At 42.3% G+C, this 144179-nt stretch overlaps 1 protein-coding gene and 1 long non-coding RNA gene across 6 annotated transcripts; one reads left to right on the top strand and one right to left on the bottom strand.

Moving 5' to 3' along the window:
* Positions 1-34602: 34602 nt before the first annotated feature.
* On the bottom strand, positions 34603-48663 carry HMGB1 (high mobility group box 1). 5 transcript variants are annotated; one of them, XM_081045857.1, is made up of 8 exons: positions 48534-48663; positions 43729-43784; positions 41529-41806; positions 40866-41221; positions 38342-38505; positions 37994-38139; positions 37292-37466; positions 34603-36295 (listed from the first exon to the last, which is right to left on the bottom strand). In XM_081045857.1, exons 5-8 carry the CDS (start codon positions 38489-38491, stop codon positions 36119-36121), a joined length of 648 nt encoding a protein of 215 aa, XP_080901983.1. In that variant the 5' UTR covers positions 38492-38505; positions 40866-41221; positions 41529-41806; positions 43729-43784; positions 48534-48663; the 3' UTR covers positions 34603-36118. The 5 variants fall into 5 exon arrangements, with proteins under 5 accessions (XP_080901983.1, XP_080901982.1, XP_080901980.1 ...); XM_081045856.1 differs by lacking the exon at positions 40866-41221 and having other exon boundaries at positions 48534-48622; XM_081045854.1 differs by lacking the exons at positions 40866-41221; positions 41529-41806; positions 43729-43784; positions 48534-48663 and adding an exon at positions 40342-40501.
* Positions 48664-56176: 7513 nt separating this feature from the next.
* On the top strand, positions 56177-85946 carry LOC308496768. The gene is made up of 3 exons (XR_013993220.1): positions 56177-56479; positions 80966-81044; positions 82379-85946. It is a non-coding gene; the product is annotated as an uncharacterized lncRNA (long non-coding RNA).
* The last annotated feature ends 58233 nt before the right edge of the window (positions 85947-144179 follow it).

The following is a 144179-nucleotide window of genomic DNA, read 5'->3' as shown; positions in this document are numbered from 1 at the left end:
TCAGTGTGTTTCAGCTGCTTCGAGGATTTCCATGTGGGTGTCCTGCCATCGCACTAAACTCAACAGGACCCAATGACATTTATTTAGCGCTCTCTCCCTCACAAAATGGATATTCTTCCCCTCATCCTATATCTTCAGTGGGACACCCTTATTCCCTTTCATTCATACACACGGAGCCTAGCTCTCATGGCTCTGCACCTGGAATGCCACCACGCCGGCTCCTCTATTCATTTCCTAATCCAGGGGTTCTCAAATTTGGAGAACATGAGAACCACCTGGGGGCTTGTTCAAGACTGATCCTAAGGCATGCCCCCAAAACTGCGATTCAGTCTGTCTAGGGTGGGAGTCCCAAAATTTGCACTTCTAACAAGTTACCAGGTGAAGCTGGTGGTGCTTTGAGAACCACAGTTTGAACCGTCCCACAAATGAATCCCAGGCTCATCGTGCACTTCCTGGACTGTAGGGAACCAGCAGTGGTTCCCTGTGGGTCACAGTGGCACCATTCCACACACTAGACCTGGGCCGCAGAATCTCACCGTAAGCCACCGTTTTCCCAGAGTAGAGTCTCCTGTCCAACCCCTGTCCTTCCAAGGACTCAAACCTCCCCCATTCTGAAGGGATTAGCTCCAGGCCAGCAGCCCCAAGACTTTTCACTTGTCCAGCCTTTGTGGAGTTCCCTCCTGGTGATGACAACTGGGGGGCGAGTCCTGCCTGTGCAACTAAACTGCTCGCTGGGTCCCAGGCTCATTGTCAGTCATTCTCACTCTGTTCTCACAGCACTTTGCTGGCTTCTTTCATTGTGACTTCTAGTCCATCCAGTTTTCACCTTGCACACCTTCTCATGCGCGTGCAGGCACGCGCGTGCACACACACACACACACACACACACACACACAGAGTTTAGGGGCCCTGTCTCAAGCAGGGTGTGGGTAAGAGTTAGCCTGAGAGCAATCTGGCTGCCTTACCTGAACTTGAATCTAACTTGACCCTCTGAGTGCAGAGGATATTTCTTGTGTTCTCTAGGCCCAGCAGCTCAGGGAACAGCAGGTGCGGGGGTGCTGGCTTGCTGAACTTTTGGAGAAGGGCCAAGGGGGGGGGGACGTTTGGGCTTCCCTATACCTAAACCTGTTTTACCATCTTTCACAGAACGTCCAAAGACGAGAGATCACGTTGTGTCCTTGGAAGTGGAATGAAGAACTGGCTTGCAAAGGAGGAGATCATCGCCTGCTTCGGCCCCTCCCAGGCCTCTCCCACCCCGGGTCCTGGCCTGCGTGTCTCAAGTGCCCGAGGGGAACCGCACTGCCGCCTTCCACCGGCAGGTGTCTCTTTCCTGGCGCCTGAGCCTTCGGTGGAGTCACCAAATGGAGTCACTGGGAGGAGGAGCGGTGTGGGGAGTACTGCGTTAGGGGGAGGGAGAAGGTGGGGGGAGGGGAAGCCTCTGCAGCGCAAGGTCTGTGGTCCTCACCTTTGAGACACTTGCTGGCCGCGCAGGCTCCGGGGTGGGAAGCGCGAGGAGTCACCTCGTCACGTCACGTGGAGAGGAAATGCCTGCCTGCAGCCGAACCTGCCTGCCAGCTCTTGTTTTTGGGGCTTTCATCATCTGACAAGGGAGGCCGGGGCGCCCGGTCCCCTCCAAAACCTAGGCATGGTCAGTGTAGGACCATGCCCCTGAGGAGTTTTGTCCCATGTTTCTCCTCATCTCCCCAAAAGTGGTGGGAAAAAGGCCTGCTGCCCTAACAGTTTTTCCCTTTAGGGAAATCCAGTTTCCTAACATGTCTTGTGTTGAAAGAGGCCCATTCATTGGGCAATGACAGCAGCCTGCTAGGCACAAGTCAGGCCAGCAGCCATCACTTTATTCTTTTATTTAACAAATGTTTATAGGTTATCTATAGGGTGCCAGGCACTGTATGGGAGATTCAGGCGAGCAAGGACTCAGACCCTGCCCTCACCCCCAGAACACCCCAGAACTAAGGCTTCAGGGGACCGGAAGCACTTTAGTGCCCGTTCCTTGAAAATCCAAGAGAACCTGGAGGAAGAAAACCCCACTCTCACACCGACGCATTTGATCTGTGCCCTTGGTTGGAAGAGGGTGAATGTAGGCTTGCTTCCTTTGGAACGTTTCACTTCATTTTATAATAATGGTCTAGAACTGGAGCTGTGCTAGGCGCTGGGGATACAGTGGCAAACAAGATGTGTCCCTTTCCTTAAGAAGCTGGCAGCCCAGTGGCATTGGTAGGTCAGTAAAGCATAAACAAGAAATTGCAACAGGATGGCTCCCACCCTGGTGCATTAATTGCCTCGATACTACTGATTTACTCTGTCGGGCACAAAAGGAACCAGGCGAGAGAGGCCCTAAGGCCACTGTGGGTCAGACCCCAAAGCCAGTCCCATAGGAAAGCCACCATCTAGTGCTGACACCCAGGGAAAGACATCCTGTCTTTGTCCTGTCTCCCAGGACAAAGTCATAGGAGCCTCCCAAGTTCTGATCTTGGGTCTGTTCTGGCTTCACTGATCCCATTTCCCTACAAATTCATCGCCTAGGAAGGTCCTACAAACTAATATCAAACCACCATATATTCTCCTGCCTTACTCATGAAACTACATTCTAGAATCGGGCTGCTGTGGAGGAGAGAGAAGGTTCACCCTTTGTACAGCTTTTATGTAGCTCAGTTTCTGTTAGTGTTCTTTTCATGTGCTGAAATTATGTTTGGACCTTTTTGTTGGCTTTTTGAAATAAGTCTTCAAAATTCAGAATCCCAGGGAAGACTTTCTGCTTATTAGGTTACCAAAACACTAGCCATGGAGTTCCAACCTCTGATGTATCTAGGCAGCAAAAATCTCATCACAAAGTCTAAGAAAGTCACAGATTCCCAGGACACACTTTCAGGCCGTATCTCTGCTCCTGACATGCGTCACGACTGTGGGAGGAAGTCTGCACTGGAGATATAGCTAGAAGACACCTGGAGTCCCTCCACACTGATATTTTGTCCCTTTTCCCCTGAATGAGAAACACAGAACCCTCTACAAGCACTCTGTTTTCTTGTATGTTTTAATTTATAAAATACACAGACCTCTGTGTGCAGTGTTCTCTGAGCTCTGTGTTAATACTCAACCTTCATTGCTAAAAAAAAAAAAAAAAAAACACCTTTTGCCTCATTAAAGAAAGCATACTATAGTCTTGTTTACTCTTTTGTCTATCTGTCCATACCAGGATAATTCCTGACTACCTAAATTGACTATAATGAGATAGATAATTCATCTCATTTCTCAGCTGCTGAGTGCTAAAATCATTCTCCTTGGAACAGATGCCATGTCTTATCTAGAAAGTTACTCAGAAAGCAACATTTATGGTTACTTATAAGGGTGGTAAGCACACTGGACATGGAATAAGAAAAATTAGGTACATTTCGATCCTTCTTAGGATGCTCTCAGAGAATGACACACATTTCCTATGAAATCAAAGTCTTCCTCCTTTAAATCTCACGTGTTTCTGGACACGTTTCAGAAAATAGGCATCATCTCTACAAATTGAGTCTCATTATCACATTCAAAACATTGAAAATATGTTCACATAGAAAAGCCATTTCAGTGAACAAAATTTAAAAATTTCCTATTTAAACAGGAAAGAGGTAGCCCAACCTGTGACAATCTCATAACATTTTGGAACAGAAAAAAGTCTTCAGTACTCTCTAATTCAAATTCCGAACAACATCGTCAGGACACACGCCTCGCCTCGTGGCAGGGATGCTCCGAGTGGCCCACCCTTTCCAAATCAGAAATGTCACTTCACACAGAGCCCAAGATTACCAAAGCTCTTTCTCAATCACCCCCTCTTGTGCTAACCTGGCCGTGTGGGGAAAGCATGTCCCACGAAGTAGCTGCTCTAGTGTCTGCTGTAGTTCTCAGTGGCTTTCCTGTTGTACTTTGCAGTATGGCCTCGTTTTATTCATGGAGTCCATCACAGATTGCTCATTGAGGCCCTAAGTTGTGTCAGGAGCAAGGGATGCTAATCTCTTCAGTAGAGGAGATGTAACCGTGGTAGTTGAAGGACCATGGAGAAGAAGAAAGGAAAGCTAATGGCAGAGCCAAAGGTGAAGCCGAGACGCGAGCTGGAGGAGTACTGCCTGGGCTGCTAGTAGCATCTGTCCTGGGGCCTCATGAGACATGGCTTTCTCCATCTAGTTCCCTTGACCTCAGGTTGGTTACCTGCAGTCGGAGGGTCTTAAGTAAGGCAAAGGCAAAACTAGAAGCACCTGTGAGCTTTCTTTTAGAACCAGTCCCTTAAAGGATCTCCGACACTACAGGTCCTGAATCTGCTGGACGACTCTGAAGCTTTCCAGTGGGCCCAAACAGCTACCCATCCACGGCCAACTAGATGATGACATGGCACGTCCTCCAGCTTTCCCTCCCCAGAGGGCCAACGTTCAAGTGACTGGAGTGAGCACTGACTCTGTAGGTTGGTATGTGCAGAGGGCACACACCCAGGGCTTTGAAAGAGATCCCCAGGTGCCATGGAGGAAGCTGGCAGCTAAGCCTCCAGTCCCCTGCCTATTCTCCACTCTTCTCAATCAGCATTCCCAGGGTACTGACCCTCAAGGACCGAAGGGGCCATCCACTTTCACAAGTGCCAATTTTTAGCAGCTGGAAACAATAAATGTAGATGAAGGTCAAGACGCTGGAGGACTGATTTCTCGTTAGCTGTTTTGGGAAATTGAAAGACGCTATACATGAGTGAGACAGCAAGGAGGTAGTGGCATAACCCCGGCGGCTTTGTCATGGTCAGGTTGACAACATACCTCCCCGGCCTCCGTCTGTACAGCTGCAGAACTGGATGGTCTCTCGTATCCCTTTCATCTTCAACTTTCTAAGCTGGGAAGATTTGCACAGATCTTCATCTGATTTTATGACTTGTAGTTCATCTCTGGCGACAGAGCCAGCGGCAGCGTGCGCATGCTGAAGTAAGTGGCTCTGTGTGGGATGCTTTAAGAGACGCTGAGAGGCCTGCGTCCATCCCTCACTGTTCTGCATGGCAAAGGCCTGAGGCCACCTTGCCCCAGACCAGACCCAGATCCAGACGCATGCAGTGTTTGTAGATGGGTTCAATCAGAAGGCCAACACCCACACTGCCCATTGTGTCTCACAGAGCACATTAGCCTGGACTTGCCTCTGGGTTCCCTGAGAGTGACTCTAGGAATGGTACCCAGCACAGGCACAGCTGCCAGGAAAAGTCTGTGTAGGCCCATGGTGGTGGCAGATGGGGCTGGCAGCAGAGAATGTTGGGTAGCCTGCAAGCAGGCAACAGCTCCAAGGCCGGGTGAGGGAGCCGCTCTGAGGCCCTGCACATGCACAGGGAGGCAGGTGGGTTGTCAGCTTCAGGCACGGAGGTGGGCTGTGCTTCATTTTGACCTACCTGGTTTCCTTCTCTTCTTTAGGGTGCCCTGCAGGAGGGAGGAGACCAACCAGCATCTTGGGCTCCCTCCTCCTTACAAGGAAAGCCTAACATTAGGGTTCAGAAAGAGGCGGAATTCCTGAGCGGCAGCCTGGGCTTCAGTTTCTACCATGAGGCTATCATGACAACAAGACTAGGGAAAGTTGGCCACGATGGGAAACGTGGCTCAGTTGTGTGGTGGAGCAGTAGCGTGGAATGCCTGGCCCGCCTTCTCTGGCCATGCCCACAGTTGGCCAGGGGCCCGTATTCCTTCTCCACTGGGTTGTCTGCCAAGGGAGCCACAGGCCTGCTCACTCACCCCAAAAAACAAGGCTGGGGTGTCAGGTTGTCGTAAGTCCCTTTGGGTGGTTTCTGCCCTTCACCTGTAAAAATGGAGAAAGGAGAACAGGGAGGATAATTCCCTAGTGCTCCTGTGGGGGGTTATTTATCAATACGTTAGCTGTACGAGACTTAGAAATAAATTAAGCGTCAGACAGCACCCTGAGGCATTCTTCCACAACACAGCGTCTTAAACACCAGTTCCGCTCTGTATGTGAACATGTGTGACACGCTGTACTTCCAGGCTTCCCACTGCCTTTCTTAGAAGGCTGGCCTTGTCAAATGTGTCTCATTTTGGGGTGAGAATTAGGGTGTATTCTGGTGATTTATGAGTGTGTAGACGTTAAGTAGTAGTGAAAAATAACACCTAAAGTCAAAACCTCCTTAGTGGTATCGCGACACCTTCTGAAAAAGAAACTATGGGAAAAGCTTGACAGTGCGAGGCATGCTTCATATTTGCTGGGGATAAACAGAAAAGGAACACACATACATGCTGGATCACAAACGTCCCATCACCATCATCACCTGGACACCCGTCTCCTTAGTCTCCAGAGTGAACACCTTGTACAATACCACAGGGACCAAGGATCCCAGTTTTTTTCCAGGGTGTTCTTCAGAGTCCCACAGAGATTTCTGGGTGTGTTGCAAGGGTCCCATTAAACCTTCAAGTTTAACTTGTCTTGTTGGTCTCCCCCTCCTCATGTTTCCTTTGTAGAAGAATGGGAATTTGGGGGACTTTTAAAAATCCTATTGGACAGTCCAGTAATTTTGCACAGGCTACCAGCCGAGGGCCCCAGGTATTCTCTAAGGAACCAACCACGGGAGACTTGGGTTAACTAGAGACGATTGATCTTTGAGTTCCTACCATGGAGAAGGTCTAGGAATTCAGAGACACCTGCTACTGAAAGGCCTCAGTAACATCCTGAGAGGTAAAGAGGCGCTGATGATGTCCACTGTGAAATGCAAGTCTGGGAGAACTTGGAGCATTTACTGGCTACCCTGATCAGTATACTGTCTGCAAACCTACCTGTCTGTCCTCCAAATGAGGTTATCAGTCCCATCTGTGCTGAAGCGGAATCATTTTGTCTTCCACCAGCAAATACTAAGTCATTATAATGTAGGTTTTGGAGTCAAGCAGATGTAGGTTTGAGTCCTGGGTCTGCCATTAAGAACTGTGAGGTCACCACCAAGTCACTTAGCCTATCCATGCCTCAGTGTCCACATATGTAAAATGGGAATAAAAGACTCACCTGATTGTTACAAGGATTAAATGCAATCCATTTGGCAGAGTTCTTACCACAGTGCTGATGAGTTAGCTGTTGTTTTTATCATGTGCTTACCGTGCATCGGGCCTGTCCCCTAGGAAAGCAGGCACTGTGTTCTGCACCAGCCCAGTCATCACACCCTGTAAACCGGCCCTGGCTGTGGTGCTGGGTCTGCTGAATCTGAAGATGAAAGTGGAAAACAAGACAGTGTGACCATCATTTCTGACAGCAGAAATGCCACACACTTTCCTTCCCGGGGAATGTTGTCGAGGCCCTCCTATCCTTACACCTGCCCCACTGCCTGGTACCCAAATAGGAAATTCTGCTCTCAAAGCCCCTCTGGTGGTCCCCCAGCCCAGCAGCACTACTGCTTCTCCTATTCTCTTGCCTCCCTCTGGCTTTGTCCTCTCTTAATCCTTTTTGCACCCTCCTTTTCCTCTCTAAAATAAAAGTGATCGCTGCCCTTCACGTTGCTGTGCTCAACTTCAAGAGCAGAATCGTGTTAAACCGAGAAGAAAACCGGAGAGCATTGGCTCCTAGGCCAGGCGGGAGTCACCGCCCTAGTATAAGGCCAGCTTCCCAGGCACAGACTGGAGGGGAGCCGAGCAGCCGGGTTCCAGCACAGCGGCAAACTTTTTCCTCTGAATTCTTGACGAAGGCCTTGCAACCACATTCTGCCCAAATCTGTGTACAGCAGCAGGGGAGAGGGGGGTGAGAGAAGGGGAGAGAGGTGGGAGAAGGGGGTGGAAGAAAGGAGGAGAGGGGAGGCGGGGAGATGGGGGAGGCGGGGAGGAGAAGGGGTGGGAGGTGGGGCTGGTGTAGGTGGACAAAGGAGGGGGTGGGGCAGAAGATGGGAGGGAGAGGAGGTGGGGGGAGAGGAAAGAAGTGGGAGGAGGTGGGGGAGGGGTTAGGGATGGGAAATGAGGAAGAGGAAGCAGGGGGAGAAGTGAGGGAAGGAGGCAGGAGGGGCAAGGAAGGGAGGGGTGTGGGGGAGGGGCAGAGGAGGGGGCAGGAGGAAATGGGAGGGTGAGGAGGAAGGAGAAAAGTGAGGAAAGGAGGAGGTGGGTGGCTGAGGGGAGGAAAGAAGTAGTGAGAGAAGGAAGTGGGGACAGCGACAGGGAGGGGCCAAGGTGGGGAAAGGAGGAAGTGGGGCCAAGAGGCTATGGGAGGGAAGGAGGAGGTGGGAGACTAGGGGTAAGAAAGAAGTGGGGGAAGAGAGGGAGGAGGTGGGGGAGAGACAGACGTGGGGAAAAGAAGTGGAGGCAGAAGGAAATGGGAGGGAGAGGAGGTGGAGGAGAAGTGAGGGAAGGGGGTAGGAAAAAATGGGGGAAGGAGTGGGGAAAGGAGGAAGGAGGAAGTAGGAGACTAGAGGCAGGATAGAAGTGGGGGAAGGGAGGAAAAAGGTGGGGGAGGGGCAGAGCTAGGAAACGGAGGAAGTGGGGGGCAGAAGATGGGATGAAGAGGAAGTGGGGCAGAACTGAGGGAAGGAAGAGGTGGGAGGTTAGGGGAAGAGAGAAGTGGGGAGAGAAGTGGGGGAAGGGAGGGAGGAAGTGGGGCAGGGAGGGGCAAAGGTGGGGAAAAGAGGAAGTGGGGGCAAGAGGAGATGGGAGGGAGAGGAGGTGGGGGAGGAGTGGGGAAAGGGAGGGAGGAGGAGGTGGGAGACCAGGACAGAAGTGGGGGAAGGGCGGGAAGAAGTGGGGGAGGGGAAAGGGTATAAAGAGGAAGTGGGGGCAGAAGAAGATGGGAGGGTGAGGAAGTGGGGGAGAAATGAGGGAAGGGAGGGAGGAGGTGGGGGAGGGGAAGGAGGAAGTGGAAGCAGGAAGTGGGTATAAGTAGGGGGAGGGCTCAGAGCCTCAGGAGGGCATGGTGCCCACTGGGAACCGTGCTCCTGGGCAGAGAAGCAGCTTTGGATACCATGGGCATGATAAGCAAGCTCTTTAGTTTCTCTAAAGCCCAGGAGCAGGCAGGCGGGTTTGGTTAGCGCCCGGAGCGTCCCTGAAACAACCAAAAAAACAAAAAAACAAACAAACAAAAAACCCCACAAACGAAGCCTCAGCCCCGCCCGCCGCCTCGGCCAGGCGTCGCCCCCCCACACCGCCCGGCCCCCCCCTCCCCCTCCCCCCTCCCCCTCCCCCCCTCCCCCTCCCCCCTCCCCCTCCCCCCCCCCCTTCGCGGGGCGGAGGACGGGTCGGGCCTTGGGGATGGGGAGCGCGGGGCTCTGCCCCGTGGCTGCGGCCGCGCAACTCCCGGAACTTGGCTCCGACACAGTTCGCGGAGTGCGGGGAGTGAGGAGGCTTCTCAAAACTCCCTCCGACTTCTTTGATGCTGTGCTTGCCCTACTGTTGAAAACTCCAATGAAAAACAAATAGCCATGAAAATAAGTGAGACTGGAACCTGCCGGCCTCACTTCCTGGAGACTTTCGGTTGGGGCTCGACACTAGGAGTGCTGGCAGGCCACCCGTGTAAGTGCCTTTAGAATCCGTTCACACTGATACGTGTGCGTCTGTACCGCGTTCACCGTCGTCAGACGTTGTAGGAACTTGATTTAATGATTTCTGCTTTGGTCGGTTAACATGCCTCCCTTGATAACATGAAATAAACACATACACGTTGGAAAAAGGTACAAAGGGAGAGGGATCTTTTAAACCCTGCCATAAAATAGATGTGGAAATATTTGCTAAAGCGATGCCAATACTGAAAGAAGGGAGTATTATTTAGATTGTGGAAATGTTAAAAACAACTACAAATACTCACCGGCTAGTTCATAGTCAAACTACATAAATTGGCATAAAATCATTGAATAATAGCAGGGACAAAAACCCCGTTAGTTCTAAACTTACAATTTCAGGATATATATCGTCATGTCATTCAGTAAATCACACATTATCAGGTGAGGGTGAATAGTGTGAGAGAATTTCTGCTCAGAAACAGAGCAGCCTTAACGCTTCAGTACCAAGAAATCCCACTTAGAAAATTTCCAAATGCAATTGTAAAGCAGTATGGGGTGTTTACTACAACTGAAGTTCTTCCCTCAGAGAGTTCACTCCATTTTCCTTTAAAAGGAGCTGAAAGGCCAGGGAACCATAAATTTCAAATTGGCCAATGCCAACTGAAGATGACTCCGAAAGCAGAATGAGGCAACCTTACAATGGTAAGTTAATAGAACAGCCCAATTCAATTTACAAAAACTTGGCCTTCAGGCCACATCTGATACACCCGTATAAAATCAAAAGACAACTTGATGCGTGTTTTATGAAATTAAACAGACTATATAGCTTCATGTAAGCAGGACGCACAGTCAGCCAGCACCATTGCTCTAAACAATATTCTAGTCACTCTATGTAGCTTAACTCCCTGGGGTTGCATACTCCAGACCAGAGGTTGCAGGCGGGAGCCCCATCCACCTGTCCCTCTTTTCCAGACCTGTTGGATTGGCCTTTGAGGTGTGTTTTAAACTTATGAATTGGTTTTCTATATTTAAAAATCAGGGTGTTTCACATGGGAAGCTGGACTTTTGACTTTTCTTCGAAACATGAGACCTGGCTACCAGGAGGGACAGTAGGCCTGTGCAGAGCTGACAGAGCCTGTTAGATGTGACAGTCTGCACCTCCCCTGATGTCCTCCTGTCCCAACCCCTGTACACCTGAGTTTTCTAGTTCTGCCCCAGACAAACCACTTTCCCCAAGTGCTCGGCCTTTTTTTATTAGGATTGTTAAAGTGACAGGTGGTTTAGGCCTAAGCACGTATAATTAACACGTCAAATCTTGATTTCCAGAAATTGATCTTGACAGATTCAACCAATCCGAAACTGGCCTTATGTACCTTTACTGAAGTGGGGCTCTATGAAATGTCCCTGTTTTGGAGCAGGTAGCCTCAGGACTTAAACCTGGCTCGGAGTCCCCCTAGGTACTTGTGCAATGTTAGGCAAGTTAGTTACTGTCGTGGAGCTTGTTTCCTTAAAAAGAAGGATAGATACAGTAAAACTACCTCCTTAGATTATTATTAAATTATTATAAGTGAAAGCATCTTCAACAGTACCTGGCCCACAGTAACCACCCAAAGTATTAGCTTCCTTGCCCATGGGTTGAGAGAAAATTCTTAATAGATTTTTTTTACTTGTCTACAAAATCCTCCTTTAGAAGAATCCAGACTCTGGTATGCAGGAGACTTACCTGGATACTTGCTTAAAAATGCTAGTTTCTGGGTACCTCACCTGGGATTTTGATTCAGGAAGTCCCAAATGGGGCTCCGGGGTTTGACATCTTACCATTTAATTCACATGTCATACTGCAGCCTTGAACTTCCATGTTACACGTGGACACTTGGCATAGCACTGCTTAGGTGCTCATTTGATAGTTGTGGAATTTTATTTCCCTTGACAAATCTGTCTTCTGAAACTTAGTTTCTGTTCCTTCACTCATCAGATATTTATGGAGCAATTTCTTTGAGCCAAACACTGTTCCAAAAGCTGGGGGTATGGCAGTGACCAAGTTAAAATTCCTGCCCATGGGGAACTTCTCTTCCAGTGGGGGAAGAAAGGCCTTATAAACAACCTATCTCAAATTCTTGTGTTTTGGATTATTATCTGTACCCTGCCATTTGCTGCAGTCTTGTTTGCTCTGACTCCTGCCTCAGCTCCCTGCCAGGTGGACTTCTGTCCCAACCCTGGTCTGCACAACCCTTGGTCAGCTGCCATTCTGTCTGTGGCTGGAGAGCTTTCCAGTTAGTTGTGTTTTGAATCAAAGAGTCTGCATCTCCTTAAGGCTTTAACCAGGGTCAATTATTCATTGCCAAAAGTAATAAGCGTCTACAGTGGGCTAACTTAAAAATGCAACTTGTGTATTCTCTTCTTACAGAATATTAGGGAGAAGCCTTGATAGAAGCCAAGTGACTCCGCTGTCTCTTTTGTTCTAATATTGCTTTTCCTTTTAAGCGTCTTAGCTATTATGCCAAATATAAAAATAATTCTGACTACTTTGTATTCATATTCTGTAACTTATTTTGAGGAGTACTTTTAATAATTTAGCAGTAAAAGATAATCTTACCTTTAAATATGTGCTTTTTGGAGTATGGTTTGAAGCATTCTTATTGAGTGCTTTGTGATTTTCTGGGTCTAATACTTGTTCTAGAGAAATACACGTCCAATTTATAATAAAAATGAGAGGAAATGTCCATATTTCAAATATTGCAAATATTCTACAAAGTGAGTTACATCTAAAAATTCAGGTAAAGACATGTAATTGAATTTCTTCTCTAAAGAGGCAACTTTTTGTGAGAATGCCTCAAAATATATTATTTCCATTTCTTTGCATAAGTATATTTATATATTTGGCCTCTATGTATTATCATCTTTGGCTCTAAGTTGCATACATTTTATTATTTCCCAAGTCCATAAGACTTCCTGTTCACAAAAATGAACTGGGTTAATAGAAATTCTTTGGGAAACAAATTGAAAAAACAAGGATTTCACTTTGGTCCTCTGATGCAGTTTGTGTAAGATGAGTAATTTGATTTGGACATTATCAGTCCTTAATCAGGCAACTGGTGACTATGTAGGTAGAATTAAATTGTGTTGGACCATGGATGGTCTCTGTAATGAGTGGGCAAGTGGTGGTGCTTAGCACAAGTTGCCACATCAGAACTGAACTGGAGAGTGTGTATATAAGCAGCCATTGAAAGTGGCCATTAATAGAACCACCCATCAGGTTTTTAAAAACATAAGATCTGGCTACTCTGCTATGATAAGAATTCAAACTGATGATGTTAACACACAGTCCAACCAGAACCCAAGGTTACTTAGAGAACCTCAAAGAAAAGAAATTACGTGCTCCATTCCTTTCTATTTCTTTTGGGGGGGAGGGCGGTTGCGACAGGAGGTGGCATAAGGGTGAACATTTTGAACCTGGACCTGTGCAAAGCCACAGTCATGATTGTGAGAAATCGGCTTCTGTTTTCATTGATGCTTCCTGCACTGAACTGACATTTAGTGATTAAAATACCTGGACCGCACCCCATAACTTGCGTGTCTTTAGACTAAAGGTGGAGACAACAGAAGAGGCGCTGCAAGAGGCTCAGATGGCATTATTCAAGGGAACGGAACAAACGCAGATTTCATAGACAAAAAGAGTAGCTTGTCCAGCTCTGGTTTTTGCTGCATCTTTTATCATGCCTCGGCTTTCCTTCTCCTTGGTGGCATTTCCACACACACCACCCCAGTCAGATTTTCATCAAGCAGGCCAGGACTCGTGCACTTCCCTTTAGTAACTGGTGACACGATTCCTCCTGTAGCAGGAGGCATATAGATTTGGTCACTTTTGTGCTTTCATGATATTTTAACCCCCTTCTTCCGCCTCCTTCCCCTCCCCCCCTACGCCGTTCAAGCCGTTGTTTCTCAGTCTAGTTGTGTAGGACCCAGCTCCCTGGCCCATGCTGGTATTAGGAGCCTTGCGCTCCCCTGGCTGCGGCAGTTGGTCGCCAGTCATTGGTCGGCAGCTCACAGCAGCTCACACCGGCTGCCGGCCACTCACGCTGGCCACCGTCCACTCATGGCAGCACACAGCAGCCCATGGCAGCTCACCATGGTTGCCGGCCACTCACGGCGGCACACGGTAACCTGCAGCAGCTCACACCAACCTCCGGCTGCTCATGGCAGCCCAACTCCAGAGAGAGCTGTTGTTCACAATCTTAGCTATAGAGGGCACAGCTCACTGGCCCATGTGGGAATCGAACCCGCAACCTCTGCTATAGGAGTACACGCACCAACTACCTGACTGGGCCAGCCCTCTCATGATATTATTTTAGATATTGAGCCATTAAAGGTTGTGTTTAAGCATGTTTTCTGAATAAGAACTTTAAGGGATCAAAAAACTTGAGCCCATGCTTTTTAATAACAAACCAGTGTCTTTAATTTTTCACATCAAAAATCTATAGAAACCATTATCAGCCTACTTTCATTTACTTTCAACTTACAAAGAATGTTTTCCTTCTTCTTAAGGTCCCTTTGCACATCCAATAGAACCAGCCCTTGTGATCATTTAGAGGAAATCCATATATCTCAGTGAGCAACAGTACACCGCCATGTTGTGAAGACTTCTAGGGGTTTCTTCTTGAGGCATGGTTTTCCTGAAAGACGTGTTTTCATTTCATTACTGTATGATGTGGGTAAGAGTTCTCTGGTCAATTTATTACATTTTTGACTAGCTTAGAATTTAATTTGCTCAATAAAGTAGCCAAAGAAACCCACAGATGACTCCATTTACTAATACATATGAAGTAACTGACACATGCTGACGGGGGAAGGTGAGCCAGTCCTCCTGTTAGTCTGGGGGAATATGTGCATTGTTTTGGTTTTTGTTTTGGAGGATGAGGGCCAGTTGGTGTGGGCAGATTTCCAAACTACCCAAGAGAACATAGCCAGGAAGCTCACAACGGCTCAGAGCAGATTTACAGAGATGGTTGGAGACGGAGCTAGAAACAGGTAGTTAGGAGAACTAGAACTATTTAACCTGCAAAGGGTAAAGGAGGGGCGAGATCAGTTTATTGATTCTGAGAAGATATGAGTTTCAACCACAGCTGAACATAAAAAGGGAAAACTTAATTTAGAATCAATAATTGCTGTGAGTTGATTAATAACCCTTAATTCTCTAACATTTTGTCTACAGTATAATTATCTAGGTGAAGACTGAAAAAGTGGCAACCAGATATTCGGAAAGTCAGCTTTCCCTCAAATAAGAAAAGCTTAAAGATGTCAAGTGGGCTTGGATATTGATCTTGACGCTCTCATGCTTTTCTCTCACAGTGGCCCTGTCGGGGTGGGGAGGGGCCTGAGGGCATTGACCTGCCAACTTCAAAAACTTGAGGTATCTTTCAAATAGACTTTGCTACCTTAATAATAACCAACTATCGACTTATCATGAGAGAATTTGTCTGCAAAGTTTTTGAACGTATTTTTATTTTCAGTTGGTTGACATGGGGCGGAGAATAAAATCTAAATGATTTCCCCCCCTTAATCTAGACATTAGCCATTTAGAAACACAGCCTAAGAGACTTCTAAAATGACTAAATATCACCTGCTGTTTAAATAGCCAACCTTCAAACTGACTAAGAAACTGCCCAGGCAGTTCATCTCCAGTCACCGTGCAATCGTGGACATGTCACTAACCCCTCTCCAGGCTTAAGTGAAGTTGATGTTCTTCTTATACCAACTCACAGTGGTGCCTTAGCGATGGAAAAGAATGAATGTGGCAAAATCCACTGCAGATGTTTTAAATGCCACGGGAAAAATCAGGTAAATACACCTCTTTTGTGAAACGTAGCCGCTGTGTGAAAGAGGCATGGCACACAGTCTTCTTGGCTCAGGGCAAAAATGTCTGTCTTCCTATAATTCAAAACCAAAGATGGGACGACACTGGGGGAGGTTTTAAGAAAGGAAGCAGAGTGTCCTCTTTAGTCCTGTCCTGTTCTTTCCTGATGACTCTGGAAGAGAAAATGTGGTCACCGTAACGATGGTTTATAGCTGATACTTACATAAAGGGACCTCAGTGCTCACATCTCAAAAACACATCTTCAGATGCAATTTCAGCCTCTGTAAAAATTGAGCAAGACTGAGCTTTCTTCAAGGACGCTTTGGCTACCGGTGCAATCATAGGCTTTGGGACGCTGCCCTGGCTGTGTCTTGTCCATTCTCAACTGTGGCTCCTTCTGTGAAATATCCATATTCATGCCGTGTGCGGTCTCTTGGCAGCTCTGACACACGCTGTGCTGGAATGCCTTGCCCTGGTAGTGGGCCGCGGGCACGGAATAGCTTTACAACACATGGCTGTGTGAAGAGCCGGCTTTTCAGCAGCATGCACGTGAAGCATCTCCCACTACTTAATGGCCACATTTAATCAGAAGTCAAGCTGGCTGGGATTCTAATGAGGCAAGGCCTTCATTAAAGAGGACATTGTCTAAAATATCAGCAAGCAAACTTAAGTGTTAATCTTTCTTGATGGGGAACACCATACTACATGTAACCCCACTAAAGCGAGAAACTTGGAAATGGGCTTCGCCAAAGGTGTTCCCAAAAGAGGTGAGGTGCCACAGGCAGCTGGCCCGCCGGCCCCGGGGGGGAGCAAACCACAGAGGCTGGCATCTCTGAACAGCATAGCCTTCTGCAGGAAGTAGTGCGGTGCAGGGGTACACCTCCAAGTCACCCACTGAAGTTCAGAAAATGCCCCTTCAGATGTGGAAACATGCTCGGTGTGGCTACCAGAACTGGATGGGAAAGTTTGAAAGGGTGTTTGGTTTCCTGTTTGGCTGGTTGTTTGGTTTTCTAGTCACCGAAGTAGCCCCCAGACCATCACGTTTGGTAGACAGTTTTGGAAAGTACAAATGCCTGCCCCCAAATCAAGGTGCTCTTCTATTCCTGTGGAAAGTTCAGGGAACCAGGAATTCTATTTGCTTCTTCTTCCAACAAACTTCATTGAGCACTTACAATGTGCCAGGCTGCACTTGGTGCTGGAGATACAACATAAAGGAGACCCTGCCTTCCGGTTTGCAGCCCCTAGTACATTTTAGGTTCTGCAGGTGTGGTTTTAGGCTGATATGCCCAACTGGACGGCCCGTCCCAAACAGCAGAACGTCAGAATCAAGGACAAGTGACCTCTGGAACTCGTCGATAACCCCTTTTCACTAAAAATGCTGTGTCTAGACACACGAAAGAGATTTCCATGACCTGTTTCAAAGACTTCCTTTAAAACTACACTGGGAAAGCCAAAGTAAAACAATGCCCTGTTTTATTCTAAAATGAGGTGAGGTTACTGGGCACCCCTGTGTTTCTGGAAATCTACAACCACAGAGTAGAAAAGGTGAGGCTAAGGAGAGAGTGTTGGGGGCCCTCCAATTTTCTTACAGTCATAATCCCTCTTCTCTGTATTTGAGAGGCTTGCAAGGCTGTCACCCACGAGAGGCCAGCGAGGCAAAGCCAACTGTAATGGCTTCACACAGGCTCGGTGTCATCAGATAGACTTGTTTTTATCGAGGGGGCAAGAAAGCGTTACAGATACGGAGACTGGACAGCCTGGAAGTGGTGGCGAAAGTCCAGTCTTGGAATGACCCCTCTGATTCTTACTGTGTGCTCTGGCCAGTCAGATGACTCACCTTCTGTTATTCTGTGTTAAAGGTGGCACCATGCAGTATGTTTTGCAATTTTAATTTATTGATTAGGTGTTTCATCAATGGCCAAAGTTGCTTCAATGCTAAGTTTAGAATAATTATGGCAAGACTTCTAGGTTAATAATTAACTAAAATAGATGAGCCATTTCACACCTCTGCTAGTGCTGTCCTCTCTATGTCTCTTCAGAAAAAATAAACAGTGAACAGCAATGAATTAATTCACAGGCAAAGATTATTTTTGGCAATTAGAACAGTTGGACACTTTTCTGTACATACCCATTATATATGCAAATGTGTGTTTACATTTATTATGTATATACATGCTACCATTTGTCATTAAATATGAATATTCCAAAAAATGAAATTATAATAACTAACATGTGTAATATTTATTGAGCAGCTACTATGTGCCAAGCACTGTTGAGACCTTTATTTACATTGTCCGTAATTTATTTTCATTAATTTCTTCTATTTCCAGTCTTAACACCTACCATTGATTTCTCAAAACATGAAGGTTTACAAAGTTTATTTCAAACATTTTGTCTGGCAGGCATAACTGTCAGAGTGTAGAGAAACAATATTTCATAAAAAGGACCCCCAATTTGTCTGAACTTTTGGTAAAGTTCCCTCTGGAAATGCATGTATTTCACCATGTTCATGTTTGGGGTAGGGATCTGCCTCCAAAACACTCCTCTTTTGAAGGGAGAGAGAGAGAAAAAAACTCTTGGCGTTTATGGAGAGTTAGAGATATTGTAGTGAAATCAGAAAAATAATTTCAATAAGGCCCCAGGAAAATTTTCCTGGCAATGAGGGTTCTGTCTGGTAAGTTGCTAGGATATTTGAATGACAAGTTCTGGAAACAGCTTCTAGAATTTTTTACATAACAGACTGTTCAGGTGTGACTCCTTCTTTCTGGACCGTACCAAAGCCCATACTAGCACTGTATTGGAATTTCAAAGGTCACTATTTTTTATATTTTTTGCTCATGCAGCACTCTCCAAAGTAGTGATGAAACATTCAGTAGTATAAGGGATGTGTTTCATATTATAATTCTAATTCTACATGTTTTCTCAAAATGTACAAATATAAAATGTGCTGTGTTCTACTCATATGCTTGCATATGGAAAACTGAAATAAAAATTATTGACTTTGGCTACAACTAATGTCATTCTCTTGCTTAGTGGCTTTTGAATATCCTTCTGCCAAACCAAACATGCAGCTTCTCAAGATACCAGAATCTGTATCTAATAGAATAATGAGTTTCTCACTCCCAGTGTCCCTTCTCTCTCTTTTTTAATGACTCCATTGTTAAATAAGAAATGGATAATAGTATCAACTTCCCAATAGAACCAGTAATATTGGTTGCTGTTTTGTAAGTAATTTAGGGAAGCAACTAAAGCATAGAGAAGCTAAATTATTTATTACTGTATTCTCCTCTATAGGATATCACTATAATCTTCAACATGAATGCCTTTCTTACAAGGGTGAGCTAAAGTCAGTGGGTTAAACTGATAAACAATTATGACATGTTTTCAGGTGAATAGTTGATTCCGATTTTATCATCGCACCAAAATAGTGCCTTGCTTAATTCATGCATTATCTGAATATTTAAGTGTGTGTTTATGTATCCCTAAATGTTGTCAGACCTTCCTTAATACCCTAATGACTCTCTTTTAGGGTCACAAGCTGTTTGATTTAGTTCTCCTAAGTCAAGTGCAAGCTTACCGTTCACCAATTCAGTGACTGGTGTGGCCTGGGCAAGACGGCCAGGATGAAGCAATGAAAACCAGTCATCAGGACCCACCCTCACCAGAGCTGGTCATTTAGGCAATTTACAGGTTACCTCAAAAAGGGATTTGGGGGAACCCAGAATTAGTAGAGAAGTGTCCGATGTGAATGTCATCTGAAAGTTTGTGCAGCCAAAGTCAGAAGAGACACTAATTCTAATGTTTCTCTCCAGCCAAACATTAAAGAGTTCAAGCAGAGATCATTAAGCAAATGAAAGTCAAAACGCACTGGAAACTACCTCCTCGCCTGGTTCAGTTATCATCTGTATGGAGTTCCACATAAAACACGCACAGACAGCCCTGGTCTCTCCCCTGCTCACCCAGAGAACGTCTCTATTCGGGGAGCATGAAAATACCTGAAGTTTTTCAAGCTGAAACTTGAAATCATCTTCCTACGTGAGCATCACCACTTTGCAGTTTTTCTGAAATTAGTGATGCTACCGTCCTCCTCCTGATTCCTGTGGAATTATTTTGAACCCTGTCCCTTACTGTCCATTTTGAGTGCCACATTCTGACCCAGCCTCCTGGCTCCAATTGCCCTGGACACCAGTAGGTCACCTGCCTAAAGCACTATTTGTATCGCTGTCCACCTCCCGCTTGAGAACTGACAATGGCTTCGCCTGCTTTAACAGTTGTGTCCTTAGGACCACCCACTGTCTCCAAAGGCTGAGCGCCTCTTCTATTCCTGAGCTAACCTAATTTTTGTCCTCTCCAGTGCTTGCCTTATTCCTGAGCCTGAGCTTACCATTTGCTACTCCCCACGCCCCCCCAGTTTGCATTTCGTCCCCAGGGAGTGGTCAAGCCACACCCACTATTCCTTTTGCATTTGAGGATTTGAGCTTTGTAGGCCTCTCCTCTTTGGGGCATCTCTGCGGTGGGGTACTGGGTCTTGAGGGGCCTTTCCCTGCCTCCCCTTGAAGAGCAAGTGCTCAGAAAGAACCTAGGGAGAGGATGAGGGCACCCATGAATGAATGCTGGCATGGCAAAGTGGTAAAGGGCCGTTTGCTTTCACTGCAGAAAAATCTAATCACGTGTTTCAACACACGATAAAGAAAGTGCAATACTGCAGCAAATGAATGCCGTTAGTTTATGTAGAGTGCAATTGGAATTCCTTTTAAATGGTGTTTGGAAAGCAAAGAAGTGGTTGAGAAGACAACACAGAAATGAATGTGAATAATAGCTCCCCACAGACAGGGAAGGGGATATAAATTTGTGATGGGAGATGTCCTACGGCTGCCTTCACACACCCACACACTATGAGTTTGGGGTAGGATTAGAAGTCAAATTCCATAGCCCCCCAATATTAGAAAGCAGTGAACATCACTAACTGAGGAACAGGTTGATCCAAAAGGCAGCTCCCAACTACCCCCTGGCCCTATGCCAACTGAAGTAACTTCCAGAAAGAATTCTCTTTCCAAAATGCCTTATTTATGCAGAAGATTCTTCATTAATCTACATTAGGGTTTGGCAAACTTTCCATGGGCCAAATCCAGCCCACCTCTGGTTTTGGTAACTAGTTTTCTTGGAACACAGCCACATCCATTCATTTTTGTGTTGTCAATGGCGGCTTCCCACTACACAGACAGAGCTGAGTAGTCGTGACAGAGACCCAATGACCCACAAAATCAAACATGGCCCGTCAGAGGAAAAGTCGGCTGAACCTTGACCTATGTGCCTGAAGGATTAGTAATTTGGCTATAAGTGCCATCGTACTTTGTACAGTGGGGGTATAATATGGTTGGCTACATTATCTTCTAAAATAAGTGAGGAATCCAGGCCTCCCCTGTGCCCTTCCCATCAGGGGAGACCTAGGGTCTGGACTCTGGCTGCCTGGCTAAGGGAGCTGTGGCCTCTGGTTACCAAGTAGAGTAACCCACTTTGCCTTGGAACTGTCATGGTTTTAAAACTGAGTCCCAAGTTCCCGGAGATCCCTTAGTCCCAGGCAAACCAGGATGATTGGCATCCTGACATGCTGTGAATAGCTTATGAGGTCTGGGACAGACTGGCTTGAGTTCACATCCCACCTTTTTGTCTTCATGCTGTGCAGCCTTGAGCAGGTGACTTAATCTCTCTGAAACTCAGTTACCCTATCTATGAATTGGGACTGATTCTATCTTGAGGGGTTGTTGTAAGGATGAAAGCAGATTATGCACAGAAAAAGCCTAGCACTTAATAGTCATGTACTAAATACTGGTTCTCTTCCTACCACTTTGACCACTGTGAGATATTTTTTTTAACCCAATCTTTAGCTAAAACTCCTTTTTCTTTTAAAGGTTTGATTTTGTTATTTCCATGTTTTTCATGTTTTTTTTTAACTTTTATTTATTTTAAGTGTGTTTTTCCAGGACCCATCAGCTCCAAGTCAAGTAGTTGTTTCAATCTAGTTGTGGAGGGCGCAGCTCACAGGGGCCCATGTGGGGATCGAATCCGCAACTTTGTTGTTAAGAGCACTGCACTCTAACCAACTGATCTAACCAGCTGTTCCCTAAAGTTCCTTTTTTAAATTAAATTATCAGAAGGGAAAACTGAAAATACCTTTCTTATGCCCGCCATTTTCTAATGATGTCATTTCTTCACCTGTTACACATAAATATCCTAATAAATGACTTGTTCTAGTGTGGGGGGAGTAGCTCACCTAAAATTGCCCGATTTTCAACTTTATAACTGTTTTGTTTTAAACATAGACACTTGGAGACAAGTGGTTGTTTATCCAACTATGGATACATCCCAAAAAGGTTAGCTCCACCCAGCTAGTGAAAGGGGCCCGTGATGCCCCAGGTTCAAAGCCAGTTGCAGAACTCCTGGGGTTCAGGCATGGTTTTGAACCCAGCATTTCATGCCTGTGAGGGAAAATGTTGACAGGAAGTTGACAGAGGCTGTGAGTGCTACCTGACTTGTAATTCATTGGAAGGATCAGTATGGCTAAAGCACTAAGTGGACCAACACGTTCATTCATTTTTGAAAGAGGTTAATAATACACAGACAGCGTTGTACAAACCCAGTAGCTACTACACGCCTCCAAAGGTCCCCAGCACGCGATTAAAGGGATGAGACAACATTCATCTCACTGCGACTATAACCGTTTGAACATCCAGTTGGCTAACAAAAGTGCAAGATGGAATGAAGCGATATGGACTCCTGTAGTTATTTCTATTCTACATTACACTTAAAATCCTAATTGGTGCCCCACAAATTCAATTTCCTTTAGGCTGTAGCTATAGAAGCTTGAGGAATCAAATTTTTTACCTAAATGGATTGGTCAAATCAATCCAAAACTATATAAGCATTTTTATTTACTATCCAGGTTAGCAAATGTATAGAATGGAATTAAACAACATGAACTTCAGTGGTAATGTATCATCTAAAAGGTTCCAAATAACCAGAGTCATAGCTGATTCCCAACAAATTCAATTTACTTGAGGCTATGGCCATATGATTATAATGAATTAAACTTTTTTACTGAATTAATTGGTCAAGTCAATCAAAACACAAATTCAGTGAAAAAATAAGTCCAACTGATTGGCCGATTTGAATGGCAAAAATGCAGCAGTATGAGTCAGATGAACTCGGAATACATACTGCTTCAATTTGATTTAAACTATAGACATCTGTGTGCCTTTTGGATTAGATCAACACCAAAAACCACTGGTTTCCAAACTTAGTCGTTGGTTAGAATCACCTGGGGAGCTTTCAAAACCTCCAAAGCCTGATCATTTAAATCACAATCTCTGGGGTGAGACCCAGATGATGCCAGTTTCAGACAAGCTTGGGAACCACTGACATCAAGTTCAAATAATTAGCAATGAAGCCACTATACTTACTTCCACAACTTGGGTGGAAGCTCAAGTTGGAAGAGAAAAGAAGGAGGCTTTGTAATAATATAATAGTAATTATTATAAGCTAATTATGTCTTATTATATAATTTGTTCTTGTCACTTGAAAAGTAATGGCTATTTATCGAGTTCTAACCAAGTGACAAACATTGTGCCAGCATTTTACGTGGATTAAATGATTAAATTCTCACACATGCCAGTGAAGCTTTGTGGAATCGGTATGATTATTGTGTCCATTTTATAGATGGGGAAACTGAGGCTGGGGAGGGTCAATGCTTGCCCGAGGACACCTAACCAGCAAGTGGTCAAGGACGAGCTGCCACAAAGCAGTGTGACCGCCCAGCCTGTGCTTGAATTGTTTTGAAAACCAGATACTTAAAGCTCAGAGCTGCTTTAGTCTTTTCTCATCACTGTCTTACTTCTTTGGGGCACAGGTTTATGATATTTTTCTTTGTTTCTGGATGCCAAGGCCTCTCTAAACAGAGCACAAAGGGAATTTCTGATACCATTTCTCTCTCAGGGGAGGTTGTGGTCATCAGAAAGGAAACCTGAGGCAAAAGCCCCACCTGGAAGAAACAACGTATGTGCTAAAGCATGTTGAAAATGTAGTTGAAAGAATCAGAATATAACAGATAAAGTAAAATAAAGACTTGTTGCAAATCTTTATTTTGTAAAATCTTCAGTATTGACCTGTCAACCTGTATGGGTTTGTTTAAAAAGTTGGGTTTGGGATTTTTTTTTTTTTAAGGTAGGCCTCTGAAGTAACATGTGTTAAATACCAGCTGAGTTCTTAACATTTAGTTTCTAAACATTAACATTTTTGGTTGCACAGTGAAAAACAAAACAAAAAGAAAGGTGAAAATACAATATAAAGTCACGGTCATCTGTAGCAGTTTCCTATACGCTCGTTTCTGAATTGTGTCTTGTCTCTCCTTCGCACATAAAAGCTGAGAGGGGAGCTAAACGCGTCCCCAGACCTCCCCCAGGACCAAGGCCAATGACCGACTGGCAGAGCAGGATCTGGGCCCCTCTCAGCAAGCGTGATTTTATCCAGCCCACTTACTCCAGGAGAGTGGCTTTTCTCCTGCGGTGGTGTCACTCACACCTGAACCCCGCCAGGCCATTGCCCATTGGAGACTGGACCTACGGCCCCCCTGCCAGGCCATACTGGCCTTGAAAGGGACAAGAACTCCCCTCCAGCATCCGGCTGGGCCCCAGAAGAAGCAAATCCACGTCCTCGTGGAAGAGTAAGTCCAGAAGTGTCCAGCATCCGTCCCAAAGCTCAGTGCTGCAGGGGGGCCTCCTGTCTGCCGGCAGAGCCGCACACCCCTGCACAGGGACACTCACCTCTGAGAAAGGTGATACCCCTGGATGCCGTTTCCCGAAGCCACCTCTCCCACTTGCCTTGGGGGAGAATTGGCTGGGGCCGTGCATGGCCACCTCCAGCTCTGCAGTGTGTGTGGCAGAAGTGGGGGCTTTAATTTCCTTTTCGGCTTCCTTCTTTAAAGACAAGTTTCCCATGGTGCTTTATAAATAATACTTACATTCTCGAGTGTAGGAATGTGGCCAAGGAAAATGTGAGTCTTGGAACAAGCAGAAAGCTTAGGAGGAAAGTATTTTAAGGAGATAAAGTAAAAGGACTGAACAAATCCTGAGGGAAAGGCCATGCACCAAGAACAGACAGGCCGGATTCGACTCTGGATCCCTGTGAACCTGCTTGGCTCAGATAGTCATGTGTCCTTCCCCCCACCTTGTACCAATGAGGTAATTATTGGTGCTAAGCGACCCCTGAGGCTGCCTTGAAGGTAAGTAGAAAACACTAAGGACCCATGTTCTCCTCTTCTTTGCGTGCCCTCCGTCATCACATGTGCACGCATAAGAGAATCAAAGCCGGAACTTGCACTAGTGAGTTGGCCGAAATCACCAAGGGTTCTACTAGGCTGCTCATAAGGCCAGGGGAGGCCCGTGGCGGCCCGACTCCCGCGGTGACAGCAGGTGGCACGCTTCCCGGGCAGCCACCTCCATCTGCAGCTGTTGTGCTATTTGCAGCTCTCCACATCCTGAGAGCTGGATACAGAGGCCTCTCCTTGGAGGGTGTAAGGCACACATGCAGCGAGACGGGGATAAGAGGGAAAACCCGGAGAACACTCTGGGCCTTCCTGGTCCAGGGAAAGGCCTGGGGAAGTTGGAACAGAGGCCTGCAGGGTTCTAAGGAACTTCTGCTCGGGCTGCCCCAGAGGGCCACTGAACGTTAGCCATCCACCACTCGTCCCAGCCAACTGAAGTAGAGTAAGCAAGCGCAAGTACTAATAAAGTTGGATAACTTCCTGTTATCTCCTCAGAGGTGAGCTTCCGAACTGCCCCAGCAGCCCGCCTCCATCATTCACCCTCCATCACATCACCCTGTTTTATTTCCTCATGGCCCTTAGCAGCATCTGGAATCATCTTTCTTATGTGTTTATTTACTTGTTCACTGCTTGTCTTCTCCATGAAACTGTCAGCTCCTAGAAATGTCGTGAGGGGGTGCTTGGTCTGTGGTGTGTATCAGTGGGTCTCAGTGCCAAGCACAGTGCCAGACTCATTTGTAAATGAACGGATGAATCCCAGCTGAGCAGGCTGCCTACTAAGCAGTCAGGGAGCTGGATTTTTCAACTTGACATTGGGAGGAGGTATTGCCATCAACCTGTGGGAAAAAACTGGATTTATTTGGGGATCAGGAAATTCATTCTCCCTGGGCCTGTATAGTTTCCAACCCATAGTGCAGGATCTGGTGAAAAAATGGCAGTGGTCTTCTCAGTTTCTCTATGTGATGTATGCCACTTATCACTATTTAATATAGTAGCTTCATGTCATTTAAATAAGGTTAAATTATAGGGGATCCAGAAAGTTACAATAATATAATCTTAAGCACAATCACCTAAAACTTGGTTAAAATAAATTTGAGAAAGATTCAGTTCAATAAATTGGACTTAGTGACAGATCCAATGTAATCTGTTGTGTTTAATAAGAATTCAGCCCATAAAGGAAGATTTAATGACATTAATGAAATTATCTTTATGTATTAATGGGACTGAAGGAGTTTTAACTCTAAAAACAAATGTTCTCTAAGCCTAAGTATTTTGTACTCAAGAAGAAAATCAGCTGAAAAGAAAAGGCTTGTCAAAAGTGACAGTTATTTCCGATAATGATATCCACAGCTGGAGATATTGTGAAAATTATGATATTCACTGGACACGTCAGTGTCCATTCTTCCCAAAATCTCAGAGTTCATAAATTATTTCTCTATAATTATAATGAAATGTCCCCCTCCCCTTTGATTTTTTTTGCTACCAGTATCCCAAATCCCTCCAGGCAACTGGGTGGTAGGGTATCTCAACTTAAATTTCTAGAAATGACTTGTATTCTATTCAGTATTGGAAGCAACGTGTTAGAATTTGTAGTTTGCCACAGAGTAGAAAATGAATTCACTCCTGAAGAGCTTATTTACAAGCAGCTACACAGGTGATCCAGCCGTCAAAAGACAGGAGCGGTCCCAGCCCTCCTGGAACTGACAGTCCTACTAGAAAAATCTTACCACATCATTTGAAAGCAGTTGCAAACAATCATGTAATTTGAACTGCATTTTGACTCACTCCCTCTTCCTTCATAGAAAGTAGAAAATAGAAATCTTATGCAACAGGACTTGGCTGGAAGGTAAAGTGACTGGAGATGGGGAACGGGGACTCCAACACCATGCCTATAGATTTTTGGAGACTAGAAATGAATAGAGTTTGGGGGTGGGGCCTGCCACAGCCCCATGAGAGAGACGGGGGATGTGCACAGACCCCAGAGGTGACTGAGGCTCTGACCAGCTCCCTCAGAAGCCACAGGTGCCCTGTTTCACTGGAGATTGGGATCAGGAGAGGAAGGATCTGGCATGATCAGCAGAAACTACCTGGAAAGGAGAGGCTGAGCTTGGCCTCATCACAAAACTTATGGATCAGGGGACATACTTGCTACTTGAGGGGTTCTTTCATACCTTGGACTCTCAAAGAAAAGACATTTGTATGTTTGCCCTGTTTTGATCATTTTTACACATTAGGAGTCATGCTAACCAGTTTAAGGTAGTGAGGGGACACTTACAAACAATAAAATCATACACTGAATGATATAATATCATACACTTGTAGCAACGACATTTTGATGAATACAATTTCTTTAAAAATCCTTTCATAAAAAATTGAAAGACTTCCTCGTACTGGGTGTAAACTTAGATTTCGACTGTAATTTTGATCAGCTTTATCATGAATATAGTTTGCTAGTTTATGTCTTAAAAATCTTCCTCAGACTTTCTCCTCTTAACTCTCTAAAATCCTTGCCAGATGCAAGTTATTTTGTTTTTAGTTAAAATTGTGTCCTAGGAAAGAATGTAGTCATCTACATGTAAGATGACTGTCATCTGACAGTTTCCAATACTTACCTGCCTTCCTCCCTGGAATTAAAGAGACTTTATGGAGACCCACATTCCTGAATACTTGGGAGGAAGAATAACAGTTTTAGGAATTTGTTAGTATTTCTGAAAATTAGCAGAAGTTACTCCTTGCAAGTCCATTGCAATGAAATCGCAGCATATCTACCATGTTTCCCTGAAAATAAGACCCAACCGGAAAATAAGCCCTAGCATGATTTTTCAGGATGACATCCCCTGAACATAAGTCCTAATGCATCTTTTGGAGCAAACCTTAATATAAGAGCCGATCTTATTTTGGGGGAAACGCGATAGCAGCAGTTTACCTATCTCTAGAAAAAAATGGTTCCAGATTTTCTTTCCCTAGAATGTGGCTCCAAAGGGGCTGATCCATTTCTAAGGAGGTACTTTGATTCGGTGCTCAGGTCCTGCCAATCAAGGAAATAACAGTTAAAAATCTTCCGACGTGGCCCTTCATACCCTGTTATGTGGGACCTACTGCTGAAGCTGAGGGCCAGTTACTCTGCTGAACGTTCTGGCCACCACCCCGGCCCCAGCGATGTCCACAAACTTCCCCAAACGAGACTGGAACGTCACCAAACTCCTATATAATATCATAGGCCACTGGGCAAGTCTATACATTCATCACACACTTTACTCTTGGTCTACAGATTTAAATAAAAAGAAGGAAAGTCCCATATTAAAGTCTGACATAAGCATTTATTCATCCTTTTTGTCACCCTATTTGATGATGAAGGCATGAAAGCTGCTAAAGATATGTTCTGAGCTTAATTTCTGTTTGCATCAGTGGCTTCTTAATACTTTTCCCATTAAAAAAAAGAGATATAATATAACAACCTGGAAACGTTTTTATGATATTTTTAAAGTGAGGTTTTAAACATTATTATTAGTAATAGCCTACTAAGACTGCTTGGTCATAAAGGTGAGAAAAAAATTAGATTGGGCCTAAACATGAAGTCATAGCCATAAATAAATAAATTAATTAATTAATTAATAAATAAATAAATAAATAAATGCATCTCTGTTGGATATTTTTCCAGGTCAGTTGATTCTTAACCACAATTCTTTAAAAACCCTCAAGACCATAACACTTAGTTTTTCAAAAATTTTAAGTATTATATTTATGATGTAAATATATATAACAGATATCGGTTATATATAATAGAGATATAATAGAATGTTATTATACAATAACATATCTCTAATTTTAAAAAGTATAATCAACATTATTTTTAATGGTCCATTATTATCTGAGAAGCTCAATGTATATAAATTCATGACATAAAGTTATGCAATACTGACCTCTAAAATTTTGGTTCTTTAAAAAAAACATAAACTTTACACTGCTTTTCAGGTTTGATCTAAATAGTGTAAAATCCAAAACTCATCAATGGATGAAATAGATTCCTATGGTGTTCACTAGAAGACAAGTTTCTATAACTAATCCAATTTCATGTTGATCTGTTGGCCACCATTAAACAAGACATTTACTCCGCAGAACTGTTGCTATATTTCTTGGTCTTACATCATATATGAAAATGCAGTTAACCTTATTTTAAGAAAATAAGGATTTTAAGAAAAAAATCCTGTATCAGATGTGTATCAGAAAAAAATTCTGATACAAACAATTAATTAATAAGGTTGGGAAATTATGTAACTGTTCTTAAGAACAGTGATGCAGGAAAATGAAAAGCAAGACAGCGTTAATGGTTTTGCAAACTTTTCAAAGTTTTTTACCCATTCCCGTTCATCTGCATATTGTAGGACTACTCTGTTGCAGTCCTGCAATTACTTTACTACAGAGGCTCTTTCTGTTCAAGTATAAAAGGGAATGACATTTCAACCCAATAGCTCTGCAGGTTTTTCAGGGTTTTCTTGTGCTTGCTTTTGAAGGCTTACCCCTTTCACGATTTCCCCCTCTTGTAGGCTTGAATCCTTATAAAATCTTAAAAACCGTGACCCTACTTTGTATCCCTTATATGTAAAATTATATGTCTGAATAGCCTCCTAAAAAGTTATGACATTTGGGTGAAAGCTTTCTGAAGGCAGCTTTAGTAGAACTCACCAAATTCAACGATTTCACTTTGAGGAATATATTTATAACCTAACAAAGTAATCATGGGCACAAGAGTATGGGTAGAAGGAAAGGACAGTCATCTTATCCTTATTCATAATAAAAAAATCAGAACCTATGCAAATGTCTGATGATTGGCAATGGCATTTTACATTCAATGGAATACCATGCTGCCATTAAAAAGGCTGCAGTGCAGAAGATGAATATGATGACACATTTTTAAGATTAAACAGAAAAAGTAATTTACAAATAGAATGTTTGTAACTATATTGCCATTTTGTAAAACAAAAATATATCTCCAACACCCAGTTTAAAAATGGGCAAAGAACTTGAATTATTAATAGATATTTCTCCAAAGAAGTACACAAACGGCCCACAAACACAAGAAATGATGCTCCACTCACTAGTCCTTAGGGAAATACAAATCAAAGCCACAGTGAGACCCACTAGGCTGGCTATTATTTTTCATTTAAAGAAAGAAAAGTAAGAAGTGTTGGTGAGGTTGTGGAGAAATTGGAACGCTTATCATTGCTGTGAGGATGTAAAATGGTAGGGCTGCTGTGAGTTTGGTGGTCACTCAAAAAGTTAAGCACAGAATTACCACATGACCTAGCAATTCTACTCCTACGTATGTACCCCACAGAATTGAAAATGGGGATTCAAAGACGTGTACATGCGTGTTCACAGCAGCACTAGTCACAGTAACTAAAAGGGGGCAACAGGCCACGTGTCCGTCGGGATGAGTGGGTAAATGAAATGTACATACACAATGGTTCAGCCCTAACATGGAATGAAGTGCTAACACATACTACAGTGCAGATGAACCTTGAAAATATTATGCTAAGTGAAGAAAGCCAACCAGGAAAGGTCACATTGGGTGATTGCATTTATGTGAAATCTCTAGAAGAGGTAACTCCATGGATACGAGGCAGATTGGCTGCGGCCAAGGGCTAAGGGAGAGGGGGAATTAATCGGTTTGGAATTGCCTTTTGGGCTGATGAAAATGTTTGCAGCTAGACAGGTGGTGGTTCCACAACACTGTGAATGTACTAAATGCCACTGAATTGTACACTTTAAAATGGTGAATTTTGTTATGTGAATCTCACCTCAGTTTAAGAAATTGTATATGTGATATTAATTAAATATATACTTTATATGTTGAGGATGTAAAAAAATGTATATACGTCACTTATATTCATCTTTTGCTATCGGTATATATTGAGTATTACAATTTTAATGCAGTCTTTTCCTTTCTTAAAATGTGTATACATTATTTTTTGGCACCCTCTGTATTTATATATATATGTATAAAACTAGAAGGGCACACAATATTTCTTAAAAGTCCTGACTAGAATTATAGAATTTTTGTTTCTTGCTTGCTTGCTTTCAATACATGCAAATTTCATTCAAAGGAAGGGCAAACAGCTTTTCCAAAGTTATTGCAGCATGTAATACATTGCAAGCCTTCCTTCTACTTCTGGAAATTCACACTGCAATTCTAAGGTCGCATAAGCAGCACACATTCTTCTGGTGCTTTCCAGCTCTTTAGAGTTAGGTTGCTTATAACTTTCCATGCGATTGGCAGTGTTTCTGTTTTGTTTTGTCCAGAAGTGTTCCAAGTCCAAGTAAATAGGAGGAGGAAGGCCAGAGAGGAATTGCAGTGATGGCACAGTGTGCTGCCCTGCTCGCGTTTTAACAGCTGTAGTCATGTCAGGAGAACCCAGGCATGAAAGTGAGGGGCAGGCTGAAAGGCTTCCAGTCCCTTGCTACCTTCCTTAAGAAGAAGAGGGGAAACACACTTCTTTTGCACCTCCTGTGAGCCTGGCTCCATTGTTTGGACACGGCCTTTGGTCCTTGCGCAGACCTGAGTCTCTGTGGGCCTCTGCCCTCTACTCTAAAACTGCACCAGCTGGAGCGCCAGAGCCTGGGATGCTTTGAAGGTATATATACCTCGTCGTGTCGGTGGCCCCAAAGCAGGGCGACTCAGCCTCCCTGCTCTGAAGCCCAAGTGTGCCTCGCCCACCTGCTATGCCAGGCAGACTCCAGATGCACAGCAAGACCTCAGCTTCCCTGAAATTCAGGGTGGGGAGTGGGTGGGTGCCGCCCTGTCCTTGCTAGCCTCCAACCTGGCTCTTCACATCTTCCTGGACATCGCACTGGCACCTGAGGATGTGGTAACTGAGCTTCCTGTTGTTCTTCTGGAGTACTTTCTCACACCCAACATACTCATTATGTTTCAGGACTTTTTACTCTCTCACTTGCGTATGTTCAGAACACTTTATAGGATGATCTCTAATGAAAGCCCAGTGAACGAAAATAGGGAGAAGGCTGTAACTGGAGATCCTATGTAACTAGGGAACTGAGTTTAATTCCACTTCAAAGCTTATGAATGCGATTGTGTTTGTAAATGCATTGGGGTGAGTCCTGTGCCCTAAACTACCGCCTCCAGCAAGAGGAAAAGCAGTGGTCCGTCCACTTTATTCCATTTAAGGCAGGTCTTCGGTATCCGTTCCACTTTTCCAAGTAACCTATCATCTTCTAGCGCCCAGAATCCAGCCCACACAGTCCTCGACTACAATTTGTAGCCAAACTCGCTTTTCCAAAACTGTTGGCTGCAGCTTCTGTAAAGATTGACACACAATCTCTGCTAGAAAAAGCCCTCCCCAGATAAAACTACCATGTGCTTCCATTTAGGGTGGAGGAAGCCAAAATGGGAAGGAAATTCCTCATTTTCACAGTGGATTACTTCGTTATTGCAATAAGTTTTTAGGGAAAATAATTTGTTCAGTAGTTTAAATAGTCAATAGCCATCCCAAGGGTCTTTCAGTTAATTCTGCCTTCTTGTGTTTGGGTGCCTCTGAATAAATGACAATATTTCAATACTTCCTCATCTTTTAAAAATGGAGTTATATCATGGAGCCAAATAACCAGTAAAAATCATGATTTATCATAAAAATCATTGTTAAAATGTTTCAGTTTAGTATAGCTTTGGGGGGGGGGCAGTTCGTCAGTATTTGCCAAAGTTGTAAATCCATGAACCCTCTGACTCAGCAATTCTACTTTGAAGTATCTGAAGACCTACACGTTCCAAGGAGAAACCTCGAGTTCATGCAGTATTGTTAGAAATAGCAAAAAATAGGAAACATGAATGACCGTCAGTAAAGGAATTATGGGGCATACCGTGGAATGTCACTTAAATGTCTGAATTGTGACTAAAGAGAAAAAAATAAGTACATTATAAAAATTTACAAGGATCTGTGCTCCCTTCACTGATTTTCTGACTATTACCGGCTTTCAGTTGCCACATACTACACCCTCGCCTGCCATTCCTCATGCCATCACTTACAGGTCTACCATAATTCCTCGTATTATTCCAGATCTATATTCCTCCCTTTTAGAGGGTGACCAGTATATTCATCTATATAGAGGGTTCCAACCAATGGACATGCCTAAAAGTGATTACACTGCCTCCTGGTAGATGTATTTCAGATGGAAACCCACTGGAAAATGGGTGTTATATATTCTGGAGTGTGGCATGTTAAATTATGCTTGTCATTCTGTGTTGTGGCATGTATCCGTGCCATGGTGTATTGTTAAACTGCAGCAGTCCTAGAACAGAGCAACACTTTGCTTTATTACTCCAGAGAACACCTTGGCTCAGTCCCAGGGAATTTCCCAAGTTATGGCAAGTGTTATTTAGCACTACTGTTCCCATCTTTGCTTAGAAGGGGACAAAAGAAAACGAACAAGCTTGCATCTTTTGTTGCATAGGTATCCAAATTGTTTTCTGGCTTTTACGTAATTTTGAAGATTTTGAGAGTCATCTGAAAGCGACAAAACACAAAATACAAAACACATTTTAAATAACTTACCCAATCCATTATTAGTAAAACCGCCTTATTATTAGCCAACGGTTCACACTGAAGCAATTCCAAGATTTAAGATGTATCTAATTTGTGCAAATCTGCAGTGATACTATCATATGGCTGGTACTAAAAGCTATTTCAGGCCTTTTCAGAAGGCATGTTGTACCAAGCCAACCTAGATTTGAACTTTCGTCATAAATTATATGCCAAAGGAGTTGGCCATCACTTTCATTCAAAAAATTGTTTTCTCTCTCCAGTGTAGTTTTCAATATAGCTAGATACTACTCTAACGTCTGAGCAGTATTTACAATTGCCTAGGCAGTGAGGGAAAGATTTGTCAGCTAATGTCACAGGGGCACTTTTCATCTCTATCATTTAATTCGTACCCATGATGCATAGGACACACAAAATTTCGTTTCCACTCTAAAAAAATCAAGAAATATGGCAAATATCAACACCTTGTGGAAGCTCATGAGAACAATTACAACCAACCAGCAAATTCCCATCTTTATATAGGAGTTAGGAAATTGGACTTCAGTTGTTTTAATGTTTTGATTTTAAAAATGCAAAAATTGTTAACACTAAAATTTATAATCTTTTCTTGGTTAAGAATATCTTTATACCCCAAGTGCTGTAACTATTTCTAAACATTTACCACCTACTATACATTAACTTACCAAAAAAATAATCACTTGCAGTTTTACACTAAATTATCTGAATTGCCTCCCACCTTCATTTACTTGTTTTGGACATCCAAGTTCCAGTGGTTACTGTTGAAAAACTGAACAAAAGTGTGTTTTCAAAGGGTTTTTGTTCACTTTTTTCCTGTTAAGCCAGCTATTAGCCCAAAGCAGCCTTGTTTCCACTTTCAGCATCTTAAAGAAGTTATCATGACACACCCACTAACTATAAAGTTTGAGGCAGAACTCACTTTTAAAATCAGACTTGCTAGTAACTGACAGTGATAGTTGCACAGCTTTTAGCAGAAACTTCTGTGTAAATCAGATACTTGTTCCTCTTGACTGAAAATTTGATAAATTTGGACACAACTTCAGTCTGTTGAGGGCCTTTCATTTGGCTTAGAAAACTGAGTTTTTTACATGGATCAACACTATTCCTGATTTTTACTTAACATGTGCCTCGCTTTAAAACACCACCTTGTTTAACCCAGCATTCTGAAAGTTTTTCCTTATTTAGTGTCCTCGGAGAACACTAGGAATGTTTGACAGAAATCTGTTTTTATCAGCCCATTAACCTATTTATAAGCATTGAGTATTTCTAAAGGGAAAAACTTCGTTATCCTTAACACTTACTTAAATGGTGTTGCTAGATTAAAATAGTATATAACAGAATCTGAAAATCTTAAGTGAAAGCCATTTAACTAATATTTAAAACCTCTGCAATTATTAGTTTATTAGTATCATCCAGGACTCAGATGTTCAGTATTCCTCCTGAAATTACATAAACAAATGCAAATGGAAAGAATCCAAGCCAAAATTATATAACAAAACAGCACTCCATCACAAAAGCGTGTAAAATTACAAGAACGCTATTTTAAAACACTGGCACTTTAAGAGAACGATCATCTCAAAAACCACAAATTGCCAAATTGTTCCCTAAATGGCTAAGCAGATAAACATATGACCCTAATGAATGAGTCTTGAGTTTTGTAAAGAAAAATCAAGTTCAGATAAATTGGACAATTCATACTGAGATACAAAGTTTAAGTGTCTTCTTCCCTCATCGCTTTGATTTATAAAGGGGCAAACAATGTAGGAAAACATACTGGTTTTTAAATGTCGCATACCATTTTAAAAGTTGGCCCGATTAATTAAAAATATATTTAATGGAGTCTCAAGTTTCCAAAGCCATCCATATGTAGATAAACAGAAGACATTTACAGCCAGCACTTTTTTTTTTTTAATCAGAGCCTTTGCCAGGACTAACGTCAACAAAAAATTGAATACGGCAGTCTTGTATTTTAAGCTCACGCTTTTGGGGATACATTCTCAGGTCTTCTTTAACGTGGGAACTGCAATATAACTGCCATTACATGGTAATGGGAGTTAAAAAATGTAGAGTCCTCATGTAAAGATTAGAACATACTTTATTTGTCCTTCAAGGACAGACTTCCAAAATGTTTGATTCTAATAATCCCATGCTGTGAGTAGACTGGTTCCTCTTTACTTGTAAATGTAACTGGGCTATGTGAAATTTGACATCAACTGATCAAAATTTTAGAGTTCAGTTATGGATGAAAACTGTCTCAATTCAACTCTTCCTACTCTCATCATGAGTATGCAGGGTGTGTAGACAAAAGCTTTTTATCAGCTAACTATACGAAAAGATAAACACTGTAATAAATCACGTGATCCAAAATGGGCAAAAGCAAAAGACTAGCTTCCCCTCAAGAAGAAAAATTTCAGACCTATGAAAAGGACAACAATACTAATAAAAAAAATTGTATTTACTTAGAAGCATTCAGAATGTCAACAAAACAGCTGCAATTTTTTTTGCAATTACAGAGTGGTATTCAGTTAACAGAACAACAATTATTTTGTATAAGCTGCATCAGAGACAACTGAAGATGAAAAAAACTACCATCCCCATATATAACTAATTTGTGCTGTGCACCAACAAGGACCGGCTTTAAATTTCCATGCCAATTTACAACCCCCATACTGTACCAGGCAAGGTTAGTGGCTATTGAAAATACCACCAGGACAGGGCTATCTAAAGACACATTCGGTAGTGTGTTAACTATACAAAAAAAGACACTGTACAGTTTAAAAACAAATCTTACACAGCCTTACATTTCAATTTTTTTCTTTAAAAGGAGTGAGTTGTGTACAGGGGGGTTAAATGCTTTATAGACAAGAAAAAAAAACTGCGCTAGAACCAACTTATTCATCATCATCATCTTCTTCTTCATCTTCATCTTCTTCATCCTCCTCCTCTTCCTCATCCTCTTCATCTTCCTCGTCCTCCTCCTCTTCCTTCTTTTTCTTGCTCTTTTCAGCCTTGACAACTCCCTTTTTTGCCGCATCAGGCTTTCCTTTAGCTCGATATGCAGCAATATCCTTCCAAAATAAAGACAGGAGAAATTGGTAGGAAAGACAAAACAGTGAATTTAAGTAAGGGGAGAAAAAAAAGTTAACAACAAAACTTCACGAAAAATCAAGATGCCAGCTATGCTAAAATACCACGTATCTACAGACTCACTCCAGCTACACTAATAACCAGGACTTTGAGAAACGCATTATAAAAATACAGTGAGATGATTGTAATTAATAATCTATAGCTCATGGGATGGCATGGTCTAATATGTGTGATTTATGCCTCACTGCAGTGAAATTATGTACCACATCCTAACTTTAGTTTATTGAAACTACATGTAGAGACTGATTAAAGGGTAGACACTGCCACCTTCTGAATGCAAAAAAGCATTCTACAGGTTTATATTGTCAGACACTAATCCATAGCAGGAAATTGTCTTTTAAAAAAAAAAGGTAATTTGCCAGTAAGCATGCAATTAGGTTAAGAAACATGTAGAAATGGACACATTTTCCCAAAATGACTAAGCTAAAATTTAACTTTAATATTTGAATTCTAAGTATAGGGTTAAAGCATTTTCTTCATATCAATTTATTACACAGACATCAACTTTCTAACTTAAAATCTGAGGGTGTTTTTTGGTATTCTAAGGAAGACAACATAAATGTTTCAGGGCATGTTTATGAAAAACAATCTACATTACTTTGTCCAGCCTATTTAAAATAACTAGTCATTCATAGACTTGGAGATATTGAGGAGTAACACACTCAACTCAAATGCATGGCCTTTGCCCAAGTCATGTTATACAGTAAAAACAAAAAAAAGAATTACCAATGCATTTGATTTTCTGTATTCTTTGAAAGATGGAAAAGGACGAATGTAGCTATTATACTAAAAACTGCATCATACTTCAGACTCTTGGAAATCCGCAAAATAGAAAATTAAAACGAGGTACCAAGTACAATTACCTAACACCTGGCATGCCCATTCATCATTACACCAAGCAAATCCATACTCCTCACCTTTTCGTACTTTTCCTTCAGCTTAGCAGCCTTCTTCTCATAAGGCTGCTTGTCATCTGCAGCAGTGTTATTCCACATCTCTCCCAGCTTCTTTGCAACATCACCAATGGACAGGCCGGGATGCTCTCCTTTGATTTTTGGGCGATACTCAGAACAAAACAAGAAAAAGGCCGAACTACAAAGAGAAATTCCATTTTAGAAATTTGCGTTTACTATCCAATGTGCATTGTATTTGCTACCTAAATGCTGCTTCCAATTTCTACCGTGCATAAGATAGTGGACAAATGTCATGCTAACTATCCTTCATAACCAAAGCTTAATTTACAATTATTTAACTTACGACACTACTACCAGCAGTTCAGTGTACACTACTGACTAACGTGAGAGCGCCATAAAGACATTCTGGAAATGACTCTTAAGTATTTCAGATAGATATTTCTCGAGAAATAGAAAAGTTACATTTAGGAGATATATTGGACAAAAGAGGCAACTGTCAAATTCAAATGCTCTAGCTTCAAAGGCTCTGGCTAAACCTTACATCCAACAGGAAGTTTACTTACAATACTTAAATCTACCAATGTGAGCCACTATTAGCTAAGAAACTTTGATTGTACACTCCTAACCCACAAGGTGACTTACTGAATTGCTACCTAATTCTACTGCAAAAACACTTCTTAAACAGAAAAATGGCAAGATACTTACGGAGGCCTCTTGGGTGCATTGGGATCCTTGAACTTCTTTTTTGTTTCCCCTTTAGGAGGGATATAAGTTTTCATTTCTCTTTCATAACGGGCCTTGTCAGCCTTTGCCATGTCTTCAAATTTTCCTTTTTCTTTAGCAGACATGGTCTACAAAGGAATTATTTTTTAAGTCGATAACAAAATTATAATTGTCCTCAAAGGTATCAAAATGAGTAAAACCAGTGTCCTTAGGTATTTAGTAGCCTGTTCTAACATCACCGCTCACATTATGCAAATGGCACCTAGGCTTTTAAAAACCCTGATGTGGACTTGACTCTTTACTATCTCATTATGTTTTAAGCCGTCTTACCTTCCACCTCTCTGAGCACTTCTTAGAAAACTCTGAGAAGTTGACTGAAGCATCTGGGTGCTTCTTCTTGTGCTCCTCCCGGCAAGTTTGCACAAAGAATGCATATGATGACATTTTGCCTCTCGGCTTCTTAGGATCTCCTTTGCCCATGTTTAATTATTTTTCTAAAAACAGGAAAAAAATTTTTGATGTTAGCAATGAAACGATGACATTTAACGCCACCTGAACTTCTTGGAGAGTGTATGAAAAGTAAGGTACTAGTTATCTAACACAGGAGTTGTCCTCGCCGCCCCCTCCCAATACTGAACCCCAAAATGCTAGGAACAGCCAATTCCTAGAAAAGGCTAGGCCAAGCAGTGACACACACACACACACACACACACACACACACACACACGGTCCTTTTGTGTGATCTCAAAAACGTGCGGATACAATGGCACACTAGTGCAGCATTCGTTATTCCTGTGCCTGTTTGGAACACCTAATGCCTCACCGGTCATTTAAAGTAGTTTTTAAATGTACGAAACTCTTAAAACCAACACCAGCAAAGGTCAGAACAGTGCTGCCGACCTGTGGATTTGCACGTCCCACGGCCTAAGTGGGTGAGAGCCTAGGTGAGAGGCCGCCCCCGATCCCGGGCCTGAGCCACCCGGTTCCCCGGTTACGTTAACACTCGCAGGACAGAAAACTTGGCGGGAGGCGGGGGCCGGGGGGCGGCGGGCGGGAGGGGGGTCGCGCGGCCGGGCCGCCAGCAGCGGCGCTGCCCATCGCCCCGGCCCGGGTGCTGCGGCGCCGAGCGCGCACGCCCGCCCCGAGTTGCTCCGGTAAACAAGGCCGAGGGACAAAGCCGCCGCGCCGCCCGGGCGGCCCCCAGCCCCGCCGCAGGATTCCCCGCCCCGTGAAAGTTGGGGAGCCGCGCCCGCGGGCTCGCGCGCCCTCCCGCCACCCGGCCCCGCCGCCCAAGTTCGGGCCCGGCCCGCCACGTGCGCCCGCCGCCCGGCCCGCCGCCCCCATTTTGTCGGGCTCGCGGAGGGAGAAGCCCCGCGCGAAATGGGGGCTGGCTCCGCCCGCGGCCGCCGGCCGGGCGCGCACGGAATGGCCGCTGCGCGTCTTCCCCGCCTGCGCCGCCGCGAGGGCGAGCGCGAACATGGCTCCTTCCCTTTGTGTGCGCGCGCGTGTGTGTGAGTGTGAGTGAGTGAGTGTGCCGGGGGTGCGAGGAGCGGGGGCGCGGCGGGCGGGGTGCACGGCGCACGCTCGGCCCGCGGCGGGGGGAGGGGCGGGGGAGGGGCGGCGGGGGGGGGGCGGGGGGCGCGCGTCCGGAGCGGCCGCCCCTCCTCCCGGCCCGCCGCGCCCGGCTCCCCCGCGGCCCGCGCGCCCGCCGCCCCCGCACGGGGAACGCGGGGCCGGGCGCCGACCAGGAAAAAAAGTTGCCTCGGAACTGCGCGCCCCGCGCCCGCCGCCTTGTTTTCCCTCCCGCCGGCAGCGCCGGCGAGTCAGCCATGTTCCGGCGGGCGCGGGGCGCCGCTCCCCCCGCCGCCGCCGCCGCCGCCCGGGCGCAGGCCGCCGGGCCCACCGCCCGCCGCCCGCCCGCGCTCCCGCCGGCGCCCGGCTCTCTGCGGCGGCCGAGGCGGCCGGAGGAGGCGCCGCCGCCCGCCCTCCGCGGCCCCCCGCGCGCGCCGGCCGCCCGCACGCTCGGCCCGGGGCCGAAAACACGCGAACATTTTTTTGTAATAAAAAAATTTTTTTTTGCGCCCGTCGGCCTGGACGCGGGCGGTGGGAGGCGGCGGGCGCGGGCCTCCCGCACCTCGGCGGCGGGGCCCGGGTCCGGCGCGGGGCGGGCTGGCGCCCGGGAGGCTCGCTCCGTGCGCAGTTCCCCCGTCCCCCCTCATCCGCCTTTGTGTGGATCCCGACCCGCCGCTCCCGGCCGCGGGATCCAGCCGCCGCGCGGCCCGGGCGCTGCCGGAGGCGCCCTCCCCGCCGCGGCGCGGCCGCGGACTCACCCTCAGCGAGCACAGAGTCGCCCAGCACCCGTCCGACTCGCACTTGCCCCGGCGCTGTCTCTATGGAGCTCAATGTACTGCAATGGCTGTGAGAGCGGGAGCCAGACGCAGCCTCCTCACTCTCTCCGCTCTGTAACATTACTCTCCAGCCAGCGCGCCTGCTATTGGCTACCGCCAACTCACGGAGCCCGTCCATTGGTCCGCTCCCTCCCATTGTCCTGACCAGAGCCCGTCGGCTATTGGCTGTCTCCGGGGACACGTCATCAAGGATTGAAACAGCGCGCAAATCTGAATGTGTGTGGATGCCGGGCAAAGAGGCTGAGGCGGGAGAGGCAGAGGCAGAGGCAGCAGCTGCTACGGGAAAGCGAGCTCTATGGTGTGTGTGCATGTGTCTAACCCAAGCCGGCCCCACGCCGGAGCGGCCGCCGGAGCGGCACGGGCCGGACTTTTCCACGAGGCTCTCCAACTCCTCGGACAAAACAGACACCCACAGGCCTCCCCCCCCCTTCCTACCCCAAACTCACCTCCGAGGCCGTTGAGACAAGAGGCCCCGGAACTTTTACAGACCCCCAGAAGCGACGGCGACCGGCTGAGGTCGCGCCCCCTGGAGACGGGGGTCCCTGCTCGTGCGGAGGGGCGGAGGCCCGCGAGATGCGGGCCCTCCACAGCACGGCTTGCGCCACGTCGGGCCTCGGCGAGGGCAGGCCTCCTCCTGCGGGGAAGGGACACGGGCCCGCCGGCCGGGCTTGAAGCGGCCCTTTCTCTGGGCTCAGAAGCCGTAACGCCGCGCCTGCCGAGCAGCTCCAACCTGGACTCACTGCACAGGCATTCGGTTTCACCCTTTTTGTTGGTTTGATCGAGTTTCACAGCGTGTCTAGAACTTTTTATGTAAATACAAAGCACTGTCTTAACTTCCTGGAAATCAAATAATTATTCCATGTAATTAAAGCACGGCTATTTCTTTTTGATATGGGGTACCCCGGCAGGAAATGTTTGTGAGGGCCTGCTAGAATTAGCAAATTCATTAGAGACCACATTTTTCACTGTTTGGCTATTTTATTTGACTTGGTGTGGATTACCGTTATAATCAAACGAATCCTTGTGATGCTATCTTCCCCTCCCATCACACCACTTAGTGCACCCATGTACCTGCTCTAGGGTTACAGGAGCTGTAGGTGTATGGTTACCTGCAGGATTGGATGCAGGCACGGAATGTGTGTGCCCAAGTCCGCAGGCTGAGCTTCCTCTAACTCAGCGAGCTGCAGGCGGTAACAGACGTACTTGTTGTGTCTGCGAAGCAAACGCGTCAGCTCTGAAGGCTGCACACAAACAGCAGTCCTCCTTGGGACTGTCGTCTAGTCGCTCTGAGCCCAAGCAGACCACGCCCCGATTCAGTTAGCACAGACTTCCCCTTTTCCAGTCTCTAATGCTATCGTTATACACGCCTAAAGCCACCAGCCAATTCCTGCAAATGTGACAGGTCAAAGTTAAAGTACATCACTTTATTATGGTAATTTTATTTCTTCTATCCGCTCTAAGCACCCATAACCTAATACATTCAGTAAAACTTATTAAGCCCTTTGAGAACAGGCTTAGATAACCTTTCCTGACCCGTGATTTTAATGTTTATTCCTTTTTAGAAAACATGTATGATTGGTCTCAAGGAGTCCAGTCTTGGTGAATGGACATTACAAGACACATACACGTGAAAGAGAGTATAATATTAAAGAATATATCAACTAGTACAATGCACACTCAGTGCTTAAAAAGTAAACACCTAAAGTTAACTTTTAAATTGTCGTTTTCACACGTTTACTCCTCTACTCCCTCGAATCAAATTTTATGCTTTAAATCTACACATTTATTTCAACTCTGTTTTATTATCTTGATACCTATATTACAGAATATTCATGAGAATGACTGACACTTTAAATAGCATCCATGACATCAAAATTTGACTATTATTTGAAGCTAGCACTATCAATATTTTCCAGAAGCAGTGTTGGATTTGGACTGGCCCAAGCACACACTTTTACCAATTGACTGTAATAGCTTTCTCTTGCCAGGGTAAACTTATGGCCACAGAAGAACCTGGCAGCAATGGACACACACAGCTTTCTATTTCAAAAGGATGGTGTAGTGAGTAATAATAGGCACTGGATTTAAATAGATCTGAGTTCAAATCCCACTTCTGCTACTTACTAGCTCATCTTAGGCAAGTTTTTTGTTTTTGTTTTTTTAACTTCTGCATGCTTCACTTCTCCCAGCTATAAAGGAGGTGATCACAAGGTTGTTGTAAAAATTAAACTTTTTTTTCAAAGGTTTAAAATTGTTATGCAGATCCCTTCAAACCCATGACTTAGAAAAACTCAAAAGCCGTTAACCTTGAGTTTTTCTTATTTTAATTTTATATGAGGGCAGTGGTTGCAAAACTAAACTTTTTTTTTTTTTTAATCCTGGCCTCAAACAGCACTAATCTTCATTCAGTCTAGTAATGGTGCCTTCATTTATTCCCGAGTGTAACTGAGACCATGTCAGAGAGAAGAATATAAAAACCTCCACTTAGAGGCACAACATTTCTCATATTTGTTTTTCCATGATAAAGGCAGGGAGGGACATAAAAAGGAAAGAAACTTTGAAATAAACCCTACAATTTCTAGCTCTAATCCTGCAAACTTCATGTTCATTTATTTATAATATTAGACTCTTTCCTTCTTCAAAATGAATCATCAGCCACAAATTTGGCATACATTTTACTTTTGAATTATTGGGTGTTTTATCCGAAATTACAAAGTTATCTAATTCAAAAAGCCTGCACACTCTCTTCCGTGCCCAATTTAGCCAAATGAATGACAGATCTTCATTAATATAGTTTATGTGCCTCCTGAAGCCCGCCTTAATCCTCTCAGGTAGGTCAGGTGCCACTTTTCTGCACTCTTATAATATTCTGTATATTAAGTACTGGGCGCACAATTGTAATTATCCAGCTATGTGTCTGCCTGTCCCACCACACTGTGCCCCTTAAAGTCAGTGACCCCACCTTGTCTTTGTATCCCAGGCATCTATCGTGTTTCCCTGAAAAGAAGACCTAGCCGGACCATCAGCTCTAATGCGTCTTTTAGAGCAAAAATTAATATGAGACCCAGTCTTATTTTACTATAAGATTGGGTCTATAATGTAATGTAATGTAATATAATATAATATAATATAATATAATACCTGGTCTTATATTAATTTTTGCTCCCAAAGACGCATTAGAGCTGATTATCGGGCTAGGTCTTATTTTTGGAGAAACAGGGTAACAGGTGCCTGGCATATGTCTGGCATACAGCAAGTACTAAATAAAGTCTGTTGAATAAATCGATTAATAGCTGAAAAAGTACTTACTGCAAATTATTGTTTTAATCTTCCTCTTCCATCTTTGGAGGTAAGCATTTGGGTCTCTAAATCAGAAGGCAAAATAGAATAATAAGTAACAAGTAAGTGTTAGGATACTAAAATTGAGACTAGATGCCAATTGCACCTCATTCTTATAACTTAAAAAGAGGAAGACAGAGCTGGGGCGGGGGGCTGCAGGGGATTTCAAATATAGACAAACACAAAAATTTTTAATATTTACCAGTTCCCAACTAGGCCAAGGTTATTCCGTGTTGGATACTGTGAACAATAGCAGGCCAAGTAAGAATTTGTCACAGAAACTACAAGAATGTCTGCCCAAAAGTTGCTTTCCAACAGGCCTTTGAAACTTAACTCGAATGTAAAAAAATACAAAATGCAGACAGGGGCTGTAAGTCTTTGGCTGAGGATATTGTTTCCTCCCAATGCAATGAATCCTAAAATCAAGCTATGGGAATTCTCTTGTCTCTCCTTCTCGAAAAAGGCCAATTTCTGAAAAGGAGTAGAAACAGTAAACCAAAATGTCTGATGAGGTCAGCCATACTAAGGATCATGCACACTCCAAGCCTTCTTCCCCCTGCCCCCTTTTTAAGGGTGCTGAAAATAGAGAGAGGAATTCGGGACAAGTAAAGAGCAAAGGTTTGTTAACTCTGGGCTGCAAGGTAGAACACTGAATTCTAACCCCTACCCCCATCCTGCTCCAGCATGCATGGACCCTCTGGTAGCCACTAAGGTCTGTGCTCTCAGTTTCCCCAACTCTTAGTTAAGGCTGTGATACCTTATCTAACATGCAAGGATGTTTCAGAACCACAAGGACAGGCACCAGAGGCAGAGGGCAGAAGGAGAACCTTGTCCTGAGCTGCTTAAGTACCTCTGCCTGAGCCTGACTTTTCTATCCTGATGTGACTTGCAGGTGGGGAAGTCAGAGACTTCAGCTGTGAGCAGCATGGATGGCTGAGGCAGAGAAAATGGTCCTGAAGCTACTTTATGCCAATAATATCTTCAGAATTGGAATATCTCAGTGGTGAATAAGGAAGAAACATCATACCTTTTCTTAATAAGATGCTACTCTCTGGTTAGTCAAAGAATGATACACACAAAAAGGGAAAAACTCATTAGCAAAAGTTTTTATAAAAACGATGATCTAAACTCAGAAAAGGTCACTATTTCAGGTCTTTCTTGACCTCACGGACTACATCAATAGACCAAATTCAGCTGCCCCATTAAAAGTGCCATAAATCTTAAAAATAAATGTCATAGTATCTACGAGATTGGCTATCATAAAAAAAGATAGACAGCAGCAAGTGTGGGAGAGGATATGGAGGAATTGAAACCATCAGACACGGCTGGTGAAAATGTAAAATGGTGCAGCCACTTTGGAAGATAATCTGACAGTTCCTCCAAAGGTGAAACATAGAGTTCCCATATGACTTATGCAGCAATTCCACTCCTGGGTGTGTACCCAAGAGACACAAAAATGTGTCCACATAGAAAATTTTACATGAATGTTCATAGCCGCATTATTTGTAGTAGTCAAAAAGTGCAAACAACCCAAATGCCCATGAGCTGATACGTGGATAAACAAAATGTGGCATATGTGTATGATTCAATATTGTTTGACAATAGAGAGAATCCATACTATAACATGGATGAACCTTGAAAACATGCTAAGTGAAAGAAACCAGCCCCAAAAGACTACATAGTATATGACTCCATTTATATAAAATATCCAGAAAAGGAAAATTTATAAAGTAGAAAGTAGATCAGTGGTAGCCAGCGCCTGGGGGTTGAGCAGAAGGGGAGTGACTGCTAATGGGTTGTGGGACTTCTTTTAGGAGGACAAAAATGTTCTAAGATTATAGTAATGGTTGCATAACCCTGTAAAGTTACCAAAAACCATTAAACTATATGTATGTTCATTATATCTCAATAAAGCTGTTTTTAAAGAAAGGAATCAATGTTTTACGAGTGGTTTGGGTTAACTGAACAAACACAGAAAGGAACTACTTGCCAGTCATGCCCAATTCTTTCCTGTGGCCCATGGCATTTACCACTGCCTTCCTCTTCATTTATTACTGGACTTATATATTCTGTGCTTAAAGTGTATTTTTGTTACAAAATAATATTAAAAGAGCACTTTTCAGGGGTACCTGGGAAGTTTTTCTTGAGAGCCTGGAGTGACTCTCCTATCAGCCAAGCTGGGAAGGGTTAGGCTGGGCCGTACTCACCGGCAGGCCGCTGGCCTTATCTGACACACAAATGTTTTATGTGGCCACCACCGTGTTTTTAAAAGTTGGATTTTTTCACATTTCAAAAAAGTCCAGCTATTCAGCTTTTTTGTTGTTGTTTGTTTGTTTTGAAAACTCAGAGCTCTGATACGCTTGGATCCACAGTTTGGCAGGGTAACGGTCTTGTGAAGTGATTAGGGGCTGCCTCCCGCACAGGGGGTCTGTGTCCCGTGGTGTGCCACAGTCCCCACCTTTCCCTCAACACTCTACCTGACTTCTCCCCCACGCATGTCACCTGCCTGGCTGCTGTCGACATTTGAGCTTGCCCGTCCTGAGTTGGGGCCTTAGTATTTCCTGACTATGACCTGTGATCCTGAGTTCTTTGTGGTCAGAGATTCCTTTCACAGGAAACACTTATTATCATCACACAGCACACAGAGTTGGAAACTGAGCTAGAGGGGTCCCTCGGGTGAGCGACAGAACCCTTTCTGGTGATGTCCTGGGTAGCACGTCCTCTTGGTGAGGACCAGTGAGCCTGGCTATGCTGGAGAGGGTGTCCAGACAAGAGAATGGAAAACAAGCTGGATTTATCACGTGTCTATCATGTGCTGAGCACTATCCACAGATTATGTCATTTAATTCTCACAGTGATCCCACAGGCCAGGATGCCGATCTCTCTTTTACAAATAATGCCAAGGAGCCTCAGAGACATGCCTTAGGTTGTCCAAGGTGACACAGCTAGTGAGAGAGCAATGATACTGACCCAGTTCTGACTCCGAAGCTGAAGTTTTCTCCACTAAGCCACATGACCTTCCAGTTATTAGTCTCACTGATAAAATAAAAACTGATCACATTTTCCCACCTAAGCTTACCTCATATCCTCATGGGAATTCTGACATAAGTTTACAGCTTTGGCTTTCAAGGTTACGGAATAGGGCCCATACATGTTGCATATATAAAATTTGAAGCAAAAAAAAAAGCTTCATGAAACAATACCTACCACTATTGTGATGGAGTCTGATTTTGTTTTTTTCTTAAAATTTTGAATTACTTCCCAACCCACCAATGAGCCCTGCAGTTTGCAAAAACACTGCTTTGGAGCAATAGTAAATACCAGGTTCCCATCACGGGGGGACAAGCCCTCGCTGACAAGTGCAGGCGCTACAGGCTGATTGGATAGGACTGAAGAGAGGAGCAGGCCTGGAGACGGGCCCAGCACCCAGGACCAGCTCCCCAGAGCTCCCCAGCACCCCTAATAAGGCTGGTGCCAAGACTGCTGGACTCTCAAGCCCAGAGGAAGACTGAACACAGGAAAGAACAGGGCCTTGCTCTGCCAGGGAGACCCAAGACAGAAAACGGGCACCCCAGGCCAGACCCCACCAGGAAATGCAAAGAAGGAGCTTGCATCCCCTGAGGCTAGGACAGAAATCCTAGCAGACCTGGGTGAGGTTCCCCACCTCAGATTTACCTCTAAGGAAAATCAGAGCCAGAGTGCAGGAGTCCCTCTGCCAGCTGGGAACTGGACTGGATGGGAAGATGGCCTCATCTCCCTGTCATTTTGAACAAAAAGACAGTTACAGGTCTTTTTGTTTAAAAAGCATTGAGCGCCCAAGATGGCTTGTGGAGCTGAATAGATGACTGTCAACCCATGCTGGTTGTTCACAGAGTTGTTAAAATATATTTTTTTAAATCAACAACAAAAAATTGTATGTTTTTTCTGAAAGGTTGCTGTTACACACAGACCCTGGTTCTAAGGTTTCCTTTTAACTTCCAAAGACAGAAATACGGAGGTAGGAAAGAAATAGCATGACTTAGGGTATTTCGACATGAGTACTCCCAGCAAGTAGATAGTCCCATTCACAAATGGAACTGTCTTGGAAACATTCATAGCACTTGACCAGTGATTTGGCTCCTAGGAGATATTTAGAAAATAATCAGAAATAAGTAAAAAGCACAAAGGTTTGAATAAGAATACTAATTGTAGCATTATCTAGAATATGGAAACAACCCAGATATCCAATGAAAAGAGCTTGGTTAACTAAAATTTGGTCCATCCTTATGGTGGATTACTATTATGCCATTATCAGATTGTTATGAATACTAAAAATATTCATATAAAAATATTCATAATATCTTATCATGACAAAATCTATTTTCAGAAGGACTCCCTGGTTTGAAAAAAAGTGTGTACATGAATACAAAGAACACTGGAAGAATACACTAAAGTAATATTAATAGTGTTTATTTCTGATGAAAGGTAACCCTTGCTTTCTCTTTATGCTCTTCAATATTTGCCCAGTTTTCTACAGTAAATTTATATTCTATAATTAGAAACAAAAAAAACTCCAATTTTTTAAGAGAAGAAATGTGCTAATAAAGACTCAAAAACTCAGATTATTTTTTAAAATTCAGACTTCGTTACTCTAGAGACTTCCCTACAAGGAAATATTCAACATACATAAAAATCATGCACATTTATCCTAGCCCCTAAAGTCAAGGCATCTCCAAGGTGACCACCCTGATAACATAAATCAGAATCAGGTAACTGTCTACTTGAAAAACTTTTACCTCTCATCTCTACTGATGTGTCTTCTTTAACGGCTCTTCCTTCTTTCCCCTGAACCGTCTTCTCTTTGCTTTCCTGCTCTCTTAGAGACCTCGGTGACCACACCCGGGGAGTTTTAACCTCCATCTATGTAAAGGACCCAAAGCTTCCCCTTCAGTCTGGACTGGATCCTGGGCCCCACCTCTTACCAGTTTCGAAGCCTCGCTGGTTTGCTCTCTAAACCACACCTCTTTCTGACTGGTTTCCTTCCGTGCTGACTTCCCACCCTGGCTCCATTTCTGGGGTCTGTGATTCCCCTTCTTCCTCTTCCCTCACATCAAATTCTGTAACATCTATGTCATACTACTTTTGAATCATTTCCTTTCATTGATTATTTTTTTCATTTCTATTGCCCCCAACTCTAGTTCTCATATTTATTATTTTGTGGTTTAGAATGGAGGCTTTGGAACCAGACAACCCCTAGGTTAAAGTCCTGGCCCTGGCACTAACTAGCTGTGTCACCTTGGGCAAAGTGAATGAACCTCTCTGAGCCTTAACTGCTTCTGTTAAATGGATAATACCCATTTCAAAGGGGAGCTGTGAGTTTAAATTGCTCATGAAAGAGCTGAGCCTAGTATGCAAATTGGTTAGAACACTAAATGATCAACAGATGTTGGCTGTTTATTTTAGATTACTTTAAAAGTTGGTATTATTCATGTTTTCCTAATGCATAAAACTCCACTGTTTAAAAACTTTCCATTTTACTAACAATTGTCACCCCAATAACCTTTAATTAAAAATAAAAAACTAAAATAAAATAAAAACTTTCCATTTAGTTACAATATTTGTTCCAAATTAACTACAAAATCCTCACCTGGCCTTCAGGGCCCTCCCTAATAAGGCAAAATTTCTTTCTTGCTTTCCCTCCCCTCTGTTCTCCTAATTTCAAATCAAACTGGACTTTGTACTGTCCTATCTTCTAGCTCCTGGTCATACTGTTTCTTTCGCTTGTAGTGTCCTTCCCCCACCTCTGCTGCTAAAATCCAACCTGTCCTTTAAAAACTTCCCAGCCTTTATTAATTCCGAATTTGATGAGCTTTCTTTTATTTTGAACTCTGTCGATATTGGTTGTACCTTTCTAATGACTTGTGTAGTGTTATAAATGTAACAACAACATATTATTATATATTTTATACCTATCTAAATGTATTATGTATTATGTTATCCTACACATCTTTGTATCTCCAGCATTCGCTCATCATAGGTCCTCAATAAATGTTAACTGAATGTAAAGGTCATGTTTGATTTTCTGTCCATACCTATCACATTGTTGATACTCAATTTTAATAAACTATGTCCAAATTTCACTTCCCTTCACAGATTCAATTACTTTCTCGAATGCTCACTTTAGGGGCAAAATGTATTGTCACGTGTGGGGACAGAGCCAGGAGTGCAGTTTCCAGGCTCTCGGCCTCACGTGGAAAGGTGCTGGCTCAGGTAGTAAATGGCCATCAACTGTGATTGGATGGTCGTCAGCTGTGGATACTTGGCCGTCAGCTGTAACCAGTGAGCCATTGGCCACTAATATAACTGCCGTGGCTACGCTAGCAGAAAATGGGGGCTAGCATGAGGATGGTGGCTGAGCCTGCAAGCGGTGCAGTGAGGGTTGCGAACAGTGTGGCTCCTGCTTCCTGTGTCTCCAACCCAGCTGCCAGTGAGAATATAGTGGTATGACTCCCTTACCACCTATGGCTCCGTGGGTGTTCCTTTTTGGCCTCACCGTGTCCTGCGTTCTTATGTGGGGAGCGGGAATTGAGACCCTGCAGGCCGCCCCGCACGACATCCTGTTATCATTTTTGTTGGTCAAAATCAATTGATACGGGCAACTTCATGTGTTTCAACTCTGTTTAGGGTGGTCCCTAGCCTGATGATTTTGGGCAGTGTTTTTATGAACTGCTGTTTTAACAGATTTTCTTTTTCACTTTTTACTGTGCGAGGTGTTCATCAGCTTGCAAATATTTTTATATTTTAATTCATGTATATTATCAAAAACCTTTAAAGTCAAAACAATAACACCAGGTTTCTGAATAGCTGCATTTGTATGGCAACAAAGATACTTTTTGAGGTTAACATACATTTTTTTTTCTACATACTACCAAATATCATGAAAGTTCATAACTCCCCACCCTAAATGTTACTGTCCTTCCGGAGAAATTTACTTTGACACAAAAATGTGTGCGCACTGAATTCAATCTAGGTTCTAGATTTGGATGGAATCAGTTTGGATTTGTAGGAAAGGACTCCAGATTTAAGGGGCAGGTGCCCTGTGGGGGCCATGGATTTCCCTGGTTAAGCTGGGAGTGCTGGGGAAGTAGAACAGGCTGACCTCAAGGCCCCAGGAAGGACCTTCTCCTGTCCTGTTTGGTTTCCTCCACCCATTGCTGTGGTTCCTCGTACTGTCACAATCTCCCTCTTCCTTTGCTCCCTCCCACCTCCCCCACTCCGGTCTCTCTCAACAGTGGTGCCTACTCCATAAACAAAGCGCTTAAAGCACCTCGTCCCTGGGATTTATAGTTGCCAAGTGGCTGTGGGGAACAAGCTGTTCTCACGCCCAGGCATCAAAAGGCACTTATTTCAACACTTGAGGGAAAAAGAGTAACTGAGGAAATTAATAATCTCACCCCAACCCAAAGGATGGATTTTTGTGAGCCTATCTCTATGGTTTCCTGCCTATTCTTTAAAGAGGTGTAATATTAGTCTCTCGACTCTTTTTTCTCTTGTGTTTTCTTACCTTACCTAAAGAAATGTAAACTTTTTGCAGCTAGAAACTATATCCTGACTTAAGTATTATAAGGTGACGAGTTCTCTTCCAAAGGTATGTGTTTATGAATGGCAAAGAACATTCTTACATGGCTATAAATTCTTCAGTGGCTAAAACTGAACTTTGCATCTTTTTCTTTTTTTTTTTTAATTAATTAGATTTATTGGGGTGACAATTGTTAGTAAATTTACATAGATTTCAGGTGTACAATTCTTTATTACATCATCTATAAATCCCATTGTGTGTTCACCACCCAGAGTCAGTTCACCTTTCATCACCATATATTTGATCCCCCTTACCCTCATCACCCACCCCCCACCCCCTTACCCTCTGGTAACCACTAAATTACTGTCTGTGTCTATGAGTTTTTGTTTCTCATTTGTTTGTCTTGTTCTTTTGTTGTTTTTGGTTTATATACCACATATCAGTGAAATCATAGGGTTCTCTGCTTTTTCTGTCTGACTTATTTCACTTAGCATTATACTCTCAAGATCCATCCATGTTGTCACAAATGGTCCTATATCATCTTTCCTTAACGCCGAATAGTATTCCATTGTGTATATATACCACAACTTCTTTATCCATTCATCTATCGAAGGACATTTTGGTTGTTTCCATGTCTTGGCACCGTAAACAAAGCTGCAATGAACATTGGAGTACACGTGTCTCTATAGAGAAATGTTTTCAGATTTTTTGGATAGATACCCAGGAGAGCGATTGCTGGGTCGTATGGTAATTCTATTCGTAATTTCTTGAGGAACCTCCACTCTGCCTTCCATAGCGGCTACTTTGCATCTTTTTCAAAGGGAGTTTTTGATGGAGCAAAATAATATAAATGAGATTAGAAGAGGAAATGCTAGGGCAACAACGGAAGGAAGGAAAGAATGCCAAGAAGGAGAAGAGGGAAGGCTGAAGAACTAGAAGCCAGGGCCAAACGGTGTTCCACTCAAAAATGTTCCCTGAGTTTGTCCAACATCTGAGAAAGGTGCCCGAGGGAGTTTGCGGGCCTTAAACAGAGGGTTAGATGTTATCTACATCCAGAAAGACTTACAAGAAAGAATTGAAATGCTTATCTCTCAAAGCTGTGAGATTTGGAGAAGACTCAAGACAGAAGACCTGCATTTTCCAAAGAGAGATGCCAATCGCACCATAGCTTAGAACTACAAGATTCGAGGACAGACTGGTGGGGCAGAGTCAGTCTGTGACGGAAGGGGAGCTTGTGCCTTTCTCCTTAGATCGTTATTCCAGTTCAGTTCAAGTATTCTGGGTCTGCAAGGCGCTACCGCAGACATACAATACTGTCACCAGCGACAGGTTAACATTTCACTTGTGGTTGAGAAAGAACTGATGTGAGACACTGGAAGTAACTTTCAGGTAAAACTTTCACTTACTTAGAAAAGTCCTAAATTTAATTCGGATCCTTCCACTTCCTCCCTTCTCTCCCATCCTCTCTTCTGTCCCTTCCTCTCTTCACTTTATTTCTCTTCATTGTCTAAGGAATTAAAAACAAACCCCAGTTATTATAAAGGGAAGGGCAGCACGGAGCTTCCTTCCTCAGAGTGAGAAGGCAGCGTTGTCCGTGGAAGGAGGGTGGGAGGGCGAGCAGAAGCTAACGTTTATTGGGCATTTATCATCTGCTAGGCTTCGTAAATGCTTTACCTCACATCACAGGCCTCAAGACAAGTCCTTGGCGTGGGTGCTACTTTCCTATTTTACAGAAGAGGAAATTAAGGTCGCCTAGGTTTATGCAGTTAGTCTCTGACCCCAGCACCCTTGCGTGACACCCTGCATGGATGTCTCCTTATAGTCTCGGCTTTGGCACTACAACCTGACAATTCCAAAAACATGTGTTCCAAAGGTAGCAAAATGATAGCTGTAGCAAAAATGGTGCAGCACTGCCACCTTCTAGGGTCCATATGGGGAGTGACAAAACTGACATTCTTTACCAAGTATTGAGGTGAAGTCACAACGGAACAGACGAATGTAACCAATGACAGGTCAGGGAACCCAAACAATGGGCAGTGCCCCAGCACTCTTTACCCACAGGTAAGTGGGCCGAGTAGGCATGGAAAACCCACTTCATTCTTGGAACAGTCCCCCATCATTCTGGGCCTGGTAGGACTGGGAAGCTTGGCACTGCTTTATGGTGGCCATGAAACTCAGGACTTCACTCACCTTTGCACTCACTCATCGTTGAAGCCTTCTTGGCCTTCTCCTGAGCTGGCTGCTTGGCCTGGAAACCTGAGATTCCTCCCCTTCCCTGACTCCCTACCATCAACAAATCATTAAGTCCTGTGGACTCTCCCTCTTTATTTCTGATTTACCCACTTCTCTCCATTTCAAAGGCAACCGTCTTAGTTGAAGCCACTGCTTCCTGATTGATCTATTCTGACAGTGTCTAACTACCTAATGTCCCTGGGCCTTAGCCTGAGAAAACGCTAAGTGATTTTTCTAAAGTAAATATGACACTATGATCATGATATCTCCTGCTTTAAAAATTGCCGTCTGACTTCCCATTGCCTTCACGAGAATGTTCAAACTCCTCAGCAGAGCAGCCCAGGCCATTCACGGTCAGTGTTTGCTTCTCTCTGCAGCCCCGTGCTCCAAGCTCCCACCATCTTCAACCACCGGGAGGTCCTGAAATGCATGTTTCCTCAGGTGCTTGCCATTCCATCGGTGGGGATAATGCTCCGCCTAGCCAACTCCTGCTTGCCTTTCAGTTTGGACATAACTGCTCTGAGAAGTCTCTGCTGACCACCGCGCTCTGAGCCAACCCTGGCGGGGGTTGGGGGAGCTCTGTACTCCGACAGCGTCCTGGGCCCACTCCGCCCACCCAGGTCTGCAACTACCCACGAGTCTGTAGCCTTCTAGCCCCAAGGGCAGGGCGTGCTTTAGTCGCCATGTTCCTCAGTATATAACCTCCTGCCTAGCCTATAGGAGCCACTCAGTTCAGGAGCAAATGCTTGAAAATGATAAAGTGTAGAAAGTAATGAAGAGACATGAGTCTAATCATGGCTTTGCCGCCGACTGCTGTATAACCTGCTACTAAAATTCACGGTAAAACAAAACGCTGTTTTCCCATCCTTCACTTAGGAGCCTCACCTCGTCCTTCACTCTCCACCCCCAACCAACTGGCACTCTCTCCCAGGGGTCAGAGTGAACAGGAGAGATTATTGTCTCGTTTTGTTTTCAGCATTAAAAAAGTGACATGGAAGTGGAAATACACAGTGTCATCTTCAGTTCTGTAGATGACTCTCCTTCCAGGTGAGGGAGAGCCGAAAGAGCTCTCCAAGTTCTGTGAATGTGCCAAAAGTGGGAGACAAGTATTCCCGTGGCCAAGAGAAAAGGACTGGGGAGAAAAGACATCAGATGTACTTGTGAGATGACGGACTCGGAACTCCTGTTCGTCACACAGAAAAGGCATCTTGGGAGACACGTGGGCAGCCCCCCAAAGGCACCGACTCAGTGTACTGCTGCCGTTACAAAGCCACCACACCGTGGGATGTTGTGAGGAAGGAAGCAGGGAATACCACAATCCCGCTTTGGGTACAGACTACTTTGTTCAGAGCTGGGGTCCTTGTGGAGATCGTAATAAACGTAATTAAGAGCACTTTGAAACTTCCTAAATAAAAGTAGATTTATAAAGAGAAAAGAAGACAGGAGATCTGCAAGCAGTAAAGCTGAAGAAAAAGGGATGTGACAAAGTTAATTCAGTCACGTAAAGCACGGAGAGGATGAACCCTACAAGACTAGACATAGCAGTATTCTTTAAAGTGTGACCAACGTCATTTAGGGACAGTTGTGAGGAAAACACTACCTTACAATAGCATTTTAATTACTATTTGCTGGTTACTACACTATTAAGGAGTAGTCTAAAGATACTTCATGGGATCTTAGAACAGTTATAAACAAATCCATTCCCCCGACCCCGCAATGTTTTAGGTAGAGGAACTAGGCCTGTTAAGTGCCTTGCCCAGGGTCATACACTTCCTGTGGCCCAGGGGTCCTGACTCCTAGCCTAATGCTCTTTCCTTTAGATTAGTTAGTATAAAAATGCTGCTACAGATGATGGAGGCCCAAAAACGAGAATCTGGAAACAAGGCCAGATAAACAATGTGTTGTTCAGGAAAGTAGGGATGTTATGTGGAGTAGCACTAAAAGCTTGGGGCCAGCATGGTAAAGAGCAACAATGTGGTCTCACTGTCTTTATTTTTGCCTTTCTTCCCACTGTCGGAGGCAGGAGTCTGGCCTGGGTGATCTGCTGGTCTAAACCGGTTTGAGCTTCCCACTCAGAGCACCTATCGCCTGGACTCGAATGGTCCATACCGTCTACAGGGCAGCATACAAGCTGGTTTACTTCGCCGCATTCCCTTCAAGTTTGGATGTCCAAGCCAGTTGCAGCCACCCACAGAATGCTGAGGTCGATGGAATCCTACCAACACTTGCAGGGTGGGGAGGGGAGACAGCTGCCAATGCAGTGGTATGGAGGATGGGAGGGCCCTGCATCCCAGAAAATTCTGCTGCTGCTTTTGCTGGGAGTAGTCTGGGAGTCAGAATGCTTAGTACCTAGGAAGACTGGGAATGGGAAATATCTTAAGTATTCTAGTCTTCTCCTCTTGGCACTGCAGAAGCAAGAGAAAGTAAAGCAGGGGAACCTGTTGGACAAGACGGCAGTGTAGGCCTCTCTCTTGTTGTTGGAGGCCTCCTCCCACCCCACCCCCACCCCCCAAGAGGTCTGATGGCTCCTCTTCCTTCCTAGCAGGGGAGGGTGAGGACCAGGGACCTGAGCAAACAGGATGTCTATTTGCCAAGATCTCTAGGGAAGTGCTGGGAAACGCTGTGAGAGAGAGAGCAGTCTTGCACGTTGGCGTCCTGGGCGGGGGGACGGGGCTGACGTATATGTGCCTGAACAACATAATCCTGGGAAGAGGAAGCTACTCCAGCAGACACATTCTGCTGCAGAGGTGTGCAGCTGCAGGATCAGATTCCAAAGCTTGGCCCCAGGATGGAACAAAAGCCCCATGCCACCTTTTCCTTCCTGCTTGGGCCATTTTAATGACCTGGTGGTTCTAATGGGAGGAAAAAGGACACAGTGACTGTGACAGTGGGAGACTGGAGGCTGCAGCTGCCGGGCCCAGATAAATGCAGGTGAGTGAGAGGCACGTGGGCGCCTGTTGCTGGGAGAGATCTTGGTGTCCTTCCCTCCAACACCCTGCAGAATGAGGAAGTGGCTGCTTGCAGCCACCCACAACCTCTGTGCACTGAGACCCTGGCCTCTGCAGAGGCCAGCATCCTTCGCTGGCTGGGCCAAGCCCCGCACCCACCCAGGACTGTACTCAGCACTGTCTTGGGTCGTCATCCACAAGGAAAGGGAATGAAATGTTTAGCAAAGAGCAGACCGCAGGGGATGGCTCTGTGGGACACACTTCTTCAGGTGGTGATGGAATGAGACATTGTCTTCCATTTTCCTCAGGAAGGGGCCAGGACTCAGGTGTATTTGTACAGAAATTTGCAGAAAATATAAGCACCTGAATTGAATTCTGACCTAGTGATTTCTACCGATCTTTATATAAAGTTTGTGTAACTCGGTATCTAAGACACACAGTACTTATCTTTTCATTGTAAGAAAGAAGCTAAATGACTCCCCACTCCCTTACTATTCTCCCCCTTCTTCTTTCAAAAAGCTGCCATATTGATTTTATTTTATGATCTAAAAAAAGGTTGCACCACATTTGGTATTTTACAAAGGGGAAATGGAAAAAATTATTAAAAGGTGAAGAAAAACAGTACTTCTTGCTTAGAAAATAAGATGTATGGACCCTTAAGAATCGGAAAAGACCAGCTACTAGGCAGGGAGGACATCGTTGCCAAATTTAGAACCCACTTGAAAATCACGGGTTCTAACTTTAGAACTGAACTAAAAAACTTGAGCTCACATTGCATTTGGCACTGGTTAAAAAAATTCTAAGATACTAATTACAGGAAAAAAATTGTTCTCTTAGTAGTTCTAGAAGTTGGAAATTGTTTACAGACAAATTTTTTATTGGCTCAATGGACGGAAGGGCCTGCAGTTAGAAAAAGAACATTTTTTTCTAATTAAATTTTCCTGACAAAATAATGATTTAAAATCGAGGGGGAAAACATTTTGCCAAAGTCTTTAGAGAGTTACAGAGTTGTGTAACCTTTGAACTTGACCAAATATACCAGCTTGTCATACAAACTTTATGTTTACATACTAAATGGTGTCCAAAATAGAAAGATATCCTATTATAGGTAAACTTTAAATAATAAAAATACAGTAAGTTTGGAAATCGTCACTCTAAAGAAAACAAAACAAAAAACACTTACCAGCATTATTTTTATTTTCTAATTTAGATGCTGAGATAGTTATTACAAAATCATTAAGAAATGGATCAGAATTGCTACTCGGGAGATAACTGTAAAAAGTTTCAGACTCAAGAGATCCAAAGTAGTCAATCAAGAAATAGCAGTGAATGGACGGTTTTCAAAATGCATCCGGGGCTTAAATTGATTCTAGGCATCTAACAACTTCCAGTTACAGAAAACTTCAAGATACCTTATATCCACATACCTAACACACACACACACATACAAGCACACACACACGGGTATAGATATACAAATAATAACCCAAGAAGAGGACCTGAATTTGAAAAGGTAAACATCAACACTCAGCGCAAATAATATTAAAAAGTGAAGGAAAACAGTACTTCTTGCTTAGAAAATAAGGTGTATGAACCCTTAAGAATGGGAAAACACCAGCTACGCTGGCAGGGAGAAGACAGCAAGCATTCAAAAACACCAATGTTGGGGAAAAAATTTGTTGTTCCTTTTTGTTTGCAGCTGTGGAGACTAAATACATTTTTGAGTGACTTTAGGGAGCGGGCTTAGCGACTGGTGGGTTTGACACTCTTCTTTCAGACAGGTCATTAACTCAACACTTTAAAACCCTATAGCTTTAATTTCCAGGCACTTCCAAAAACTCTTGTTGAAGGACATAAAATTAATTCCTGAGTTGACTGACTTGATTTTTCTAACCAAGAAGATGCAGTTTGTATCCGTGGGATAAGGGTCAAAATTTAAAATTGTAAAAGCAAAACATATGCATATGTAAGTGGGAAAGGATTTGTCTAGAACATATTTTTTAATTTACTTGTTATTAAATAAGCACAATTAAGCAGTCATTATGTATTTCTTCTTAGATATGTGTAGCATATTTCTAAGTATAGTTTCTAAGATGTGTGCAGAAATCAGAATATTAACTTCTATTCCGTGGCCCTTAGGTTACATACTTTAGCATAGATGTCCTTCAATATATTTTGCTAGCCTTTTAAATGATCCACTAAAATTGAATTTCATATTTAGTCTCTTCTACTAGTATATCTTCAGAAGTGCACTCATATTTATGTAAAATTCTTATTTATAACAATCTTTTGGACCGGTTTCCTTCTTTCCTCAGGTCATTATCCCTAGATAAAGGAAACTAAGAGAGAGAACATTTACGGAACCTCTATGACATGGGACAAGCATTCTTCTCAGATGACAGTTGAATCCATTTTCTGTAAAGCATTTGCTTTTCTTAGGCTCTAGAGATAGAAAGAAAGGCTCCCACATGTACGCGAACATCAGGGGAACCCGGCCAGTGACCCTGGTGCCTTGCAAGATGACTTTACGTGGCATGAATAGAAATAAGAAAGAGCTGGGTAGTTTGTCCAGATTACTGATCGTCTTTGCAGAGAAGTTTTTGGATCCTCAACTGTCTTCCAGGCACTTTCATTTCTTTACCCTGTAAATTATTCCACAGAAATAATACATGAATAAGTTTTGTGTTGCAAACAATTAGGTCCCCCAAATATTTTGTGCCATTGTGCATTTGACCAAGTCTAAACCCAAGTTTTCCTATTTCCCATTCCATTATAATCATAGGTCTTGGTTGTAATTCTTGCCCATAAGAAATATGTATTTGAATCAAGAATTTAAGAATTGACAAGCAAGCTTGATGGTAGGAGGTAGGCCTTCCTGAAGAGAGATGCTTTTCTCCATGGGCTGAGCAAAAGATACATTACCAATATTGAGCAAAAAAATAGCTCTAATTTCTTATGTCAAATATCTCATTAGATACCTCCATCTGGAACAGAATAGACTCCAAAAATAGACCCACTTTTATATGGTCAACTGATTTTCAACAAGGGTGGTAAGACAATTCAGTGGAGGAAAGGAAAATCTTTTCAACAAATTCTGCTGGAATAATTACATCACCATATGAGGGGAAAATTGCACATTGACCTTTACTTCACACTATCTACAAAAATTAAGTCAAAATGCATGATAGACCTACATGAGAAACCTAAACCTGGAACACCCCTAAACACGCGAGAAGATCTATTCAGTATTTAAGGAGGCCTAAACATCTTAAATAGGACATAAAAACAAACTTTCATAAAAGAGGAAACTGATAAACTGAACTTTATCAACATTTTAAAATTTGCTCTTAGATACTATTGAGAAAATGAAAAGATAAGGCATAGAATGGGAAAATATTTGCAATACATAAATCTGATAAAGACTGGTATCCAGCATATGTAAAGAACTATTACAGCTCAGTAAGAAGATAACATATGCAGTTTTTTTAATGGGCAAAGATTTGAACAGACACTTTATGAAAGAAGTTACATGAGTGGCTGATACACACATGAAAAGATGTCCAACATAACTAGTCATCAGGAAAATACAAATTGAAACCATGAGATACCACGACACACCAATTAAAATGGCTAAAGTTTAAAAGCTGACAACACCAAGTGTTGCCAAAGGTGTGTGGCAACTGCTAGTGAAAATGTAAAACAGTACAACCACTTTGGAAAACTAAGAGTGTCTTAAGAGTTAAACACACACCTACCTACAATTGAATTTGGTCACTTTACTCCTGGGTATTTACCCAAGAGAAATAAAAATAGATGTCCACATAAAGACTTCACTAGAATGTTCATAGTAGCTTTATTTCTAACAGTGAAAAACCAGAAATAAACCAAGTGCCAAGAAAAAAATGAACTTTATGGTTGTAGTATAGCCATGCAGTGGAATATCAATTAGCAATAAAAGGGAATAAACTAAAAATACATACAACATGGATGGTTCTCAAAATCGTTATGCTAAATATGTCAGACATACAAAAATGCATATTATAAAATTCCACTGATATAAAACTCTAGAAAAGGTGGTCTAATCTGTAAGTGGCAAACAACAGATCAGTTGGGGCCGGAGTGGAAGAGGGTAAAGGGAACGAGAAAATTTTTGGATGATGGAAATATTTAGTATCTTGGTTGTGATGAGTTCGTGGGTACATGCATCTATCAAAACTCTTTGAATTGTATGTTTTTAATAAGTGCAATTTCTTGCACAAAACTCAACAAAGTTGTTATTTAAAAAGTTGACAGTTGGGTCATCTCTGACTTTAAATGCCCACTGCTACCACCCTAGCTTAGGAGGGTCTCACCATTTCTTGTCTGATTTATTCAACGGTCTTTTAACTGGCCGTCCTTGACTACTTCTCTCACATACCTTCTAACTTGCTGTCAGCATCATGTTTCTAAATGAGCAATCCTGTCCCTTCACTGCTCAAAGACCTTTGTGTATAATTTCAAACTAAAATGGGATCATATATCTAATGCTATTCTGCAGTTTACTTTCTTCCCATTCCACTTTTGAACAACTCTGATTAGTAGAAATTGCTTTTAGATTTTAATCCAATACGTATCTCCTTTTCACTTCCTGAATTGCGCTGCCCTTTACAACAACATTGAATAATACTAATTTTCTCTTCCACGTGGCAGACAACCCTTCAAATCTGAAGACAGTCTCCTGGTATTCTTTTTCTAGGACTTTAGTCATTCCTCAGATAACCTGATGGCCCTACCTACTCCGTGATCGAAATGCAAGTCCGTCAGTGTTTCTCTCAAAACAGGAGGCCTAGGACAGAACCCAGTCCTCTAGATGGAACGTAGGATTACCATCTCCTTTCTTTCTTTTCTTTCTTTTTTTTTTTTTTTTTGGTCATACTAGGTTTCAAATCATATTTTGAGATTTTTATAGCAACATTAAAATATAATACAATGAAAAAGCAATAGGTAGCACTCAAAGCAACCCAGGGAAGATATCCCATGTGTTACTTCAGATGATCAAGACAAATATGTTATCAACTTACTATAATTTAAGTGGATAAGTTTTTAAGATTCTACCATCTCCTTTCTTCTGCTGCTTTGCTACTGTGATGCAGCCTCATATGCCACTGAAATTTTTAACTCCAAAACTGGTGGATATGAACTTGCAGTAAATAAAAAAATTTAGGTTTTTAGTGTTTTTTTAAAATACATTTTTATGACACCATTGGGCACTTGAAGAAGGGGTGGCCAAAGGTAGGAAGAGGGTCAGAGTAGAAGGTAGGAGAGAATTTTCCCCGTAGCAATTCTATGTATTTATTAAATGTTTACAGCTCCTGATGATAAATGCGGGTCATTTCCATGCCCACTTCTCCCGTCAGGCCTCCTATCAGTTGTTTACCAAAACTCCAGTCCCTAATAAGTAATTGCCTTTTCAACAATCTGCCTCGATACATAATCTGACATGCAGGCCTCCTCCTTGCATCACCAGTTCGATCCCTGATAGCTGCTGGGCACTGGTGGCAAGCAGGAAATTTTGGCGATTGCCATAAAACACACATATCCAGGAAATGCACTTATGTAAAAGTAGCTGGCAGTTCAGACTGAGTATCGAATGAAAGCCTTACCAAAAAATGTTCAGGGTGATGGACCAAGAAACCAGTCCCTTAGCTTGCCTTTGTCTCAGTATAATAGCTAAAAAGCTCAGCTATCAGGGAAGAAGATTCTTGATCTCTTAGACATGGTATCTTCGCTGTGGGGTTTTCAAAAGTAAAGTATAATATAGTCAATGGGTGAGTTGAACGGTTTGATTTTCTAGGCAATTTCCTCGAAACTTTGAGTCATTTAAGAGGAAAGACGATTGACCAAGTTTTGGTACATTTTTCCTTTATGGTGAACTTCAGATTGATGGTTATTTATTCCTCCACATAGACTTTCCTTCCCTCAGATCAATGACCCCACCCTCCTAACCCACGCACTACCAATATTCTCGTCATTCCCAGAGCCCCATGTAACGTCTCTTCTACTCTTCGCATTCTTACTCTTGTACACAGGAAAACCATCCCCTTCCTGGCAGTCAGCCTCCTCTCCCTTCAATCCTAGACGGAGACCTTAAGGTCCGCAGTCATCTCTTCTTTTCCCAAAATTATTCCCTAGTTCTTTCCATCGGCTCTTTCCTCTCACTTCTCCTTTAAATATAACCAGGACCCTCCAATGTGAAGACATATTTGTTCGATACCACTGCACCAACCCATCTCTCTCTCTCTCTCTCTCTCTCTCTCTCTCTCTCTCTCTCTCTCTTCACTCACAGCTGCACACCTCAAATGATTAGTCAACATTTATTCATTTATTCCATCTTTGAATCCACTACTTACTCCATTTTCCTTAACCTACAAAAGTATAACCTCTAAGGATTTTTGGTCGGAAAAATTCAATGGTCTTTTGGAGTTTATCTTCTCATATACTGTTCCTAATCCCACTGGGGTGCACTGGGAGTGGGAGAGCTGGAGAGGCGTTATAACTGCTGGGGGCAGTGGGGAAGACTGTTGGGTTTGATTTCCTCTGTAAGATTATTATCATTAACTCTGTCCCCTCAGGGTTTTTCTCCCCAGAGTCTAGTTATGGAGCAGGATACACTTCCAATAATTCTTGCCCCCCAAATCGCAAATCTAGAAAAGTTTCTTAGTGTAGGAAATCAGCAAATTCTTTGCCCTGAAAATGGGGCCAGAAGTCACCCCGACCCCTTCTCTTTTCCCATTAATTATAACTGAATGATAGGTGTGTTTATGTCTGAAATGGGCCCGGTGACTGTGACTCCAGATTGGGTGGCTCATCAACCTGTCAATCTTCAGTTTTCAGGAACTGCAAGTCTCACCCGTCCTTAATCCTTAATTCAGTGCTTCTCCGTTTCTCTTTTCTTCTTGTTTCAAACTGAGTTTCTTTCTGTGTTGCTGTCTTTCGAGCAGCTCGTGGTCTGTCCCAACACATTCTCCAAACCACACTTTAAAACCACAATTCCCTTCACTTGTTCTCATAGAAGAAGCACAAATATAAGAAATAACTCTTTATTAATTGTAGACTCCCTCTTAAAAACCATAGTTGCTGGTCTTGAACTTCTTAGAATCTCAAGACCAAAAAAGAATCTTGAGAAGTTGATCCTTTCGTTACATCACCTTTAAATAATTACGTAATGATTACTTTATTGGAAGAATTCAGAAAGCTGCTGAATTCACTTAAAGAGAATTAAACTCTGCCCCAAGCCACTGGAGTTTGCTTACTATAAATCTGAAGTCCATCTGCCAATCATTCTAGAGTTACCTGAGTACCTCTTACCTGGAGCAGTGAGTATGATATTCTTGTAAAGGATTTGATAGCTTGAAGAGCCATTTTGATAGCTTGAAGGTTAAAAGTGAAAGCTGCCATAATACAAAAGCTAGAAGCCTTGGTTAAATTACATGTTTTTAAGTTAAATATGCATGTAAACTATGGACGTAAATATATCTACAGATATCTCCATGCGTTTTAATGATTTAGAACAAGAGTTATTAACCTGAGGTTTGGGACCATCTTCAAATGTGTACATTTTTCTCGTGCAAAGGTTCATCACTCTCATAAGAAACTCAAGGGGTTTATGGCCAAAACATTTAAGAACCACTGTTTTAGAGGAAAGGTGAGATTAAAATCAAGATCCTATTATTTTATATATTCATAAATGCGTTAAACAAAAATAGCAAGTAACTTCCATTTCAGCAAACAGTAAAATAAAAATATGTCCAATATCATAAATAATCATTAGCTGAGTCATAACCATGTTTAAACACTCACATAGCCAATACTACTCCAGCATTTTAGGTACTTATCAACAAGTATTTACCTTAACACGCGGAAACCACGCTTATTCGGGAGGGGACATTCAGACAGATTCTAATGTAGACTGGAAACTACCAACAGACTTACTTCCACTACTTTTTAAGAAAAACTTCAATAAGATAATTTAAAGGCGATACCGAGTACACATGAAACTACAATTTACCACAGTTTCTATTACAGCATCTCATTGTCTTATATTAGATTTAAAAAAATAAATCATTGTACATGCTTTATGACAGATTGAATAAAAGATACACTGTGGGAACTCCTTTCATGGCCAAATTTAGCTGCCAAAAATCAACTTCGAAGCCTGAATTTTTTAAGCCAGGACCCATTCAGAGTGTTCCAAGAATAGTTCTCAAATTGCTGAAAAGCGTCACTTCCATAAATCTATCTTGGAAATGGATTTTAAAAATTAGCAAGTTTGAAAGCGCCATACAAAACTCATCAAGTTATTGTGCCCACTATTTGCTTTTCTACATTTGAAATGGAATGTATTTACTTAACCACTCATTTGACAAATATCTATTAAACCTCTGCTATATGCGAGCACTGATCTGGGTGCTAGAGTTACAGCAGTGAACAAAAAAGACCAATAATATGTAATAAAACATAAATCTGTGCTCATGGTAAAGCATTCTGATACAGAAGCGAGTAGAATAAAAAACCAAAGCTGTCCTCACGAAGACCTGCCACACCCCAGCTCTCCCCTTGTTATAATTACTGTTCACAGTTTAGTGTATTTTCTTCCAGACTTCTTCTGTTTACATACAATACCTTATAATATAGGATTTTGAAAACAGTTTTATTAAGACACAATGTACATATTGTGTGTGTGTGTGTGTGTGCATTATAAAATTCACTTGTGTAAAGGGTATAGCTTTCAATGACTTTTGTGTATTTGTAAGTTTGTTCAACCATCATCATACTCCAGGTGAGTGGATTTTTAAATTATATAAAATGATATAAAATAGTACATGATTTATTTTAAAATTCACTTATCTATATTATGGAGGTATATATTATATGTTATATATTACATATAAAACTTTCATTTTTCAGTCAGTACAAAACCTTGCAGATGTTCTCTTAATCTCAGCATAGATAGATCTTTCACTACTTTCTACAGAGACAGGAATGCGTCACAGCTCCATCTTCCTTGTCACATTCCTTAGCAAAAGGATGCTAGAAGACAGGAATTAGATAGGATTGATTACGGTAACCCTGTGATTTCGACAGAAAAAAAAAAAAGTTAGTTGATTTGCAGGAAGTCTTAAGAGTCCAAAAATGAACCAGAAAAAAAAGTATAGAAAATATTTTAAAACACACACAAAAAACGACCACATTTGAATATCTTGAAATAATAACATTCATTGCTAACAGTTATTTGACCTTTACTGTTCTCAAAGCTTAACACAAGAGTCCTCACAACAGTTTCATAAAGAAGTTACAGGTATGCCCATTTTACAGACGTGAGGGCTAAGGCACACGAGGCACTGTAATGAGTTAAAAAGAGAGAGTTGGGCTTGAAATCCAGGCAGACCAGCTTCCGAGTCCACACTCTTAAGGGATTTGATGGGATGTGGGTGGGGTGGGGCAGGGTGAAGCAGAGGGACTGATTTATGATAAGAGTAAAGGAGGTGACATAGGTGAAGAGTTGAGCATAGTGTTTGGCTCCTAGTGATCAATCAACCAACCAACCAACCAACCAACCAACCAACCAACCAATCAATCAAATCATTATTACGTTATATGCTGTCCTATATCTTTTAGGAAGAATGTCCCTCTACTATTAGAAAACTAACATTTCTGTTGCCAGCCTAAGGGTCTGTTTAATCAGCTGTCTTCATTTGGGGCTGCCACCATTCTGCAGGGTAACTGATACTACTAGGCTTTCTTTGGGGACCTTACAAGGTGCTAAGCACAGATGCAAAGGAAAGGAAGGAGAGATCAGTAGGATTTTGAAGCATCAAGCACGGCTTCCAGGAAGGAAATCTTGAGACACAGGTGGAGAAGTGGGTGGAGTCAGATCTCCAGTAATCTTACTTGTCCTTTAAGAAATGTGGGTTTTATCCTGAAGAAAACGCACAGCTACTAAGAAGGTGGAACGGAATGCCTGGAGGCGACATTTAGAAAGCTGAATGGGAATTACTCTGCCCCAGCCAGTGACCCATGCTCCACCCAAAACCTCGGCAGCTCTTGCTAGTCAGTTCCTTATCTTTTGACTCATAAAGTTACTTGTCTTTAAGTTTCTCTATCACGATGTGGTCTCAACTGAAAAGAATCTTTTACCTCTGAACTTTGTTTTTGTATAACTTAATATTGTTAAGCATCTTTCCAGTACTAGAGAAGCTCAAGACAGTTCTTTGTAAGACATCAGAGACCTGTGAAAAAACTGGACAAGGAAAGGATTATTTGATTTGGAGAAGCCCAAGCGGGTAATTTAGAAACAAGTATGACAACTAGTAGTTCCCTGTCACAGCAGTCATAGCTGGGGTGGAAGGCGAGCTTGGGCCAAGGGCAAGTTTGGGACGGGTTTAAATGGCAACTGCCTTCCAACAAGGGTTACCTTTCAAACTTGTAACAGAGAGTAAGGAAGGTGCCCCTCTGGCAAGCATGCTCAGAGAGAAGGAAGGAAGCTGTCGGGTAATTGTGATTAAAACCAAGCAGGGAAAGTACCAGATAACACTGTCCACGGCTGGAGCTGGTGGTAGGGCAGGAAAGGTCCAAACCGCAACGTTCTCATTAGATAGCTCCTGCCTGCTTTTATGTTGGTAAATAGCACGGATTTATTCATATTATCTGGCAAAAATGAAGTCTTATTGTAAATTCACAGTATTTTTAAAATTCCAACTATTTAATTGTTCACCTTTTTATTATGGAAAATTGAAACATGCAAAAGTTAGAGACAAAAGGGTAATGAAACTCAGTGTCCAGCTTCCACAGTTACCAACACGGGGTCCGTCTTGCTCTCACCTGCGCTCCTACTTACTGGACCAGAGTGAAGCCATCATTGCATCTGTAATCACCCCAGTGGGCACCAACATTTCAAAGTCAAGCCTGTCTTTTTGACCCCACCTTTCTCTTCACTCCGTCTCATCCTCTCTGGGAAATAATCTGAGGTCAACAAGGAAACAGACTGGACGAGACAAGAAAACAGCCTCCACAGAGATTCCAAACTGGCTGAAAGGAGACAGGAAAATCCATTTGAATCAGAAAGAGATAAGGAGGTGGGGGAGCACTCCATCCCTGGGCGTTGGCCCCTCCCCAGCCCCTTCCCAGGTGGGAGCACAGGGGACCTGAGAGGCAGTATGGGTCTTTGAATGGTAAAGGGTCCCAAGGCCAGGAGGGCCAGGGAGGGGACAGGGCAGCTTCTGGGGTGGAAGCATTTAAGACCTGCGGCTGATGTTCATTCTGGTTTCCGGACTGAGGGGCACGTTCTCCTCTGCCGTGGAGAGCTTTGGAAGGAGAGGAAGCAGGCATCTGCCTGAAGAGAGGTAAGACGTGCTCCCAGAGCCATCCAAGTGTGGTGCTAAGGGTACACTATTATTTCATTGACATGAACCTTAATCGATTTACTGAAACGTGGTCTGTCATCAACCCCCTGTGAAACCAATCTGTAGTCACATCCACTCCTACTTCATTTCCTCCAATACCACATGAGGACATGCCCCTCTGTTCCTGGCCAACGTGTCTACTGTCCCCCTTACCCCTCCTTCCCACTTCCTGGGGCTCTGTTCCAGAGGCCATTCTGCCCCTCAATGGGCATGTTTTCTGCAAAACATCCTGGTGCCATCTATCCACACACACGCCAGCCTCTCCCTGCCACCACTGCTGCACTCCCACTATCTTCAGTCCAAGCGCCCCTCCAGCTTTCCCTTGCCCGGCTTCACTCCTCATTCTTCAGAGCCTTGCCATCTTCAGGAAGCCTACGACTTGCCGCTGTCCCACTGGAGCTCCCGAGTACCGGTGCATGGAGTGCCCTGCCCCATGTGTGTGGGGCCAAGGGCAGAGGCTGAGTGTGAGGGCAGAAGCTGAGTCTGAGGGCAGAGGTTGAGTGTGAGGCTGAGTCCAAGGGCAGAAGCTGAGTCTGAGGGCAGAGGCTGAGTCCAAGGGCAGAAGCTAAGTCTGAGGGCAGAGGCTGAGTGTGAGGGCAGAAGCTGAGTCTGAGGGCAGAGGTTGAGTGTGAGGCTGAGTCCAAGGGCAGAAGCTGAGTCTGAAGGCAGAGGCTGAGTCCAAGGGCAGAAGCTGAGTCTGAGGGCAGAGGCTGAGTCCAAGGGCAGAAGCTGAGTCTGAGGGCAGAGGCTGAGTGTGAGAGAAGAAGCTGAGTCCGAGGGAAGAGGCTGAGTCTTGTGTCTCCTGTGTCCCTGCCTCTTAGGATGCTCCCTAGGAAGTACTCAAAAGTGTTCATTGGAAAACAATGAAGACGCAGAGATATACAAAACCGTCCCAGCTCTCAAACCCAGCCTACACAGAAGCCAGGAGATCAGAGTGCTTCTTCAAGAGGGCTCCATCACATTCAAGGTCAAAGCCCAAATCCTTTAGAAAGACATTACCCTATGTTGTGCGGGGTGACACGCGGGGTCTCTGGTCCCGCTCCCCACATAAGAACACAGGATATGGTGAGGCCAAAAAGGATCACCCATGGAACCATAGGTCGGCGAGTCACACCACTATAGTCTCACTGGAAGCTGGATCCACACGACGTGCGACCTGCTGTCGCTTTTCTGCCAACTGATCGACTCCCCTGGCTAGCTGCAATCCGCCGTTCTAAATGCAATCCGAGCTTGCCAGCCACCATCTGCTTGCTAGCCCCCATTTTCTGCTAGCATAGCCACGGCAGTTATATTAGTGGCCAATGGCTCACTGGTTACAGCTGACGGCCAACTAGCCATAGCTGATGGTCATCCAATCACAGTTGATGGCCATTTACTACCTGAGCCAGCACCTTTCTATGTGAGGCCGTGAGCCTGGAAACTGCTTTCTGGGGCTCTGTCCCCACAGCCTAGTACGCCTCCAACCCAACCTCCTGCCACTAATAAGAGTATGGTCTCCCACTACAATGCCAACTTTCCCACATCCCCTAAGGAGTCCTCTCCTGCGTTTTCTCCCTTGCCTGGGGTCTCAGCTCAACCAGCTGGCCTCTTCCTGCTGATCCTGTGTTGTCTTCTCCACTAGACTGGAAGGTTCTAGGAGTAAGGACTTTTTCTTCATCCATGTACCCCTAGCAACTATCACAATGTCTGCCACATATTAATGCCTCCATACACGTTTGATGAATGACTGAATGAGGGAATGAAGTAGCCAATTCCTTTAGTTTATGTCACTGTAGAAACACAAAGAAACAGACTCTTCACACTAATGTCTATGGTCTGAGGAAGACTAGCATTGCAGTTTGAATTTTTGAGGCCTCAAGAATTAAAATTTCAGGAAGCAACCCCACCTTGCTTTGCTGAGAATAGAGTAAGCAAATTTCTAGAACAAGGTGACCCATCTTCCTCCTCCGTTTAACTTCTGAGACACAGTGGCTCCTTGCACAGTAGATGTACCACGCACCCTGTCATCAATTAATAAAAGCTGGAAAATGCAATGGGCTGACTGGATGGGCTCTGAGCCATTAGTACCATATCGTACTGTAAAAAAATTGAAAACTGACCAGAAATATGTTCCTTATTATTCACGGTGAGGTTCTAATCCATGGAGTTAGTTATAGTAACATCAGGCCCCAAAATAAAGATTAATCTAAGATAGTTGTTTTTAAACCATAGTCTTATAAAGTTGAAAATGACAAAAAAGCAGACTTTCAAAACAAAAACAAACAAAAACCCTCTTTGTCACCTATTTCATCCTTGTGTTCAATCAAAACAGTGCTCTATATTTGATGTCCTCTGACTTTGCTTTGAATATTTTTCTAAAGGTATCCTGGCTTTCCCCCCTGTCTTTCATTTTGACAATCAGGGGGTTTCCTGATCATAACTTGAATTTTTCTCTCAAATTTTTCTAAATTTCCCCTTCCCTCACTTTTCAATGGTCAGAATATCTGAAAATGTGTTTTGCTGTTACTCATCCATTGTTGTACTTTTAGAAGTCAAGCTACATGACAGACAGCACAACTGTCCTGCCTGATCAGGACATGCCTTTTGCATCTAAGGCACATTTATGAATTAGTCTAATATTCTCCGTTTCTACTCAAAGCCTGGGTTGGGTATCAAGACCTATTTCTATTTAGCTCTTGACCTCTGCCTGTGGTGATGGTGGGGGTGGGGGAAGGGCATGGTGATAATGAGATAATGGAGAAATATTAGTGCAAAATTTTGAACTTTTTTTTAAGGAATTTGCTAAGCTGTTCGGTCAGACAAGATGTGGCTACTACAGTGATGAAACACCAGTAACAGAATTTTCGGTTTATGTAATGCTTTGCTGTTTTTCAGGTCCGTTCACGTTCATATGATCTAAGATAATCCCATGATGTAGATATTATCTCCTTCATTTCCCACAGAAAGAAACTGGAGCTCAGGATTGTTAAATGTCTTAATCAAGATCTCCCCAGGTCCTCTAACCCTCTCTCAGTCTTAACTCTCACTTACAGGCTAATCACTTCCAGATCCATTTCATATCCCAGACCTCCACCCTGCAAAAGCCAAACTTTCCTGCAAAATCACCTACTAGTCAGTTTCACCTGGGCGTCCCACAGGCCGCTGGGGCTCAGAGGGAGAGTCAGCATCAGGTGTTCTTCCTCGTTGCTTCCTGTCGCGTTTCCTGGCAACGGCACCATGAGCGACTGGGTGGCCTCTGCCAGAAACCTGGAGCCCTGGCACCAGAACACATAATAGACCCTCAAGAAGTATTTGCTTCGCGAGCAATTTCCTGAGTGAGTGAGTGGGAGGGCCATCCTCAGGGCTTCCTTCACACTCAACCGGAAGATTAATTGGTCGTACAATCCTGCTGTTTTGACATCGTAAATCTCTCTCAAATCCTTTCCCCCTTTAGAATCCCCACCTTGCCTCCCTTGCTAGATTGGGTCGAGACTGAAATGAGATTAATACACAGAAAAGTGTTTTGCAAAGAAGAAATGTCTGGGCAAAACAGAAAGGATAAATCCCTCTGGGCTCTGTGACGAAATGTAGGGCTCCAGTTGCCTATTTGCCTCTCTCACAGCTTTCAATCTACAATTTTTCTGTCCTCCTGACCTTGTGTTTTTCTCTCCGGTGGCTTCCAGAGGCCCATCGCTCAGTTTGTATGTAAAAAGGGCCCATCTCCATGCATCAGCCTAGCAGCTCAGTTATATACCCTGTAGGCTGCTTGCTTCTGGTTGTTTCTTCCAGGGCAATCTGACTCCTGAGAGGGTGTCCAGCTCCTCAGGAGAAGGAGCTGTTAGCTAGCTTTCCTAGCCTCCGCAGCACCTCACAAATCTTAGGGATATAGTGAGTGCTCAATGTGTGCTTACTAATTGAGACGCCTGTCCTCCACACCTCCCTCCCCACTAGCCTGCTTCTCTCAGAATTCTATTCCTTATTCGGCTGATATCAGGGACATTTCTTCCTAAGAGATCCAAGAAAGGACATAGTCTAGATTAGTCTACAAGTTGGAATTTTTAAGAAGCTGCTCATTCTATAAAATAAGGGTGGGAGTACCAGACTGACAGACTATTCGTCACACTGAAACAATCAAGTTTTACAGTTGTATAGTGCTCATAAACATATACCTTAAACCAGGGGTGTCCAAACTTCTTTCAACGTTTTTCACCAAGGGCCATGTGGGGACAGAGCTCCAGAGAGCAGTTTCCAGGTTCTCGGCCTCACATAGAAAGGTGCTGGCTCGGGTAGTAAATGGTCATCAACTGTGATTGGATGGCCATCAGCTGTGGCTACTTGGCCATCAGCTGTAACCGTTGAGCCATTGGCCACTTATATAACTGCTGTGGAGGGAAGCCGAGGAGAGTGAAGGAGAGTGGAGAGTCGAGTAGAGTAGGTCGGTTGGCAGCAAAGTGGACAGCAGGTCGCAAGTCGTGTAAACCCAGCCGCCAGCGAGAATATAGTGGTATGACTTCCCTACCTATGGCTCGTGGGTGTTCCTTTTTGGCCTCACCATGTCTTGTGTTCTTATGTGGGGAACGGGAGCAGAGAGCCCGCAGGAGACCCCGCATGACAGGCCACATGCAGTAAAATACACAAACAGCCGGGCCACTCACTCGAGGTGAAGTACGTATTGCCTCACCTGGTTTATTTAAGTAAACTAAGTATATTTTTGGAATTTGCTGCGGGCCAATTAACAATGGATCGTGGGCCACAGTTGGCCCGCGGCCACAGTTTGGACACCCCTGCCTTAAACAGAGCATAATGTTAATTAAAATACCCCAAACAGTGCCATAGCAATCACAGAACTGGAGAAACTGAGTACACCAATGTGTGCCTCTTTTTGTACCCACTGTCGCCCATCAGTCACCATGCCTTGCTGCTTCTCTCTTGGAAATGACCATTCAGCATGGCATTTCCTTTCTTCTCTGCTACCATTTTACTCCTGGCCTCGCACAGTCCACCTAACTCCACTGCCTCAGCTTCTTAACTGAACTCTTAGCCTCTGGCCTCTCCTTACTCTAACACAGTTTACACTGAGCCCCAGGTTAACTTACCCCAAATACGAACTTCATGGAGCCACATGCCCAGGGACTGCCTAGGATTCACGGGACAAGGCACACCCTCCTTCGACAGATTTGCAAGAAGTTTTAAACCTAAGCCTACCCTGATCTGACCTCTCTGACTCAACCAAAACCTGGGAGCAATATTAGGGAAGTAGGATTAAAAAGTGATTGCAATTTGGCAACTAGAAGCAAACAATGAAGCTGGTGTAGAGAAAACGTGTGACTAGAAAGGTTGGTAAAGGACACCCAGGGAGCAAGAAGCAGTGGACGTCACCCATCTGATGTCCACTAGAATGTCTCTCCATGTCTGCGGAGAGGGAAAGTGACAGTCAGTGAACACTGGAGTCCTAGCGCTCCCCTTCTCTAGGTCACGTCCTAGAGCAGCCTCCTGGCAGATGGTTTCCCACGGGACAAGCCCTGGTCACCCAGGCCAGCTGTCAATTATAGGTCCCCCTGCAAATCACTGCATCCCTTCATGTGTGAACCAGTATTGATAAGCTTGCTTAAGGGGAGGTCACTGCTGAGGAACGGAGCCACTTCCATTCCAACAGTAATAACCAACAACTCAAATCAATCCAATTCCTGAGCCGAAGGAAGAGCTTCAGGACCACAGTGACCTCTGGAAGGCTTCGTAGTAGGCAGTGCTCATGTCCTGGGCACGGTTCCTGTGTCACTGTGCTTAGTACACCATGTAAAACCACAGGGTAGCACTCCTAAGCTGGGTTCCATTTTCTCCCAGCTACCCCCATCATCCTGGGCTCTTTAGTCATTTTTCACTTGCTCGATGGAAGAGCTCTTCACTGACCATCCTGGTTTTCCTCCTGTGCCCCGAGAGTCACCTGCTTTAGGAAGTCACCCCACACAATGCTCTCATATGCTGGGCATATGCCTGTCCTAATACTGCAGCATGTGGACATGTGCGTGGACATCTCCACTTGCATGTAATACAGATAATTCAACCTTAACTTGGCCAATACCAAATGTATTTTTACCTCCTTATGCCACTCAATGGTACCACTATCCAAACAACTGGCTAAACCAGACCCAGGACTGACCATATCTGCTTTCTTGTCCATGCTCTCCATCTAACCAGCTACCGGATCTCACAGACCCACGGTCCCCACACATTTGTCTGCTGTGCCTCTTACACATGCCCTTTATATGGCTCATAGACGTGCGATGGTACTTTTCTAACTGCTCTACTCCTGCTCTTCTCAAAATACGCATCCGTCCTCCACATTAATGCTGAAGTAACCTTTTGGGTACAAGTCCGTCCGTGTTATTCTGCAGCTCACAACAACTCACTGGATTCTCTACATTTGGGATAAATCCAAACTGGCTATTGTGTCATGTCCTTAAGTCCATTGATGCTCTGGCTTCTTCTGTAGTCTCTGCTCTCTTCCGGTCGCCCTACAGAAGCACCAGGATACACGAGCATTTTCCTACCTAGGTTGCATGGTTTGATTCTTCCTTGCCCATACCTGGAATTTCTCCTTGTCCATCCCAATCCTCCACATTCTACTGGAGAACTATCCCTTCTTCAGCTCTATTATGACTTCTGTTACCTCCTCCTAGAAGTCCCTGGTGACCCCCCAAGGAAAGTAGGTCACCCCTTGTTTTGTCAGGCCATCGTAGTGTTACTGCACTCCCTACTCCAGGGCAATGGTTTGTTTCTGGACCCTGTCTCTTTTGGTGACATCCCAGAGGCAGGAACCGGATCTTACTTTTGTGTGAATAGCACCTAGCACAGTGCCTGGCTCAGAGTAATGACCTAACAAAGGTTTGTTACACTGAATAGTGACAAGTTGCCCATTGGCTTGGTGTTGCTCCTGGGCCGCAACTTGCCAGCTTTCTCCTCTCTAAACTTCTGCTTGCTCGACTGCAAAATGGGAATAATTGTGGTAGGATTTTTGTAAAGATCAAATAGAGATAATACATGTAAATAGCACTTATCACTCAATAAATGCTAGCCATTGCTCTTATCCCTCAGGGCCTACAATTAAAAAAATCAAACCAAAACAAACAAACAAAAAACCAAACCTCTCAGTGGCTTTTATTTATTTATTTTTTAAAACTTTTATTTTTTATTTATTTTAAGTGTGTTTTTCCAGGCCCCATCAGCTCCAAGTCAAGTAGTTGTTTCAATCTAGTTGTGGAGGGCGCAGCTCACAGTGGCCCATGCGGGGATTGAACCAGGAAACTTGGTGTTAAGAGCACCGCGCTCTAACCAAGTGAGCTAACCGGCTGGCCCCCTCTCTAATGAACTGATTCCAATGATTCTAATGAAGTGGCCCCCTTTCTAATGAACTGATTCCACTGATGTCCCCCTTTTACAAACTACTGCAGCACTTTTATAGTATTCATTTTAAAATTGACATTCTCTTTATATTTGTCTGTCTCCTGACTAATTTTTAAACTTTGGAGAACCAGGATGTGGTAGGCAGAATTCTTACACTTTGTGGTAGGCAGAATTCTAAAATGACCCCACATGACCTTTGTCCTTGTAGAGTATCCTCCCCCTTTGAATGTGGTTGGAATCTGTGAGTGTGATATCACTCCCATGATTACATGAGATGGCACAGTTGACTTTAAGAAAGGGATTTACCCAGGTGGGCTCGAGCGAATCACATTAAATCATTAAAAGTAGAGAGTTTCCTCTGGTTGGAGACAGAAGAGGAAGTCAGAGATTCAAAGCACGAGAAAGACTGGACATGCCCTTGCTGTCTTGAAGAGGCGGGAGCATGGAAAGGACCTGAAAGCAGCCTTTGGGACCACAGAGCAACACCCCACTGGCAATAGGCAAGGAAAAGGGAACTTCAATTACATGGGCCACAAGGAACTGGATTCTAAGGATAATCTGAGTGCTTAAAAGTGGATTTTTCCCAGAGCCTCCAGACAAGAGCTCAGTTTGGCCAACACCTGGATTTCAGTTTCATGACGCCTCAAGTGGAGAACCTGGCTGTGTCTAGCCAGACTTCGAACCTGCAGAACGATGAGTTGATATGTGCGAGTTGTCTGAAGCCTCTGTTTCCGATAATTTGTGTTGTGCAGCAACAGAAAACTAATACTTTGTAACGCCTTAAGTACTAAGCAAAACATTTAACATCATATTCAATAAGTATTCATTGAGAAAACATTAATAATTGAAATAACTTTATCACCAACAAGGTCTAAATGTCAGCTGGCCTTCTCTTTTAGCAAAATAAAAAAGAAATTAACAAAGATTTTAATTTGAATACAATCTGTCATGCTCAGTTTATTAAATTACTTAAAACTCATTATATTTCAGAAGCAATGTTTTTTAAAACACTAAAAGAATTACTTAAAGCAGAGATGCACCTAGACACACATTTACATCCATTTTTATATATAGACAAAAATATATCCAGGGCTATATTTTAGTTTTAAGACACCAGAAATCAGTCCTTAGGATATTTTACAAATTAAGGTAACCATTAAACACATTGATAGGTAAAATTTCTTTGCACAAATTACTATTACAAAGAAGGATTCTATAGAGCAGGGGTGTCCAAACTTTTTTCAACGTTTTTTACCAAGGGCCATATGTGGTAAAATACACAAACAGCCGGGCCACTCACTCGAGGTGAAGTCCGTATTGCCTCACCTGGTTTATTTAAGTAAACTAAATATATTTTTGGAATTTGCTGCGGGCCAATAAAAAATGGATCGCGGGCCGCAGTTTGGACACCCCTGCTCTAGAGCAATATTTCCATGTCAGTGCAGAAGGTGCTTAAAAACAATGATTTATCTCCAAAAATTTTTTTATTAGAAAAATCTGGCAAATGCTGTGTATGATATATCCCCTGAAGAGTCATAGTTCAGATAACCTACTGAAAACTCAAGAAGTCATGAAGTGAATCTATTGATTTAATTTTTTTAACACAGCATTTCCCAGATGTATTTATTTTTGCTTTCAGAAACAAGTTGACATCTTGCAGGAACACCATTTGGGAAATGCTGACCTAAACAACTTCCACACTTTCCCATACCAAGCACCAAATCGAAATATTAGTAGGGAAAGAAATGTTTCAGAAATTCAAGACAAGGTTGCCCACTTTCTCCACTTCTATTCAACATAGTACTGGAAGTTCTAGCCACAGCAATCAGACAAGAGAAAGAAATAAAAGGCATCCAAATTGGTAAGGAGGAAATAAAATTATCATTATATGCAGAAATGTTTCAGAAATTGAATTAATTAAAGATATTCAGGAGCCAGAAAAAGTGTCTTCTCTCTCCCATTGGCAACTTGTCACTATTTTTTTCTATAGTCAATAAATTGGAAAAGTGATTTTTAACAACTATGTTAACAAACTACCTATACTGCAAAATAAAGCCCCAAATAAATTTTGAGAAGAGTTTTAGTGATATCATATATCTATTTGTGTATTGATGTGGATACGTTTCCAAATTAGGTGGAACAAGGTGGTTACTGTCGTCTAATACCTTACAATTTAATGCAGAAACCACTTCAGACTGATAAACTTTTAAAGAAAAGATATTTTTAGTCGATGTTAATTGCTAGGGAGGAGAGGAGGAGAATAGGATCAGATTTTCAGGCCAGGATTCTTGTGCTTTTAAACTGCTCATGCTAGAAGAAGGTTCACGTATAAAATATGAAAGTAAATATTTTAAAAAATTGCATTTGAAATACAGCTGTGACATATTTCGAAAGTGGAACACACTCAGGATCCTGTCAAGATTTGTGCCCTCGTTCAGTGGTTCTCAAACGTTAGCAGGCTTCGTAAAGCACCCATTGCGGTCCCATCCCCAGAGTCTCTGACCCGGAGGTCTGGGGTGGGGCCCCACAATCTGCGCTTCTAACAAGATCCCAGGTGATGCTGCTGCTGCTGCTGCTGTTGGTCCAGGAAGCCCATTTTGAGAACCACTGAGAATCTAGTTCTTGGAAAAACTTCATCGGTGGTTTCAATGTGCGCCAATCTCTGCCATCCTTTTTGAGCTCTAACGTTCTGTGTTTTGGGATTTTGTTATAGGATACTCTCAGTCTAGCTCTGCATCTCAAGTCCTGTGTGGTTCTCTCCACGGGCATGCCAGCACACAAAAGCAAAACCAGGAAGCTTGGAGAATAAAAGTGGAAGACAGAGCTTAATTAGTTTTAAGGCTGATCAGCAGAATTACAGAAGGAGAAAGCTGGAACATGTAACTACAGATTCTCACTTGTGTTCGCTCCAATCTCCTTCCAGTAACCTGGAAAAGGCAGGCTGAGTTGGCCATTAGTGTAATTAGAGAAGACCCAGAAAATCTGCAACTACCATATAACTACATCCATCTTCCTTTTTCTCATTTCCCTTTGCGTTTGTTTAATTGTCTGTGATTTTTCTTTTTAAGACCCGATTTAGAATTGGCCATAAAGGTGTTCTGGCAGAGCAGTCCAGGGCAGGGCCTTCCGGAGTCAGACAGATTCAAGGCCAGCTGTGTCATTTAGTGCAGAAGGCTGCTGGGAGAGCTCTTTGATATTTCTTAACCTCAGTCTCCTTTTCTATCAAATAGAAAATAGTACTATCTACACACCATTCTTCTTAGCTGCCAATGAGAAAATGCACAAAAAGCACTTAGCACACTGCCTAGAACAGAGTACAGGGTCAATGAATAGCACACAACTCTGACGAATAGCACACAAATTCTACGAAAATCCTAGAACAAATGTCAATTAATTTCAATGCTTCAGAAGAAAGAATTATACTACAATATTTTTCCAAAGAAACAGCTGGATATATCACATTAAACTTAGAAGAGAGTTCTTGCCATGCTCATGAGCTCTCTTTAATAAGTACCAAATATTACCAAATGTAAGACCTCTTAGATTCTAACATGCAGCGTTAACTACGAGATGATGCTTCCTTAGCACTTATAATTTTTATTTTCTACTTTTTGAAGTCACTCTTTTACACTTAGATTTTAAAACATGTATCACTCTTTGGCATACATAAAAAGGAAAATATAGGCAAAATAAATTGATTTAAGATATTCCTAAGTTGTCTTTGCATTCAGAGTCCCAGCCTTCTGAATCCCTTGTTTGACTCAGAGCCCGTGTCACTGCTTATTCATTCAGTGTCATCATTTGTCCCATCAAGGGCATGGGCGATGCAGCCTTTCCTAAGAGAATCCACAAGTACTAGAGGCTCGTGGGGCTGGGCTCTTTGCTGCCCATCTTTGATTCTTGCTTTGAGAAGAGTGCCAAGCCTTTGAGGACTTATCGTTCTCCCCACTCCCTCCCCCATAAACATTTGGTTCCTAGGGATTAGAAGACTGCTTCCCTCTTCCTTCTGGGCTTTTACTGCAAGCAATGGACACCCATTTTTTAAGTCTGGACACTGGTGCTTTTGGACATTTATGGACATGTAGAAAATGACAACTGCGGCCCAGCCGACAGCGGGCAAGACATCCTTGATTAGAAGATGCATCTGATCTCCTAGATGCTGGTAATAAGTCGATCCGGCCCTGAACTGATCCTTGATGAAGTTCAGCTCTGTTTGGTCATTTGCAGAAAACACAGTATTATTATTAATCTGCCTTTGCATTTGTACCTATTTTTTTTCAATAACAGCTTCCCCTACCATATAATTTGTGATGCAAAATTCTATGGTTTCTAGAGTATTCACAGAGTACACCAATAAATCAATTTCAGAACAAGTCCGTCACCCCCAAAATAAATCCTGAACCCATTAGCCTCCAGTGCCCATTATTCCCCACAGCTCTTAGTCCTCCCAACAATTAATCTACTTTTCATCTCTCTGGATTTGCCTATTCTGGATATTTCATACAAGCAGAATCACAATATGTGGCCTTTTATAATTGGCTTCCTTCACTTAGTACAATGGTTTCAAGGTTCATCCACATTGTAGCTCGTATCAGTCCTTCACATGCTTTTACGAGGTCTGACAATTAGGTTTGTGAACTGCTCCTAGAAAAAGTGCTCCATGCCTCATTGCTGAATATCACTATGGTCACCTTTGAAGTGCTCCCCTGGAAAGCTATGTACCAATGCCAGCACCTAGTCTATCCTTCAAAGCAATTTTGGAACTATTTCTGGAATGGCCATCAGAGCTGTCGTCGTATTACCCGTGATGTCCTGAATGTCATCAAAATATCTTCCTTTCAATATTTCCTTTACCTTCAGGTAAAGAAAGAAGTCATTGGGGGCCAGATCAGGTGAGTAGGGAGGATGTTCCAATAGTTATTTGTTTACTGGCTAAAAACTCCCTCACAGACAGTGCCGTGTAAGCTGGTGCGTTGTCATGATGCCAAAGCCATGAATTGTTGGTGAAAAGTTCAGGTCGTCTAACTTTTTCACACAGTCTTTTCAGCACTTCCAAATAGCAAACATGGTTAACTGTTCGTCCAGTTGGTACAAATTCATAATGAATAATCCCTCTGATATCAAAAAGGTGAGCAACATCCTTTCAACAAGTTTGCGAACTTAATTGACCTCATATTGTTGAATAACATTCAATTGTGTGGACATACCACATTTTATTTATCCATCCATCCATCAGCTGATGAATGATGTTTCCACATCTTGGCTATTATGAATGACGTTGCTGTGAATATTTGTGTCAGGTTTTTGAGTGGACATGTTTTAATTTCTCTTGGGCACATACCTAAGAGTGGAACTGCTGGGTCATTTGGTAATTCCATATTTAACTGTAGAACTGCCAGACTGTTTTCCAAAGTAGCTGCACCATTTTATAATCCTGAGAGCAATATATGAAGGTTCTAATTTCTCCATGTCCTTGTCAACATTTGTTATTTTCGATTATAGCCATCCTATGGATATGAACTGATAACTCAAGGTGACCATTGCATTTATTTTGAAAGCACTTTACTTGAATTTGCTCTTGTTTTTGTTTTTTTGAATTTGCTCCTTTGATTTTCACAACATCTGTCAACATTTCTTATCCACAGAAAGGAAGCAAACAGTGACTGATTGACTGGCTACTGGCTACTGGCTACAGAGTAAGATGGAGAATGACGACAATGACAGGTAAGACGAAGAGGGTGAGGGTTGTTCCACTTTAGATGACATGATGCTGCTGCTGGCTTTCACAGGACGGCAACAGCTGAACCATATTGCCCTGCTCAGTGACAGAAGCCCGATTTGAGGAAAAGGCCCAGTTGTAGCTTGGGAAGTACGGAGCCAAAAAAAAAAATCCACACCTGGCCACAAAGTCTCTGGCTTTGCCTTCACAGCCTACAGTAAAAGGCTGCATGATCCAGGGTAGTCTCTTTTGGGCACATCTGTTCTTGGAATGATAACACTGAGGAAGAATAACATTCTACGTCTGCCCCCCTCCTAGTAGGTACAGTGGATGCCATCCTCAGTGGCTAAGTTGAAATCATTCCTTTGTGTGTTCACGAACTGAGAGAACGAAAGAATTTTTGCTTATGCTTACATTTTCTATTCATGAACTACCTCCTTTATGTGCACAAAAATCAATATTTGATGAAATAACCTCCTTAGAGGTTAAGCGCTATAGTACCACTCTTTTGTGGTCAGAGAAAATCCGCCTGTTACTGAACCCCAGTGGAGCAGGCGCACAGGACTTTAAAGAAAGCTTTCCTACCTCACCAGTAAAATCAACCTCTAATTACCGGACCAAGACGCTTTATTGGACTCATGATGGAGTGCAACAGGTTGACTGGCACATGGTACGTCTCTGGAAGCCAAAGCTTTTCTTTTTTTCAGGATTTGTCCCAAAGATGTGTCACATTTTTAGTATAACAACAAAATGCTGTTATTGACGGGGCCCCTCTCTGCATACGCAGGTTGAAAGGACTGGTGCCCTTCGCCCATCTGAGGCAATGCTAAGGTTTTCCTCATCACGTTGACAGCAGCTGCTACTTGTGGCACCTGGCACTGCTTTGGTTTTTGTTGGGTTTCTTAAGAAAACCAAAGGCAGTGCATAACAGTATTAAATAACCTACGTCTAACAACTCTTAATTACTATCTATTGCTTCCAAACCCCTCCTACTTGTTAATTTATACAGGTGCAATCAATGTGCCTATACTATTTCGTATTTTTTTATTTATCTAACATAGTATTATAAAAACTTTCTACTTTGTATACTTTTCATAACTATTTTAATAGCTGTATAATATTCTGCCATAATCGGCTAAGCCTTTTCCTGTTGTTAGACACGAAAGTGACTTCCAGGTTACGTGCCCATAATAAGATCTTTTGCTCCTTTTTATTATTTTTTTAGGATCCGTTCTGATAGAAGAAAATTTAGTTATTGAACACCTATTGTATACCATGGACTTCATGTGAATTAGTATTTCTCCAACTCTATAGTATTTTTTAAATTCCCATTTTGCAGATGAGAAATGAAGGCTGAAAGAGGTTCCATCATTTAACTTCAGTGTCTCAGATTCCTCATCCATAAAACAAAGAAAATAATAATGACTATCTCATGGGGCTGCTGGGAAATGACAGCTGCAAAGCACCGACAGTGCTCGGCACGGAGTAAGACCACAACTCGTGAGAGCAGCCAGAACGACCATCACAGTCCTACCTCCACTGTCACTGCTAAGTGACTTGTCTAAAGAAAATAACCAAAAACAGACCTGGTCTGAAGCCAACACTTTCCCCCACGACACCGCACTGCCTTCCTGTGGGAGGGCGAGGCCAAAGAATATCTTTATTCTCTTGCTGTTTTCTACAACTGTTCTAACAATTTGGAAACACCTGGCACTGTTTTGTCTCAGCTGCTCAGATCACAATCAGCCTGAAGTCTCTGCTGCCATGAGCCACTCACTTCTTATCTCAGTGTTTTCCACATGTCCTTCTGGTGGTCGTTTACTTTGCGTCCCACAGCCAGGCAGGCTCCTTGGCCAGGCAGATGACAAAGGGGACCAAGAGCCTGCATTTTTCACAAGTGGCCTGGGTAGTCAGACGTTGGCAGCCCAAGGACCCCCATCAGAGAAGGGTCCCCAGTGGCTGTTGGTGGGATGCTGAGCCTTCCCTCTTTCCAGAGAGACGGGAAGAAGGCTGGGACAGAGCAATCATCTCCAAAAGGGAACAGGACCCTGACGGGGAGGCAGCAGCTGCAACCGAGGACGTAGGTCCATTGGCTCCTTTCTGTCGGTCAGAACTGAAGCTTCAGTTCTGAGACACTTTGGGGAGAGCAGGCGCTGGCCGGAGGCAGGGGGTGAACAAAGCCCTCGGCCTCCTCTGGCCTCCCCTTCAGCTAACCCAGGAACGAACTGCTTCCCTTTCCCTCTCAGGGACAGCCCGGCTCTAGGGGTGTACCCGCATGAGGAAGCCTGGAGATGGGATGGGAGCTCCCACCTGCCTCTTCTCACCTTCCTGCCATGTCTACTAGTCTGCCACGAATGGGGGACTTGCTTCTATGGATAAAATGGGATTGCCTGTCTTGTGCCTCTGTGCCGCCGGACTGTCACTTCCTCAGGGTCAGGGTCACCATGTAGCAATCAGGGTTCCCTTAAACACTGACGGAATAGAAGGCTCTGATTCATTGTGACATACAGAGATGGGGAAGGAGGTAGGCAGGCCGCCCTTTACTGAGCCCGGACCTGTGCCAGGCACTCTGTGGTGCCTTTTTCATACTCGTTATTTAATGATCACAGGATTGGAAGGCAGTCATATTCCCAACAACCTAAAAGTGAATCAAGTGACTTTCCCAAAAAATGACTTTCCCAAAGTCACATAGCCAAATATTTGGCGAAACCAGAGTTCAAAGTTAGATATGCCTAATTATGACAAACTTGTACTCTTTACTCTTATTTGGAACACCTTTCAAATCTATACCCTCCTTTCACCCTACACCTCACACATCAAAACTTTGAAAAAGCAAACCGGGTATTAATTATTTTAAAAATTTTACTTAAAGTCAAGAACTGTGCAAAGACGCCTGTCTGTGGATTTGGGTGCTCTGGTAAAGTTATTTGGAAAAGGCGGACACTCTACAGCATCACACCCCGGTCCTCACGTGGTCCTAACAGCCTGATCCCTAACGGGGACTCTGGATTTGGGGACTCAGTGTGCTGCAGCAACTGTCACCAGGCAACTGTTCCCAGGCTGTCTTCCCCATAAAACTTGACTCAGGGCTCTCATCACCAGCAAAATCGGAATGTCAATTGTCCTTTTCCAGGTGGGGGTTAGGGTCAGTGTTTCAACACTTACCCTCTTTCATGGCCAACCACAAACTAATTAGGCAAGTCCGATGGGTGAAATAAAGGAAATAAGGGGTTCTCGGCCCAGTCCTTCCCCTTTTAGAAATGTAAAGAAGAAATGACTGTGGTGGGGGTGGGGAAGGTCATGTTTACCCACAAAGTGCTGACATCTTCCTTTCACCCCCTTACTTAGGACTCAGTTTACATAATAAACTCCTGAGGTAACACTGGTTGCGGCAAGTTGACCAGAAGGCCTACATGCAGTCATAGACACAGTTGCTTGATTAAAAAAGAGAGAAACAATGAATTAGTCGTGAATGCAGTGTGTTTGGAAGACAGGAACTCTCAGGGCATAAAGTCCATCGGGGAAAATATTATAGGTTAATAATAATAATAAAAAAGCCTCTGGGCCTACCTGGGACGCAGTAGCAGAGTCAGGAGGAGGTTCCCCAGCTGATGTTCGTGGGAGGCTGAACTGTTTTGGAGGCTTTGAGTGGTCAGGAGTCTGCTCATTCACAAGTAGGTGTCCTGGGTTGGTTGTGAGGTGGGGAAGTCAGCAAAGCCATTCTAAACGGTGAATAAGGCAGTAGTGCCTGTGATTCCTCGCCTGGGTCCCTGTCACAAGGTGCCCTGGAGGCAGTCTGTCTACCCCTACTTTGGTGACAACCCCTGCCAGGGAAGCTTGTGCCTCTAACAAGGCTCCTAGTTCTAAAAGGGGGAAATCATGTGTTTTGGAATAAATGTTATCGTTCCCATGCACCAGTGACAAGTGAGGAGGTAAGACTGAACTGCCACCAAAAACCGGTCGCAAAGACACTTGAACACTCTTTCCGCACCAAAGGCCCTGCCTCCATTCCCCCACATTTACAATTTCTTTCTGGAGGTTTGAAGCGTGACCGTTTCAAGCAGTGATTCTGAAATGGGGTTTTGTGACATCCCTTAGGTACAGGACGCACTGTTAGCTGACACATGCAGACTTGAGAAACCGGTGCTGGCTTCTCCGGGTGCTCAATCAATATCATGCCAGATTTCTGAGGGAAGAAGTACACAGAGAATAATGGACAAGATTTCTGGAATTTTAAAACAAGCTGAACTGGATGCGGTGGCCCATTTTAACTCAGGTGACACACTCAGGGATGCTGAGTCAGCAGCCGCACAGGTAGTGCTTTCTATGCATGGAAATGTGCCCCCATCCGCCCTGGCCCCCACCCCACCATGGGAGGCTAAGAATGAAACCGTAAACACGCTCCATTCCGTCTCCTGTCTCTTCTTCTTCAGTGCTCTATCCTGGCCCCATTTCCAAGCACATTCCTATGTCCCTACCATCCCGTAACCAGATCCCACACATCCTAGGCCTGCTTTCCTGTCGGAGCCGCACCACCTGCATGACAGTCCCAAATAGTGGTGGCAACGAAGAGATGGCCGTCATCACTCAGTGAAAGAAATTCATTTTCCGCATACCAGATTGACAAAATATAATAATAATTACAATATAGGTGAACGGGTGTGTGGGAAAGGAGTCCATGCGTTCACTGCTGGTGGGAGTGTAAATTAGTGCAGCAGGATACTATTTATTATCTGTGTGCAAAGCTTTTCCCCAACAGTAATTCCACTTGTAGGAATTTATCCTACAGATCTCCTCACTGAAGTGGGAAGAGATATATGTAAAAATAGTTTGCAGCACTGGTAGCAATAGCAAAATTATGTTAGTAGGGGAATGACAAAATAAATTATGATACACCTTTGAAGTGGAACATTGTGTAGTTCTTAAAAAGGATGTAGTATATCTAAACTGATGAGATGGAAGGATATTGGTACACACAGTATGATCTTGTTTGTCCAACTGACACACACATTTGCATAGAAGTTTCAAGGACCATACAGTGAAGCATTTCCATCTTTAGGAGTGGGACTTGAGGGCAAGGCTGAGGACGGGGACTGTAAGTTTTTACTTTACAAACACCAGTATTGTCTGAATATTTAAGACCAGCTTAAATTGCTACTATAATTTTAAAAACTACAATGAACAATGGGTACCCAGAGCCTACTGATTAAATCGGGTAATAAAGGAGAGAGGAGAACAGGCCTCAACCGTAATAATGAGTCTATCAGAAAAGAAGAAAAAGTATATTTCTGCCTGACCACTGCGCTGTACACCTGAAGCTGAAGCTAAATGTCAACTATAGTTAAATCACAGGAAGTATATATATATATATATATATATATATATATATATATATATATACACACAGGAAGTATATATAAACTACATATATATATATATATATATATGTAGTTACAGGATGTGAATTACAGCATAGGGAATAGAGTCAATGGAATTGTAACAGCTGTATACGATGTCAGAGGGATAATAGATGGGGGGGGTTATCACACTGTGAAGGCTGTAAATGTCTATTACATTGTTTTGTACACCTGAAACTAATTTAAAAAAAGGTGTATTTCCATACAGACACCCTAGGCACAGTGGCCATTCCACTGCTGCAGGAATATAGAGTTGAAAATGCAGAATACTCACATGAGGTGCTTCTCATAACAACCACTGATTATCAAGAGGGTCTAGTTCTGTACCCATAATGACTATGCTGAGTAATATACACACGTGAATATATGTATATCCAGCTTTTTTCTGAATGTAACATTCACACATGCCCATTGTGAAAACAGAAACTTTTACAAAACGGAAATTTAAAGTCCCTCATAATTCTGACTTCCAGAAATGACTACTGTATGCTGCTACAGCATTTCTTCATGCACGTCCAAAACTGTACATTTTAAAACAGGGAATCATGGCTTCACAACTTGTTTTCTTCTAAATAATAGTACTCAAGTATCTTTCCATATCTAGAGCTATCTCATTCTTTTTAACAGCTGCATAGTATTCCCTTCTATTGATCTATTATAATTTTAAATCATCAATCCCCTATTGGATATTTAAGTGTTTCAAAATTTTTGGTTCTACAAGTAAGGCTGCAATCCACCATCCACGCACATGACTCTTTGCACATATGAACACTTACATAGATAGATTCCTAGAAGTAGAATATAGCTTGATTGAATGGGACATATACAGGTATCCCCCTGCTTTTCAAAAGTTTGCTTTATAGCACTTGGTTTTTAGGAAAGACCCATGTCAGGACCTGTTTTTGCTAACCGAAAGAAATCCAAAGAAAATGCTGCTTGTATGAAAAAAGGTGGAGAGTGAAAACAGCGTTCAGCGCTTGTTTGGCAGGGAGTCACTGTTTCACGGTTCACTTCCTATCAGAGGATATTAGGACTCAAACTTTTCTCCCAACTTTTTCCTTAAAACACAATGTACTTTTCTTCTCCTAATTTCCTAATACAAAGACTTAAAAAAATTGAATCAGTATTCAGTATTGATATTATTAAATATGTACACATTATTCACTGTAGTGGACCACCATGGCATTTCCTTTCTCATACATCTTTGTCCCTACAGTTAGTAACTATCTTTTTTTCCCCACTGGCTTAGATTTCTATGTGCTTGTCACCACTGGCCACCCTACTCTCCAAGAGAAGCGCAGGCTCCTTCTCAGCGGTATTCCTTTTGGGCCCCCGGTCCTCTTTGGATCCCATCTAGGCGGCAGATTCATTGCTTGTCTGCTGTGTCGCCGTGGTTTCGGGTTTCTTTTTTATCATCATTTTGGAGATCCCCTTTCCCTCTTTTCTGCTTCCGGAATCTTCTGTCTCCCCTCTTCTTGTTTGTGAATATATCTTCTAGAAACCTCCTGTGAAAGTCTGCATGGGCGGTACATTTTTTGAGACTGTGTTTGGTGCAATGTCTTTATTTCACCTCCTTACTTCAGGTTGCAAATAATTTTCCCTCAGAATGTTATGGGCATTTCTCCATTGTCTTAGTTTCCAACACTACTTTTAAGAAGTCTTAAGTCATTTGTTGGCTTCACCCTTTTCTCTCCCCACCCCTACCCAGCTTCACTCTAAGCTTTTAGGATCTCTCTTTATCTCTGGTTTTAAATTTCACCATGATGTGTTTGGGTATGGAACTTTTAGAAATTGTATGCTTTTTGTTGAATAATAATACACACACACAAAAGAGCACAAATCATAAATATCATTTCATGTTTGACAAAATGAACATACTTTGTAATGAGTAAAGAAACAGAATACTAGCAAGAGCCTCCAGCTACTACCTGCCCCTAGTGGTAACCATGATCCTAATTTCCCACACCATAGATCAGAATTTTTATAGAACTCTTACAATGTATATAGTCTTTTATTCCTAGTCTCTTTGACTCAACATTAAGTTTGTGAGATTTATCTGTGCCAGTTTCATGTAGTGGTAATTCATTCATTCTTATTCCATTGTATGAACATACTACAATTAATTTATCCAACTTTAGTGTCAATGGACTTTTGATTGTTTACAGTTTTTGGCTATGGCAGATGGTGTCATTGCACTGCCTGCGCTGAGCAGACATACGCACTCTGTTGGCTGTTGTGTGACACTTTCACTTTTTGGCTGGGGACTCAGTGAGACTTTTCGATCTGAATATTTTTTTCAGTTTAGAGAAATTTTCTGGAATTACCTCTGATAATTTCTTTTTCTTCTTTTTTTTTCATTTCCATTTATTCATTCTTTTTAGAATTCTACTAATCCCCTTATTGATCCTGTAATGCTCATAACTTTTCTCTCATATTTTCTTTTTGGTTTATTTTCTGGGAGAACATCTCAACTTTATCTTCCAATACTTCTATTGCTTAAAAAAATCTTATCCAATTTTTAATCTCTAAGAGAATAAGACATTTTCCTCCTGATTTTTAAAATAGCATGCCGGTCTGGTTTTAAGTGTGCAATATCTTCTCTTTAAAAAAAAAATGTAATGTTTTTTCATATGCTTTCTGTAACAACTTAGTTTCAGGTCCCTTTATTTTTTCTGTTTGTATCCATCTTCCTTTTGGCAGGGCAGCTCCCCTCAAATGTATGGTGGCCCTTGGCTGTTCAGTTGTATTTAGGAGTGAGGCATTTAAAAAACTGAGGAAGAGCACCGTGTGTGAGGGAGCGCTTTCTGTAAGGTGATGAGGCAGAGTGCCAGACATGCGACTGGGGGAGAGCTAAGTGTCTGAAGTCATAGATCTTCCCGGTTTGACAGGTCACGTTCCCCAGAAAGGAATGCTCTGATGTGGGCTGCAAGCAGTGGGAAGCACTGAGATCTCACCATTAAGTATGAGAATGTTACTTTCCCTGTTTTTCAGTAAGATAACCCGTTCCTGTTCTCAGCAGTGCCTGCGTCTAGACCCACACTGCCTAATATGGGAGCCACTGGCCATGTGTGGCCGTTCGAATTTAAATGAACTGAATTAAATAAAAAACAGTTCCTCAGTCACACTGACTGTCCAGACACTTGATGATGGACACTGCCAATAAAAAACATTTCATCATCACAGAAAGTTCTATTAAATAGTGCTGGAGAGTAAACCTCACGTTTTGTGCTTAGGGAGAAGTAGTTTCCTAACTATACTGTGGATAAGGGGATCTAAAAGTTTGATTACTTTTTATGTAGCCTTTTAATGAATTCTTTAATTTCCAACCTTGCCCCAGATCCAACTTCAGAGGTATTCAAGGGCCCGTTTCTTGAAATTTGACTCTTAACCACTCCCCGCTCCAACAGACACACCTTCCTGCTGTTAATAACCACTATCCCACTATCTACCTGTCTTCCATTTCCACAACTGATACCTATTCTACTCCTTGACTGGCATTTTCATGGGTTTTAGGCAGCGAGCAGAGACAAACACATGTTCCATCTGGCATGTGAAGCCCTCTTGATGACAAAGTGAATGAGTAAAAAGTGGGCTGAAGTTTAGCATCATCAGTCAGAACTTCCCCAAGGTTCGCTCCTAGAAGTTCTCGTTTTCAGAAAATTTTATCATCTCTGATTGCTTTATTCTTTTTCCAAATATTAACTGAGAACTTACTGCAGGGAAGACTCTGCTCTAGTTGTAAGTCACCTTACATTATCCTTTTATTGCATGGAAAATACTCTTCCTAAATACTTCTAGTGAAAGTTTAATATTTACATATGGTGGCAAAATGTAATGAACCTAAAATAGGGCAGGATTGCTTTCATTTGACGAAATATGAGTGTCCTTTACCCAGAGCCGGAAGCAGAGCACCCTGCCACCCCATTTTATATAAAGGAATGAACGCTTGGTCAACTTTAAGACCCGTGAATATAAGAGTAAATACAGGTTGATGTAAACACTGCATTTGGGGTGATCTGTTGCATAGCTTTATTGTTGCAATAGCTGTCTAAAACTATGAAATGGGGGTCTTTACAAACCGGACTCTAGCAGTAAAAAAATAAAGGTCTGAGTCAGTCATTGTCATGCGGGAGAACCTGCTCACTGTGCCATGTGTCATGCAGGGCGGCAGGAGGGGTCTCTGGTCCCGCTCCCCACATAAGAACGCAGGACATGGTGAGGCCAAAAAGGAACACCCACGGAGCCATAGGTAGGGGAGTAATATGGCTACAGTCTCACTGGAGGCTGGAGCCACACGACCTGTGACCTGCTGTCTGCTTTTCTGCCAACTGACCAACTCGCTAACTGCAATCTGCACTTGCTAGCTCACCACCATCTTCTTGCTAGCCCCCATTTGCTGCTAGCATAGCCACGGCAGTTATATTAGTGGCCAATGGCTCACTGGTTACAGCTGACGGCCAACTAGCCACAGCTGATGGCCATCCAATCACAGTTGATGGCCATTTACTACCTGAGCCAGCACCTTTCCACGTGAGGCCGAGAGCCTGGAAACTGCACTCTTGGCTCTGTCCCCACAGTCACCTATGTTTAGGAGAAAATAAAAATGCTCACTCTACAATGGAAGGCTCATTCTCATCATTTATTGCATTTTATCTATTGGAGTTTTCCTAAGAAAACTTGTCCTAGGAATACCACTATGGTTTGGATTTTTAAGTGGTGATATGCATATCTGTTATGAGAAACTCTGATATCACAGATATTTTTTTACTTTCACTAAAAAGGCTATTTCAGTAATAAGCAGTAACTAGCACACAAATTACATCAAGATTTATGCCTCTTTCCCAAAAGATAAATCATGTGAATTGTAACAAAATCAGAAAATAGAAAATTCTCAGGAGCAAATTCCTTTGTCCAGAACTTCGCCTGCTTGCTTCTCAGTGTTTCCACTGAGTGGCAGGATGTCATTCAGGACCCAGAGTTGTCGCCCAGGGGTCCTGTAAGAGTCAGGACATCTCTCCCATGGCAGAAGTTGCCTACTGAGCTTGCTGTGGGCCTAACGCTGTGGACTAACGCCTCAGGGTCTGTCCCCACGCCACATGAACCACGCCGGTGGGAAGTGCTGGCCTTGGAGAGCAAAGGCCGTCAGTGCAGTGTTGACAGTGTCCCCGAGAGTAAATACAGGACAGTAAACAGAGCTCCTTTTGACTGCACTCTCTCGGTGTCCTGAAATTTCAGTTTCATTGGAATCAAAGAAGCAGAGAAAAGTCTGATCACATTGAGACTGCATCCCTGTAATTGACAGACCCTAAAACAACACATAGTAATAAACATTAATTTTTAAAGCACATGAGCTTAGATTATTTTACAAGTTAATGTTCATATTCACTAGAAAGACTCTAAATAGAATCTGTGTGTGTGTACTATTAAAACAATTTTGTGTTTTCTTTAAAACACTAAATTGAAACTCATTATAAATAAAAGGGTTAATACTAGTCTAATTATGACTACTGGGAGCTGTCATACTTTTAGGAAATCATGTATATTCATTTGTGCATATGTTCATTCATACATGTAAACACCACGCGTCACTGACATGACACTAAGTACCATGCTGACTGCTGGGGACACAAAGGTGGGTGGCTTTCCTGGGCCTATGTAAAGTCAGAGGAGGAAATCAGACAGTTGTAAGCTATTATAATAAGCGTGGTAAGTGCTGAGGCTGAATGGGATGAGAGCACCTGGTGTCCCTAACATGGTCGGGGAGGGGTGTCAAGAACAGAAAATCTGACTTGAGTCCTGACGTCTTTTGTGTCTCCTTGACTTGGCAGTCTCTCTCTGTACCCTCATTTATTTACTTGCCTTCTTTGTTCAGCTCACCACCCACCAAAGAAACTGCTTCCATCCTTTGGGACCCTCTGATGACACACCCAGGCCACCTCTTCTGCTAGAGTATTTGCAATGTCTATGTGAGCTTGGCTTCAGTGCCTTATTTGTTCCATTATCGCTATTCAAGCATGGGAATCACTTCGGAGAGATTTCTATGTTTGAAAATTCATGTTACATGAACTATAAATGTTTCCTATTTTGCAAGTTCTGTGAATGCACATTTCATGTATTAAGTTTACTAAGGAGTAGAAATACTTGTACTCGCTGAACTGAGGCAATAAGCTACCTGGTGGAGGACAAAACTAATTTTAGACACATCTGATAGATTAAAAAAGCGCAGGTACTTTGAGTGGCACTACTCTGGCATGTGCTCATTGGAGATTAGATGCAAATCGGTCCAACAGGTGTCAGGAGACAGGTGTTAACCAAAGGCTTAGCCCTCGGGGAGAAAACATTCACAAAACATGCCACATATTTTCCCAGAATATCAGCAACTGAAGAAAGCTTGTTACTATCTACTGCCATGATTTCTAAAAACAATTTTTAAAAATGTATTGTATACCTACTAGATACCCAGCGTCCTAGACATGGTGATAGAAGATAAATGAGCCCCTGGTGTATGAACCAAGCCCTTTGCTTTATCAGTCATTGCTAAAGAAGATCCATACTTAATTTTAGCCCTCCACAAGCCTTCCCTTTTCTGTGGGTCTAAAGACTCACCAAATGAAATCGAACCACGTCAGTCCTCTCCTTTTATGAACTCCCTGAGTGAAAATGATTGTCAAGTCCTGTTGACCCCTCTGCCCTATACAGTTTCAAAGCTGTCATCTCCATTTTGTCTTTGGCACCATTTTCCTTTAGGTCTACAGAAGTTGTCATCTGAATTGCGGTAACATCATATGAACTAACCTTCCTGCCATACTTTGCCCCTTTCTAATCCTTTCTGGTGAAACTGCTGCTCATGGGAGCACCTAAAACATTAAAGGTGCATGGGACCCTTCACTGTCACCCTGCTGCCTTCAGGACACAGCCGGACACTCTAGCACAGCTCACGGGCTTCTCGCACCTCCCTTTTGTCACTACCCTACTGAGAGCAGTCCATGTTCCGTCATACCAACCCCTTGCAACTCCAAGCGTCCTCATGCCTGGTATGTCTGACATGATCTCATCCAAGACTGCTCCCGCTCACCTTCTCCCAGCTCCTGCCCATGGCCCCCAAGTAATTAACTTTCCCTCCAATTTTTTCATTTTGGAAAATTTCAAACGTTTTAAGATTAGTACAATAAACACCCATAAACCCTTCATCTATATTCATCAGTTGTTAACATTTTGCCACACTTGTGTTCATGTGCCCCCCCCTTACTTTTGCTGAATCATTTGAGAGTAAATTGCAGACATTATGACACTTTACTTTCAAATTCTTCAGCATGTATTTCCTAAAAATAGGACATTCTGTTACCTAACCACAATATAACAATCATACTCTGGATATTTTATATTACAATTTAATTGGAATAAGCAGTCAATATTCAAATTTCTTTCCAATGGGCTGTCATTTATCTTTCTAGACCAGGGGTGTCCAAACTTTTCTCAACGTTTTTCACCAAGGGCCATATTCGGTAAAATACACAAACAGCTGGGCCACTCACTCGAGGTGAAGTCCGTATTGCCTCACCTGGTTTATTTAAGTAAACTAAATATATTTTTGGAATTTGCTGCGGGACAATAAAAAATGGATCGCGGGCCGCAGTTGGCCCACACACTGGGAGAGACACACACACACACTGGGTGTCTCTCTTCTATATTTTTACTACCTTTTGATAGTTGTACTCAATCACTTACCACACTCTATCATATTGCCTATTTCCTTTTGTTATAGTATCTGAAAGTCCACTAGATTCATTTCAACTACTCTTGCACTTCAAGTACTGCCTAGTGTTGGTTGCTGATTGAATGAATAAATGAATGGATAAATGAATGAATGGTTGGTGCATCTCGGAACCTTCTGGGCACCACCCAGGTCTTCTCAATTTCACCTCATTTTGACAGCTGCCACTGGCGCCCAGCCCTGCACAGAGTTGTACCAGCCTTGCCCAGATGCAAAATGACACACCTCGCTTTGAGTCTGTGCTGCGAACTCCCAATTCTGGCCCCAGAGCTACACTGGTGCAGTGGCAAAGGGTTTCCACAGGAGCCATTGGCCCTCAGGCATGCACACTGTGGAAATTGGGCAGTGAAGGTCTGTAGGGCCACTGTCATGCAGGGTATCATGTGGAGTCTCTGGTCTCGCTCCCCACATAAGAACGCAGGACACGGTAAAGCCAAAAAGGAACACCCACGGAGCCATAGATAGGGGAGTCACACCACTATAGTCTCACTGGAGGCTGGGTTGGAGACACAAGAAGCAGGAGCCACATGATCCGCAACCTGCCATCTGCTTCTCTGCCAACCAACCTCAATTACTAACTGCAATCCGCAATCTGCAATCCGCATGTCTCTGCAATCCGCTCTTGCTAGCCCCCATTTTCTGCTAGCGTAGCCACGGCCGTTATATTAGTGGCCAATGGCTCACTGGTCACAGCTGACGGCCAAGTAGCCACAGCTGATGGCCATCCAATCACAGTTGATGGCCATTTACTACCTGAGCCAGCACCTTTCCATGTGAGGCCGAGAGCCTGGAAACTGCACTCCTAACTCTGTCCCCACAGTCACCCTTGACCATTGAGGGAAAGGATCTCATGGAAAAATGCTGCCCTGACTTTTGATTCCAGTGCGGCCAGTTCAGAGATGCTTTTTGCAAGGTTCTTCAGAAGCTCACACAAGATCAAGTGGCAGATGTTCATAATGGCTGTCAATTTGAAAAGTATCCTCCGATTGGCTCTCCCTCCTTCCTGGGGTCATCCATTTCTCACAGTCTGTGCCCTCGGGTCACATTCTCAAACAAGCACCTGCGTCCAAGTCTTTGGTACAGTATCTGCTTTCAGGATTGCCTAGACTGACACAGAGTGGTAAAAAGAACACAGGCTTGAGAATCGGACAGACCTGTATGTGAATCCGAGTTTAATCATCCAAGCTATGATCTTGGGCTGGTAATTTAACTTCTATTAGCTGCACTTTCCTCAGTTTATAATGAGGATAATAAGACTTTGTAGGATTGTGATAATTAGAGATTAGAAATCCCCCCGATGTAGTATATATGTATGTGTGCATGTATGTGTATGCATGTATAAAGTTGTGGGGACAGCCAGGAGTGAAGTTTCCAGGCTCTCCCTCTCACGTGGAAAGGTGCTCACGAGGTAGTAGATGGCCATCAACTGTGAATGGAAGCCCGTCAGCTGTAACCAGTGAGCCATTGGCCACTAATATAACTGCTGTGGCTACGCTAGCAGAAAAAAGGGGCTAGCAAGAAGATGGTGGCTGAGCCAGCAAGCGCGGATTGCAGATTGTGGTTGCAGTTAGCAAGTGAGGTTGGTTGGCAGAGAAGTGGACGGCAGGTAGCGGATCGTGTGGCTCCTGCTTCCTGTGTCTCCAACCCAGCCACCAGCGAGAATATAGTAGTGTGACTCCCCTACCTATGGCTCCGTGGGTGTGCCTTTTTGGCCTCAGCACATCCTGCATTCTTATGGGGGGAGCGGGACCAAAGACCCCGCATGATACCCTGCATGACAAAAGCATATAAATTCCTAGAGACATACTTGACTACAATAAACCATGTTGGATGTCTGTCCAGCCGAAGGAGTGGCCCTTCCCATCTCTGTTGAAACTTACTGCCCTCGCCTCAGTGCCCTGGGAGGGACTCTGTGATCCTCCCTCTCTAGCCATCGCTAACTGGACTCTAAGTAGATTCTTTATCTTGGGAAATTCAACTTGAGTTCAAGAAGTAGGCAGTTAAGCTTTCATGTAGCTTTAACCACAACACGTAAATCCCAGGATCTGGGGGGCATGAAGAAGCACAAAAATCTGGTCTATTAGAAACAAATATGAAGCTGTCATGCACGGTGTCTCTGCTCCCGCTCCCCACATAAGAACGCAGGACATGGTGAGGCCAAAAAGGAACACCCACGGAGCCATAGGTAGGGGAGTCACACCACTATATAGTCTCACTGGAGGCTGGATTCACACGACGTGCGACCTGCTGTCTGCTTTTCTGCCAACTGACCGACTCCCCTCGCTAGCTGCAATCTGCCATGCTAACTACAATCCACTCTTGCTAGCTCAGCCACCATCTTCTTGCCAGCCCCCCATTTTCTGCTAGCGTAGCCACAGCAGTTATATTAGTGGCCAATAGCTCACTGGTTACAGCTGACGGCCAACTAGCCACAGCTGATGGCCATCCAATCACAGTTGATGGCCATTTACCAACTGAGCCAGCACTTTCTATGTGAGGCCGAGAGCCTGGAAACTGCTCTTTGGGGCTCTGTGCCCACAGAAGCATAGTCCATCATTACAGTACTTCATGAAGGAGCAGACACAAGACACAGAGAGGAGGGCAGGAAGGGTGCCCTGCAGCCCGGGGGCCTCTTGTTCCAGGGTCCATTTCCTCCTGAGGCCCAGCTGTGTTCTTCTATCCACATCCCTTTTCTGCATTGGCTAACCTCACTTAGTCAGTTTTATTAGCAACCAAAGCTGTAACCAATGCACTGAATATGCTAACACACTCTATAAACAATGTCTAGAATTATTTTTTAAAATTCCCTAAATTTAGGAAAAGACAAACCACATTTCACAATATAATATATTAAATCTAAATTTCAGGAAGAAACTCTCAATCTCTAGACGAGAAACTTAAGAAAACTAGTATGACATCAACAACTCATAGGAATCTTATCTTATTTCTACCCAAGACTTGGAAGCCTTGGGACCTCAAAAGCAGCTTTAAACCTTCTATTCATCACTATAATCTCATTAGGCAAAGTAGAATGTATAAGGATTATAGTGCTTGAAATATTAATCTGTATGGATCTCACAAAATACTCCAGGTTGCTTATACACTTAGCGGGGAATGAGATTAAAGAAAAAAAAGAGACTACTTTCTCAATGGGAAAAGTGTCAGAAAGCTGCAAAGAAAAGGAAAAGCAGCTTTGGAAACTGCTGTCATGCTTGTCAACAAGCAGGTGACACCAGGAAGTCTTCAAAGAGAGAATTCATTAGAACAATTTATTGAATGCGTAAGATACTGAAATTCACTTAATTTACGCAAACAAATTTAAAATAAGTCATTTCTTATGCTAATGTTTTTTTTAATATCCTAGCTTTTTATGATTTTATGTACACATTTTAAATGTGTATAGTGGGGAAAAGTAGAATTGTATAATGTGGTTTTGTAGGCTAAAAAAATGTACACTTGCCCCCATTTTTATAGGGTTTCCTTTTCCTATTGTTTTCATTTTCTTTATACAAGCAGTGTTCTAATGGAAATAAGTCCCCGATTTTAACAAAAATAATTCCTTAGTTGCTGCACATCAGTCTAAGTAATGTGATCTCTAACAATTTAATTTAAACATAATCACAGTGATACTCAACACCGGTTCCAGGGGCTAAAAAATAACGCCTAATTTATATTATTTTGTATTATGATTTATGTATTTTTATGTGTATATGTGTGTATGGCTCTTGAGGGCAAAGACTGGGACTTTCTATCTCCAGTATATGCCCAATACCTAGCACAGAGCTCTGTGCAAAGCTGTGCTCCAACAAAGGTTGATCAAAGAATCCTAGATTTATAGAGTCATGCTGGAGTTAAAAGGGCCATCTAACCCAATTCTCTAACTACCATCCTACTTTACAAATAGCCAGCCTTTCTTTCTAGGGAAAAGAATGCCTCTATGCCAAGACAATTTCATTAGCTATGACGAAGCTAATTGTTACCTAATTATTTCTTAAAGTGAGTCAAACTTTGCCTCTTTTTAGAGTTTTACCCATTGGTGCTTGATCTAACTTAGGGAATTATATAGAATACAGGTATGGAAAGAACAGGAAGAGACAGAAAAAAAAAGAGTTATTCCTCCATACTGGGAGATGGACTTGAAACTCAGGTCTACCAGTTGGTCTGTGTTGAAGGGGATTTTGAGCCTGGAATATTGTTAGACCAGTGCCCCAGAGGTTCCTGTGCCTGGCTCCCTCTTCTTTTCACACGTCTGGCATATCTTGTGTATGCCTGAGAAGGAGCCATGCTAAAACTGTAATGACATATATACCTAAATTAGCATCACACAACTTCCAAAAATCGAGCCTATGCAAAAGCTATTTAAAAAAGGATAACGGAGCACAAGGATTTGAGTTGTGGCTCCTTGCCTTTTCCTGGGAGCTTTTCCAGGCAAATACAAAACAGAAAACTCTTCTCGTCACTTCTGACTTGTGGCCATCTGGAAACTTAACCCTGGCTACCTTGATTGCCTGACTGCATTTTTCAATGGAAAGGTGAAAAATGAAAAAATAAAATATTATACTCTACAATTTGATGCGATTCAGTTTATGCTCACTTGGCAACATGCTGAATTTTAAGAACTTGTGTCTATATCTTGCATCTTGTTATTAGCCAAAATTGTGGAGTTTAAAAGTATTTGCTCAAGAAGACCTTAGTAGGAAAATACAAAAAAAGATAATTGAAAGCACATAATTCACATAAAAAGAGGTAAACATTTTTTCAGATAAAAAAGATGTTCAACTTTGCTGGCTTTAGAGAAATAAAACAGCTGGGCTCTCAGCAACAATATCAGCTCTCAGTGAAACACCAAGTCTACCGCTAGCAGTCAAGGACCGTGAAATCCTCCTTCCTGCAAAGACATTCTGACAGATACACTCAGATCTTTCAAGTGTCCCACAAGTACTGCAGACGGTCATCCTCAAAACCTGTTTTAGCTGGGGCTGCTGTAACCAATTACCACAGACTGGGGGGCTTAAACAACAAACACTCATTTCTCACAGTTCTGGAGGCTGGAAATCCAAGAGCAGGAGGCCAGCATGGTACGTTTCTGGTGAGAGCCCTCTTCCTGGTTTACAGATGCCATTTTCTTGTTGTGTCCTCACAAAGTGGAGAAGAGGGCAAGCAAGCTCTGTCATGCCTCTTCTTATAAGGGCACTAATTCCATTAATGAGGGGCCCACCCTCATGACCTAATTACCTCCCCAAAACCCCATATCTTGATCACATTGGAGGGGGTAAGATTTCAACATATGAATTTTGGGTGGAGGGACACAAACATCCAGTTCATAACAAGACCACAGGCACTTCCTTTTCTGGGTCCCCAGAACAATGGTTCTCAAAGCATTGTCCTGAGCCAGCTTCCTGGGCACGGCCTGAGAACTTGTTCCAAATTCTTGGGTCCCACCCCACATCCACCTACTGAATCAGAAACTGGTGGAGGGGCCCAGCAATGGTTTTTAACAAGCCTCCAGGTGATTCTGCTTAAAGATTACCACAGCAGGGGTTATGTTCTTGAGGGAAGGGACCAAAGCTTGTTGAAAGTTGAAACGCTGGCACATGGCATTAGTAAAATGTTGAATGAATGAATGAATGAGTGAATGAATGAATGACTAGCCTGCACATTTGCCCAGAAAACTCTGAATCTGTAATTATTTTTAAAAATTAAAAGTACCTTTTGAGTACTTCACTAGAAATAGGGGAGCCTGCTTCTTGCATCTATCTTAGGCACAGTCACTAAGTTATTACATTTCCATTATCTCTTAGATTCAGATTTCTCAGCCTTGGCAGTACTGATTGGCATTTTGGACCAGATCACTCTGTTGTGGGGGTCTGTTTCCTGCATTGTAGGGTGTTCAGTTACATCTGTGGTCCCTACCCATTAGATGCTAGTAGTACCTACATAGTTGTGAGAATCAAAAATGTCTTCACACACTGTCAAATGTATGGGGCGGGGGTTAAAGTCACCCCCTGTTGAGAACCACTACCTTAGATCATTCTCTACCAACATAGATGGGGCACTGGCCTCATTCCAAGGCTAGCTGCTTTCTGTGCTTATAGAATGGCCAGAGAAGGACCCAAGGGAGATCTGCGTTCCATCCCGAGGATACTCATTCACAAAACAGTAGATTATTTTACAGGTCAAACCCCCAATCCCAGTCAGATGGCCAGGGTTTCAATGCTGATTTGCAATTCTTCCTGCAGCAGCAAATTCAGACAGGTTGTCAAACTTACAAAACGGTGGAAGTCAGACTCAAACCAGTTGTGTCCTCTGTTCACACCTCTTCAACAACATGGGGTTTCAAAAAGGAGTGTTCACGAGTGCGCTTGCAGTGGGCTGCCTACTCTGGCACATGAGATCTAAGTTTACAGGGCTACATGCGTGTGGGGACAGAGCCCCAGAGAGCAGTTTCCAGGCTCTTGGCCTCACATAGAAAGGTGCTGGTTCAGGTAGTAGATGGCCATCAGCTGTGACTAGTTGGCCATCAGTTGTTACCGGTTTGCCATTAGCCACCGATATAACTGCTGTGGCTAGGTTAGGGGGTTGGTTGGCAGAGAAGCAGATGGCAGATTGTGGCTCCTGCTTCCTGTGTCTCCAACCCAGCCGCCAGCGAGACTATAGTGGTGTGACTCCCCAATCTATGGCTCCGTTGGTGTTCCTTTTTGGCCTCACCATGTCCTGAGTTCTTGTGTGGGGAGCGGGAGCTGTGACTCCGCATGACAATGCAAAAATGCAATTTTTGAAAAAGTGGATGAAATTCAGTTTCGAATAGATGGACACCTGGCATGCCGTGGAGTTGTGCTGCTACGCAAGCAACTCAACTGGAGAAAACTTACAAAAATGTACTTAAGCTCAAGTCTCTACACAACCGCTAATGGGAGACAGAGAAGGAGACTACAGAAAAAGGCTAAAAAGATCTCCATTTGGAAACAGCAGATTGTGAAAGAATATGTGACTGCCGATTATTAAATAATTAAGGCTACGACTAAGACGAACATGCGTTCATTCACCCAACTCCCATACTGGAAAGGAGAGGCCATACAGTGTGATGGGTGGCTCCCAGGTGTGTGCCACATCTCAGGTGCACTCAGTGGGGCCCCGCCACGCTCTCCCAGCACCCAGCAGACTCCATCATGCTTCATTGTTGTTTGTGCGATGACTTCATTGGCTCTTCTTTCTTTTCCCTGTAAGCTCCATGAGGGCAGGGACTGTATTCTACTCATCACTGCAGCCCAGGGGCCAGCTCCATAAATACTTGTTGAATGAGTAAAGAGGAGCCCCTAAACATGCTGCAAAGGAAAAAGCTAGAAAGTTGGGAGACGTGCCAGGGAAAAGTAGGGTCATGTAAATCGAGGGAGAAAAAGTTCCACAGAAGAGGTCAGCAGTGTCTAATATTGCAAAGGCACAACGTAAGATAAAGATTAAAAACTGTCCATTGGTTTTGGCAAACATGAAGCTTCTTGGGGAGTTAGCAAGAATTATTTCGTCAGAGCCTTGGGAAGAAGCTAATTGCAGTGGGTTGAGGAATCAAAACAGGCAGAAGGAACTGCGGATAGCAAACTATAGGCCACTCTCTCAAGAAACCTGAACGTGAAGGCAAGTAGAGCTGGGTCAGTAGCTACCATGTTTCCTTGAAAATAAGACCGGGTCTTATATTAATTTTTGCTCCAAAAGATGCATTAGGGCTTTTGTTCAGGGGATGTCATCCTGAAAAATCATGAGAGGGCTTATTTTCCAGTTAGTTCTTATTTCGGGGAAACATGGTAGAAAGAACTATGGGATCAGGACTGTTTTTCCCAAGGAGTATAAGAGTGTAACAGTGGATGAAAGCACCTGCGGCAAAAGCCAGTACCAACAGAGAAGTTGGAACACAGTCCTGAAAAGTGGCGGAGGGACTGGATCCACCTTAAAGAGGTGGGAGCACATTTCTTCCTCTGGGATAGAAACTGAGGAGGAATGGATAGGTTCCCACGGAGGTAAATTTCTCAGTGTTGGGAAGGAGGCTGAAGAAATCCTGGCACGATGGCCTCATTTCTCCCCACTTCTTTTCCTTTGAAGCAGGTGGCAAAGTCAACTGCCAGGACAGTGGGTAGTGGTAACAACACTAAAGGGTCTGAAGAGTGATGGAGATTTGGAAGGACTCTTTAGACCGGCAGAGGTTGGAGTTCATAGATAAGAACTGGCTTCAGCTCATACAGTTATATCTATGGAACAAGAGACAAAGCGAGATTTTTGAAGAAATGGAAGGTCAATCAGGTGAGGACAGCTAGGGCCAGCGTGAGGTGGGAAGAATGTAGAGAAGTGTAGGAGCCAGATAATCACTGGACTTATAATTCACACTGAATTCAAATAACCGAAGTGTTTTAAGTAGGAAAGGGACAGATTTAAGAAGACTGAGAATTATTTGCCAAAGAAAGCAGGAAGAAAGCCAAGGCCTTCTGGAATCCGGGAGGCTGACAGAAGACAATATTCACCAAGGTGGGAATGGTCAATGACGTCCTTGTCTGGAGCTCAGAAGGAGGAGGTGACTCTATCTGGTGGCATTAAAATCATGTTGGTGACTGAGATTTCCCAGCCTGTGTGTCCAATGTGAAGAAGAAAAGGAGCAGAAGTCCCGGAGGAGCACAGATCTGAAATGGGGCAGTGGTGGGGACACAAGAAGACAGGCTTGCCAAGGAGAGGCAGGTTGATCACTCAGGGAAGCCGAGGGGAGCAAACGCTTCCAGAGGAAGGACGCATGAGTAACTGTGAGACTGCTGCCATATGTTGGTGACCCCTGGTGTCAAGGAACTCTCCGAAGACCCCGTTGAGAGCAAAGTCAGTGCCATAATAGGAAAGAAGACAGATGCCATTGGGTTGAGCATTGAGAAGAGCATGAGAAACGTGTGGTGGGAATAGAGCATAGACAACTTTTCTAAGACATTTAAGTAGTTATGAAGAGAGGAGCAGCTAGAGAGAAACGTGTGCCTGAGGGAGATTATGTTTTATATGATAGGAGATACTTATGCATGTTTAAATGTTGGTGGGATGGAGGTCACAGGTCCTGAAGATAGACTTTACTCTTAGAGACAAGGGTCAGGATATGGTTCACATACCAGGGGCGCCAAAAAAAATGTATACAAGTGGACACTTTGGTCAGCGTTGCTCACGCAGTAGTTCACCGTACTCAGAAGTGTCTGGATGCTGATGGTAACCACTTTGAGCACCTCTTGTCATTGCAGAAGTCACACGTGACTTGAATTCATCCTTTGTTATCGGTATATATTGAGTATTACAATTTTAATACAGTTTTCCTTGCTTAAAATCTGTATACATTTGTTTGGCACCCTCCGTATTTAAAGATGATAGACTTGTCATGGGTTGGCTGGAGGAGACTCTACCATTGCAATGGTGGGGGGCGGGGCCTTGATGACAGGGAGCCAATCAAGGAGAAGGGTTCTGGTTTCCTCTGTTAGTATCTAACCTAGAGGATTCCAAAAGGGTTATGGTTCAGAGGGTTTATAGAGGGCATAAGATCAGTAACCGTTAAGAGATTAGCTCCGGAAGAGGAAAGGGGGTAGGTTAATGACCACGAGAGCTGGCACAGGAATGAATGTTCTACACAGTTTGGGGCATAAATCAGCTGCCTCCAGGGCACCGTACTTAAGGCTCCACACAGCAGCAATAGTGGGGAGGCTACTAGCCCTGCCTTCTAAGGACAATTACTCAAGTAAATTTTACTAGAACAAGGAAGAGTTGCTTCAAAGTCAAAACGGATTCCTGCCATTTATGGGAGCATGTAGAAGTTCTCTTGTTTAAAGAATAGGGGGAAATGCCCACAAATTCAATTTCTGATAGGGTGCCCACCTACACTGCCTGGCCAATATTAATAATATCACCTGGCTATTAATAATAAAACATGTTATTTCATTAGGTACATTATAGCCATGTGTTGCAAAAGCTAGTAGAGTTATTTTTCTTCAAATCTACATTTAAATTCTAGCCATAAGTAACCTAGGACTTTTATGTTAGAGGCGTCATTGACACAAGTGTTACATGGGAGAAATGTATTAATCAATTGAGGATAAAGACAGCTTGTTGCCCACTGAGATATGCTTTAAGGATTTTATGTATCCAGTTCACTTATTAACAACTTGTTTAAACTTTAGAAACTGGCTTTCTATGGTATAACTGCATTCTTCTTTAATTTACAAGGTAATGAAAATTAAAATAGTAACTGGAACACCTATCTTGCTTTTCAATAGTTCATTTTTGTAACTTCAGGATCATTGTGCCCAAAACGTTTCAGCTGTAGAAAAAAAAATTAATTTACATTTTTTTAGGATCAATTTTATTGAGGGGATAGAGTCTCAAAAGAAATGCTTAAGATACCAACCACTGCCCTGTCCTTGCAAAGATCTGTTTTCCTTCCAACCTAAAGATTGCTAGACATAAATTTTAGTAGGTTTATGATAACTAAGAGTAATCATTTCTGTCCTACAGAAAGGTTCTGCTGAGGTTTTCCTACCATGATCAGACGTGGAAATATTCCAGAAGTCGTATTTAAAGAACACATTTAGTATACTCAGCAGTTTTTTAAATATGTACTTTTAGCCCTCTAATATTCACGATTGCAATTTATCAAATTAACCTCATGGCATAAACAACGGTACTCTATGATACCTCCTGGTGACAGAAACCAGAGGCCTGAGGATCTGTAACCCTAAAACTCAGTACAGATCGTTCAATACTAGTACTTGTAACAATTCTCTTGCAAAATGAGTTGGTAAACTGTCACACCTTGGTTAACTAAAACATAAAGTGCCATGGTCTCCTAACTTAGCGATTAAAACCAATAATAGCTATAATTAGTGGAGTACACAGTTCTTGCTGCACTGTGTTATCTCCTTTACATAGACTACATTTCGTACTCATATTCTTAACCCCATTTTAGTAATGAGACAGTTTTGGCTCAGGAAAGTTATGTAAGTTACATAAAAATTACAAAACAAGTGACAGAGCTGGGACTTGAATCCAAGTATGACTGGGTTCATATTAAGCTCCCATTTCTGAATTTATATTAGGTCAAGACTCACAATCGGCCCTTTAAAATATTGTTTGGCCCTGTGATCTCCACAGGTAAGCCATTATTCTCAAACAACCCACATATCTAAGTGCCTGCTCGCCTGCTGTCCACTCTCCCTGTCTGGCTCCTAGTGTACTGCCACTGGAAATGCTAGCACTTGGGAGGTTTTAACTCTGAGGGTTTGACAAAGGAAGAAACAAGGCAGGCAGAGCCTAGGGGAGAAGGTTCTCTGGCGGAGTATTCATGTTTATGGGTAACCTCCCAGGACCCAAATTCTATGACCCCCAGACTGCCTGAATATTTCCTTTCACTTCATAATCTTGCCTGAAGTCCTGCCAAATTAGGACTTTATTTGGATCTCGTCTCAATTTTCCATGCACATACAAACCACCTGGGGATCTTGTTAAAAATTCGGAACCTGAGTCAGGAGTCCCGGGATGGGCTCGAGAGGCTGCATTTCTAACGCGCTCCCAGGTGATAAGAGGCGGCTGGCCCTCCAACCACAATTAGAGCAGCAAAGCTATAGAAGATGTTCGATTTCTATTCTCTAGCTGCACTGCATAGCTGCCCATTTGGGGGAAATCTCCTCTTTGTGCATCATAGTGGGAGGGACAAGCTGAAAATTAGAATTTAGAATTAAAACGACTTCCTCACTCATTAGAATTGGAGTGACTTAGAAGGAGTCCTTTACTTTCCTACATCCTGACAACTAGGTATGGGCATGTGGCCTGGGTCTGGCCAACCGGAAATTTCTTTCCAGGACCATGATTGTTGAGGCTACTTTGCAAAGAGGCAAGGGGAATGTAGAAACATTTCCCAGCTTAGGTAGCATTGAGACTTCAACGTCAGTGGTGTCTGGTTCAGGCAGAGCGTTCCTGGGCTTCCCTGGCCCACTCTGTTTGGCCATTTTCTGAACACTGCATGGTGTCAGCCCAGCTTACAAGTGCGTGTACCCTGCCCACAGTCCCCAGGAGTGGAGGCTGGCAGCAATTTGATACAACGCACCCCTACTTTCTTGGGTCCAACTACAGATTCAGGAGACGAACTCAGTATCTTGAAGTTCAAAAATCAGCGTTTTGATAGATGCTGCACTGTGGCAGGGGGTTGACACAGGCTTTTTCTGTAAAGGGCTGGAACAAATGTTTGAGGCTTTGGGGGCCACATAAGGTCCCGAGAGCAACAACTCACCTCTGCCACAGTAGGGCAAAAGTAGCCACACACAATACATAAGCGAGTGAGCTATGTTCCAATCAACTTTATGGACCCTGAAATTTCTGAATTTCATACGCTTTTCATGTGGCCATACAAAAATAGGCAGTAGGCTGGATTTGGCTCAAGGGCCATCATTTGTTGACCCTTGTTCTGAAGCAGTCATACCTTGATCTGATTTATACCAACCAATTTTCCTCCTTGAAACCCAGCATTTATTTCTTCTTACCAACACAACAGGAAGTTACTCTGAAAAAATGAAGAGTTGGTATCTATTCAATCCAGCATTAAGTCATGTCATGTACTTTCTCAGTATTTTGATCATTATGGAAATCAGTTATAGCACCTTAAAAGTTGAGCATTGATAAAATATACTAAATACTTAGCTGATTAAACATCTCCTAAATAGGCACAGTGATGGGAACTACAAATGCAAAACAGGAATAATGTAGTAATGAATTCTTGGTCTACAGATCTGATGAACAAATGAGTTTTGATTTAGAGAACTTGTGTAATGCTATTTTCATAGGCAGCTCGCTGTGCATATTGGAAGGAACTTTTATCACACAGAGTTAAGAGCTCTGTACCAGCCTGCGTTTTCAACTACCATTCCAAACCATTTTAGGTAGAGCTACTAGGATGAAATTCTACGTCTCCAGCAAAGTGCCCTGGTGTTAGCACTGTCCTCTTCCCAATCACCAGTCACACTGCTATGCATAAAATTAGGTGATTTCCTTATCTTTCCTTATTCAGCCCTTGTAGCCAATTTCCAGTACTCCATTCAGAGCAAAATCCAAAATGTCAATACGCATCCCCTCTACTTACTCACTTAACCACATTTCCGTGGCTATTCCATGTACCTGAGACGCGGTAAATTCCTGCTGACTGGGGTGACGGTGGTGAGGTGACCGCAGGGGTTATCAAGCTCTGACAGAGATGGGTATCTTCTTACCTGGCGCTGCTCAATATATCCCATCATGGCTCCGGCCAAACCACGGGCGTGCCCTTTTCTCTGCATCACTTGTTCCTGCTCCACCGCCCAAATACAGTCAGCAGGCTTCAGGAACTGGAGGGCATGGCACGCGTGAGAAAGAAAACTGGACAACCCCCAGCGGCAGTTCTGCAGCTGCTAAAGATGGGCCCCCGCGCGGCGGGCAGGGGCTCACTGTCCCAGGAAATTCTCCTCCAGCCGTCCCCTGACCACTCTGGTGGTTTAGCCCGTGTTTCTCCTGCGTGGAATCTTCAGGAAGCATAGGATGCCCTCGCCAGTTCCTCCTCCCGCTCTCCTCAGATCCTGGTCCTCTCCCATGCGTAGTGTATAGGGTCGGATGGGGTCCTCAGAGAACGGACGTGCACATCGGCACCCTGGGACTTGGGGATGTGAACTTAACGTAAACAAGGTCTTTGCAGATGTAGTTAAATTCAGGCTTTTGGATGAGATCGTCTTGGACATGGAGTGGGCTCTAAATCCTGTGACAAGTGTCCTTATAAGGGAAAGGCAGAGGGACATTTGACATAGACACAGAGGGGTAGGTCACGTGACAAGAGAGGCAGGGATTAGAGCGATGGGGCTACTAGCCCAGGAAAGCTGCGCACGCCCGGGAACTGGGAGAGGTGTGTGGGCAGTTTCTCCCTCACAGCCTCCAACAGAAATCAACCCTGACCACACCTTGATTTTGGACTTCTGGCCTCCAAAAGGGTAAAAAATAAATGTATGTTTTTTGTGTGTAATTTATATGGCAGCATTAGGAAACGAATTCACAATCTAACAGAGTAAAACTGGTTCATCTTAGGACATAGCCACGTCTTAAGTAGCAAAAAGAGGTCGGTAACAGTGTGTAATTAGGTATGCAGCAAGCAGGCACGTGCCTATGATTACAGAGGTGCTGGGATAAGCTCTTCTAAAGCAACTCCTTTTCCAACAAGTATATAGCATAATATTCCTGATTTCGTATTTAGAGAGTGTGTCCTTATACCCCGTTAAAAAGTGAATTTTTCTGAAATGACACCTTATCTTGTAAGTTAAATGCATCAATTTCACTCTAAACAAATCTAGTTCCATTTTAAGCTATTTACTATGCATTTCTATATGCTCGGCAGTGTACTAAGCATTAAACACACTACCTTGTTTAACCTCTGCAGAATTCTGAGAGGTAGGCAATATTCCTGTTTTACAGAGAACTCAGAAAGCAATGCTATTAGTTGCCTCACTGGTCTGAGATGATACGCTTACTAAGTGGCAGAGTGGGGCTATGAGCTCCTTTGAGTCTGATTCCCAAAGCCTCTGTTCTGAATTCCTGTAATGCCTTTCCTACATCACTTTCAGAGAGCGTGGTTTGATGGATACAAAGCAGAAAGCATAGGTCACAAGGTAGGGAGAGGGTGTGGAGCAGGGAGGAAACGATGATAAAAAAATATAACTAAGAAGGCTTTAGGACACCAAAACCGAATTGGTATACTTTACAACCTGGATCAGTTCTTGTGTGAATGTGGCCAAAGGTTAAACATTTCATCTCTGTGTGTTTATGCTCAGTCTAAGCTGAGTCTGTAACCATCCATGGTTCTCTAACAACATGCTAAGTTTATCAACGCACAGGCTTACTTAGAAGGAAGATGGAATAAAGCAGAGGAGAGTCACAAAGACAGTGCATTCCTTATGATGGGTGTTTGTGTCCCCCTGTTCATGTGTTGAAGCCCTAACCCCCCTGTGATGATCTTTGGAGGCGGGGCCTTTGGGAGTTCATGAGGGTGGAGCCCTCATGAGTGGGATTCGTGCCCTCATTAGAGAGCAGCTTGCTCTCTCTCCCTGCCATGTGAGGACACAGCAAGATGACAGTCTGCAAGCCAAGAAGAAGGTCCTCACCAGAACACGACCGTACTGGACCCTGATCTCCAACTTCCAGTCTCCAGAACTATGAGGGAGAAATAAATGTGTGTCGTTGAAGCCACCCAGTCTGGGGTGATTGGTCTTAGCAGTCGAGGAGACTGAGACAACGGGTCCACAGCATTTTATTTGTATGTGAAGGAAAGCACACTGGTCTTGATGACTCACAGTGGAGAGAGTAGGAGTGAAAAAGAAGTCTGAGGCTTTGCCTAGAAGCCTTCGGCTTAAACAAGTACACCAATAAAGCAAGCAATAAATGATTCCAATTCTCATTCTTTAAGAAAATCACTTGTGAAAACTTTATGTGAGTGAAAACTTGTAAGCGTTGCAAAACCACATTGGGGCATAACTGGGTTCTCATTGAACTCTTAGCCGGAGTTAACTTTTCTCTTTGCATTTCTGCATCTTATTTTATGATCACTTGTTTTCAGAGAGCAATTTCAGGAAGTGCTTACCTTAATCAATTTGCATCCCCCAGACTGACACGTCTGGCTCTACTAACATAGTCTTCATCTGTGATTGGGCCTCCGGAAATCTTGATCTTTCTACGTGGTGTACCTCTGATTTTGTGTGCAGCTTTCTTGTTCAAGCACAGCATTACATGAATGCTCTGCTTCCAAAACTCTGAGGGAATGAGAATAAAAGCAGTTTCGGTTACTTCTTCCTATCAAAGGAAGTTCATCTCCTGATTATTAAAAGCTTTTATTAAACGCCTGTCTTTTTGTGCCCCTGTGGTACATGCATCAAATAGATAAGGCCCATGCTCCGTAGAGATGATTGTATATTCCATATATTTTGGGGGGAGTTCTGATTTCATGTAATTTCCTCATTAAATAAAGGCAATTTTCATATCCTTGTAAGATTTTTCATGTAAATTAATTCTCAAAAAATAGTATCATGGGCCCTTTAAAAACAGTCTTGTTTAAAAGTGAGCCTCATGAATAAATGTGAGTATTCGTTTTAAGTTACATTTTCATAAAGTCAAATTTAAAACAGTAAGAATAGCTGGAAGGTAGTAGAAAAAATTTATTCTGACTAGAAATGCACAGTCATAAGGAAACTTGATGTATACAGACATTTTATTCTATATTGTTTTCTGTTTGATTACGGCAGGAAATAACAATGTAGGAAGTTTGAAGACTTGTAGAAGGAATAGACATATCGGAAAGTACTCTTCCAGGATGAGGAAAAAACAGCTAAGTTCTTTTATGAGCAATTAAGCTCAAGAAAAACATTCCACTTTTAGTAGATGGCCTAGTATTCTGTGGTCTTGAAGCCACAAAGAGGTTAATGCAAAGCCTTTAAATCTAGTCACATCTGGAGAGAATGCGGAGTGTCTGAGCGGAGAATGAGAACAGTTTAAGGTTAGTGAGGAAAATGAATAAATAAATTTGAGTATTGTATTTTGCAAATATTACTTGATATTGTTTTTATATTATAGTAGTAATAGTTAATATTTACAGTCCAATAATTTTAGTGAGCTATATCTATGTTTTAAAATAATTTAATGCACAACTGCTTATATTTGTTCTCAGTAAATGTAGTGTATCATAAGTCTAGCTGTATGCACCGTGAGACCACACCCGAGACTGTTTCTGTATTGACATTTACCTGAATAGCAGGTATATGATTTGCGAAAGAAGATATAACAGCTTCAGGACTACTTCTGCAAGCTTATGATGTAAGAGCAGGCATGATTCAAAGAGCTGACTTTGAGTTAAAACTTGAAGAATGAATGCGATGTCACCAGGTATCAAACAATTCCAGTACTCACGAGAATATTCGGAATAAGTGGTGCTGATAAATACGCCAGCTAGGAAGTGCCCTTCTTTCCTCATATGTATCAGCGATAAAGTGTTCATTGTGGCCTTCAGAGACCATTATAATGGCAACCGAATCGACTTAATTTTGAAGGGAATTCTAAATGCAAATTCTCTATCTTATTGATAGAAATTGGGCTACTTCTTATAAAAATCTTTTAATTAAGTAAACTATCTAATGAGAGCATTTTTCCAGCAAAGGGAAAATTACAATTCAAGACTTCATAATCATGGCAAGGTTATTTCAACACAATTCTGTTAATTACCTGAAATTTCTTTTAACTTCACATCTGCCTTTTACTTCTCAAAACATTTTTCTAATATTTCACCAGAGCAAGATATCAGAAGGGTAAATCTTGGATCAATGAACTTTGCCAGTTCTTAGTAACTCTGGGCTTAAGGAGATAGTGAATGAAACGTTCATACACTTCTGCTTTCCCTAACTCCTAAAACCACTCTAGAGAATAGGTATTTATAGATATTATTAAAATTTTGAATTAAGGGAATCCATGACTATGCTTCATAAATTTTCATAAAACTTAAACGGTTTCATTAGAAAAGCACAGAGGCCTCCCACCTCTTGGTTTAATCTCACAATTACCTAAATATCTATCAACAACACTCTAAGGAGTTTGTTAACTATGGAAGCCAAGGGCTGACAGTTTCACCTTCAGTTTTCAGAATAGCTGTTGTTTCAATGGTTTAAGGACATCATCAGAAGTTCCACAAAATGATTAGAGTTGTAACTTGCATTAGATTAGAACTAGAGAAATCGAGAAGGTACATTTCATTAATTATAGGAAGGTGACTAAGAATTCTGCTGGGGGTGGGTGGGTTCTGAATTTCAAATGCAGGCATGTTAGCAAGTCAGACTCAAGGCCTCACTAGTCTGTGATGCAGGCTCCTCCAAATGGCAGCAGAAATGTATTACTATTTAGAAATTCAAGAGCAGTGCTCAAATTTATGGTTCTGTAGAGACAAGAACAAAGTAAAAGGAATATATTCTTAGATGAACAGTATTAAAATAAAAATACTGTCATGACTGCATACCAGCACGCCTTCTCTGTAACAGCAAATTCATTGTGACTTTCTGTACATTACTTAGATATCAGAATTTTTTCACTGTGGAAAAAAATGAGTGACTTGTTTCAAATATGACACTTTTGTGTATAATTGAACAAAATTTAAGATATGTAATTAGTACATTGATCTACCCAAATATTTTTGACAAGCTTTTGATTATGCACAAAGTACATTAATTGTAAAAAACTGTCAACTACTCAAAACTTCACGTTTAACTGTAGTGACCAAATTAATATGGGAGGGGAAAGAGAAGGAGCCCGATGATTCTAGAATTTCCCAACAGGAAGAACTCAGGAGTGATTGGGAACATCAATAATCACGTTCAAGACTACCAGACATGTAGGTCTGAGACAGATGGTGGAAGGGGAAAATAACGACCACACCAATGGACATAGTGGCTTTAAGACACCCAAGATGCCAGAACGGTATTCTGCAAAGTTCAGCTTAAAAGTCACCTTCTCTGTGAACTGTCGCCAAATATTCCTTCCTCCAAGTGGAATGGATTTCTCTTCTGGGTTCACACAGCAGTTTGTATTTTGATAACAGCTTAACTATATTTTGTCTGTAGACATTTCTGTGATTGCATTGCTATGTTGTAGTTATTTGTCTTCACATTTCTCCTCCAGCGTCTTTATCACAACTCTTTACAAGTTTTCCTCTCCCCGTCTACTTTTCCCCAACCCCACTGCTTGCAAGCCTGTCTGATTCATTATTGTTTGCCTAGTTTCAACACATAGACAGTGCTCAATAAACAGTTGCTAAATAAATCTGCTTGTGATGATGGCACTATACTAATACGATCCCCGGTCAAAATTTCTTCTTAATGTTTTATTTAATCAATAGAATGCATTCATTTAATAAACATTTCTTGAGAATCTACTAATTTCCATGAACTATGCTAAGACGGGAATAGTAACATGACTATGATAAACTCCCCATTCTATTGAATGTCTTGACTAATGCAGTATCAAACTTCTCATGAGATGCCTTCAATGGTTAAGATTTCTTATTTGGAATAACAGGTATTACAGGTTGGGCCAAGATTCTGATACCCTCTGAAGCTAAGCTTTGCCTATCTCATCCTTTTGCTGAGGGCTCTGCCTCATCCTATGCCACTATCCCATACATGAAAATTCGTTTCATGATGCTAACTGCACGTTGCAGTCATTTTATATGATGCTTGCATATACCCAGCTTGGTTTATTTTCCACATAATGTACTCTTTGTAATATGTATATCACACAAAAACTCTGGTATCTAGTTCCAAAGTTGTGTCAGTTAGCGAACCAGTCAGCATTCTGTATAATTCTATCTTTACCAGTATATTAAAATCTACCAAAAATGTAAAGACAGAGCAAGAGTATCTTTATGGTAAGAGTATCTTCACATATATTATTTTAAATGTTAGTTTACATACTTTCAAACTATAGAGTTGTAAAATGGAAAAAGTAGTCTTTTCCTTGTGTTACTAAGTCAAATTCATGCTTGCTTAGCTGGTAAAAAACAAGAAAGCAATTAAGATCCAAGCCAAGATGGTAGCTAACCAACCCTCCTTCAGTTTTTGGTTGTTCTTTAAAATTTGAACGTGGTAAGTAGAAACAAGGGAAGCTCGCATGTTTTCAACAGTAAGTGCTGCAGAGGACATCCGGGCACTCTTGACAACACTGACATTGTTAAAATATCTGGAGTATAAAGGTGCACTTGACACTTCCTACCCGCAACAGGCTCTTCGCATCTTACAGAGGGATTCTAGTCACTTCATTAGCACCCCTGAAGTGGTTAATGCAGTGCCTTAAATAAGTGGAGACTCAATATGTACTTCATGAATTGAATTACAGGATAAACTGTCTCTGTTCCCGACAGAAATGCTCGCTCTGGGGAGTCCATGTGGCTGGAGGCAACTCCGAAATCCTGGAGAAGAGCTGCTCCTCTCCGTGTCAGTTTCAAGCCTATAATAAGACACTGACTTAAAATTCATTTTCTAATAATGCAGTGTTGCTATACACCTAATATGGGGTTAGTCAACGATAGGAAAAACATAAAAAGGAGTTACATAAAATGTGTGCCCAGGGCATAACAGGTGACCCTGGCACTGTGCCATTTCTATGCTAAATGTAGTCAAGTCGGAAACTCTGTCTCTAAACCCTCTTCCAATTGACAATTTTCTTATCCCCACCCAAGGCCAACACTATTATTCTCTCCTCTTAAACAAAGTTTTAGACATTTTATGTACATCTTCCTTTCCCCAAACACATGTAATAAAATCTGATGCTTCTTTTTCCACATCAGTGTAATTTCTTGCAACTTAGATCCAATTTTCAAACCCCACAATGATGGCTTCAATCTGATATATTGTAAAGAACAGTGAATTGACATCAAGAGGTTTGGGAGGCCTAAGTTCTGCTTTTGCCTATACCATGAAAGAGACAAACCACTGTGCTTTACCAAGTTCAGCTTCTTTGTTTGTAGAATGAGGGGACTATAAAGCCATCTGTCCAGTCCCATTAGGCAAAAAATGCTGTGATTCAAGGATTGTTTCCTCGTCTCACCTAAGACTACACATCTGATGCAGAGGACTCTGCAAATCATGAATGCTGGCGATCCTCTTGCCTGAAGTTCTCTCTTCCGTTGCATTCAGGGGTGGAGGTCTCTTAAGGCCTAAGGCTCCCTTGCTGTTCTGCTCATCTCACATTTTCCATCCTTGGCAACACCTTTCTCTCCACTCCACGTACTTTCTCTAGGTGAGTGGACGTGACCTGTGGCTTCGACTGCCGTCTACAAGCTGATGCCTCTCCTCCCATCGACTACTATCTTTTGGGGGCTTGTGAGTCACCATTACCTCAACTGTCATCCCCACCCCCAAGTCTGCTCCCATTTCTGTGTCCTTGGTGAGAAACCCAAGAGTCTTCCTAAACTCTCCATCTCCCTCATTTTCCCCATCAAATCAGTCACCAACTTGTGCTGATTCTATCTCCTAAATATTTTCTGGAATCGTTGCTGTTGAAGGTTTGTGTCTCCCTCCCAAGGAAGTAATTAAGGTTAAATGAGGTCATGGGGATGGGGGGCTGATTCGATAGGACACCAGAGGGCCTGCGCTCTCTCTACCTGGACACACATAGAAAAGGCTATGTGAAGGCACAGGAAAAGGCAGCCATCCACAAGCCAGAGAGAGCCCTCACACAACCCAACCCTGCCAGCACCTTGATCTTGGACTTCTAGCTTCCAGAACTGTGAAAAAATAAATTTCTGTTGTTAGGCCACCCAGTTTACGGAATTTTGTTACTGCGGCTCAGGCAGATTTCTCTCCATCTGCTAGCATTACCCCCGGGGCAGCTCATCCTAACCTCTTCCCTGCAGCCCGGCCACTCTCTCATTTACCTCGCAGCACATCACTGTGCGTCTGAGGCAGGTCACTGGGAAAGGGATCCTTGCTCTGCCACAAATGGTGTAACTGTGAGCTACTTACTTCATCTGTGTACCAGTCACCTTCCTGTAACATGAGGCTATTAAGAGTAGGGTTGTTTCAACAAGGTGATCCATGCAGAATGCTTCCAATAGTTCTGGGCACGTTATAAGCATGCGATGCAAGTTAGCTGTTATCTTCTACGAGACCAGAAGGAGCCACCTGAGCTCGAAGCTGCCTGTGTCGTCATCACTCTTCAGAAGCCTGCAGTGGGCTCTCGGCCACTGACAGGAAGAAGTCCAGGCTCCTTAGCATGACTTATGGGCTTCGTAGGAACCTGGAGTTTCCACATCAGGCGCTCATGTGAACCTCCCGCTCCTGCTGGGGGCTCATTCTCATCCTTCCTCACATGTGACGCTCCCGCAGTACTGAACTCCCTTGGTTCCGCTGTCCCAGGTTCCCAGAATTGCTCTCCTCCGCCCTCTGTCCTCACATCACCTGGCCTACTCCTAGTCATTCGTCTAGATTCCACTGGGATGTTTCTTACCGGGAAGCCGCCATGAACCTCTCAGTCTCGGTTATGAACCCCTCATCTTGGCTCTTTATATACTTTATGCAAGGCTTTATCATAACTTAACCATTATAATACGGAAGTGATATGTGCGTCTTTGCTTCCCACCAGACAGAAAACTGCAAGAGCAGAGACCATTTCTCATTCTCTTTTTTATCACAGTATTTAACAACCTGACATGCAGTTAACTCTCAATACATGTTGACAAACTGAATGGAATTGAACTCTGGAATCTGGAACCATCTTCTCCATACCCACCACCGCTATCTTAGCTCGTCTTCATTTCCCACGTGAAAGATTTCCTGCCTCTAATGTCTCTTTTCTCCACAGCACCCTTTAGACAGCTGACAGAATTGTCTTCCTAAAGCACGAATACCTTACAGATCCTGGATTCTAAACTCCTTTGGGCTTCTCCGTACAGAAAAAGAAAGTCTAGTCTCCTTAACAAGGCAACAATCAGGTCCTTGAATCCACCTCTCCACCCCACTTCTTTTTATGCTCCTAACTCATTACAGTGCATTTTTTAATGTTGCTGGAGCAAGTTCCACCCTTTCAAACCTCCCTGTCTGTGCACGCTCAGGTCCCTTTGCTAGGAATACTCTTCTCTCTTACACCTAGAAGATTCTTGTTCATTCATATGAACTATTTTTCCTAAGTCATCTCCTTTATCTCCTTTCTTGGATTTCCACTGGGAGAATTACAGGCACACCTCATTTGATTGAGCTTTGCTTTGTTGTGTTATATAGATGTTACATTTTTTACAAGTTGAAGGCAAGACCCTCCACCAGTGAAAAGATTACGACTTGCTGTATTGCAGGATTCCCCATACTGGGGGACTTGCTCTCTTGCGGGGGTCTGGAACCAAACCCACAGCATCTCAACATATGTCTGCAGTTGCTTGCTCCTCTCTGTTCCCATTGCACATTGTTCATACTGATGTTATAATACTTACTACAGGTTATTATAATTGTCTGTCTTAAGCATTTGAGTCAAAGACAAAGACTGAATCATACCACATGTGTATATCGTGGGACCTAGAACTGCACCGGACATACAGTAAGCACTCAATACATACAAACATAATTTTAAACAATTTAATGAACAGAGTGGCTAGGAAAAATAAGAACCTCTGGCTTATTGCGTATCATACTGTCAATCTAAGAATACATATTAAGTAGAATCATATTAGATCCCTATTTTTCAAACAGTAGGTCATGATCCATTAAAGAATTTGCATAATAAAAAACCTCAGAGGGCGTTATAAACAGTAAGGATGGGTCCTAGGTTCACATAATTTTTGATTCAGTTGTGTGTGTGTGTGTGTGTGTGTGTGTGTGTGTGTGTGTGTGTGTGTGTGTACTGGGTTGAAATGTAAAATGCTTTTCCCACTGTGTGAAGTGCAGTTTTTAAAACAGCTTAGAAAACACTGTACATGGTTGTTTCTTAGGTTAGCATAATTTATTTTTTCTAATGACCCCAACTATAATATAATGCCCATCACATACAGTTTTGAGAACATTCAATGAGATGTGAAAATTTCTTAGGTAGACTGGATTCACATCAGAGCTTATTGTGACTGTGATACCTTACAAAACTTAATTAGCCTTAGCCACAAGTTTGTTTCCTCACTGAAATCACTGGGAGGACAATAACAGTATCCTCCTAAAGTGCTTGCGAGGATTTTGTGAAATAATGCATGTAAAGCCCTGAGCACAGCACTTGGTGCTTAGTATTTACTCAGTATATCTTCACATAAATCTTAGCGATGACGATGATGATTTCAGCTGGTGCCTGGGACAGAAGACATTTAAAAATGGTAGTTCCTTCCTTCAGTCAAATAAGCTTAAGTTGACTGTTGATATTAAATTAGGGCAGGAGGTCATTGCTGGCATCTTAGAAATATAGACTGAAATAAAAAATGGCTGCTGTGTAAAAGGAACGAGTACGTATTAACCAAGTCAGGACTGTTTGGTACAATAGTGGAACCACTCAATTGAGAGGAAAAAGAAAACAATACCTGTGAATATATAACCTCACATTTGACAAAAGAAATAAGACATCAGACTGACTATCCATCTCCTAGACCAAGACTTTATTTCTGACACAAAGAAACAGTGAGGAAAGAGAGCTTCCCTCAAATAAAATTACTTCACCTCTTTCAGATTGTTTTTCATTTAGTTAAAAATAAATAACTACAATTTCAAAGTTTTTCATTAAAAGGAAAAAAAAGTCCCAGTACAACACCAGAAACCAGAAACTTAGTAGGTGTTGAAAAAAGAAACATTAGTTCTGCTTTATTAGCCAGCAAATACTCACCTGGTCGTAACTCCCAAATTAGCTCTCACTTCTTTTCATAAACGAGTCTATTGTATTTATTTAATTCTGTCACTTCCTTTTACATATTTCAGTCTGTATGTGGCAGTATGAGAAAAGAAGAGCTAGCTGTCTCAGTGATCTTGTTAAAATCGTTACATATCGCAGGCTATTTGGGATCACCTTGGGCTCATGGCTGGACATTAGCTTTGGCTTGTTTTACTCATCAGTTCATCCACTGGTTCACGTGAATTGAACCCACAGAGAGTAAATTACAAACAAGATCAGTTTATTGATTTATAATAGGAGATAATAATTCAGCCACAAATATTTATTGAGCCTCTCCTATATGCCAGGCAATGAGTCATACATGCAGAAAAGCAGATATCCATCATTTATATGAGGTATTTTTTCTGAGTCAAAGGACATTCACAGGAGACACTGCTTAACATCATGCTTTGCACATAGACATTTAATCACTATTGGTTGAATAAAGTCAGAAACTAGAATGCCACCCAAAGAGGCAAGAAAGTCAATTTGGTTCTTTTCCAGAATTTCTATCATGTTTTCCCATTGATGTTGTCTTTATTTACTCCCCATATTTTCCCATGTAGCTAAGCACCTCTGGTCATGATAATTGACACCGCTTTTCCCTGGAAATCACTGGCTACATAGGGACATTCTTCCTCCTTGGCATTGCTATTGTAGACAATGCAGACTGGTAACAGTATGTCTATCTGCCTAATGCAAAAAATTAACAAACAAAGCCCAAAACTTTTTTCAACAAACAAAAGAGGGGATCAAATTTCAGAATTGAATCTTATAACTTAGATTACTTAGAGGAGTGGCTATATGATGGCTCCTTCTAATCACATCCCACAAGTAGCACAGCCCAGCTTTTGATGATAGCTGAACAATATAACAGTTTGTCTAACAAGAGCCCAGAGAAGGGCTTAGCAAACAATAGCTCACGGACCAAATCCTGCCCGCTGCTGGTTTTGTCAATAAAGTTTTATTAGAACACAGCCATTCACACTCGTTTTTGACACAACAGCAGAGTCGGGTAGTTGGCCCACTAGACTAAAATGTTTATCACCTGCCCTTGTGTTATAACTCAGGCTGCTCTCACAAAACACCACAAACAGGGTGGCTTGCTAAGGACAGAAATTTCTTTCTCACAGCTCTGGAGGCTGGACGTCTGGGAGCACCGTCGGGTTCTGGTGACAGCCGTCTTCCAGGTTGCAGACTGCCCCTTCTTGCTGTGTCTTCACATGGTGAAGAGCAGAGAGAGGAAGCAAGCTCTCTTTGACTCTTAAGGGTGCTAACCCCGTTCAGAAGGCTGGCCCCCCATGACTCATCTAATCCTGTTTACTGCCCGAGGCCCTGGCTCCTAATACCATCACACGGTGGGTAGGGTTTCAACATGTGGATATCGAGGGCACATTCAGTCTATAACAGACCCTTTAGACAGTGCACAGTATTGTTGGTGAAGCCCAGAGCCACGTGCGTCAGAAGCCAGACAAACAGCTGACGAGGATGATCATCTACAATGGAAACTGAGGTTCCCAGTCAGGACTCTTGTTTTGACAGAGGTCGTTTAACTCAGCGAGGAGGGAGACACCTGCAGGCAATGTCAGAAGTTTCTGCAGGAAGAAGTTTTGAGTCCATTTCAACACGTGAACAAGTGGTCAGTTATGTACTCAGTCTGTTAAACAAACTTCTACAGATCCTTCTCTTTGGTGAAGACTGTTTTCTTCAATAAGCCCAAGACCTTCCGGGAAGGTGGGAGAGATGGGGGAGAAAGTGTCTCAGGGCTTGCTAACCGGAGTGTTCTAGAATTGTCACCAGAATCGCCATATCATGCCGGAGCCTGTGGGCATCAGAGCTGGAGCGCACAGCGCGGAGGTAGAGCAGAACAGACAAGAGGAAGAGAGGAGTGTGTGTGTGGGGAGGATGCTGGGGGTGGGGGCTACGTGGTATGTTTCAGTGTGCCACGCGCAGGGTGCTCAAACCGGCAGCACACAGAATGCTGGTAAAACACTGGCCTCTACTGGAATTGGCACAGCTTTTTCTTGTTTCATTCTGCAATCACAACCTTTAAAAAATTGTTTGAAAAATACATTATTTTTTAACTAGAAAAAAATAATTTTATGATATCATTTAGATGGTTTGTAAAAAAACACACCAAAAGGGAAAAAATGATGGAGAATTACGTCCAGAAGAAAAGGACACGGCTGCTCAAATCAATGTATACGTAGATATGTTACCTAACATGGCACCCTATCAGGACAGGTACTTAACAAACGTTTCTGCTGCATTTGACAATGCTGTTTCCCTCAGAGCCCACATCCAACCCACCCGTGTACCCTGAGTCAAACCATCTCCACTGTTACAGCCTTAGTCTGAACTACCACAGTCCCTCGCTTGGACGACTGGATGCCTCCGAATGAGTCTTCCTGCCTCTGTTCCACACAGATCTTTCCAAACCCAAATCTAACCATGTCCCTTCTCTAAATAAAACCTTGCGATGGGTTCCTATTATGAAAAAAGCCCAAATCCAAGCTCCTTACCCTAGTGAACAAAATTCACATAGTCCCAGCTCTCTGAGTATCTCCTACCGTTCTATTTCGAGATTACTCCATATCCCAGTCCCACGAGGCTTTTTATCATCCTGTCACAGCCAATGATAGACATGCCTCACAACATTTACACCAGCTCTTTTCTCTGGCTTGAACCTCCTTTACCCATTATTTGGTCTTAACTCAAAGGTCACCTCAAAGAGGCTGTTCTTAGTTCTAAGTAATTACTTAGCAAAAGTAGTTATTGCAGTCAGGCTCTACTACATTATTTCATTTTATTTTCTTCCTAGTACCACTAGTACTATGCTGAGAATTAAGTAGTATTATACTAAGTACTTAGTAGTATACTAAGTAGTATACTTACCTTGTTGTCTTACCCTCACCTCCTAAAGTGTAAACATTTCTTAAGGACAAGACAATGTCACTCCTGTGTCATCAACACCTGACACAGTGCCTGGAACAGAGCAGCGCTTAATGAAAATGTGTTTATCTACAAGTTATGAAACATTCTACTTTGATAATTTCACTGTCACAGCAAAACACATACGCTTTGAAATGCAATTAATTAAATATTGGTATTTTTCAGGTATTTTCCAATTATTTAAACAAAATATTCACTATTAACTAGAAGCATTACATTGAAAAGTGTTGTAGCAACTAGTCAGATTCTGAAAATGCTAACATTAACCCAAGTTTCCCTATCAACATGCATTCTTGACTAGACAGAATGCATTGAACTCTTTCATTTATAAAAAGCAATGCAAGGCTGAGACTTTAAGGCCAATATAAAGAGAAGTATACAGCTGATTCTGCAGGGATTTTCAAAGTTTAAATGTCTCTTTTAACATTGCAAAGTTCCAGTATCTACATGTTTAAAACTGACTGCTAGCTCATTTCCATCAAAATACAAATACACAAATATGCTCTATCCAATCCTGACCTGAGGGGAAAAAACTGTCCTGTAACTTTTCTCTCCACCTGTCTGCCCATTGCTCTTCTCTTGGCAGCAAAACTTAAGGTATTTCCTCCTGATCCACTTCCCTTTAGCCCACTCCAATATGGTGTCAGTTCTCGGCACCCCTCCACGAAAACTGCTCTTCTGAAGGCCATCAATGATGTCCATGATGCCAAATCCAGGGGACAGTTCCTGTCCTCATCTTACCCAGTCTCGCAGAAGCATTTCACATAGCTGATAACGTCCTCCTTGAAACTCTCTCCTGTTGACTTTTAAAGACACCCAGTTCTACTGTTTTCCTCCTACTTCAGTTCTTTTCTTTCTCTGATCTCTAAATGTTAAGAGCAATTCAAGGACTGGACCTATTCCCCGTTCCCTCTTTGTACTTCTGGGTGATCTCATTCAGTCCCACATCTTCCATACTATCTATATGCTGAAAATGCTCTTATTTTTTCCCTAGGCTCTCTTAAAATAATTGATCTATTTGACATATGCACCTGGGTTTTTAATAGGCAACTCAAACTTAACGTGTTAAAGAAAAACACCAACTTGACTTTCTCTCCTAAACCCATCCCTATCTCCATGAATAAGTAACGTTACCATGCTGTATTCATATATTGAATAAATGCTTGTTCCATAAGTATTTTTTGTTATAAATTTACTAAGAATTATTTTCTTACTAATTATTGTGATAAAAATGTTACATTTGGGTGGTCGGTTGGCTCAGTGGTTGGAGCACAGTGCTCATGACACCAAGGTGACCAGATCGATTCCCACATGGGCCAGTGAGCTGCGCCCTGCACAACTAGATTGAAGACAATGACTTGACTTGGAGCTGAGCTGTGCCACACAACTGGATTGAAAACGACTTGACATGGAGCTGATGGGTCCTGGAAAGACACTCTATTCCCTAATATTCCCCAATTAAAAAAATTTTCTTTTAATGTTACATGTATTCTCTTTAAAAACTTCACCTTGTAGTTTTTAAATTACTTAATGTTGATTTGTGTTTTTTTTCAAAACATATCAACATTAAGTAATTTAACTTCCCTACTTTTTTAAAACTAGGGCTTCCCCTTTTGTTCCATTTAGGATTATTTCTTTCTAAAAACAATGAGTCAAACCAATATTGGTATTAAAGAAATCATAATCTTGTGACCTTATAAACATAGTATAGAGCAAAGAATTTTCCCATCTTACTTTATAATAAAAAGTTTAGTTCAAATATTAGCAATCAAAGTGGCTAATTGGCTGCTGAGAATAAGATGGCATTTCTCAGCTTCCCTTGCAGCTATGTGTACCTGAGTCACTAAGTTCTAGCCCATGACATGTAGATGGAAATGTCATGTGATATCTTCAGGATATCTACCCTAAAGAGACAAAGCACATGCCATGATTTTTCCTGTTTTTTCTTTCTTTATCCTAATACCTAGAAATCAAATGCCACCACTTTCAGCCATGACTTTGAGGTAGGTCAAGGATGGTACAGCAACAAACCATCCGTTGAGCTATCTGGTATCTTGGAATGTTATGTCAGTTTGGATCACTATTCAGTCTTATATGGTCAAAGAATTAAACTTCTAACTTGTTAAGCCACTATAATTTAGGGTTTTCTGCCACCCAAAACAATCTATTTCTCAATAATATCTAACTTCATGTTTCACTGAGATAAATATTTTCCATATGTACAGCATGTAAGCATAACAACTTAGATCTGTTCTACCTGCCCTCATTGTACAGGTAAGGAAACTAAAGCTCACTGAAGATCTTGTCCAGTCACCCAGCTCTAACGATAGAAGAATTATTAGAATTTAGTCTTAGACCAAAGTCCATGCCATCTAGCTACAGGGCACTAGCCACAAGCCTTGTTACTTCCTAGTTCAAACTGATCATAAAGGTAATACTAAATGAATAAAGTTATGTTAATACTAAATTTCCATATTTCCATTATACACATCACACTGTTTCATACCTCATGCCTTTGCTAATGTTGGCCCCTCTGCCTGGTACTCCCAGGTGTCCTCTTCCCCCTTTTAACTTAACCTTTGAACTAGGATGGACAAAGTGTCCTTTGTATTTCCAAAGTACAATACATACTTCCAGTAATACACAGGCAGTGGGTTTAGCCACAGTGATTCAAAGCACAAGTTTCAAAGTCAAAGGACTTGGTTTTTAAACCTGTTCTATCACATATGGGCTGATAGATTTTAGGGAAAGTGAACTTTTCCAAACCTCAGTTTCTTCATCTGTAAAATAGGGATAATAATCTCAATGTTGTGAGGATTAAGTGAGGCCATGAAAAATTTAGCATAGGCATGGTAACACTGTATTTACTCTATAAACAGTAGCCATTATATTATGATATGGTTCAGTTAACTACAAAGTTTTCCATCCAAGTTATAATTTTAAATTAGAAATATTTAGTTTTCTGAATTTTTCATATATACCTAAACACATATTCATATATATATTAAAATATATATGAATAAGACTAGTGTGGTCTTTAAACAAAATTCACACTGTCTTTAGTGAATATTTTATTAAACAACTTAGATCTTTATCTAGCAGAATGTTCTTGAGGGTGCAGGTATATTCTTTATATCTCTTAATATAGTTCATTACAATGCTAAATACTAATGATTCACGATACTTATACACTACAGAATAGCCAAGAAAATTAACTACTCATTATTATATCAATTCTTACATCACTCTCATTATAAACAACAACATAATAGGATTTCCTTTTATCTTGAAAAGGAGAGTCTGGAAAAATACTAACACAGAGATATTTCTGTGGAACAAACTGATAATGAGGGAGCTATTAAGTGCCCAGTACAACACTCTTTCTAGGAGCTCAGTTAATGGTGACTAATCTCCTGAAAAAAAGTGAGTATGAGAATGAGACGCTATTCTACAACTCCGTAAATGGAAAGAGGGAAGGAAGGAAGGAAGGAAGGGAGGGAGGGAGGGAGGGAGGGAGGGAGGGAGGGAGGGAGGAAGGAAGGAAGGAAAGAAGGAAGGGCAACATTCATGAGCAAATCAAAAACCCTATGAAAATTACCATCATATACTGTCATAACACGTCTTCCATTTCTACTTATCACAGATAATATTTAACAAATATTTTATAAAGATTTATCATGTGCTCAGCATTGGCAAATAAAAAGGAAATAAAAAGAGTATAACATCTATTCCTACAAAACCAACATTAACACAAATTAGATAATAGAAAATAATGAGACAAAAATATTATGTAGCAACATGGAAAGACAATGTACAAGTACATACACACATTTAAGCAAAGATAATATATTATTCATAAATGATGAGACAGAAAAGTCGGATTCTGAAAACTAAAATAGTCACAAAAAGCTTAATGGAGATGAGGTATGGGTTGGATATTGAAGGATAGGCAGACCATGTACAAGCAAGGGAAAGGAATTTCCAACCAGGGCTATCATGTAATTAAAAACTAGGAGGTAGGACTGAGCACGGCATATTAATGGGGCAATAAAAAAAGATCGGTGTCTGTAGTGTAAAAAAGAACAGTAGGAAGCTACATGGTTAAAAACTGTTTGACAGTTAAGGTACAGCCAAGATACTAAAGCTCTTAAAGTTGAAGCAAAGGGGTATAACAGCAACATAGGAAACAGATTTTTAAAAATCGACAAGGAAGTAACAAGGATTTGTAAATTTGGCATCGAGGATGAATTAACACAGGGAGAACCTGGAGTCTGGGAAGTTAGCTAGAAGGCTGTGTGGTTGTCAAGGCTTGAATTAAGATGGTGGCAGCGGACAACCAAAAGGAAATGTCAAAAGCATAGCTGGATACATGGTTGGTCCTATCAGCTATGAAGGACATGTTTGGTAAGAATACAGTCTGAAATCTTCAGATTGCAAGAGGGTGTCTGTCTAGCTCTCAGATTTCTTCATCAGAGAGTCCCTTTTTCTCATGAAACTCAAAGAACTGAGGAGTATGGATGTATAATTGTTTAAAATTAATTTAATACAAAATAATTATTCAAAAATATATCAGAAAGTAGAAAAATAGTTCATATTTAAATTTTTTATGTGCTTTCCCCAATTATGATGCATTTTATCTTTTAAAAAATAACAGTACATATATATATATTTATTTGTTTATATATATATATATATTTATTTATTTATTTATACACACATACACACAAATGGTGCCAAAAAAATGTATACATATTTTAAGAAAGAAAAAAACAGTATTAAAATTGTAATACTGAATATATACCGACAACAAAAGACAAATACAAGTCATGTGTATACATTTTTTTGGCACCCCCGGTATGTATCTCCTCTATCTTAGTCAGTTTACGCTGCTGTAACAGAAAACCAAAAACTGGGTGATTTATAATCCAAAGAAATGTATTTCCCACAGTTCTGGAGGCTGGAAGTGGAAGGCCAGGGTGCCAGCATGGGTGGGTTCTGGTGAGGGCCTCTCCCAGCTGCAGACTGCTGCCGTCCTGTTGTGCCCTCACATGGTGGAGAGAGAGCTCTCTGAGGTCTCTATTATTAGGGTACGAATCCCATCCCTGAGGGCTACACCCGCATGACCTGATCACCATCACAGTAGGGGGTGGGGGAGGCTTTCAACATACGAATTTTGTAGGGACACAAACAACCTCCAATTGTAATGTTGAATGCTTGGTTTACCATTTTCATTTTACAGAGAAAACAAGATCCACAGGATTAAAGCTAAGGTCACAAAGATAGTAAGAGGAGGGGCCAGGATTCAAAATGAGATGTTTGATTCCTAGGACTATACTATTTCCACTACATTCAGAGTGAAGTGGATGGATTTGAGAAAGATTTAGATGAAATTTGACAAGTGTACCATCTAGAAGGGGAGACGTTATGTGTAAACATACATTTCCACACAGTAAAGTGGCAATAATAAGGGCGAAATACCCAAACAAAGCAGGGATCCAACCCAGAAAGTGGAAACAAACAGGCCTAGCTGAAAATGTTTCCTGCATTCAATGACACAATATAAATCGTGAAGGATATGCAAGCTTCCGATCGCTAAGGAAGAAGAGCAGGTCATGGTGGGCAGCGAGAGCAGACCTACAGGCTCTGTGGAAGCCCCGTCCAGCAGACTCTTCTGCGATGGTGTAAGTATCTGACACGTGCACTGCCAAACAACGTAGCTGCTTGTCACGTGTGGCTACTGAGTACTTGATATGTGGCCAGTGCGACAGGAACGGGATTTTTCCTTTAATAATTTAATGAAATTAAACTTAAAATAGCTACATGCAGGTGGTGGTTACAGACTGGGCAGTGCGACTCCAAATAGTGAAAGTTAATGTAAGCAAGGAAATAACAAGCTGTTTAATATTGTTAGAAGGTGAAGTTCAAGGTAGACTGAGGCAGGATCGAGGCTAGAGAGGGGAGGCAGATGCCGTATTACAAAGAAACCCATTTTAAGGTTGAGCCCTATGAAATTTCCAACATTCAACCAGTTTTGATTTTAAAAAGACTCCCTCAGTAATTTTATATACTAGATTGTGCTCCAAAATTTGAAACACTTTGCAATGTGCTAAGCTCTGTGGAAAGCAACAAGGATTTTTAAATTTAAGACAACTTAGTCAATTCTTAAACTATACTAACAGCTGTATTAATAAATACAAACCTCTAAGAAATCTACATTCCGTTTATGAGAATCAGAGCTTCCCTTATGGTTCACAATATTGTCCGACTTTGAGCAGCCCAACAACTCTGGTAGTTTGAAAGATCAATTATACACTATATAGTTCATCGCATTTAAACGGCAGAGGTGAAAAGTGTCTGTGTTCCTTTCCTCTCAATTTTAACAAAAGGAAATTTGTGAAAACTGGTCAGCGTATTTGAATGTCATAGCAGAGAATTATTTTGATTAAAACACATATTTAGCAATACAATATTTCTCTTTGGTCAGTATTTACCAACATAGAAACAAGCACATATAGACAGCCACTTAAAAAAAAAAAAATCTTCCCCAATCTTATATTGGATTTATGGTCTGTTCTCTAAGTGCCTTTTAAAGTCATATTTCTGACGAAATAAAATCACGGCTCCTTTGCTTTGGCCTGGTATTTAGCTATTGTATTAACCAAATATAATATGGAATTTAGAATAGATAGCTATTACATTTTATTCATTCTTATATTGAGAATTACATGAAAACTATCCCTCTTTCCAGGAAATAGAATCTTAGTTAAAGATCAAGAACATCTACAACTGTACAACCATACTTGTCCCCCTATGTATTATAACATTATAGTTTGGACAAAAATATCATTAGTGCTGCTCTTTTAGAAATTATCCCAGCTTCAGCACTTTAGTGTGTTACTTCGAAGGTTAAGTTATAGTATTTTAGGAAGTCCACACACAATGACAATCCCCGACAGAAGCCAGACTCGCAAAGTTGAGTGGCTGAGAATGCGTTAGGCGTCCAGTGAAATGAACAGCCTAGGACACTGTCACACAGGAAGAGTGAAAACAAAACAACAACGATGATCACAGCATCAGAAGATGCAACACTGTTTTACCTTCAGACTTAAAAGACATTTTTCACCTTAAGCTAATGTTACACATTCACTCATGATACTGTTGGAAATGACGCATACATAAATAGACACAGAATTCAAAATTTAGTGCTATTATTTTTTTTCAAGCGAATTCCTGGGCATTTCATACAGCACAAGACAACTGCAACAATTCAAGAATTCCAGCATTGAAAGAACTTATCTTATTCCCCCGTCTCTTAAGGGGATTGATTGCCTGCACTAAACTATTCAATATGATTAATCATATTTTGTGAACCAGAATAGGTAAAAATGTCAAACAGCAGCAAAAATACCAAATAAAAATTCTGGTGCACCAGAATCAGGTGAAAATGCCAAACAGCAGCCACTTCTTGGAGATGGATGTGATTCTTGTAGTGGCAACAGGGATTTCCTCCGGGAGAAAGAAGCATCTCAGCTTCCCTACACCCGCCGGGCAAAACTCTCTCCCAAGCAGAGGCTCTTCCTGTCCTCTGTGGCTTGCTAGACTCTCTGGTGATCTTTTATCTACAGCCTGTGGTATACAGTCTTTGTATTCCCAGGATAAACTCTGGTGTCAGGCAGATAAGAATAATGTTTGTTGAATAAATTTAGCAATAGTTGGAAGAAAATCCTTGGTTTCCACAGAAAGATACCACTGGCTTTCATGATGAAGCCGAATAAAACCACCTGACGTCACCCCACTGCCAAGACACTTCTTGACTTTGTCAAATCCAGTCATTGAGCCAATCAATATTTACAGTAACATGTAAGATTGAAAACTCTCATTACAAACACTATCTAAGAAGCTGATCCTACAACAGGATTTGGTTTTCCATTTCGACTTCCAATAATTCTAACTAAACCTGACATAAATTTTGCTTTAAATTGATCATTTGAATAGAATAGTTTTCTCACTTTAGAACATTTAAAGAGACTGAACCTGAAAACACTAGGAAACACCAGACAAGCCCCAAATGGGAAACATCCTACTAAAAGGGGGGCAGGGCCTGTGTTCTTCCAAAGTGTCAGCGCCATAAAAGACAGTCCATAGAAATGTTACAGATTAAAAGAGACTAAAGAGGGCAGTCAGGTGGCTCAGTTGGTTAGAACGTGAGCTCTGGGCAACGGGGGCTGCTGGCTTGATTCCCACATGGGTCAGCGAACTGCGCCCTCCTCAACTAGTATAAAGTTAATCAGCTGCCGCTCAGCTCCCGGGTGGCCAGATGGCTCAGTTGGTTGGAGCGCAGGCTCTCAACCAAAGGTTGCCGGTTAGACTCCTCGACGCCCACAAGGGATGGTGGGCTGCGCCCCCTGCAACTAACAACAGCAACTGGACCTGGAGCTGAGCTGCACCCTCCAACAACTATGATTGAAAGGACAACAACTTGACTTGAAAAAAGTCCTGGAAGTACACACTGTTCCCAATAAAGTCCTGTTCCCTTTCCTCAATAATAAAAAAAAGTCTTTTTTTAAAAAAAAAGACTAAAGATATACAACTAACTAAATGCATGACCCTATCCTCGGTAGTAAAGGGGGCGAAGGGATGGCCTAAGGGACATTACTGGGTCAAGTGACAAAACTGGGTTATAAATAGTAAAACATCAACGTTAAATTTACTGAAGTTTGTTAAAATTGTAATTTTTAGGACTTATGCACTTAAGAATTTAGTATAGGTCTATGACGTATGTAAGCTACCCTTAAATGATTAGAAAAAATAGTGTATGTGTATATCTACAAACACATGCATTTAGAGAGTAAGAACACACAGGAGCATAAATGATAAATGGATTTTTGTTCAACTTATGTGTAAGTTTGAAATTATTTTCAAATAAAAAAAAAAGCAAGCAAAAAAGGACATTTTCTCTCAGTAAATTCTGTAAAGATGGCCAACTCCAACAGCTCTTACTGTTCTGCTGGCTTTCTCCTGTGTGCTTAGATACTTGTTAAAATGTTAAGTCCCATATAAATAATTTTATTTGTGTTTCATTTACATCTTTCAAACACTCAAACTTCTTTTTAAGAAAATCTATTTAAAATATTGCATTTATTTCCAAATAAAATAAAGGTAATTTACGTCTTTCCCAACAGAATCAACACGTGCAACCCAGGTGCTCTAACCTTTATATAAGTCAGTCACATTTAATGAAAAATACTTGCAGAGCACTGTCATTTCCACACGATGCCACTGGCCACACAGGTCGATGCGTGACCAGTGGAGGGGACTTCACAAGTACATGAATAACAAGGGGCAAGTATCACTGGGGCCACCTTGCAGGCTGACTGCTGCCACAGAGGCCGTAGGAGAGAAACTAGAGGGAAGAGCAAAGGAGGGGCAATTACACTCCATTCCTTGGGATGGCAATGATATTAAGTTATCTCTGGGGTATAAACTTTTCAATTTAGTTCCTCAAAATATGACATTCTGGAAACAGTCCTCTCTCCTGCAATCAAGCATACCCTAGAATGTATCCACAGAGAGCATTACAGACAGTTTCTATACTCAGATACCGGGGCCCCACAATTACCACCTACACGTACTAGCCCAGGTCTCCAAGTCTCAGTCTGTATAGAGGTTTTCCATACGCTCCTTTGTACCATCCCCAACCAAGATATTGCAAGAGGCTCTCATCGCATTCACAAAATTAGAATCCTAGAATTCCAAAAGATTTTTGAAAACCTCAGCCCTTCTTTTAAAGAAATGGGAATTAAGCCTTAAGGAAGTGATTTGTCGATGGTCAAAAGTAAGTGAGACCGGAGCCTCGAGTCTCTGGAAGGGCCTGCCCAGAAAAGCTACCGCAGGAGACCATGCACAGATCCAGACGAGGTCGGCTGTCCACACGCTTCCAACCGCCACTGCCTGGCTTACGCTGTGCACGTACAAACGACCTCTCCTGTAGCAGGAGACCTGCGGCCACTTCTTTCTGAACGAAATACACACAGATGGTTTTCACCTCAAATTAGTGCATGATGAGAGTGTTTCTAAAAAAGAAACGGATTCTGATCCATCTATGGTTTATTCTTTTTCTGTGACTGGTGAAAGGCACATCAAAGATGACTGGAATAATGCACCTCACTGTGTTTGATGGTGTAAAGCACAGAGGTAAACAAGTACTACACCAGTCAGGCCTACACTTTAATACGAGTTGTGCCCCTAGACAGTTGTAGGACCTGAGTGGCTTCTTTACACTTTCTTGGCCTCTGTGTTCCTACCTGTAAAACACAGGCTTAGAAAATGTCACGGGTTGAATTGCGTCCCGCAGGACGCTGAAGCCATGACTGCCAGGATCTGCGAACACGACCTTATTTGGGAACAGGGGCTTCGCAGATGATCAAGCAAAGATGTAGCCGTTAGGGTTTGCCCTACTCCCGTCTGACTGTGTCCACATAAAAAGGGACACTTTGGGCACAGAGACAGAAGTGTGCACTGGAAAAACACCATGCGAACGTGAAGGCAGAGACTGGGGTGATACATCTACAAGCTAAGGAATACTGACGTCCCCCACCAAACCACCGGAAGCTTTCTCACAGCCCGCACAATGAGCCAACCAAACTGACACACTGATTTTGGACGTCTGGCCTCCAGAACTATGAGACACTACATTTCCATTGTTTACGCCTCCACTTTGTGGTACTTTGTTACAGCAGCACTAGCAGACTAATATAGGGGACATGGTATCTTCACATTCTATAAGGTCCCAAACAAAATAATTCTATGAAATAAGACAAATGTTCAGGACGATTTCTCATCTTAACTGTCTACCGCACACCACCAGTCTTTCAATAGAAAAACACAAAACAGATCATTTATGTGCAAAGGATGGCGAACTTTTCTGCAGAGGATAGTAATTATTTTAGGCTCTGTGGGCCATATAAGTCTTTGTCACACTCTTATTTTTTAACTCTTTAAAAATGTAAAACTCACCAAGGGACATACAAAAACAGGCCTCAGCCCATGTTTGACCCACAGGCCGTAGTTTGCTGACCCCTGGTGTGTAGGGTTAACAAGCCTTCTTTCCCTTGGACTCCTTTTCTTTTGAATTCCAAGCCCAAGGAAGCTATTTCAAATTCCTTTCACAACTAGGTGGAAGATATTTTGCACCAGACCAGGCATGTGTCCAGTGTCCTTAGAGCTAGCTGTCCCCTTCTTGATTATTGCTATTACAATAGTACAGAGGTTAGCAACCTTCCCATCTTTCCTTCAGTTACTCTCCATGAAAGGGGCATGAACATGCAAAATCCTCATGAATGTCCATGACACACTCTCAGAAGCATTGGTCCCTCATGCCACTTCCAGGGCCATTCCCCAAGGTTACCCCAAGGATATGCTGCTTTCACATCTCACACAATGATTTCTATCTAGAGACTTAAATAGTTAAGGTGTTTTCCTAACCACCAGGCATTGTGGATCTGATGGTGGCAGGGCTATGTTTATAAAAAGTAGGGCGATGGCCAGAGACTCAAAGTTCCAAAGTGATATCACAAGGCTATTACCGCAGCTGTCCATTCTTTTTCTAAATTAGGCCACTGCTGTTTTCTCATCGAGGAGATGGTTCACGTAAAGTGAGAACATCATGCCTAGCATAATAGGTGTTCCACAAATGCGGAGGCCCTCTCTCCTTCTTCATCGGGCCACTCGTGTGTTTACAAAATGAAGAGAGAAAAACAACACAGAAGACGTTCCTGTCGCTTAGGAGAAACAAGTAGAGCTTGTTGAGAGAATATACCTAAAAACACAAGGACTAAAGGTGAAAGAGCCAGGTGCGGGGTACGCGTGTGTGCTGGAACGGTGGGGGGTATGGGGCAGGGTGTAGGCCAGAGGAGCGGAACGAAGAGGGGTCATGGCCGTGGTGGTAAAACAAAGGGTATGGAGGCTCTTCTAACCTGCTCTTTTTCAAGATCCCTTGTAAGAAAATGTCCCTTTAATCCATTCCTGATTTGTTTTCCTACACCAAAATTTTTCAGTTTTGAAAAACTGACAAATATTAAACATCGTGTCTAACGGAAAATGGGCCCTGTATTAGTTTGGTAGGGCTGCCATAACAAAATACCATGGACTGAGTAGATTAAGTAACAGAAATTTATTTTCTCACAATTCTAGAGGCTAGAAGTCCGAGGTCAAGTGTCAGCAGGTTTGGTTTCTTCTGACACCTCTCTCCTTGGTTTGCAGACGGCGGCTTTCTCACGGGGCCCTCCTGTGGTGTACATGTCCCTGTACATGCGTCTGTGTCCTAATCCCCTTTTTACAAGGACATCAGTCATACTGGATTAGGGCCCTCCAAAAGGTTTCATTTTAAACTCAATCACCCATTTAAATAATTATCTCCAAATATAGTCTCATTCTGAGGTCCTGGGGGTTAAAACTTCTACATATGAATTTGGGGGTGGGGTGGGACACAGGCCAGCCCATAACAGGCCCAAACCTTAATATGTCAGCACTGCAGTTTGCATTTATAGTACAGTGACTGCATCTGTGTTTATCTAAATGTCATAATGCAAATGAAATCATATAACATCATGATGCGAATTTATTAGAAGCCCCCCCCCCTCTCGCTCTCTCTCTCTCTTTCTCTCTCTCTCTCTCTCTGTTTTCTATGGAAACCCAAATCTATAAACTGTACACAAAGTGTGGTGATTTACTTGGTAAACTGCCAAGGCTGGCCCACGGTAGCAGGCAGACCACAAAGAACACCAGGGAAAGATCCTTCTCCTAATCATAGCTTCGCCACTGGCTGGCCACAAAACCTGACATGCTATCCTATTCCTTCACTGGCATTTTATTTCTTCTGAAAACGTAAGTAATCTCTGGAAGAGTAATATGGGAAGTGATCATCAGCCACCAACACCTCAGCATACAAGGGCTAAGACTGCACTCTTCAAATAACCAATTCCTTCCAAAAGGAAGGTTCTGTATGCCTGCTGTGCGGTCGGAATGTTAGTGACAGTCTCCTTTAATAGTCATTCTAGTGTAGGTCATTGAGGATTTTTTTTTAAGATAATGAGACAAATAGCACGGATAAAAACGTTTCCTCATCAAACAAAGAAACCTGAGATGAGTTAAGAGAAGGCAGTGAGATTAACATTTCCGATGTACTTATGCTAGGTACTTTCGAAATCAAATCATTCAATCCTAAAAATAATTCTGTAGGGTAGTATTAACCCCATTTTACAGATGAGGAAATAGGCTCAGATCAATTAACGTTTGCTGGTAGGGAAAGAGAGATTAAAACCCATGTCTGGCTCTGTGGCTTGCCTGTTGGGTACCTGTGGGTCAAACTACTAGTGCTGAGCTTTAGTTTCCTCATTTTAAAAGTGACGACAGTAATTAATGGCACCGACTTTGCATAGCATTGTTGTGAGGTTTCAGTGAGTTAATCTGCACACATACACATGGTAGAATGCAGAACTGATGTTTTGCAACTTCTGATAGTCTCAGAAGAAGGCCGTAAGAAGCCGTGTAGCCTTCTGCTTTTGCCCTCTTGGAACACTTCTGTTGCCATGTGAAAAAGTCTGAGAGAGACTATAGAGGAGTGGCTGCTGGGGGGCACAGAGCGGCCACATGGCCCGGCAGCACCTGGCCTCAGACGTGCAGTGCGGCCACCTTAGAGACTGACCACAGCAGCATGAGCGGACCCAGGTGAGACCAGCAGCGGGACCTCACAGCCGCCTACACAATCACGAGAAATCATAACGTCACCAAGTTTTAGAGTGGACAGATGACTATTTCAGTTAGACTAAATGTTAGTTGACCCTCCCAAATTAAAAGTATGAGATAAAAAGAACATTTCATAAGCCATACTTATTTTCCCCCGAAAGATCTCCAAGTTTGAAAAAGTGCTTTTTCTAATACATAGAAGTCAAAATAACCTTAGAACCTATGTCATAGCCAGCAGGCTCTACTTGTACATTACTGATGTAATCAACGATAAGCCCTGAGGAAGAACAATTATTTTGCTTAAACCAGACTAAAGGGCGAAAGTTCTAAAGTCCAGATGACCAAAGGACCCTATCTTGTTTTCCTTGTCTTAAAGAAACACGTCAGCAGTCTCTCACCCCACCCCACAACCTTACATTATGATTACATTAATCATATTTTGATGAGGGAATTTCTTTAGTTTACCACACTGAATTTCCAAGCTTTCATTCCAATTTTGACAGATAAACATTCTCTCGTTTCTGCCTAGTTATTGTTTATTCCCAAATTTGTACCTACAGTTGAGATGTCTCTCCCGAGAACAAGACTGATATCTCTAACTGCCTGATAGACTAATCTCCTCATGGAGGTACGCTGGAGTCAGTCCAAAATTGAACTGACCATTTGCTCCATTCTTCCTCTTCCCCCCTATCCTCTTAGCACCTTTCTCGTCTCTATACTACCAGACTAAGATCTGTTTAGGCATCATTTCCTCTGAGAGACCTTTCAAGAATCTCTGAGGTTAGGTTAGGTGCAAAGTCTTTCTTGAAACTTTAGCACTTATCTTGCTCCATGACTACAATGGTATACATTATTAAAATTGTACATCTTGTGTACATTATTCCAACTGTACTGCTCACCTTACCATCCTTCTTGAGGAATATAACATGTGAGGTGGAGGTAACTGATGCAGAAGGAAAAATAAGGCAGGTGGGGCTGCATCCACCTAACGGAAGAGGTGCCCTTTACAATTTCCAAGAAAAAAAAGAAAAAAACAAACGGCTTTGCACAATGAGAAATTGTGGCTCTTCAACGTGCGTGTGTGTAGGCACTTACAGATTTGATCCTTACAAGATGGGAAGCCACTGGAATGTTTTGAGCCAAGACATGAAATGATCTGATTTATCTGTTTACATGACAACGTGGTGGCTAGATGAGAAGAAACTGCAGGGGCCAAGGAAGCAGACAGAACAGGAGGCCGTGGCTATAATCCACCAGTCCTCAACTGGAGGCAATTCTGCCTCCCAGAGGACATTTTAACAATTTTTGGTTGTCACAACTGTGGAAGAGGGGGTTGCTGCTTGCATCTAGTAGGTAGAGGCTAGGGACACTGTTAAGCATCCTACAATGCACAGGATAGCCCGTCCCCAAAAGAATTACCTGCCCCCAATGTCAATGGTGTCGCGGATGAGAAACTGTCACAAAATGTGATAGAATGGTGGCTTGGATTAGGATGGCAGTGGTCGGAGACGGTGAAGTGCTTAGATTCTGGCTATATTTTAAAAATAGAGCTGACCATATTTGCTGAGGAATTAAATGTATAGCATGGGGAAAAGAAAAAAAGAGGAATCATAGAGTATACCAAGGTCTCTCTCCTGAGCGATGATAAGAATGAAGTACCTCACACTGAGATGAGGAAGAATGTGGGAGCAGCAGGTAGGGAACAGGTGCTTTTTGCTTTGGGATAAGCAGACGTGAGGATGGGACTCAAGCACTCAGTGTTGCGCATATTAAATTTGAAATTCTGTTGCACATATTAGATTTGAAATTCTATCTACTTGGTGTCAAGTGAATATACCATGCGAGCAGATGGATGTATGAGTCTCAAGTTCAGGGGAGCGGTTGGGACTGGAGATATAAACCTGGAAGTCTGCTAAGATCATTCTATCTATACAGTGTTTCAAGCGATGGAACAGAATAAGATTATTTAGGGAATGAATGCAAACTGAGAAGAGCTCTGAGCTCTGTGGTGCTCCAGTGTTTGAGGAGGAGGAGGAACCAGCAGATACGGAGGGGAAGAAGACCTGAGGTAGGAGTACGTAGGAGAGAGTACGTAGGAGAGAGATCAGCTCTGTCAAATGCTGCCAAGGTCAAAAGGAAAATGAGGACTAAGAAGTGACCACCAGGTCTGGAAACATGGATACCAACGCTGATGTGGAATGAGCAGTGTTGGTGGGAAGGGAGGAATGAAAGTCTGACTGGCCTGGATTCAAGAGTTACTAGTAGAGGAAGGTAGAGACAGTAGCTAGAAACAATGATACGCTCTCTTGAGGCCTTTGTAAAGCTAAGTAAAGAAAGAATATCTGAAGGGGAATTTCTTCTCCCAAACTCGTTTTACATATTCAAACATACAAAAAAGTTTATAGTATGATAACCTCCCTTATAGCTAGCTACCAGATTCCATATTTGACACTATCGTGTTTTTCCTATATGTGCATATACACACATTTCTGAACATTGAAGATAACTTCAGCTCTAAATACACTTCAGATATATCTCCTAAAAAAAATGCCATTCTCTTACATAACCATAATAACCATTAACACACCTAGGAAAATAAAAAATATATCCCCAAATATATTCTACAGCTAGGCATACTCAAATTCCCCCAATATGTGTTTTATAGCAGTGTTTTTTCAAGTCAGGATTTAATCAAAGTCTTTGCATTGTATCTGTTATTTTTCTTTGGTCTCTCTTAATAACTTTTGAAGACTTGTCTTATAAAATGGATTTGGCTGATTTTTGTCATGCCATTTAACTTGTTCTGTCCTGGAAGTTTTTGAGGGTAGTAAATATATTCCCTGCACAATATCCTAAAATTAACATTTCCCAACTTTCCCCTATTTCTCTGCCTTTTCATTTTCAGAAAATACTCAATTTATTCCAAATTTTTTCATTTAACTGCCACCTTTTAACTCTGAAGACTCAACTTTCATGATTTACATATTCCATATTCAGAAAAAACATACTATCACCTCTCATTTACTATAAGAATTTATGGAAGATCTCATCTTAAAGCTAATCAGTACCCAAAACAAACATCACTTTATTGATTAATCATGACAAATTACATTTGGAAAGTAAAATGAATTATCTGAAATTTTTTTCCTGATTAGCAAAATAGTGCCTCCTAATACTTGAGGGTGAAAGCTGCTGTCAAATATGCCTCCACGACCGAAAATTCTAACGGCCAAATAAGCTCACTTGTCTGGCTGGGTCATATGCTCTATGCACTCTTCTCTGTACTAAACAGCTTAAATACAGATAAAAGAAAATTGATTGTGCTCGTATTAGGGCTTCTGTAACTGGTCTTTCACGTATGAATTCTTTAAACTGACTGAATGTTCTTTTAGCAACTTACAATGCAAACTGACCCAACAATCTTTATGACTAGAATTCCAAAGAACAGTTGTCAATTTATATTATAATCTTCAATTTTTTTTTTGCCATAATCTTCAAATTACTGTCTTTTCCCTAGTGTTGGAAAGTTCTATATTAAAAACAGAATGTTTTTTATACAAATGCTTTTTATACAAATTAATTTTACACTCAATTCAATGAACATTTCAAGTTCCAAGTTACACTGCCATTTTCTTTTGCTATTTTACAAAATTTGCAAATATTTATAGTCTATTATATGAAATCTAAATTGTGATAAATGAGTTCATGTTATAGGACAAAATAAATGAGTCAAGTAAAATGGTTAATTTAAAAAAAATGTATTAAAGTATAGTTGGCATACAATATTAGTTTCAGGTATAAAACATAGTGATTTGGCATTTATATACCTTAAAATCACCACGATAAGTCTAGTAACTATCTGCTACTGTGCAAAGTTATTACAATATTATTACTATATTCCCAGTACTGGAAGCAACCTAGGTGTCCATCAACAGATGAACAGAGTAAGAAGAGGTGCTACATATACAATGGAATACTACTCAGCAATAAAAAAGAATGAAACCTTGCCATCTGTGACAACATAAATGGACCTAGAGGGTATTGTGCTAAATAATGTAAGTCAGACAAAGACAAATCCATATGATTTCACTTTTATGTGGAATCTTAAAAAAAAAATAAATAAAAAGGTTAATTATTTTGACCATTTTATTTAGTGCTCTGGAATTAGAATTTTAATCAAACCACTGACACTTAAGAGTGAAGGTTTTCAACACCTTTTGGCCCATGAACTATTTCAGTGAGGTAAATGACCTTCACTAGCCATCTAAGCCACCTAATCCTGATCACCCCTGCAAAAACACCTCACTTGAATAAAAATCAGAAGCTGGGACTCGGACTTTATGAAGCATCTCCCAGGAGACCAAAAGTAAATTAATCTCTACTAAAATTAAAATTGTAATAATGAGTCTGCCTATAGATCATCTGAACTTTCATAGACTATTTGGAAGATCATGAAAACTAAGACTAGTCCCGGTTCATTCTGTGTCAACTTCTGATTTTAGACACAGCTAGACAGGAAGGAGGGGACACAAGGAGAAAATCATCCTCTCAACTATTCTCTAGATGGAAAATTCAAAAATAAAATAATTTCACAGAACTACCATTAATATTTTAAGAATTTTAATGGAATAGTAAACATTGAAATATTTGCTCTCAAATGAAGCAATGTGAGGTAACAAAAATCAAACTTACATGTTATATATAATTATGGGAGTCAGCCTCCAAGATGGCGCCCAACGAGCCTTGCCCACTGGACCCTGAGAAGGTCTCTTCCACATTGTATATAAGGGTGGGTCTGTGCAACGAATTGATGGTATATTGCCATGTATAATATGCACCCACGTTTTTGGCCCAAACTTCCAAGGAAAAATTATTTCGTTTTAATTTTTTAATTCAAATTTTTATTTCTTTACATTTAGGTACTTGATTTTTATACTATAAAGGTACAAGAAATTTTATGTAACAAATAATTACAAAAATTACAAAACACAAGAAAAGATACAAAAAGATACAAGGTACAAGAAATATTATGTACTGGTAATAAATTTACGATATTTACACATCAAAAAAGGCTAAGAACTCTCCATCCTTGCAAGTTCGTCTTAGGTTCAACAAAACCGATTATAGTATTCCAGGGTATTATTTGGCACATGGATATTGTTATTGATTTCTAGAATTACATTTTTAACTTATAAGTATAAATAATTTAAAACATTTATATAGATATGGAATTAGTACTACCCATGTATAATGTGCATCCTTATTTTTTCCTCACAAATTTGGGCAAAAAAGTGTGCATTATACACAGCAAGATACGGTACTTCTAGAATAAAAGACATTGTGGTTTCTACCTCTTCTCAGATCACTTGCTCTGAGGGGTAAGCCAACTGCCATGTTGTGAGCACACAACATGTTGTGAGCCTTCAGATGACTTCAACCACATGAGAGACGCTGAATTGGAATCACCTAGCTGAACCACTCCCAGATTCTGGACCATCAGAAATGTTGTGAAATAGTAAATGTTTGTGGTTTAAGCTGTTTGGAGGTAATTTGTTACATAGCAAATGACAATTAATACCATTATATACACTAATGGTCTGGCTCAAGCTATATCGTTAGAACGTCTCATTTAGGTATTAAAAAATCACAGCATGCTGATGTGAAGCAAGGTATTAAAAAAATCCATTAACAAATACCTACTTAGAACCTCTGAGGGCGAGAAAGCTCTCATACTCCACGTGAAACTTCCTTACAATAATATTCATGGCCAACCTCAGTAACTCCTTCTTCAGGTACAGGGAGTAACTGGTCTGATCAATTCGAGAGAAGAAATTCGGGGACTCAGTTACTTCCTCTCTCCTTTCCATTTGGGATTTGTTGGATTGAAGAGAGCTGTTGGTGTACTCCCGGTCACACAGTAAATGTAGTTGGACAAGCTCTATTCCTGTAGATAAACTTGAGGTTTAAATCTACTGAATTCTGGAGTGCAATACTCAGAAGCTCACTGTTGTTGCAAACCTCAGCCACATTTTCCAAACAATTTTTTTGGTAAACTTACATATGAACCTTTATCTGATGTCTGCATTTTATTTCGTAACTGGATCCAAACTTCAGCAGGGGGCAAAAAAAGACATTACTTATCAACCTCTAAACTAAGCACTACTGTGGGTATTTTGTGCTCTTGTAGAATTTACAGTATATTTAGGGTGTAAACGAAAATACCTGAGGAGTTACCTAATAAGAATTACTTAACAAATATAAATTATAACAAAATAAGTGAGAAATTATGATCATTGGTAAGCGTTAGAAAATCTGAAGCAGAAAGGTGAAAACACAGATGCCCAGATCCCAGGCCAAACCCACAATCAGGAATGGGACCCAGCCATTGCATTTTTAGTAAGTTCCCAATATAACACCAATTTAAGAACCCAAGGTATACACGATAAGTGCAATGACAGTGGGGAAAAAAGAGGCTGCTATGAGCTAGCAAAGGAAAGATGACAGCAGACAGAGCATCAAGTAAACTCTAAAGGACATGCAGAGTTTAGATGAGATGGAAAACGGTCAGAGGAAACCAACATTTGCTGAGGGCTTATTACCTGCCAAACATGGTTCTACATAAAACCTCATTTAAGATGATTTTATTTCATATATAAAAAAACTGAGGCTCAGATTAAATAATCAGTCTGAGGTCACAAAACTAGATGACAGAGTGAGATTAGTAGATATTTTCACTTTATAGATGAAATCGAGCCTCGGGGAGGTTAAATATTTTTCCAGAAGTAACAAAATTGGAAAGTGGCAGAACTGTGATTATTAAGTGGCCAAGTTGAAATCAAGTCTGTGAATCTAGCCTATGCTGCTACTGCTATTGCTTTTAAAAAAAAATAATAATAAGAGGGGGAGAAGGTCTATATTCCTTAGGAAAACATACGAAGGCAGGAAAGAAAAAGCAAGCTTAAAAATCAAATTAGACCATCAAAAAAGTCTATATTTTAACTTGTGATACAGTCAGAGAACCCATTACAGACCACCAATAGGATTTTAAAAATCGCTTTAAAAAATGAATATTTTAACCATTCAATGGTTGTCTTGACTGATTAGTTTACTAAATAATTACTAATTGAATTTAGCAATCAGTTAAAAATCCAATTATTTGACTGAACAAATGACTTAGCAACAAGTTGGAAAGCACCAACTTAGTCAAAACAATCCAATTAATTTTCTGGGTAGCCTCAATTTTAGAAGTGTCATGTTTAAAGCCAGAGTACTTTTATTTGTAACTGCAATTTTTAAAGACTGTTTAATGACCATGTTTTAGAAGACTTCTCTGTCTTCGATATTATTATTTTAAAGACTTTCAAAAAGTGAAGCTAAACATTTGTCAGTTTTAGTTTCCATGTATAGGGACTTCAGTTCTATTTTTCTATCTTCAAGGCCACAATCAAAATTCATCTCTGTGAGGCCCTTCCTATAATTCAAAGGCATCCTTTTTTCTTCATTGCTGCTACAGAACATTTATCGTACAACTCTATTTAGCATTTATTTCATTTTGCCTTGTATGAAAGCCATTTGTTTAAAAATGTTTCTACTTCTCTTCCGGGATAAGGACTATGCCTATGCGTTATTCACCTTTGTATTCACCCAGCATGGAGCATACTGCCTTGCACGTTCAACAGGAGCTTGTTGACAAGTTCTTATTTTTCTCAATGAGCATGTAAATTACATATACATCTTCCACCCAACCAACCTTGAATTAACACGTATAAGAACAGGGAGAAATAAACTGTTGAAAACGTTCCAGTTTAGCAGGTTTGGTCAGCCACATACATTTGTTGTTGCAATGTATGATTGGGAACCAAGATCATTCATTCATCAACAAGTATGTACTATGTACCAGGCACTGTATATACAAATGGTGAACAACACAGATGCAGCCCTTGCCCTCACAGAGCTCCCAACTTAGTGGGGATACACAGATACACACACACCCTGGGCTGGGGGGGGGGGGTGTCAAAAAAATGTCATTGTACTCACCGGGGGTGCCAAAAAGAATGTCATTTTACTCACCGGGTATACCTTGGGGTCTTAAATAGGTATTATATTGGGAATTTATTAAGAATGCAATGGCTGGATCCCATTCCTGATTCTGTGGGTTTGACACGGGGTCTGGGCATCTGTGTTTTCACCTTTCTCCTTCAGAGAGATGTTATCTTAGAATGTGTATACATTTTTTTGGCACCCTCTGTATATATAAAAGAAAACAAACAGCAGGTGGTAATAAGGAATTGGAGAGGGGCTGGAAGGCAGAGGGCTGCCCAGATAGGGTGGACAGACAGCTTGACAAGTGAAATTTAAGTTGAGATTTGAAGGACAAATCAGTTGTGCACAGAGGACCGGCCAGCAAGTTAAGGCCCTAAAAATGTGTTGGGGGTGGGGGAGGACGGGTCATGTGCTACACTGCCAGATTCAAGGGAAGTGACTACAGCACACTCCCCAGCCTCCTAGTTTTCATTTCTTTTGCTATTGTTTCTATCACTTCTTTTCTGATGGTTTAGATTTTCCTGGCTAAATTAAGTAACGGCATGAACGCTGGGGAATGTAAGACTGTCCATTTCCAAATAATTTCTTGCCAGTCCTTATGCCTGATAATTTCATCTCGAAGTGACAACTACGTCCCAATTAGGCAAAGAGTGTTTCTGTTATCAATTTTAATTTTTTGATTTGGAGCCCTCCTGATTGCTAATCAACATGTTGTATGATTACAATTACAGAATGTTGTTTTGTCATCAGAATAAAACAGCTGCTTTCTGAACTCC

Source organism: Rhinolophus hipposideros (assembly GCF_964194185.1).
Source record: "Rhinolophus hipposideros genome assembly, chromosome: 4".
NCBI lineage: Eukaryota > Metazoa > Chordata > Mammalia > Chiroptera > Rhinolophidae > Rhinolophus > Rhinolophus hipposideros.
Note: the sequence above shows the minus strand (reverse complement) of the source record. Positions and strands in the feature narration are given on the sequence as shown.

Excerpts from the sequence above, each read along its gene's own strand:
- HMGB1 (XM_081045857.1), bottom strand. The coding sequence starts at position 38,491 with ATGGGCAAAGGAGATCCTAAGAAGCCGAGAGGCAAAATGTCATCATAT. Across the intron at positions 37,467-37,993 it reads AATGCACCCAAGAGGCCTCC|TTCGGCCTTTTTCTTGTTTT; the intron begins GTAAGTATCTTG and ends TTCTCTTTGTAG. Across the intron at positions 36,296-37,291 it reads TGAAGGAAAAGTACGAAAAG|GATATTGCTGCATATCGAGC; the intron begins GTGAGGAGTATG and ends TTATTTTGGAAG.